The 136571-nt window shown below is 40.4% G+C and overlaps 20 protein-coding genes across 26 annotated transcripts in view; 12 read left to right on the plus strand and 8 right to left on the minus strand.

The window, feature by feature from the left end:
* Positions 1–30377: 30377 nt before the first annotated feature.
* On the plus strand, positions 30378–33149 carry LOC120422155 (zinc finger protein 331-like). The gene is made up of 4 exons (XM_039585527.2): positions 30378–30601; positions 30666–31523; positions 32433–32649; positions 32713–33149. Exons 1-4 carry the CDS (start codon positions 30556–30558, stop codon positions 32939–32941), a joined length of 1350 nt encoding a protein of 449 aa, XP_039441461.2. The 5' UTR covers positions 30378–30555; the 3' UTR covers positions 32942–33149.
* Positions 33150–34988: 1839 nt separating this feature from the next.
* Positions 34989–36210, minus strand: LOC120422162 (respirasome Complex Assembly Factor 1). 2 transcript variants are annotated; one of them, XM_039585537.2, is made up of 2 exons: positions 36113–36210; positions 34989–35559 (listed from the first exon to the last, which is right to left on the minus strand). In XM_039585537.2, exon 2 carries the CDS (start codon positions 35533–35535, stop codon positions 35116–35118), a length of 420 nt encoding a protein of 139 aa, XP_039441471.1. In that variant the 5' UTR covers positions 35536–35559; positions 36113–36210; the 3' UTR covers positions 34989–35115. The 2 variants fall into 2 exon arrangements, with proteins under 2 accessions (XP_039441471.1, XP_039441470.1); XM_039585536.2 differs by having other exon boundaries at positions 36076–36133.
* Positions 36211–38364: 2154 nt separating this feature from the next.
* Positions 38365–39553, plus strand: LOC120422161 (uncharacterized). The gene is made up of 3 exons (XM_039585534.2): positions 38365–38930; positions 38992–39206; positions 39266–39553. Exons 1-3 carry the CDS (start codon positions 38554–38556, stop codon positions 39451–39453), a joined length of 780 nt encoding a protein of 259 aa, XP_039441468.1. The 5' UTR covers positions 38365–38553; the 3' UTR covers positions 39454–39553.
* Positions 39554–45651: 6098 nt separating this feature from the next.
* Positions 45652–57129, minus strand: LOC128092778 (zinc finger and BTB domain-containing protein 49-like). The gene is made up of 3 exons (XM_052707376.1): positions 56725–57129; positions 56379–56539; positions 45652–47113 (listed from the first exon to the last, which is right to left on the minus strand). The coding sequence occupies exons 2-3, from the start codon at positions 56482–56484 to the stop codon at positions 45723–45725; spliced, it is 1497 nt and encodes a 498-aa protein (XP_052563336.1). The 5' UTR covers positions 56485–56539; positions 56725–57129; the 3' UTR covers positions 45652–45722.
* Positions 49880–51727, plus strand: LOC128092779 (zinc finger and BTB domain-containing protein 49-like). Its single transcript, XM_052707377.1, has 4 exons — positions 49880–50056; positions 50122–50866; positions 50919–51362; positions 51426–51727. The coding sequence occupies exons 1-4, from the start codon at positions 49972–49974 to the stop codon at positions 51643–51645; spliced, it is 1494 nt and encodes a 497-aa protein (XP_052563337.1). The 5' UTR covers positions 49880–49971; the 3' UTR covers positions 51646–51727.
* A 366-nt stretch (positions 57130–57495) lies between the features above and the next one.
* On the plus strand, positions 57496–58811 carry LOC120422171 (zinc finger protein 420-like). Its single transcript, XM_039585548.2, has 3 exons — positions 57496–57655; positions 57716–58391; positions 58455–58811. The coding sequence occupies exons 1-3, from the start codon at positions 57550–57552 to the stop codon at positions 58672–58674; spliced, it is 1002 nt and encodes a 333-aa protein (XP_039441482.1). The 5' UTR covers positions 57496–57549; the 3' UTR covers positions 58675–58811.
* A 2506-nt stretch (positions 58812–61317) lies between these two features.
* LOC120422177 (zinc finger protein 120-like) lies at positions 61318–63201 on the minus strand. The gene is made up of 4 exons (XM_039585552.2): positions 63035–63201; positions 62314–62974; positions 62213–62257; positions 61318–62150 (listed from the first exon to the last, which is right to left on the minus strand). The coding sequence occupies exons 1-4, from the start codon at positions 63123–63125 to the stop codon at positions 61421–61423; spliced, it is 1527 nt and encodes a 508-aa protein (XP_039441486.1). The 5' UTR covers positions 63126–63201; the 3' UTR covers positions 61318–61420.
* A 617-nt stretch (positions 63202–63818) lies between these two features.
* Positions 63819–64190, minus strand: LOC128092958 (protein krueppel-like). Its single transcript, XM_052708198.1, has 2 exons — positions 64168–64190; positions 63819–64112 (listed from the first exon to the last, which is right to left on the minus strand). The coding sequence occupies exons 1-2, from the start codon at positions 64179–64181 to the stop codon at positions 63905–63907; spliced, it is 222 nt and encodes a 73-aa protein (XP_052564158.1). The 5' UTR covers positions 64182–64190; the 3' UTR covers positions 63819–63904.
* Positions 64191–66185: 1995 nt separating this feature from the next.
* On the minus strand, positions 66186–80694 carry LOC120422156 (uncharacterized). Its single transcript, XM_052707022.1, has 13 exons — positions 80625–80694; positions 79811–80486; positions 79642–79757; positions 79252–79578; positions 78758–79189; positions 70804–71514; positions 70400–70616; positions 70144–70341; positions 67998–68119; positions 67198–67792; positions 66930–67150; positions 66731–66871; positions 66186–66673 (listed from the first exon to the last, which is right to left on the minus strand). The coding sequence occupies exons 1-13, from the start codon at positions 80692–80694 to the stop codon at positions 66312–66314; spliced, it is 4188 nt and encodes a 1395-aa protein (XP_052562982.1). The 3' UTR covers positions 66186–66311.
* Positions 70037–71740, minus strand: LOC120422174 (zinc finger protein 394-like). The gene is made up of 4 exons (XM_039585550.2): positions 71564–71740; positions 70672–71514; positions 70400–70616; positions 70037–70341 (listed from the first exon to the last, which is right to left on the minus strand). Exons 1-4 carry the CDS (start codon positions 71694–71696, stop codon positions 70134–70136), a joined length of 1401 nt encoding a protein of 466 aa, XP_039441484.1. The 5' UTR covers positions 71697–71740; the 3' UTR covers positions 70037–70133.
* On the plus strand, positions 75952–78267 carry LOC120422176 (zinc finger protein 235-like). Its single transcript, XM_039585551.2, has 5 exons — positions 75952–76852; positions 76918–77147; positions 77201–77351; positions 77521–77717; positions 77781–78267. Exons 1-5 carry the CDS (start codon positions 76185–76187, stop codon positions 78242–78244), a joined length of 1710 nt encoding a protein of 569 aa, XP_039441485.2. The 5' UTR covers positions 75952–76184; the 3' UTR covers positions 78245–78267.
* A 342-nt stretch (positions 80695–81036) lies between the features above and the next one.
* LOC128092682 (zinc finger protein 771-like) lies at positions 81037–85600 on the plus strand. The gene is made up of 4 exons (XM_052707023.1): positions 81037–81172; positions 84175–85002; positions 85056–85272; positions 85329–85600. Exons 1-4 carry the CDS (start codon positions 81037–81039, stop codon positions 85540–85542), a joined length of 1395 nt encoding a protein of 464 aa, XP_052562983.1. The 3' UTR covers positions 85543–85600.
* Positions 85601–88567: 2967 nt separating this feature from the next.
* On the plus strand, positions 88568–91412 carry LOC120422157 (zinc finger protein 660-like). 3 transcript variants are annotated; one of them, XM_052707454.1, is made up of 5 exons: positions 88568–88790; positions 89524–90408; positions 90466–90607; positions 90668–90870; positions 90932–91412. In XM_052707454.1, exons 1-5 carry the CDS (start codon positions 88688–88690, stop codon positions 91366–91368), a joined length of 1770 nt encoding a protein of 589 aa, XP_052563414.1. In that variant the 5' UTR covers positions 88568–88687; the 3' UTR covers positions 91369–91412. The 3 variants fall into 3 exon arrangements, with proteins under 3 accessions (XP_052563414.1, XP_052563412.1, XP_052563413.1); XM_052707452.1 differs by lacking the exon at positions 88568–88790 and adding an exon at positions 88841–89066; XM_052707453.1 differs by lacking the exon at positions 88568–88790 and adding an exon at positions 89114–89318.
* Positions 91413–93267: 1855 nt separating this feature from the next.
* LOC120422158 (zinc finger protein 3-like) lies at positions 93268–94861 on the plus strand. The gene is made up of 3 exons (XM_039585531.1): positions 93268–93385; positions 93449–94535; positions 94598–94861. Exons 1-3 carry the CDS (start codon positions 93268–93270, stop codon positions 94842–94844), a joined length of 1452 nt encoding a protein of 483 aa, XP_039441465.1. The 3' UTR covers positions 94845–94861.
* Positions 94862–98264: 3403 nt separating this feature from the next.
* LOC120422159 (uncharacterized) lies at positions 98265–103360 on the plus strand. The gene is made up of 9 exons (XM_052707024.1): positions 98265–98507; positions 98679–99330; positions 99385–99614; positions 99679–100029; positions 100092–100526; positions 101060–101075; positions 101280–101650; positions 101718–102867; positions 102927–103360. Exons 1-9 carry the CDS (start codon positions 98477–98479, stop codon positions 103141–103143), a joined length of 3453 nt encoding a protein of 1150 aa, XP_052562984.1. The 5' UTR covers positions 98265–98476; the 3' UTR covers positions 103144–103360.
* Positions 103361–103362: 2 nt separating this feature from the next.
* On the minus strand, positions 103363–106985 carry LOC120422160 (tryptophan--tRNA ligase, mitochondrial). The gene is made up of 3 exons (XM_039585533.2): positions 106722–106985; positions 103951–104497; positions 103363–103894 (listed from the first exon to the last, which is right to left on the minus strand). Exons 1-3 carry the CDS (start codon positions 106788–106790, stop codon positions 103392–103394), a joined length of 1119 nt encoding a protein of 372 aa, XP_039441467.1. The 5' UTR covers positions 106791–106985; the 3' UTR covers positions 103363–103391.
* A 196-nt stretch (positions 106986–107181) lies between these two features.
* Positions 107182–107512, plus strand: LOC120422168 (BLOC-1-related complex subunit 7). The gene has a single exon (XM_039585545.2). The coding sequence runs from the start codon at positions 107192–107194 to the stop codon at positions 107507–107509; it is 318 nt and encodes a 105-aa protein (XP_039441479.1). The 5' UTR covers positions 107182–107191; the 3' UTR covers positions 107510–107512.
* Positions 107513–107595: 83 nt separating this feature from the next.
* On the plus strand, positions 107596–121249 carry LOC120422166 (N-acetyltransferase eco). Its single transcript, XM_039585543.2, has 4 exons — positions 107596–108074; positions 108131–109315; positions 120006–120969; positions 121032–121249. Exons 1-4 carry the CDS (start codon positions 107819–107821, stop codon positions 121231–121233), a joined length of 2607 nt encoding a protein of 868 aa, XP_039441477.1. The 5' UTR covers positions 107596–107818; the 3' UTR covers positions 121234–121249.
* Positions 121250–121512: 263 nt separating this feature from the next.
* On the minus strand, positions 121513–125407 carry LOC120422165 (dynein regulatory complex protein 11). The gene is made up of 4 exons (XM_039585542.2): positions 123866–125407; positions 122718–123810; positions 122577–122661; positions 121513–121661 (listed from the first exon to the last, which is right to left on the minus strand). Exons 1-4 carry the CDS (start codon positions 125397–125399, stop codon positions 121536–121538), a joined length of 2838 nt encoding a protein of 945 aa, XP_039441476.1. The 5' UTR covers positions 125400–125407; the 3' UTR covers positions 121513–121535.
* Positions 125408–130001: 4594 nt separating this feature from the next.
* LOC120430004 (rab11 family-interacting protein 4B) overlaps positions 130002–136571 on the plus strand; it is a 224957-nt gene continuing 218387 nt past the window's right edge. For 3 of the 4 annotated variants that reach the window (XM_052708415.1, XM_052708416.1, XM_052708417.1), the window contains exons 1-2: positions 130003–130269; positions 135870–136368. The gene's annotated coding sequence lies outside the window, so the exon portion shown is untranslated. Of the gene's footprint in view, positions 130270–135869; positions 136369–136571 lie in introns of all 4 variants that reach the window. The other variant, XM_052708414.1, reaches the window with a different exon arrangement.

Consider the following 136571-nt stretch of genomic DNA (forward strand, 5'->3'; position numbering starts at 1 on the left):
AAACCAGGATTTAAATATTTGATTAATCAACACCTCGCCACCCGAAAAGTGGCCATCTTTGTCATCTGTGTCGAAAAAGTCCACCACCAAATTCATCACCAATTTCCGGCCATCATCGCCACAGTAATAATAGTCACGCGAAAATTATGTCTGATTCATTAGAGCTTTTAGCGGGAACCAGCACTTTGGTGTTCAAATTTGCACATTATAAACAGTCGCCAAATTGTCTCCATCAATGCGCTTCGCCAAACTACGGTCTTTCATGGGGATGGACATTTTGTTCTTGGACAATGTATCTTCTGATGCGTAATAGCCGAAGCTGATGACACATTTTGTGTTGTTCGATCCGTGATCGATTACAACCTTTGACGACTTATGGTGTCGAGATAGCAGGTTGTGGATCTTCCTGCCGACATTTAATCCGTTCGACCTTGAAGATCAACACCAATTACTGACTGTAAAAGGAAGTGCTTGCGAGCCCGCTGAATATGATCCCCAAGTTGGAACCGCCGCACGAGCCTTACGTAATCTGTCATAAATTCTACACGTAGACCCATCATAAGAGGACCTTCCGCGCGCGAGTACTTGACAAGGATCAAGGAGAGTTGTCCACCGACGTCACCGACGCGTTCACGACTTTCATTGACAAACGCTTTTGATCTTGCCTTTCCGAGCCGTAATCGATCTGTCATTACCTGAGCCCTTCGCCGCATCCTCTTCTGTAGCGAACAATCGACACCTCTGCTTTCGATGTACCGTAGCTTGGTGGTTCTCTGGAATACCTCAGTGACCACGTGCACTAAAGCGCAGAACAATTAGCATTATATCTGCAGCTTCAAAATGTAATATAGAGCGAAATTTCAATTTCACGGTATGCAAAGGGTTCAGAACCAGCCCAGTAAAACAACATCTTTATCATCGATTTAACTCATCTCCGCGCCCACAAAACAATCGCAGATCGTGAGCATTGCCGTAATGAAAGAATCTCTCGGGCTGTCATCCGCCAGTCGCATAATAACTTCGACAGACACCCCCAGGCTCGCTCTGTGTGGTGAGGAAATACCGGGTTGGGATGACTTTTCATGAACGCGTTCGGCGCATTATACGTGCCAGACAGTCGAGATTATATATGTTCTGTTGATTCGCGTAATTTATGCATGCATATTGCACAGCATTTCGTGATCGATGTGAACTTTGCTTGTGCAGGCGCGCGCGAAGATAATCTTAACGATTCTTTAAACGACACCGGTAATGTGATATTATCACTTAATAGAGGTTAAACTTTTCCATGAACCCGCTAATGGGTTCGTGAATCGGGGAGAAGTTTGTAATCCAGGATTTTACACCCAGAAATGTTGTCTTACATACTTATACCCAACGATGTACAGATTTTGCACATATCTTACTTATTGGAATGTTGTAGGTCATCCCAGGACTCAATGTGGGAATGTCCTAGGTCATCCAAGGACTACTATTGGCAAACGGCCGAAACAATGAAGAGTGGGTGTGACACGAAATCATATTCAGTTAGTATGGCAGACAACTTTGTTATTACAGTTGGATTGCCTATGTCATCCAAGGACTTCCTGGAGTTCAGTACCTGTGGGCCTAGCGCCACATCAGCTTTAATTAATGGCTTTCTAAATAAATTATTTTATTTTGCCATTCTTTCTGCGAAATACCTAAACCTCTCTCGTCACCTGATCGTCAAGATCTTCAACCAATCAGCTAGGTATCTCATCATCTTCATCATTACCTGCCATATAGTGCCGCAGTTTGGACACAGTAATGTGACACCCCGTTAGGAAACATATTTTACCATAACTCGCATATCATATCGCGCCAACTTTATTTGTTTAACATGTTTATAATGATGAGGTTCTGGCGTGATAGACCGACCGGCTATCAAATTTCCTGCGGTAGGTATGAGACACTCGGCCAAGCCTGGCAGCAGCTCATCACTTTATGATCGACGGCTAATTTTGGCCGCGGTCTCACGGGCGAGAATCTTCTCGTTTTGAATATGCATGTGGATTCCAGTTCAGAATGTTTGATTTTTTAGCAAATTTTCCACCGTTGGCCTTGTTCTAACGCTCGGGCCGGGTGAAAACTTCAACAATCATAAAGTTGTACGGTTTATGGTCACATTCCGTCGTTAGTTCTTCAGCCGAGCGGTTGATTTCGCTGATTGGCTTATGCAAAACACGTGCGCGTTCGCCAAAGATGAATCAGCAACCAGCATCATGTACCCAAAATCGGTAACAGAACTTGCCGCCAAAAATGTCCGTTCTTTTCAGCATTTGTCCAAAGTCACGCCTCCAGCTGAGACAAATCAAACGTTTTAATTAGCCGCGCCAATTCATAAATAACTAATTAGACGGGCCGAACTCACGCGCAGCTGGTCGGTCCAAAAGAAGCCTTTAAGATTCATATTTTATGCTCTCATCGCGTTGGGGATCATTAAGGTTGGGTGGTCTTGTCAACGAGTCAGCCAAAATCTCTTCCCTGGGCTTAGCGTCGACGATGGCCAGAAGTTCAGTTCTCGACATTTAATCTGCAACTTCTGACGAGGTCGAAGACCTGAGGGCGGGTTTTCTATTTGGATGGCTCAATAAATGTTTATAAAAATTAAATTTTCTTACCAAACTTATAATTTTTCAATCTTGATTAGTTGTGTGTTAATTAGGTCATTTTAGGCAGAATTTGGTCAAATCAAAACTTTTCTTTGTGTTGTGTTTTCATTTTCTTCATTTTAATATGTAGATTTTAGCAATATTTTTTTAGAATTCAGTTTAGTATCGATTAAAGAACAAAAGTCAAATGGCGAAAGAACACAAATTCTATTTAACAAAACAGATAAAGGTCAAAATAAAGCCTGCCCAACCACTATGGTACATTGGGTGGCCAAGTTTCCAAAAAGTGACCTTCTCCAAATATTTTTTGGTATTTTTTTCTCGAAAGTAAACATTTTAACTAAGAAAAATCCAAATTTTCAAAGCTCTAAATTTGTTCATTACGGAGATACGCAAGCTGAAAGTCAAAAAATTTAGTAAAAAAATGAATTTATTACGCTTAACAAAATTTTGTTGGACCCCTCCCCAGGGGGGATGTAAGAAAGAGGGGGGAGGGGTTGTTTTCTTAAAGTGAGGATGTATTAGATTATCCATAATTTAATAATATAAACTTGCAAAACAATATATATGCAATTCTGTTGTACTTGCAAATGTATTAAAAGACTATTTATTATAAACAATTAACTATTGAAAAACATGAAAAGTCATAAAATTCGACGTATACCATTGCAATACCATACAATTACCCAAATTTGTATGAAAAAACATTTAAAAAGCAAAAAAATAATTTGGCCGCCTGTTTGTATGGGGGGGGATGGCCCATAGTGGCAACGTCCGGCCCGGGAAGCCATTTCATCCGACCCGCGATGGCTTTCCAGAATAGTTCTATGACTGGCCCTCAAGGCTGTTCAAGAAGTATTAAATAAATAAATTAAAATTTTATCTAGGAACATTAAGTTGTCTCGCTTCAGCAATCAAATGTTGCTAATTCAACTATTATTTGAATTAAGCTTTTTTTTCAAAATGTTTTTGTTTCAAATTCAATCATTCTTTATGTTTGAAGTTAATTATTTCTGCTTATACTTAAAATAAAGATGGCCTTAAATATTTTTAAAACATTGAACAAAAATCCCAAACGAATTAATAACTATTCGATTTATATTTTTGTGTCAAAATATTTTGAAAAATATTTGAGTAAAGGTGCACAACAGCGAAAATATTTTTTTTTTGTAAAAAAGATTTGAATCCAAATTTCGCTTCAGTAAACTTCATCATTCTTCATTGATTTTACTATATTTTTGTGGAGGAAATTAAACTTAAAGAAACTTGCAATTAAAATTTTAATGTATCTGGAAAGTTAATGTTATCAGGGTATTTAATTGCAATCGACAAAGACAATTACAATACTTTTTTGAACAATCTTCTTTTATATATATAAAAAATTTCGACGGTTTTGTTCGAACGCGAATCAGTTCAATACGGAGCATCGGATCGAGGAGCTCTTTGTTGCGTTGGGTTCGTATTAGTCCAAGGAAGGTTCAAACGCTAATTGAACCATTGGCCACTCTGGAACCGATTCCAGAGCATGGGCAAATTGTATGGTAAAAGTTAAGTAAAATCAAATTTTGATCACAGGAGGCTGAAAAATCAAAAAGGCTAAAACGTCAACAAACGAAAAAAAGGCAGAACGAAGTTTGTCGGGTAAGGCTTGTTAAATATAAAAATAATGGAATAAACACTTTTTTGAAAGTTAAACTTGTATTTCTTTCTCAAAATAATTAATAAATTTACTGAAAGGACCGAACAAAAATAATTTTATGAGATATTTAAAATTGTTTACTTTTTAAACTATTATCAAACATTACTTCCGGCCCGTCACTGCTTCAGAAAAAATCAAATCTGAGCGTTTTGGTGTCTTCGAAAAATTATGATGAGTAGTAATCAGAAAAAAAATAATTTAGCTATCCATAAACCAAAAAAAATCAAAGTATTCGCTCTACAGCATTGCCTTGGCGTTTTCGATTGCGAGACTCCTACTCGACACTAGATGTCCGAAGGTTTGATTGTTGAGGCCAATTGCAAACCTCTTTTAACACCATAGCTTGCATCCACCCCGGGGTTCAAACTGACGACCTATGGATTGTGCGCCTAACTGCCTACCAGCGACTCTACCGAGACAGGACCCAGGGAGACGACTCATCTATAAACCACGTGGGCGTTTTAGAGGTGAATGATAAAAATCAAAATGAAAAAAATAGATTATTTGTTACAACAGAATGTTACAAAAATGAGTAATAAGTATTTTTTCCTGGATAATTTGAACTTTCAATTTTGCCCATCACGTCAAATCAATTAGAATATTTCTACTCGAGATTTTCGAATATTTTATAGTACTTTACATTGGTAGCCGCCAAATTTTTATGGGACCTAAATTTAACTTTTAACCCTATGAAAACATCTAAAATCAAAATTATGTTGAAGCAAACGCCGATAACCATGATCAAATTCAAAAGTGATGAAAAGTAACTTACAGGATTTTAAGATGCATTGTATTTTTGTAACAATTGGTAATATTAAACCGGCAAAATAGAAAAAAGTGTTTTTATCAGTAAATATGAAAGTAGAATATTTGAAATCTTGTAATACACAATGGTGATATATTAATTTAAAAACATAAATGTACTTGGGTTGGCTGAGCTTAAAATGAAAAAACATTCAATACACTTCTATAATTATTCATACAGTCATGCCTCGGTTTAGCACCGCATATGGGAGATGCAAAACCGAGGCGTGCATAACCGAGGCACAGAGCTTATGGGATTTTGGCTATATGGGAGACATTGGCTTTAATCGTACGAAAAATCATGCAAACATCAAAAATTATAGTGTTTTGGAATCGGGATGATGTCAGCTATCCATTAAAATTATTATTTCATGAAAATTTTCACAAAACTACGTGTTTTCCTGTATTTCAAAAATGCATTTTTTTTTCTCTAAAGAAACCAAAAATAGATTGTTATTGCAATATGGGTATCAAATGATCAGGATTTTTTCATACATTTTGGATAATAACAACATTTTTAGGAAATACTCAAAATATTCACAAAACTACGTCTTTTCGAAAAAAATACTCAAAATTTCAATTTTTACAATATGGGTATCAAACGATCAGGATTTGTTCATACATTTCGAATGTAATTACAATATTTTTAGAAAATACTTAAAATTTTCACAAAACTACGTATTTTTGAATAAAATACTCAAAATTTCCGTTTTTAACAATGTGGGTATCAAACGATCGAGATTTTTTCATACATTTCGAAAGTTATTAAAAAAAATGAAAATACTCAAAATTTTCACAAAACTACGTATTTTTGAAAAAAATGATTTGATTATTTCATACCCATATTGTAAAAACAGAAATTTTGAGTATTTTTTACGAAAATACGTAGTTTTGTGAATTTTTTTAGTATTTTCAAAAAATATTGTTATTACATTCGAAATGTATGAAAAAACCCGATCGTTTGATACCCACATTGTTAAAAACGGAAATTTTGAGTAACGGAAATTTTGAGTATTTTCAAAAAAAATTGTTATTACATTCGAAATGTATGAAAAAATCTCGATCGTTTAATACCCACATTGCAAAAACAGAAATTTTGAGTATTTTTTACGAAAATACGTAGTTTTATGAAATTTTTTAGTATTTTCAAAAAATATTGTTATTACATTCGAAATATATGAAAAAATCCAGATCGTTTGATACCCACATTGTAAAAACGGAAATTTTGAGTATTTTTTAAAAAATACGTAGTTTTGTTAAAATTTTGAGTATTTTCTAAAAATGTTGTTATTACATTCGAAAAGTATAAAAAAATCCCGATCGTTTGATACCCATATTGTAAAAATTTAAATTTTGAGTATTTTTTTCGAAAAAACGTAGTTTTGTGTAAATTTAGAGTATTTTCTAAAAATGTTGTTATTATATCCGAAATGTATAAAAAAAACTTGATCATTTGATACCCATATTGCAATAACAATCTATTTTTGGATTCTTTAGAGAAAAAATGCATTTTCAAAATACAGGAAAAATACGTATTTTTGTGAAAATTTTCATGAAATAATAATTTTAATGGATAACTGACATCATCCCGATTCCAAAAAACTATAATTTTTTGATGTTTACATGATTTTTCATACGATTAAAGCCAATGTCTCCCATATAGCCGAAAACCCATAAGCTCTGTGCTTCAGTTAAGCACTGGGCCGTGCTTAACCGAGGCAGCTGAACGGTGCAAAACCGGGGCAGTGCAAAACCGAGGCGTGCAAAACCGAGGCGTGCAAAACCGAGGCATGACTGTATATCATTTAGATCCAAATTATTACTGTTCATAAATGGAAAGGATTAAGAATTTTAAGTCAGTTCAAGTGGGAGCGAAACGGTACAGGCGGTCGTCATCCAAAGCATCATCCGCGATTACAATTCGTGAGAACTTCATCAACAAAGGGTGTTTCAGGAAAGGCAAAATATCCCATTCTCAATCCGTACTGACCGCGGCAATGTCCACTCTCGTGACAAAGGGTCGTTAAAAGCATCTCTCCTCGCTCTGGGCCAATCCGGTCATCTTTGTGTGCTGGGGAGGAACCCACCTGACAGGAATAATCCCCGTCTTATGTTCTTATCTCACGCGCAGTTGTTCTGGCCATATTTCTGACCCGGTCCATAATTCATACTCAACGGCTCGAGCTGCTCTTACCTCCCGCCGGCAACGGCTGGGAGGACATTGAGTGTGATGTTTTTTGCGTGGGTTGGCGCGAAATTTGTGGACCTGTTTGAATCCGTCCGCCGGCGTCGCTTCACATGAGCATTGTAGTTAGCTTTAATGTGAACAGTGCGATTAACAACTTAATTTCAAGAAGAGAAGCCTCCACAGAGAGTTCCGTGTGCGACTCCGCTGGGGATGTTTCAACGTCTTGCCAAACCGCATGATTATTCAGAGTGTCCAAACCTGCGGAGCTCTATATCGGTCACTGCCACCAAAAGCCATTCAAATCGAGGTTCGAAACTTAGTTAAACACACTTTGTTATCTTGTCTGATGTCTCGACCCCCGAAACGGTCAACGGAGTCGCGCATCGACTAGGTCATTTTCAAAAACCAATAGTATCACCGCACGCGTGGTCACGATTAGCTTAGTTTAAGATCGCCGTGGAGATCTGACGCCACTTTCGGTGGTCCACTACCGCCCCACCTAGACCTACATCGGCAAATATGTTCAATTGATTTTGATACCAGCAGCGCGAGTCTTTTGACAGCCTCCCGACAGGTCGCACTTTCAATTATAAGTCCCACCAGCAGCCTGGTAGAGAAGCCTAATTTGCATCGAATTAGAAACGTCATTGGGTGCTTGCTGCTGTGGCCGTTACGTAACTTTCGTTTTTGGAACAAGACCCTGTACAGCTGTAGGATCCGAGCCGGGCAAAAGCGCATTCAATTTAGCGAGAAATGGGCCTACCGAGCAATATTTGACGCTTTCCCATCAATCATTTCGGTTTGAAGAATTGTTAGCATTCAGTTATAGCTGAGAAAGATACGGTTTCGGTATGTAGGTTTGGTGTCATTCGAGTAGCGTTTGAAGTTAACCTAATGACACGGACTTGAACATGCGAGAAATGGTTCGAGAGGCAGGGCTCCAAATTAGCTGATTGCCGCTGTGTGTTATTGCTCATTTCTAGATTAAATTTTCAAAACAACCTATCCCTCATGGGTTTCCTATGCAGATAGGGCCTTTTGAAAATTTAATCGAGATTTGAGGGCGGTAAGGCGGGATTTGCATGAAGAGCAGTTGAAATCGGATGTATTATTAGGTTAAAACATAAATTTAGTTTACCAAATATCTGTTCAGTCATTTACAAATCACTTTAGATCAATTTTTTTGAGCTCAATGATTTGATTCGGACTTCAGACTATCGAGTCTATACTATAAATATTTTTAAGCATATAGGGTATTTGGTCCTATTTTGGGCCTACTAAGCAGAGCGTACTTTTAATTTGATGTATGCTCAAAGGCTGCTATATGCAACCTAGCTTATACTATATGAATAAGTTGGTTTGTTAATGCTAATGCTCGTACTTAATCACATATTTGATAAAAATAACATATAACGCTGTTTAAGCTCGAAAAACAAAAACATTTTTGTCCCTATTTTGTGGCGAGAATTTCTGACGTACACTCAAAATATTGTTCACCACAATGTTGCATGAAAATACAGGTGATTATTTTCCATATGGATGTTCATGCCAAATCTACGTGAACCTCTGGAGGCTAGGCTGTATCAATTTTCAAGTGTACCAATACAATCATACGCCACATCACAAGAATTTCACGTTCAGGTTGCAGACAATTCACGCAACCCATGCCTGATTTGAATGTGAATATCATATGATTTTCTACTAACTTTTACAGTGTGGGAGCATTTTCTTCTTCTTTTTATTGTTTTTTAGGATCTCAAATGAATGAAAAAATTTAGTTGTTCTTTTAAAATTTTATTTTCACAATCGCTGTTCATATTCACTAATACACCATCTCAATTAAACCACTCTATACTAGAGAGCCTGGAGCTTATTAGAGAACGGACATCTCAAACCAAAAGTACCAATCGAAGCACGAGACAAAGGACCAATCGAAGCATAAGACAAAGGATTTTGCTCGATTGGTACCTCCGTTTGACAGTTCTCGTGCTTTGATTGGTACTTTTCGTTTGAAATGTCCGTTCTCAATAGGCTCTAGGCTCTCTACTCTATACAATACACTATTTTTTTGTCTGGAAATTCTGAAGGGCATTTTACAAACGCACCCATGGTCCTTAGTTCCGGCGTTCTTGCTGCTCGCGGGGTTCCCTAACCTCCTGCCGTACGTGGCCGACGTGTTCGCCATCAACTTCCTAGCACCGACGTCACGAAAATCAGCACCCAAGAATGATCCGTCGCGGCCTGGGGTTGGGCATTCTTTCCACTTAAAATCGTCGATCATATCAGCAAGCGACGGTCGGGCTCCAACTTGGCACACGAATTTTCTGTGGCGATGACCGAGGCAGCACACAATCATTCCCGTAGAAAATTTTCGGTTCGGTTCCATTGGGGAGGGCTTTGAATTCGGGCCTCCTGTCGTGGAAACAAAACCTGAAAATAGAACATTAACAGAAAAATAAATATTGATTTTCCAATATTTGGCTGTAATGATTTATTTCACTTACCAGAATACGGCAACAATTGCCAAACATTTGATCCGCCAATCGAACTGTTTTAATTTCAAACAACGGAGAACGCCAACACTTCATCCGTTCGACACGAAAATAATGGCTCAACTGAATGGAAATTTGCTAAGTGCCGATCGCCAAGGGCTGAAATTTTCAGACAGGAATTTCACGCAACCTTGCCTGGATTTTCACCACAAAGTTGCATGAAAAGGTGTACAGATTTTTTCCATACCAGTTTCCATGCGGAGGTTGCATGATTCTCATGCAAACACAAAACCAGCTGACTGCAAGCCACGCCTCCAAATTTGCAGGCATGGATTTCACGTGGCATTCGGTTGTGTGAGTGTAAGTTGCGTGAAAACCAAGCAGAGTTGACATGAATGCATGGTGAAAGTTACATGACTCATGTGAAACGTTGTTTTGGACCAAAAATTGGCTGCCACCGGAATTTTCATGCGACTATGTAGTGAAAGGTTTTTTGAGTGACGTCTCAGTCCCAGCTCGTACAGTACAGCCGCACAAGTTCGGTCAACAAAAATGCTAAATAATTGTGATGTTTTAAGCCACAAATCAACATAAGAATGATTGATTTCACCTGCATTACGTGCATAAAAAGCATGAACATCATTTATATCATTCATTTAAGAGTTTAATAATAATTAAACATTTATTACGTAGCCAAACAAAAAGCCCGTAATATGCAAGAAAGACTGTAACATTCGAGAAGCGCACACACACTGGCACAGTTTGTAGAATTGTCAAATGTACCGAAAATATATTCATTTCTCTCCGATATGGACGAAGCAACTTTAATCAGTTATTTTATTGATTTGGTGGCAGTTTTGTGATTGTTGTTGCAATGGGATTGTGCAACCCACCAATAAAAACACATTGCCGGTGGTTGGAGATTAGGGGGATGGCTCTCATTCATGTGCTGAGCGATGAAAACCGGGACGCTGATTGTCAACAAGCGGTAAGAAAAAGTGGTGAAAATTTTGGACCTAATGGGCAAGTAGCAATTTGCAAAAAAAAAGTGAAGAATGATATATTTATTGCATTATTTATAATTTAGGGGGAAAACGTGAATTATTCTTGCCCACCAAAATGAATATAATGACAGCACGAATCATGGCCTATCTACAATCACTTAGCTTAGAAAATTTCACTTAGCTTAGGAATTTGAATCAATGGAAATGAAGCCGAGCTTCTACAATGGAAAAGTAATCAAATTAGAAACTGACGTATGGTTTGAAAAATTTCAAAATCTACGGTAAGTTGACGTTTCAATATCAAAGGTAAACAAACAACTGCATAGCAACGTATATCAGCCCAGCAAAATTTCTAAGTTGATTGTGGATGACGGCCGTAAGTTGCGTACTTTCCTAAGTAACTACTTTACTTAGATGTTCTAAGCTAAGTGATTGTAGATAGCCCATCATTCTCAAGTGGCAGATTCCTGCCAGATTTTGTGAAAGGCACAATTTCGTTGAATTAAGTTTGGTAGACCTAAAATAGGTACTAGGCCCAAAATAGGGACAAATACCCTACTGAGCGCCAAACCAGCAGTATCCAGATCAAAAATGCTCCGCTTTGCCTCACATTTGGAATGGGAGTTCCTTGGCCAAAATATTAGACCCGTATTTTTTTTGTTAAGCGGTTAGAGTGGTACTATGCGAAATAGGGTGGCAAAAAAAATGTGGTTCTGCTTTTTGTTGGCTGTGACAGTCGGGGCAAATGAAACCGCTTTGTGTAAGCAATCCGGACTTGGGACACTGTCTGACACGAAGTAAGTGGCTGGACACTTTTGGGAGGGATTAAACTAAGTTATGTCTTCAATAAACCCTAGATCCTCCTGAAGAAGACTCAAACCAGAGAGTCGAAACGTCGAGTAATTTTGAAAAAACGGTGTTTCATTTGCCCCGACTGTCACAGCCAACAAAAAGCAGAACCAGAATCTACAGTCGTTAAACTTGTCGTAAAAAAAATGTGTTTTTTACCGATTTTCGCTTTTAAAAATCATATCTCCGGAATGGCTGAACCAATTTTAGTTTGCCATGTTTAGTGATTAATTGGACTTTTTATGAAAAATACTAAGACATTTTTAAACATAAAATACACTTACAGATCAAATGAATACTTTGTTTGCTGATTTGATGGACCCGAGGTCAAATAATTTTGGCCAAGGAACTCCCATGTCAAATTTGAACCAAATCGGAGCACTTTTGATTTGGATCTTGCTGGTTTGGCGTTGAATCGCTGCATACATTCAATAAAATTATAGATTTTCGGCAAACATGATATTTTTACCGCAATGGTTCCAATATATTTTCTAAATCTTCAATTTTAAATTATTTTAAAGATTTAAGAAAATCTCATTTAGAAACCTTCCACAATTCGTTGAAGAATACTTATTGAGGTAATTCCCTAGCTCCAGCTCAGTATTTTTTTAAGAAATTCCGTTTGTATTTAATTTGTAGTTTGAGTTTTGCAAAAAACTTTGACAGACCATCATACTTTATTTCATTTTTGAAGGGTCCTTCAAATACCTATCAAACTGTGTAAAAAAATTGGTTCTGGAAATTATTTCAAATGAAATTCTATGCCATGAAAATTTAACAATCACACGATACCCGAAGGACAGTGTTTCATCAAATAGCTAAACTTATCGAATAGTTTTTCAAAAATCATTCCAATGGTGACAAAAAATGGATTGCGAAGAAATATTCAATCAAATTTCTACATCTACATCTACATAGTTATACTGAAAATGCCTATAAATTGAAGATTTTTTTAATTATATTTTAAAAATACATAGTATTTATTTTTTACAAACTTATTTAACCTCCTCCTAGTGGAATATTGTCAAAAGAATCCAAAAATGCTTCACATTTTTTGTTTCAAAATCATGTTCGTTGAGAAAATCATGACACTTTGAGAAGATTAAAATAATGCTATTCATCAACATTTTCTTCATTATAGTTAACAACCTCTTTAAACGTTTCAAAATTTTATGAAAAGTTCTTCTTGAGGTACTTTGAAGACTTCTCTACCACGGTCATTATGATTCCATGCCATTCCGTACGTATTTAATTTGTACTCTTCATTTTTCGTAAGAATCCCAAACCTATCAAAGTCACCCCGTTTTATACTACTATTTTTCTCTTCAAATTTTTCTTTTGAATTTTTCATGCAACCTTTCCATTGCAACCAAATCATGTGAAGCTGTCTTACCATTCCATAAATTGATCAAAATATTAGATTTTCCTTGTTCGATAACTTGTCGCCATAATGTTTGACCGCGAAAGTCACTTCGTGATCGCTGTAACGCGTGCCCAACCGACATTCAAAACCAGCTTTTAAAAAATGGTTATTCAATTAGGGCAAGGAAAAGAAACACAACACTTTAAACAAAAAATGCAAGTCAGTAGTGCTTCGAAAGGGAAAAAGTATAGAAATTATCATCAAGAAAAGGCGCATGTAAGGCTAATTATGATGCCGGTGTTAAATAAAACCACAGATTATTATTATTCATCTTTTTTGTTGCCTTTGCAGTTGTTGTTTCACTTTTGTGGAAAGGGTTTCGCTTTTGGAGACACACACACAGTCGTCGGTTTTGGTCGGTTAATGGTACCACGGTACGACACCGCAACATAATCGGGTCTTGCACGGGGATGGTCCCCTATATCTGATGGCACTAAAGCGTGCTAATGGTTATGTCATCTCTTGGCACGATCTCCCGCCGCCGTGTGGTTTCATGTTCATGCGCCAGGGGACAGTGAACACACACGGTTCAAAATTTGTGTATTTGCCTCAACTTTGTTGTGATGGGTGCCAAACATTCGTGAACCCATTTTTTTCGGCGATGTTCACAGGTTTTGCCGAAAACAACTCCAGTGTACACAGAAAAAAAAATGATGGTAATATTCATCAGGAAATGGTGACAGATTTTGTGGCAAAATAAATGATAAATTTTACCCCAGAAAATGATGAATTTTCATCAGTTTTTGATGAATATTCATCAGGTTAACATTTTTACACATTTTTTATGTAATATTACACAAATAAAGAGGTAATATTCAACCTACCAAATTTTCAACATTCCAAAATTCAACTTTTTTTTTCTGTGTATATACACCTTCGTCATATAAACATGACACTCAAGGGAAACCTTCGGATTAACCTTAAATTACACACTCCCTTTACACGACGATGGTGGTAACGATGAGCCCCACAAACGTTGATTACAACTCACGCAGCGACCCCAATTACAAGGGGTCAAGTGAAGTTGAGGCGGCGTTGGTTTTGCTCGGCACGAAGTTCTGAGTTCATCTTCCATCGGATGCCGGGTTCGATTCTAGTCTAGGTCACGCGAACGAGGAAGTGTTTGTTGGCTGCACTGGGTAAGTACGCGTACTAAGCGTTTGAGATGATGAGCCGACCTTCGCACTATAGCCAGCGAAGTGTGTACTGACTGACCGATCAACGATGACGTTCAACAAGACTGTTGAAATATGGGAGAGTACACCTCGGTCCAGGCACACTAAAAAAATATGAATATTACATTGAACGTAATTATGAATCAAACGTAAAATACAGTCATGTAACCCAAAATCTGATGTAGAATTGAGTTTAAAATGACGTAGATCATCAAAAATCGTACAGCAATTCCTTATAGTAAGTCTAATTTAAAATTCAATTAAATTTGACTGAAAATTACGTTTCTTTTGATGCACATACCTAGAGCGTGTTTTATGATGTAATTTTGAGTGTAATCTAACGCAACTGTACGTTGATCAGTTTGACAGTGTAAAGACAGAAAACAAAACGTCAGCCATCTTAACAAGTGCAAAAAAGTTGCACGACAATTTTGCTGCCGCGCAGTTTTGGGCCGAAAAGTCAACGAAAAACAGCGAAAACGGTCCAGATTGACCAGGACTACGGAACAAACCCGGGTAGAGGTAAGTGTGGAAGAATATTTAATTAAAAATCGTCAAAATTGACGGATTTTCTTTCTGTTTGGTTACAGGTCGTTGAAATGCGTTTGCCCCGTCAAAATCGGTTACCGGCTGCAACCTGGATGCTTCGTCGGTGCTATCTCCAAGGGGACCGGCAAGCACACCTGACCTCCATGGCTCCCGCGTTGAACCCGGAACAACGATCGCAGCATAGAAACCACCCACCTCTTCCGCCGCTGGTGGAGGTCTGACAGCAAGAACAAAACATGAAGAGGGCAAACCCCGGAGACACGAAGCTGGAACCGGATTGTCGGGGCAGGATAACAGCTTCGCGCAGGTTCTAGTGGAGAATACTTTGTGCCATGGCATTACGATCGGAAGAAAAGTGCGCAAAGTAAATTTTAGATTTGTGTGAAATATTCTCGGCAAGTGGACAGTGCTAATTGAGGTTATGTTATGACCGCGAAAAGCAAATGCGTCGTGATAATCTTGTGAAAAATAATAATTGTAAGCCTGATTGTGATTGTGAATGTTTATGCCAAATAAAGTTGTTTTGTCAACCTTTGTTGTATTTTTAAGAGTTTAAAGAAATATGAAAACCACAAACGTTAGATGAGGTTAAAGGGTTTTTATTTACATTCGTGTAATTTTCATTTGATGTAAAATTCAATGCTAATGGGTACCTCGTTGCCGTCGTGTAATTTTCAAATGTAATGTAATTCTACGTCTTATTTGACGCTCCAGTTATGTGCATTGAATCGACAGAAAATTACACGATTTTTTCGAAGTGTGGGGTTATACTATAATTCGATAAGTCGGTGTGATGGAGCAGATTTGTCACTTAGCTGTAGTTTTGATATCATATGAGTTATCAGTTATTTGAAATGCAATAAAAAGAACACCCTACGAAATTGAGGTGATTAGTTGACAAATCTTCAAAATTTGAATTCTCAGAAAAAAAAGTTTAATTTCAAAAAGTTTAAAATGTCATGGTTGAATATTGCTTCTTTTTTGTTTGATTTTACCGATGAATATGTACAAAACAACAGAAATTAAACAAAAACTGATGATGTAAAATTAAGACAAAAAAATACAGAAATCTTCCATGCAAGATTAAAAAAACATAAATTCGCTTCGCTTCGCTTGGAGACGGTGATTTCAGCGGATTGCAGACTGGATTTTGCCATGCAGCAGTATGAGCTACATACATGAAGTTTTATAAAAATGACCTATGATAATTTTTAAATTTTTATTTTGTTAAAGGCAACTCGAATTAATATCTAGAGTTTTCTTTGAAAAGGTCCTATAAGCTATTGTCTTTCATATGTTTATAGGACCTATTCAAAAAAAACTCTAGATATGATCTATTTGCAAAATTGTTGAACCATAATTGATTTTGTCTTGGAAATACACAGCTAAAAAAGTAGTAATCCAGCTGCGTGTAAAAGACCTGGGTGTAAAATAAATATTGCATTATTTTATGCAATTTTATATAATTTTACACCCTGAAATATGTAGCCCATCAGTATGGGAAACCTACTTGACCGAAATGTCACGCTCATATATGCGTTTATCCTAACAACGTTTCATCGGTCTGATGGCCGAGTGGGCTAAGGCGCCAGTCCTCACTGTTAGTGCTGGGTTCGATTCCCGTCGGTTGCTACTTTTTTTTTGTTTTTGCAAAAAATGTACATGCAGTGTGTAATATTAAGTGTTTATTTTGACGAAGGTGATGTGCATGCTTTTGCATGCGATTTTACCATTGGTTTTTTTGCTGTGTATGTGGTTAAGGATTTTTTCGTATTTTGCAAACATTATTCAAAGAGTATTTTTTAGCCCCCTATTTTTGGAGTCAAAAGGATGGCTTCGTATTTTTTTTTCAAGCCCATAGCTAAGACTTTTTTTAAGTCCTTTAAACAAAGGAATCTCCATACTAAGACGGTTTAAAAAAAACTCTTAAAATGCTATAAAAAAATAATATAAGATTTAATCAAATTTAAAATTAAAATAAGACCAACAAAAATCGAGATCCATTTTTCGGCAAATTTTTTTATTAGATAAAATTTAACCTAAAATAACTTATATTCTTCAAACAAAAATTTTAAGGAAAATTTAAATTGATCCAAAAAATTTGGCTGAATGTTTGGAGTTGACAATATTTTTTCAAATACAATTTAACCTTTATTAATGATAAAAATGCCATAAATATTATTATTTTCTTAAATTGTTTTTTTAATCATATTTCGAAAAAGTTTCAAAATTTATTTAAATTAGCTAAAAAGAAGGTAAAACCAATTAGTTACATTCGAAAATCAAATGAATAAGATGTGCAAAACTTAAGTTAAGATAAAATTCTATTTTTTGCATATCCGTCGTGAAACTACTTACTTTTCCTGTAACTCTCGGGCGACGAAACAGCCTACTTTTCTCTACCAAAAGTAACAGAATCGAATCTTAACCCTTTTCAAAACAAATGCTGAAAAGTTCTACTTTTTAGCACTGAAACGGATGCTGAAAAGTTGAACTTTTCAGCACTTGTTTTTAAAAGTAAAACTTTCCAACATTTTTTTTGATTTAAAAGATTTATTGACTAAATATATGGACATTTCTAGATTAAATTTTCAAAACAACCTATCCCTCATGGGTTTCCTATGCAGATAGGACCTTTTGAAAATTTAATCGAGATTTGACTTATAATTCTGTTCAAAGGGTGTTTTTCAACTTGTTGCATAAACAACAATACAGGCTTTGAATAACAAGTTATAAAACTTTTTATTTATGTTTCACATGCGACCCGCGATCATTTTCAATTTCCTTTTTTGTATGGACTGTGCTGAAATATTATCAATCTTTTGATCTAGAAATTTTGACAAACTTTTTAAACCCGTTTTAGAAAATCATATTTAGTGCATTGTATGATAGGCTTCATGTCCAACTTACACATTTTTAAACTAAACCTCCTAGCTTCCGCAAAGCCAATAATCCGTGTACTGTTCATTCAACAACTCGACAGGGACGGAAAAAGGGCATCAAATTTCCTTTTCCACACAACTTCCCTGCTGCGATTTGTCAGCGTCAATTTACCTCATTGGCCAAGTACACTTTCAACGTCGATCGAGCAATTTGACGCAAAGTCTGGGAGAGTCCTGCGCCGTTCGTCGCCTCTGTCGGCGTTGAGCTCACCCAGCTTCGCTACATTAAATATGCTCCACTGGCCAAGAAAACATAACGCTCTTGCTTTCCTTTCGGGCACCCTCCATGGGAAAACCTTTCTTGAAATTATTTTTTTCTACCTCTTTGAGATCATTAAGAAATTTATGCATGGAGCCTGGCGCTTTTTTCCTCAGTTTTTTTTTGCAGTTTAGTGTTGCATAACACCCAAGTTAAGGCTCCAGTTGATGGCAAATCACGCTGGAGCCATGGTTGGTTAATTTTAAACCTTACTCCCTGACGGTTTGTGAGACCCATAAGGAACTATGGGAAATTTATTTTTCCAACCTAATGACAGAGAAATTCCGTTCCTAAAATAGGCTGACGTGGGTGTCTGTCCAGGTTGAGCATTGCTTGGCACGGCGTGAGAGTGAAATTGGTTCAGTTGAGCAATGAAGGTGTACCATAAATCAATTTAATATTAATCCATTTACCTTTCATTTTATTTTCTAAGAGATAATTTTTATATTTTATTTCGTAAATTTTATAGAATTTGATTGTCACTTGTCTAAAAAAAGCACACTTACAAACCGAAGGAAGTTCAGTTCCTCCCAATTCAAAGTCAAGTTAAACACGAAATCTATTGGTGTAGGACAAATTCCATCACGTTGATCATTGTCTCTCTAAATTACTACATCTTAGGAGCGCGAGAGACACCACCAATTTCGAGCTTAATTGGGTGGAATGCTGCTACCACGAGGGGAAAATTATTTGACTACCAGGGCGAAAAATTGGCACTTGACATTGGAGACTGGTTTCCTTTCCCATTCCCAGCGTTGATGCCATGTGGCCATATAAACGAAACGGATGTAATATAAGTTTTGAACGAGCAAAACGCGATGAACTTGAAAACGAGAGGTTTCTAGATCATGGCAGTGACAATTTGAGACCTTTTTGGAGATCAAGTTCATCACTAAATTTTACGACCAAAATCGTTTTCTTAAAAACAATCAGGTTATGTACCTGGTGCTAAAAACATTTGGATTAGAAAAAAAAATGTTTTGCATCAAAAAACTTAAAAATTGTGTTTAAACCACTTTTAACAACTGTCAAAAATCAAGTGACATGTCATTTTAAGGAAAACTTAATGTACTTTTTGTAACTTTGAAGGGCCCATTTTAGAGTGTTAAAATTGTAGAGCAGAAAGAAACAAAAAAAGCATAGGTAGGTAAATAAAGATAACACTACTCGACAAAACAAAACTTGTGTCAAGGGATTCATGATATCTCATCGGTTCCTCAGAGAAAAGGCATCCCCGAATCCGATGCAATTGACAGAATTTGATTTTATGTCCACGCGGACCGATGCGAATGTGGTAAATTTTTTAACATAAAAAAATCGAACAATTTAAAAAAAACCATGCGTCTCCTCCCAACTATATGAGCCATCTACAAAAATATGGAAGCGCCTGGTGCATAGCCATTTCCTTTAAGCACAACGGAAACAACCAATACAAATGTATAAAAAAGTTGTCAAGTTCGGGGGGTCCACAGCTAGCATTTTTTGTACGATTATAAAAATAAATATTAAAAGTTTAAAATTAAAATATTTGAAAAACATTTTTTTTAATTTATTTGTTTACTAAAATTTTATGTTTCTCAAAGGTCTATGGGTATTTCGGGATGTCCATGGTCATCCAAGGACTCCCTAGAGTTAAGATCTATGAGTCTACCGCCGTAACAAGCAAGAGGTCGTCGGATTTTGACCCCGGATCATGTGCGTATAGCATCAGTGGATATGGTAGACTTCTATATGAATGTAATGGGATGTCCATGGTCATCCAAGGACTCCCTGGAGTTAAGATCTACGAGTCTACCGCCGTAACAAGCAAGAGGTCGTCGGATTTTGACCCCGGATCATGTGCGTATAGCATCAGTGGATATGGTAGACTTCTATATGAATGTAATGGGATGTCCATGGTCATCCAAGGACTCCCTGGAGTTAAGATCTACGAGTCTACCGCCGTAACAAGCAAGAGGTCGTCGGATTTTGACCCCGGATCATCTGCGTATAGCATCAGTGGATATGGTAGACTACTATATGAATGTAATGGGATGTACATGGTCATCCAAGGACTCCCTGGAGTTAAGATCTACGAGTATACCACCGTAACAAGCAAGAGGTCGTCGGATTTTGACCCCGGATCATGTGCGTATAGCATCAGTGGATATGGTAGACTTCTATATGAATGTAATGGGATGTACATGGTCATCCAAGGACTCCCTGGAGTTAAGATCTATGAGTCTACCGCCGTAACAAGCCAGAGGTCGTTGGATTTTGACCCCGGATCATGTGCGTCCCGCTCGTGTGGATCAATCGAACCGCGCACTGGACTCACAATCCAGAGGTCGCCGGTTCGAATCCCGCGGCGGGCGCTCTAAAATTCTTTGTGTAAATATGGGTATTCGGCGCCGTTGCTCCGTGCCATACTTTCATACACTTAGGAGCCCAGGGCGGCGAAGTCCTTGTAGTTAAAAGGAAGACACTAGTGGTTGGTACTAGCAATGGTGGCCGACAGCTATAAAGTCAAATTCATGTGCGTATAGCATCAGTGGATATGGTAGACTACTATATGAATGTGTTGGGATGTTCATGGTCATCCAAGGACTCCCTGGAGTTAAGATCTACAATCGATGTAAAGTTATCGAAATATTTAAGTTTGAACGATGAACAAAAGTCCTTGCTTACCACTTTATCCAAACGGCGACCTCTTTTTTGTTACGGCGGTAGACTCGTAGATCTTAACTCCAGGGAGCCCAACACATTTATATAGCAGTCTACCATATCCACTGATGCTATACGCACATGATCCGGGGTCAAAATCCGACGACCTCTTGCTTGTTACGGCGGTACTCGTAGATCTTAACTCCAGGGAGTCCTTGGATGACCATGGACATCCCGAAATACCCATAGACCTTTGAGAAACATAAAATTTTAGTAAACAAATAAATAAAAAAAAAATGTTTTTCAAATATTTTAATTTTAAACTTTTAATATTCATTTTTATAATCGTACAAAAAATGCTAGCTGTGGACCCCCCGAACTTGACAACTTTTTTATACATTTGTATTGGTTGTTTCCGTTGTACTTAAAGGAAATGGCTATGCACCAGGCGCTTCCATATTTTTGTATATGGCTCATATAGTTGGGAGAAGACGCATGGTTTTTTTTAAATTGTTCAATTTTTTTATGTTAAAAAATTTACCACATTCGCATCGGTCCGCGTGGACATAAAATCAAATTCTGTCGATTGCATCGGATTCGGGGATGCCTTTTCTCTGAGGAACCGATGAGATATCATGAATCCCTTGACACAAGTTTTGTTTTGTCGAGTAGTGTAATGGTTTTGCGCTCTGTAATTACATTTGACTTAATAAATACAGAGGATCATGAAGCTTTACTTGCTAAACAATTTTCTTCCGCTTTTAATTGAATTTATCAAAGTTTAAGAGAAAGCAATTAACGTAACCCTGCTGGAATGGTGAAGCTAATCTTGGAAGTTGTATCCAATGCAATGCTTTGAGGTTAACTCTTTTCACTATGTAAGGAGCTTTCCCTGTTTTACCTTTTTCAGTCGGAGCCTTAAATTTGTCGGTTCGTTCATTTGTGGATAGCTCACTTTATCGGCTTTTCAATTTTGTGGCACTGTTAGCAAAAGTTTAGATCAGTTTGAACCCAATGAAGTGGGTCTTACTTAAAGTCATTTATGGAATTTTTGCCTGTGCAACTAATAAATAAAGGCTGGGGGCGCGTGCTCCGATTATGACGCCTACAACCCTACAATTTCACAGTGATCCAGCCGCGTGAAAGAGATTGTAATTTATTGAATTTCCCCCTAGAGTTGAAATTTCCGGAAGTGATCTCTACCGCGCAGGGTCTGATCTCGGTATTGCTTTAATAGACCCAACAATGGCACCCATAATGAGGTGCAATTTATCGAAAGGGACCTTAAGAGAAGTGGTGTAGCTCAACTAAGCAGGAGAGGGGCTACTGCGGAATAATATTTTATGTTGTGCGATCAAAACAGGAATTGAACACAATTTATCACGGGTGAGATTGAAGTCTGGATTGAAGGGGTTGCGTAACTGTGATCGGTAGTACACCATCAGGAACTATCTGAATGATATAGATTGTTTGAAATTGTCATAAATATATGAATGTTTGACAATCACAACATTACATGTTTGGGAGACTTCAACGCATGTCAGCAACAAACCTGTTCATAATGTCAAACTTTTGTTGCAAATTTGTTTCAACATGTCTCAAGTTCAAACAATATGTTTACTAATGTTCTAAATCGTAACATTTCTTTAGACAATTTGTTAATAACATCGAAAAATTTGTGCAAGCTTACCCTTGCCAAATGTATGTTGCATCAATCGCTGCTATATCGTTACTGGCGAGCTGCTTCCAAGAACTGCCATGAACTAACCAGGTTGAATCGAGCAGCTCTAGCTTTACAACATGATTTCTATTTGTATAAACAGCGTTTGTTTCAGCTTAAATCTACGAAAGCTGTCTGTTTTGAATTTAACCCGGTAGACCTTGTAGCAAAAGTTAATTTATGAAGTGTTTAAGCTACCATTTCACGACTTTTGATTTCTTCTATCGAAAACCGCTTAGAATTTGAACAGCTACTTGAAGGAACCTGACGGACTGTCATGTAAATTTCCTCATCTGATAACCAAGTCTCGATCAGATAATCCACATCAAGTTTACAATTTATTTCGTAACCTCAATTAGCTGCAATTTCTGTATCACCGTATCGTGCCAGCAAACTTCGCGACTCCGCGAAAGCGTGGGGGTTTTGGGCAAGTCTCAGCCAAAGTAGAGTTGGGGCTGCCGTGGTGTGGGTACCGGACCGGCGGAATGTTCGTTGGCATGCAAATGATACACATGCAAGCTGAACTGCCCAAACATTAGAGCAGGTAATAAAGAAATGGCGTTTATGCGCTCCTTACAAATTACTCACGATCTCGCAGCGTGGCGCACGCCAATAAAATGTCAGGTGGGTTAGGATTTTTGGAGCTTACGCAAGCGAAGTTCTTTCTCTCTGCTGGATTGAAACGTGCTGATGTTGGTTAGTTTGAATTATAACGGTTTTTGAAAATCACGTTCACGAAAAATATATATTTATAAATGAAAATGCTTTGGAATTAATAAGTGTTTAGATTTTTGCAAATACATTACATATTTTTTATTTCAGTTTAGGAAACTAAAGGAAATTGAAGAGAAGTGTTGAGCCCTTCTATGCGTGAGAGAGGCTACCGCGGAAAAAAATATTTTATGTTGTGCAGGACAGGACACAGGAATTGAACACAATTTATCACGGGTGTACTGAGATTGGAGCTTGAATTGAAAGTGTTGCGTAACTTTGATCGGGAACTATCTGAATGATATAGATTGTTCAATATATAAGTTTTTATTAGTAAATAATCAATTCACAATTTTGTAATTCTTATAACCTAATAGAGTTTTGGAGTTCCTTTCAACTATGATTTGAACTATAATTCATTTTGATGTAATTGGATATTCTAACAATGGATTTGGCAAGAGAAGGAAAAATTTAAAAAAAAAACCTTCTAGATTTACTAAGGAAAAGGATAGAAATAGAAAAGCTTAAAACTAAATCACAGTATGTTTTGTCCATTGACGTCGAAAAACTTCGCTGCACAAGGCAGCTTATCCGTTGTAGATGTACTTCATCATCAGCTCACTGAGAGCTTGGAATTGTTCTGCCTTGTTCCGGCAGGCACGGAAGCGCGTGAGCATCTCTCCAGCAAGAGCGAAAAACTCGGGAAGCGTGAAGAGGTCATCTCCGGTGACGTCTGCTTGTCCCGGTGAAGTACCACTCCCAGAAGCGGCTACTCTAGCGTACGAACCTCCCCAACCGGAAGGGTACGCTGGGTTGGTCGATGGAACCGCTCCGCCGCCAGCTGCTGCAGCGTTCGAGCTCGATGTCTTTGGAGGTTGGCGGGACGCTGGCGCTTTCTTCTTCTTGTCCTGCTCCTCGAGGTACTTTTTCCGCGCGGCACAGCCACGGAAATTCGCCGTGTGGTTTCCACCACAGTTCGCACACTTGACGCGCGCTTTGTGCTGCTGGGCGTTTTCCCCCAGCTGGTCTTTCCGTGGAAGATTGCACCTTTCGGTGAAGTGGGTCTCACCGCACTTTACGCACCGGGGTGGAAGATTGCAATTTCTGGAACCGTGTCCGAATTTCTGACAGCGGTGGCATTGAGCTGCGTCGGCCGGATTCTTCGTATAGAATCGCCACGTCACAAAGAAGCCGTCCAGTGCTTTGATCCGCCGTAGGTCCTGGATTTTGACGGACCCGCGATCGAAGTACAGGAGGTACAAGGTGTACGTACCTGTCACCGTAGTCGATTTTGAGAGCACCTTTATCTCTCGAGGCTTTACCTTGACGCCCGTCAGGTGTTCTTCCAGGTCGGAGATCGGGCGGTCCGGATATCCCTGAAGGACGATCTTCACTGGGACCTTCTCTGCTGGATCAAATGTGAAGAATTTGAAGTTTCGCAACTTCAACTTCTTCACCACCAAGTCGAAATGCAGCTTCTTGTGGGTAATCACTTGCACAGAAGTTTTGCTGATTTTGAGACAATATTGGAGTCCCTCAAGCAACTCGTCAACATCGTCAGCCAACGTATCCAAAACAAAAATTGGAGGTGGACGTCGTTCCTTCGGAGAGTTACACTTTTTCTGCTTTCCTTGCTTGCGCGCAAGTTCATCATCATCATCGTCGTCGCCAGTACTGCTGTTGTCACTGGCGGTGTTGTTTTCTTCTCCACTCAGCATCTCAAATTCGTTGCTGGTGGGAACGTTGGAAGTGGTTGTTGTCGTAGTGCTGGTGGACTGCTGCTGCTGCTGCTGCTGGCCGGAAGTGCTTCCGGATGCCCGGGTCGATTGTCTCGTCCGTACTGGGGACTCACGTGGACGGTATGACACGTGTAAAAACGATGGATCGGTGACGTCACTGGGCACGCTCCCATGCGCGATGGCGGTCGATGCGGCGTTGGTGTGTTTACCTTTCTGCACTCTGCCGGTAGATGAACTTCGCGGGTTTTTCGAGGCCGCACTCGAACTGCCACGGCCACGGCCGGCCCTTGGCATGCTGGAGCAGCAAACTCGCGGGTAAACACGGTTAATTACGGCGAAAAAATCGAAAAGTTTGAGGAGCTCCGAACAGTTGACTGTTGCTGGCTGGTGTTGCCAGTCCCGAATGATATAGATTGTTCAAATTGGTAATATATGAATATCTGAAAATCATCGTTTCACATGTTCTGGGAGACTTCAACGCCTTACCGTCATCTGGGGTGAATCGGGACTTCTACACTATTTTTGTTAATCTGTGTCTATTCTATCCGAAACCATTAAAAAATATCCAAAAACTGTGCAGTGACATGGCTTAAACAGCTGTCCCAATTCGCCCATTGTGCCCCGATTCACCCCAGATGACGGTACTCAGGAAATCTTGCTTTAAACGAAATAAAATTAAACAATATAACTCTGAAATAAAGCTATTCAAAACATTATCACCATTAAAAACTAGAATTGAAAAATTCTTCTATTTAATGCTTTCTTGCAAAACCAAACTGATGGAAAATTTGTTTGCCTTGTTTTTAGATAATCAAATTTCAAATAAGAACAGCTTTTTCAGAAAAAGAAGATAGAGAATTCCTCAAAATTTGTGTATTTGATTAGATCTAATTTTTAATAAAATAACATTTTATTGGAATTGTTACTTTCAACTGCAATGAAATACCATATAAAAATAATAATATGTACTTCTAAGATCGTTGAAAAATTAAGTTTAATCTTTTAAAAACAAAAAAAAATCTTGGTTTTTTTACATTTTATCTTTGAAACAGGTTTGCATAGTTTATTTTTTTATTTTTGCCTGATAAATTGGCTTATTAATTCTAATACTATTTTTCCAAGCAATATTTTGGTATTCTTTAAAAGATTGACATACTTGCTTCATGATCCCTAAAAAATATCAGATTTTATTGAAATTCCGTAAAAACATATAACCCATGTTTGAGGAAACGCAGTACGTAAAACCATTTACAAATTAGTAAGTTTTTAGTTAGTTTTTAAATGTTTGCAGTTAACCATTCAAGCCATTAAAATGTTTCACATTGCTGCGAAATGCACAGTCTTGTTTTCTAATGTCATTTTTCAAGCTAATTATGATACTAAAAAACCTTAGTTTTGAATAGAAAAGAAAGAAATTCCTACACAAAATCTATATACATAAAAAATTTCGACGGTTTTGTTCGAACGCGAATCGATTCACAACGGAACGTCGGATCGAGGTGATCTTTGTTGCGTTGGGTTCGTATAAGCCCAAGGAAGGTTTATACGCTAATTAATTGACACTTTGGCCACTCTGGAACCGATTCCGGAACATCGGAAAATGGTATGGAGAAAGTAACGTAAAATCAAATTTTGATCACAGGAGGCTGAATAAGCAAAACAGCAACAAACGTCAACAAGCGAAAAAAAAAGGCAGAACGAAGTTTGTTGGGTAAGGCTTGTAATTAATAAATAAATTCAAACAAAAATGCATGATGTTAAAAAAAATAAATCGAAATTCAACTAGTACTTGTTTTTGCTAAGAAATAAAAAAATATATGTACAGCCATTCCACGTCAAACAGAAAGTCTCCAAATCAAAATATATCTCCGGAATGGTCCAAAAAAACTAGCTGAATATTTGAAAAGGTCCTATGAAAATTTCATTTGCCGATTTCAAGGTCTCGGGACCAAAGAGCCCATGTCTGAAAATATTTTCCACTGATTCCTTGTAATATTGACGTAGACTTACGTCTTTGTCGAAGGTACTGGGGTGCCATTCCAAAAAACCCGGGCCGAAGGCCCTGGAATATTGCGTCATCCGTCAATCGCTTATATCTTCCTTCCCTCAAATCGAATCGGCACGATTTTGGTTCCATTCGATTCGAAAATTATTCAGCAATTTGCTATTAAATTTTCAATGTTGGCAAAATAGTTTAACTATTGTAACAACTCAATGTTTTAAAATGTTTTCAAAATGCAGAGATTTTGCAAGCAAAATGAGCGCTTCCAACTCACGGACGGGAAGGTCAAGTACCTATTTTGAGGGGAAAATCACACAAGCAGCGCGACCGGTACCGGTCGCGAAAAAGGAGGGGAAGTAGCGGGCCGAAAACATATATAAGAAACTGCGCCAGATTTCAGACCATCATTCACGTCTCAGACGTCGGACCGGCAGCAGCAGCAGGAAAGCTCAGCCCAGAGCAGCAGCAGCAGGAGAGAGACCAGAGCAGCAGCAGCAGCAGGAGAGAGAGGGACCAGAACTGCAAAAGAAGCGCGCATCGCCTTCTCGTCGTCACCGTCAGCCAGTTGCCTCTCGATGGCCGGACCGTTTGGATCTTTCGTGGTAGGGGGTGAGGATTTCCCAACTCTTCGGAGTTGCCTCACTCCCCGTCCCTCGTCCCACCCGTGATGAGTCGGTGAAATGCCTTTCAGGAACTAGTGTTGTTCTTCGGGGGTGACGGATTGCACAGCTTTCTGAGGCTGCTCCCCCCCAACCCCTCTCTCTCCCCCGCATTATGCTACCAAACTTTCATTCGGTTCGTGAAAAAATCGTTTTTCGTTCTTCTCTCCTCCATTCGATGATTCCATTGTTTAAATAAGGCTTTCTAGTCAAAGATTTACCAACACATTCAATGTATGGTTACATGGCAGTTGCGGTCCGATTGAGTTGACTGGAGTGTGTAAGTTCTGTCTTGTTGGGGGGTCCATCTCCCATTTACGATCTTATTCCGTTAATGTATTTCAAGTATCTAGCTAATTCTTCAAAATTAATATATGGAAAACTCTATGTCCACATCTCAAAACTTTACGTAGTCTACGCCATTCCGGTTATGTCTGTGACATAACTACTTTGACTTTTTTACATAACATATCAAAAAATTGCGAATATCCATTAACACGGTTCGGAGATATGATTTTTTTAACATAAAAAAAATGGTTTTTCGACGCGCCGCGCGCATAAACGGGAAAATGACGAAAACGGGTAAAAATCAACTTTTTTCACTAAAACTGCGAAAACTTGAAAATTTCAGCGATGACCTATACATATTAGAGTGGGTACGTTTTTCAAAAAGTTCTCGGATCAAGTTTTAATATGGTTCCCCTTGTAGGACATGCCCATAGGGACTTTCCTGCCAAATATCAGCTCATTTGGCTGTAAACTGGCTGCGCGCATCAGGGTTAAAGTTTACATGGGAATTACTATGGGAAATTGGAACTTTTTGTTCAAACCCTCGTACAGGTCTGGGACAATCACGCGCCAACTTCTGGTATGGTCAGGCCTAAGTGGAATGGTCTGGAGAACACTTTTCCCGAAGAGAGCATATGGATTCGTTGTCCCTAGACCTGGCGCATCGGCAAACAATCCGTTGTCTCCGGAATCAACGGTTTTCCCTGAAAAAGCATCAAATTTTCCTTAGCATGCTATGAAAGCTTGATGAACACCGCGACGCCATACGTCAGGCAGCTTCAGTTTTAGTGAAAAAAAAGTTGATTTTTACCCGTTTTTGTCATTTCGTCGAATCAGTGGAAAATATTTTCAGACATGGGCTCTTTGGTCCCGAGACCTTGAAATCGGCAAATGAAATTTTCATAGGACCTTTTCAAATATATGGAGATATGATTTTTTGAAAAATGTGGTTTTTGCGAAAATCGACGAAAAACGCAATTTTATGGACCGCCCTATTTCGGATAGGACCACCCTAATCGCCAAACAAAAAAATCCAGATTTTTAAGCGAAGATGGCGTTACGAATGATGAACGCCCGAAATGTCAAAATCGTGCAGTGGTACCAACATTAGAAAAAAAGTTTGGCTGTCATGCCATGGCACACTTTTTTTGTAATGTTGGTACCACTGCGTGATTTTGACATTTCGGGCGTTCACCATTCCTAACGCCATCTACGCTTTAAAAATCTGGATACGGGTCTACTTATTTGGGCCAAAGAACTTCCACTCCAAATTTGAGCCAAATCGGAGCACTTTTGATTTGGAGACTTCCTGTTTGACGTGGAATGGCTGTATCCAGGTTTTTAAGCGAAGATGGCGTTCGAATGGTGAACGTCCGAAATGTTAAAATCACACAGTGGTACCAATATTCCGAAAAAAGTGTGCCATGGCATGACAGCCACATTTGTTTTCTAATATTGGTGCTACTGCGCGATTTTGACATTTCGGATGTTCACCATTCAAACGCCATCTTCGCTTAAAAACCTGGATAACTAGATTTTTGAATGTGAAAATTCGATTTAGAGACTCATCCTGGGACTGTCCATTTTTTCAATATTTCATGAACATGATCCACTAAGGGCGGTCGGAAAAACCTCTCACCGGGCTGGATTCGGCCTGCGATCCGTAAATAATTTATTGGGCCCGCCTGCTTTTAAAGGAAGGGAAAAAATATTTCCGAATGTTACATCATTTATGATGTAACACATGAAATATGATTTTACGTGTGATTCAGCCGATTCAACCGTTTACATCGAATCTCAAGTTTACTTCAACTGAGTTTACACGTCGGTTTACATGTGATTCATATTTTCAGTGTCGAGTAAATTCACACTTTTTTTCTGTGTAGGTCAAAGATAGCGTTGGCATCGGCAGGTTCACAGTAATTAGGGGAAATATACCCATTTTAATCACTCTAAATCGTTCGACCAATTCTCTTTAATGTTTAATGATTCATTTGTAATTAATGATCAAAGTGTTGATAGGCCGATAATAGAAATAGGCTGAAAATGGGTATAGTTCCCCTATCTTCAACCTTTTCATTAACTGCAATAGTTATTTACATCACGCTGAATTGGGTCCTAAAATGAAGCTTAGATTGCTGATATTATTGTTTACAGCGATAAAGCTTATTTTTCTGAGTAAAATGACCCTTTGTACGACCACAAAGAGTTTAAAATGGATTTTTAAATCAATTTTGAAAAATTAACCTCGCGGTCCTTCTGACAGAAAAGCTCCTACTTGACAGCTCGTTCCAAGGGACCATAGTTGATCCATCGAAAAAATGTTGTCCTGTCAAAAAAAAATTTTACATAAAAATGAAAAAAGTGATCAGAAATGGTTTTTAAACGTGTTTTTTACCGTTGTACATAAAAATTGACATAGGACTTTAGTACCCAATTAGCTTGAATAAAACGTGTATTCTTCAATTACGATCATGCTCCCATCGTCCCATCGACGAGTCCCTCGCCACCCAACAAGCGCGACGCCGACGCCACTGCGCGCACGCACACTCTCTAACGCGCACACAACTGTCATTCTCATTCATACATTCCCCACTTGTGTAAAAGTAAACAAACCTGTTCCGGGGCCTTCCTTCTCACACGCACGCATCATGCAGTCAGATTTTGTCAGATTTTGTTTCTAAAGTTTCGTCTTGCCAGGAAAAATCAATTTTTACGTGCTTGTCCGAGTGTTTCCACGTCGAAAAGTAGTTGAGTGGATTTGGTGCTTGGCAAGATGATGTCGAATAGCGTAGAATTTGAGGAGGAATTCCTCTTTCCTAGTAAGTGGCTTGAAAGTGTGTCTGAAAGGCCTTGAATTAATTAGGTGCGTTTGACACGTTCCAGCTCCGGAGCAGTTTTACAAGTCCAACTATGAGCAGATCCACATTTTGTACTCCACGGGGGATGAACTGCTGGAACCTCCGTCGCTGGAGATTCTGGACGGGCAGGAGATGGAGGAAATCATCGATTATGAACCGCAGGGCGAAGAGGAATTTCTCCTGGAGTCAGAACAGGACCAAGCCATTGCATCGATCGTTCCAGAACAAGCTTCGGCCGTGTGTTGTTCACTCTGCCTACGGCGTTGTCCACAAGCTGTGGCCATTCAGTTCGAAACGGCTGCCGAATGTCAGGAAAAGCTTAAGAATGTTCTCCACCTGAAGTTGGAACTGGCCACTGAAAACTGTGCCGTTTGTCGAACCTGCTGGAAGCTTGTGGAAACTATCGCCGATTTTAAAGAGTGCTGTATTAAGGCGGCCAAGGGCACCAAAAAGATTTCCAAGGGTTTGGTCTACCGGGAGGAAACTGACTCCTGGCTGACCGAGGGAACGGCCGACCTCATTGGCCGCATGCAACAGACCGTCAAGGGTCACATGGAAAGAGTCGACCGGGCGGTGAAGACTGTCCCCCGGAAGAAACCAACCAGGAACGTGATTATCATCCCGTTCCCGGATCCAGCTTTAACAGAGGAGGTCGCTATGGAATCAGTGGAAAACGAAGAATCAAATAATACCATCAAGGAGATTGTGGTGCGAGAGTGTGGAAAGTGTCAACGCCGTTTCGACACCGAAAGCGGTTTGCGGATTCATACGTCGCGCTGCAAGGGCCCGACGGATGCGGACGAAAGCTGGCACACCTGCTCGGTGTGTTCCGTTTCGTTCAAGGGGGTCGTTCAGCTCAACTATCACATGAATAAGCATAAAGGTAAGAGAGGATGGCGCTAGGACTGCTTAGTTCGGTTTGGTGATCCGTATGACATGCCACTTCACCGACATCCACTGCTTGAAACATTCTTCTGCGGCTTAGTCCGCTCCTCCCAGGAAAAAGTACACTATAGCGCGACTGCCTAATGATAAAACTTTGATCATTTGACCGATTCTTAGCGAAGCTACACCAAAATGTCACTTTTTTCAATTTTCAATGTGATTTTTTATATGAAAAATTTCATTTTAATTATGATCTAATAATTGCAATGTGCTTTAAATGCGTTTTCTTACCTGAAATGCCAAAAATATTGACCAAATAAGGTCTGCAAGTCATTAAATGGGAGAGGAGTTTTTTCATAAATCTGCTCCTTTCGTTGTCCCGTCACGAAAAGAAATGGCTGGCAAAAACTCAAATCTCAACCAAATCTTTCAGTTCAAGGAGCAAAAGATTCGTTTTTCAATTTGTGATAATGTGTAGAAGAGCAAAAGTTTTAAAAAATCAATCTGGCAAAACTGTGTCGATTTTTTTGGTGTGCCTTTTAAAATTCCAGTTTTACGATGTTGTCCCGTCACGCTACATTTTCATTTCAGGAGAAGCACAGGTTTAATATTGTTCATTATGCATGTCATTTCTATGTTGGAAAATCAATTATCTTTTCAAATATGTAATAACATTGGGGGGTTTCTTCTTTAATTGTGCCACTACAGCCAAAACGCTGAAAAAAACTTGGGAATTTTTTGAAAAGGAGCCGAAGAATCGGTCATTTACACATTTTTTTTTTTTATTTGATTTTTTGTTATTTAAAAGAAAAGAGAAAGGTCACATTCATTAAAGCGGCCAGGCCACGGGATAGAGTGTAATAAATAACCTTGGGTTTTTTTAAATTATTTTTACGAACCAAATTAGGGATCCAACCGTTCAAATGCCGCAAATCGTGCGAGAAGACCTTCTACAGTGCCATGACCCGAATCAACCACGAAAAGTCCTGCGGCTCGATTGGCCGCATCTGTCAGATCTGCGGCGCCGTGCTCAAATCCGAGGGAACCCTGAAAAATCACATGGCTTACATCCACGGACACGCCAGCCTCCCGTGTACCATTTGCAGCCAGCTGTTCAAGTCACAGTGAGTTGAAATTTTAGTTTTCTTTTTTAAGAATTTAAATTTTAGTCAAATTTTACCCATTAGGAAAGCCCTCCGCCGCCACGTGCTGGTCCACTCGGGCGAACGGAAGCACCCCTGCAATGTGTGCGGCAAGGCGTTCAAAACGAACTACGCGGCCCGGGTCCACATGCGGATCCACACCCAGGAAAAGCCCTTCCAGTGCGAGCAGTGTCCGGAGGCGTTCGCGGTCAAGTGTCTGCTCAAGGCGCACGTGACTCGCATCCACGAGGCCGTCAACTGCGATGACCTCTAGGGCCTAAACTTCAAAGGTAAAACCAAATGTTTATTTACAATCCGATCACTTTTTCCTGCGTGTGAGTGTGCAAAGTATTAAGTCAGCGAAATCATTTACGTCCAATACGGTTCAAGCGATTTTTGCTTGAAGGTGAGTTTATCACGTTTATCAGCTTAACAATTTTTAAGTGATATAAAAAAACAACACACATTCTGAAAGCACAGTATTAACTTGCTCATACAAATTCAAGCTATTCTACAAATTGATGGAAATCAAATTTTCCACTTGAATGTGAACATATTTATAATTTTATGTGTCATGGGTTAGTTCTAAGTTCAAAACCGTATCTTGTCAATGAAATAGCATTTGTGTCATATTTTTAAGTTTAGCTTATTGGCGAAATATTCGATAGATTACCTGAATACATATTCTTCTATCGCCCCAAAAGCATACACTATATTCATGCTCGTGGGGTGGATTGCTAAACCGAGCTTCTCGAAAAATTCTCAAATTGATACTAGATTTGTAGATTGATAGATTGAACACCTTGATAGTCCAGTTATTTAGATCGAACACCGTATAATCCAAAATAAGCCTATAACTATCAGATTAATTCAAAAAAAAATAACTCAACTCATCTGCGATACTTTAATTTTCTTATCAAACACATATTTTTATTATATTCTTGTGTCATATAACCTTATTTGGTTTTGGGTTGTTGTACTGATAAAATCACTTTTTGTACTAATTCAACATCAAACGCATATTTTTCTAGAAACTTTTAAACGATTAGATCATTCCTCTTATTTTAATACTCATTCCTTTTCTAATCCAATCTAATGTGGTGATTAAGAACAAAAAAAACAACTCTTCAAAAAGAAATCTAAAACATAATTCAATTTAGCGTGTAATGCAAACCGTAAATTGCGTAACCTTTAATGAGAGTGTTATTGAACTTCAAATTTGACACATCGATCTGACCGTACACGCGCATCCAAAATCAGTCAGATTCCGTTAACACCGAATCTACACGCTAGTCCAGGAAACACAATTCTGGGGTTATTTTAACTAATTTTGTTGTCGAAAGTGAATCAAGACACTTTGACGAGGAGTTCGTCATTTTTGAGTTAAATTATTATTTTTTCACTGGACCTAGAAATACATTGGTAAAATGTATCCAAAATTGGTAAAAAGAAGCTGAAAAAAAAATAATCCGTCAAAATTACACGCGCATTAAAGTTACGCATTTTAAATCAAATTGAATATTTTATTCTTGTACTAAAATTAAAACGGAATCACCACAAAATGCCATTTTTGAAACAAATTCAGCTTTTATACCTAGATTTAAGAAATGATTTGATTTTTTTAAACGAACAAACTCATTTTACATCGCATCGAATCCAAGCAGGGAAAAGAGAGAAAGAGAGGAAGAACCAGTCAACAAAGGGGAAACAACGCGGGGGCAAACGAATAGCTAGAATAGTTCAAACTGAAGTGTGCATTACTAGAGTTGTAAGGAAAGACTGGAAAGAATTAAAGAAATTGAAACGAGTTGTGAAGAAGAAAATTGAGGAATAGCATCGAGGAGGAGGCACAAGTCTGGATAGATCATTTCACTTCCATTTGAAAATATAAATACAATTTATATAATACTCTCGCACAGGTCTCTTGAAAGTGGCAACCTTAGAAGCATATTACAGGCAAACTCTTTAAACATTTAGAGCAACTGCAATCTTGTAACTCCAATAACAATCCGATGAATAACGTATGAATCTCAACTAATCAAGAAAACTTAACGAAACTACAAAACATATTACCCGCTCTGAATGCTGTTAGAAAAGAGACCTCGTGTCCCAAGAATATATACTCCCTCTCGTAGGCAAGATTTCACGTACTAATCTTCATATATTTTCGACTCTAAGCTTAACGCTGAAGTTTTCTAATAAAGGCAATGAACATCACCACGCTGGCTTCTGGTTCGCTCTGAAAGAAAATGCCCTGAAATTTAACGCATAATTAGCACTTAATTTCTTCACCCGGCTTCGGTTTCCCTAAAAGACAACGATTTCGTTCACACGTTCCTCTCAATTTGGTTGACTTTATTTGCTTAACTTGCTTTAATCATTATTCAAATATAAATTAGTTATTATCCGCTGCTGAAGACAGAGTATTTGCATTTACTTAAAAAACAATCATTGCATCTTGGCCGTCGTTACCGAGTCAAAGTGTATTCCGGTGTAAAATATGATCCACGTCACCAGGAAGCATGCAAACGACGTCATAAATCCCTCCTTAATGATCTCCCAGATTCCGCCGTAGGCTTCCTCGTCAACCGACTGATAGCTGGTCGAGTACAGGTACACGATGCCGCAGTTGATCAGCGCAAACAGGGCCAACGCGATAAAGCCCTTCAGCGGGACGATGCCCATCACGACGCCAATCAGGATGCCGATGATCTGCCGGGACCAGTAGATCACATCCAGGAAGTCGTCCTTCTCCGCCCATTCCGAGTTTGGCTTCAGTGCCCGGTCCCAGATTTCCTTGAAGCTGCTGCCGCTGGCGCTGCCAGATTTGGCCGATTTGGTCTTGTTTTGTACGGGTTTGGTGGCCATTTTTTCAGATTCTCTCCGGTTAGGCTAGAACAAAATTTAAAACAAGCATTAACACCGGATGATGGTGACAATATTTAATTTGTATGAAGAAAAATTAAACCGGCAACATGGAGTTAAACTTTCTGTCAAGTTTCTGTGAAATTGCCCTCGATATTCCCATAACTCTTCTACGACTCCGACACCGGCTTCTGAAGATTTAGCGACCCCATCGACGCCAACTCCGCAGTCCTGATTTTAAATTTCGATCAAACCCTAAATCTTAATTTGATTTTCATATTATTTCCCTCGCAAACATAAAAAAAATCAAAGTTAATCACAATAATTATTTATTTACTTTACACTGATGTGTCCTTATGAAAAATTAAGCTAGAATTCACCTCGCACTTCAAATTTCAGTGATTTTTTTTTAAAGACACGTATCCTGAAAGAATCCAACGTAAAATGTATGACAGACACGTGTCCCCTATGCAATCCCACTAAACATCAAAATCAAAACATTTAATTTATAATTAACTCTCAGCAAACGGGCGAAAATCTTACATTAAAATTAAATTAGAAGGCTAATCTTGTGACTTACACACTCGTAAAGGGAAGGGAGCTATAAAAATAGTCTGTCACGTACCGACACCAATACGGTATAACGTGAAGGTGTGCGCGAACGTGTAAGCGCACACTCTGACAGAAACAGTCAAGGGTATGGTGCCAAGGTTGTGGTGGGAAGGTGAGCGAATGTCAGAAGAAGGTTCGGATATTACGTTAAAAGTTATTTTAATGGTTATTTAAAACATTTTTTCCCTCCCTGCTTTTTAATTCTTTTTTGGGCACTTGAATCGTAGAGGAAAATTGTGTTTTTTAGATAATAATTTTAAAAGTATTAGAATTTTTTTCAAACATTGGTTTCGCTAGCAAACTCATATAAGAAGCTATCGTCGAACGTCAAAGTGTTGTGGTGGGAGAACTATGACCCGAGCCTCGAGCCAAAATTCCCACTGGGTGGCTACAAGCACGTTCAAAATTGCTCAATTTTCTACAAGACCGAACCTACTCAAAAAAGAGTCAGATTTATGTCAATTTGACTCAGAAAACAACTACAGCCATCCCTCATATTCGGAACAGTTTACAGATCGGCCAATGTTCAAAAAATCATAGAAAATCGACAATTGAACTTAATGATTCGCTTTTACCTTCATTTGAAAGCTTTTCTTGCGATCTTTCGAATGCTGTATCGAACAGCTGCAAATTTTAACTTTTATATCATGTTTTTGAAGAAAAACTTTTACCCTTGAAATCCACAAATTCGGAACACTTTTTTCTTACGGATGTAAACAAACTTTGATTCTCTCCAGGAGCATATAATTTTTACAAAATAATGACTTCACACACTGAAATCAATGAAACTCAAGCTTATGTTATGTTTTATGACTGGTCTGATATTTTTTTTGTGAAAATATCAGTTAAATTCAGGTGTTCCACAATTGTGGGAGGCACAATAACATCCCACAATTATGGAACAGGCAATTAGGAGGCAGTGTTTTGCTGCTCAGAATATAATAGTCTTGAAATGAAGTTTTTTGTTCAAAAAGTACTACTTTTACTAGTGAAATAGCAAGAGAATGTCCAAATGAAGGTGTTAAAAATAGTAAAGTCGCCAGAAAAAATGCATTTGGCATGCTATTGACAAATCATCACAAAAGTGTTCCGAATTTGTGGGTGTTCCGAATATGTGGGATGACTGTAAATTTTTATTAAACTCATGGCATTTGTTTACTCATTTACTCATTTACAATCACTCAGTTTTCGTTAAAACAGAAATTAATCAGAATTTAGTAAACCGACCAACATTTTCATTAAATTCTGAGTGTTCACTCAAATCTGACAGACATATTTCTGAGTAGATTCTATTTTGACACAAACAGTGTTTTTGAATGTGCGTGTAGATTTGACAGAACGCTAAAGAATTTCGAGTCATTTTTGGCGATAAAAAATAAACTTTTTCACACGATTTTTTAAGTTCAACTACCCAGTCGCGAAATATTCTAGCAGAGCTGGTTCTGCCAGAATCCTGCTAGAACGGCGGAACATTTCTGCTAGAATGCTGGAAGAATATCCAGCTATGTTAGAACTCTGCTAGAATACTGCTAGAACGTCGTTACTGGGTATGATTTCCACTTTTTTGGTTATATTGCCTTTTACTGTTTTGATGACGTTTGACGAAAAGTACTAATTTTTCCTCAGCGTGCAAAAACAGATTTTTAAAATCTGTTCAAATCTATAGACTTTTTCCTGATAAAATCTAATGTTTAAAGAAATTATGAAAAACAAGCCTTACCCGACAAACTTCGTCTTGTCATTTTTTCGCTTCTTGACGTTTTAGCTCTTTGCTTACTCAGCCTCCTGTGATCAAAATTTGATTTTACGCAACTTTTCGCATACAAACTGCAGATCTTCCGGAATCGGTTCCAGAGTGGCCAAAGTGGTAACTCTTTAGCGTAAGAACCTTCCTTGGACTTATACGAACCCAACGCAACAAAGAGCACCTCGATCCGACGCTCCGTATTGAACTGATTCGCGTTCGAACAAAACCATCGAAATTTTTTATATATATAGATTACAATAGATGGCAGCACTGTTTCAATAAAACAAAATTGACTCATAGATGTCGCTAGTGAGCGCGCCGCTCCATGACCAGTATCCTTTTAAAGGGTACTGGGCCAGTACCCTTTTGAAGGGTTTCGCCCTCGTACCCATTCAAAAGGGTGACGACGGGTAAACTTGAAAAAAGGATAGAAAGTACCCTTTTAAGGGTTATTCTGATTTTGAGTGTATGCAAAATGAAACAAGGGTGTAGTGAGATAACGAGTAATCCGATTACAAGTCTTCGAGCGTAAATCGTCAATCCAGTGACCCCTCGTTGCTGTCAAAGCTGAACAACAGAACAATCGAAGCCTGATTTCAAAATTTGGCGCCATATTCTGTTTTGGACATCCCGTAAAGCCGTTGTTCAGTGTTGCGCCAAAAATGGACTTTTGCAAGCTCTGCCTCCGAAAGTGTTCTCCGATTTTAATCGAGTGGGTGAACAACTCGAAAAGTTCCGAATTTGTGGACGCGGTTGAAAGCATTCTGCGATTCCGCCCGGAAGTAGACAATCTGACCATTTGTGGTACCTGTTGGATACTGGTCCAACTGTTCGGCACGTTTATGGAGGGCTGCCGTGCGATCAAAAACTTGATTGGTCCGAAACAACAGCTGGCCGGTGTAGGGTCGGCAAACGACGACCACTGGCAATCTGATGAAACAGAAAAGGCGTTGGATTATTCCCTGCGGACGGTGCGAAACCACGTGCAACGGATTAACTCCCTTGGAGTTGATCGGGAGGAATCGGCGGATGACGAGAGGTGATTATTCGAAAAAGATTAATACCGGACATGCTTGATTAATGTATTCAATGCTTTACAGATCTCAACTGGAAGAAACCCAGAGTGATTCGACCATAACCGTGCTGCGGATTTGCCGGAAATGTTCCAGGATTGTTGGCGACAGGAAGGAGCATGCGCTGGTCTGCGATGCCTTCAGCACAGCCGATCCCAAGCGAACCTTCTACACGTGTTCGATTTGTTCCGCCGAGTTTCTAGTTCGCTCCCACCTTCAGGTTCATCTGAACAAGCATAATCGTAATAATTTCAAAAATTGTTTCAATTGTTTTTCTTACTAATCTACGATCAATTTTCAGGTGTCAAACCGTACAAGTGTCGCAAACGGTGCGACACGCACTTTTACGGGCGCGTTGGCCGACTCAACCATGAAAAGACCTGCAAGCATGCGGTTCGAGTCTGTTTCTACTGCGAGGTGAAACTGGAGAGTGCACGTGACTTTGCCGAGCACCTGGCCAGCGATCACAACGTTGTGAGTTTTCTGTGATTGTGTCGGTAGTTGAGAAAGAAGTCTTTTTGTACTTCAGTGCACTTCAAAGTTTAAATAATAATGTTGAACATAAAATAAATGCAATTTTTAAATAAAGCTAAGTACGGAGTTAATCTACGTGCGTTTGTATTGCGTTTAGCTCTTTCGATTATCCGAAGTTTCATTTTTCCGAAGGTTTGTATGGGACTTCATCGAATAATCGGAATCTAAACACGCAGAATCTTAAAATGCTGAAAATTAAAAGGGGCATTTAAAAAAATATTCAGAAATTCAGAAATTCAAAAATGCTTTGTTTAAAAATTAAAATATTTAAGTATAATTGAAAAAAAAATGATTTTCAAAATATTTAATTATTGAATTTTGAAGTTTTTGAATAAAAAAAAATAATATTCGGAAATGTCTTGGAAAATGTTATAATTCACCATTTTGCAAGAATTTATAAATTTAACATTTAAGAAACCTAGAAAATCAAAATAATAGAAATCTAGATTACTTTTTTGCAATTCCGTCGTGAAACTACTTACTTTTCCTGTCATTCTTGAACGACGAAATAGCCTACTTTTCTGTACCAAAAATAACAGAATCGAATAGCAACACTTTTCAAAATAAATGCTGAAAAGTTCTACTTTTCAGCACTGAAATGAGTGCTGAAAAGTTGAACTTTTCAGCACTTGTTTCGAAAAGTAACACTTTTCAACATTTTTTTGATTTAAACGATTTATTGACAAAATACATGAAAATTTGACTTAAAATTTCACTCAATGGGTGTTTTTCGGAATTGCAAAAAAATGTTGTATGGAACTTGTTGCAAAACTTGATTTTTTCAGCACTCTTCGTATTTATCCAACTCGGTGAACCTCGTTGGATAAAAAAATCCTCTTTTTGCAACTTGTTGCATAAACCACTATTTTAAAACAACCAATGCGATATGGGTTTTCCATGTACATAGAACCTTTTGAAATAGTAAGCGTGAAATGACAAATATTGAAAATATATTATATGAATCAAAAAACTTTTTTTTTTTTTTTTGGGAGGGTGGTCCAGCCGCACATCGTTGATGTTGAAACCTCTAAACTGGGCCCTCGTCCTGTCACGTCCGTCAGTAGTCTTGTCGTACATTACAACTAGAATCAGATCTGCCAATGAATTAGTACACTTCGACCAAATAAACACTGACGCTGTATGGATCTGACTCTAGGATAAATGCACAGTTGTGTGTTATTCATAAGTCCAACTTATTCAATTATTCATTTAAGTCCAAATATTCATTTGCTAACTACTTTGGATTGCAAATCTTAATTTTAATCTAAAATCCTCTAAACTTAATGTTCAAAACTAAACGTTCCTTTAACTGTTGCAGTACTACTTCTATCAAAAAACAATAAAAATTTGTGAACTGATATACAAATAGGATAGAAATCGCGATTTTAAAAAGAAATGACCATTTACGTCAAAAGATCCGTAGTTCCTCGATTCGCAACAATGGGCAATACAACCATAATCCGAAAACCGTTAGTTCAACAGATCAACGAATTTTGTCCGATATCATTACATTATTGATTGATCGAGACTCTATGGACAATTTGACATAAAAGAATGCCTAGTATTCTGCATCAATCAAAGTTTATTGACAGTATTACTCTAACTTAACAATTGCAACTAAATTTGTCATCAAATAGATTTGGAAAGCATACAGATTTATTTTAAATGCTAATGCTAAGCAACAAATCAATTGTACTATCTTGCAGTCCCACCTAAATCCCACATTGTGATAGTGAAAAAGTCACAGAAGCAGCGGTGTCTTGTGCAATTGTGATATTTTCACTATCGGAGAACTACCTAGTTCACGAAGACAGCTTATCGGTCAACGCTTAAGCCCTGGGGCTGCGACAAAGCGAGTTCTCGTAGCATGAAGTGGTGTCCATAGTGCTTATAAAAAAGAATGTATACCCAAATTTTAACTAATGCACTAGGATCAAATCATGCCCCTTGACTTTACAATGCCCAGGGATTATATGAATCAAAAAACATTGCCTATTTTTTTTAAAATGTATTTTTTCTGGGGTCACTTTGGCTGTATTTTTCAATAATATTTTTATTTTTATTTTTTGTAAAAATAAGTATGCAGTAATTTTTGTATTGTCCCAGACTATGCCTCTAAGCATTTTTAAACAATTTAAACGACAATGGTTTCATTCTAGAGTAAAAAATGTGAAAAACATGCAAAAAAAAATAAAAAGTGGCTGTAAAAACATGAAAAAAACTAGAAAGGAAAAAGATAGTGATAGGAGGTGGTAGAGTAAGCCTAATACTATCATTTTTTTTTTTTTTTTTCCTTGGGCATGAGTAAGGACCTCGACGCCGTTAGCAATGTTGGCTTTAAAATAAAATGAACTCTGAAACCAGCGCTTACTCACAACAGAAACAGAGGCCTCTTCTAGGCATTGTAGGATAGAATAGATTTTGAAATTTATTTAAAAAACGTTACTTAATCCACCCTTAGGTGGTTGGTGCCTTCCTCACATTTAGAGGGTAATGCTATCCAAAATAGATACAAAAGGGCGGACCTTTCAGTGTTCTATCAACTTGATTCATTATTCATACCGTCAGATTGGGTATAGTCAGATCTTCATAATTCAGGGCTCTTATGTGCTTATAACTTTTGATAGGGTTGTCAGATCTGCAATCTATAAAACTCGTTGGAAAGGTCTTTTGATTACCTATCCAACGACCTGTCGCATGATAGATCCGGACAACGTTTTCAACAATATATATGAGATCCGGCCTGAAAAAAGTTCATAAATAACACTTAAGTGCGTGTAACTTTTGATAGGGTTGTCGGATCTGCAATCTTTTGAACTCGTTGCAAAGGGCTTTTAATTACCTTTCCAACGACAGGTCGCATGATAAATCCGGACAACGTTTTCATCGAAATATATCAGATCCGGCCTCTAAAAGGTTCATAAATAACATTTAAATGCTTATAACTTTTGATAGGGTTGTCAGATCTTCAATGTCTTGGACGCGTTGGAAAGTTCTTTTGATTACCTATCCAACGATAGGTCGCATGAGAGATCCGGACAACGTTTTCATCGAAATATTCGAGATCCGGCCTCCAAAAAGTGCATAAATAACACTTAAGTGCTTATAACTTTTGATAGGGTTGTCAGATCTTAAATGTTTTTGACGCATTGGAAAGGTCTTTTTATTACCTTTCTAAAAATGTATAGCATGACGGGTTTTCTTACAAAAACCACCCTTTTTACAATCTTCCGGACTTTTGTTAAAATCGTTTTTTTAGCATAACTTTTGAAGTACTTTACTAAACTTCATAATTTTCAATAGGGACTTATGGGACCCTAAGACGAATCGAATGAGACCAAAACGGTCCAAATCGGTTAAGCCAGTGCTGAGATAATCGAGTGCATATTTTTTGGTGCACAGACCCACATCCCTACACACACACACACACACACACAGACATTTGCTCAGAATTTGATTCTGAGTCGATATGTATACATGAAGGTGGGTCTAGGAGGTAAAACTAAGAAGTTCGTTTTCTGAGTGATTTTATAGCCTTTCCTCAGTAAGGTGAGGAAGGCAAAAACGTACGTGCATAAATTTTAAACATCCATTTAAGTAATAATACAAAGCATTTTGATATGTCAAAATTTCCATAGAGTCTCGATCAATCAATAATGAAATGATATCGGACAAAATTCGTTAATCTGTTGAACTAACGGTTTTCGGATTATGGTTGTATCGACCATTGTTGCGAATCGAGGATCTACTGGAGGTTTGACGATCAAATAGAGCCTAACAAAAGGGCACATGGGTTTTGTAAACAGGAGTGTATCTCTCCCACTCAAATAACAGTTTACAAAAGGTATGATAGGGATACGCTCCTGTTTGCAAAGCTTGTGTGTCCTAATAAATTGGAAGGCACGAAATAGTCGTCTTAACGACGAGTGTTCAACTTGTAAAATATGAACAGTTGATTTATGGTTTTTTGTTTGGGCCGGCAAGACAGGTTTAAAAACTAGGTATAGGAATGTTTGGCTTTGTAATTACAATTTTTGGGATTTGAGATTCAAGTTACTTTTAGACAGTTCAGTTAAGGTTATTGATTCAAGTTAGTTAGTTTTCCATAACAAAGAATTGGATCTAAATGATTAGTTGAATTGGTCCAAGTGTTCTATTTAAGTGGCAGATCTGCTTCTAGTTGTAATGTAGGACAAGAATACTGACGGACGCGACAGGACGTGGCTCAGAAAAAGGCCTCAAGATTTGTATTCCCTAGACAAGTTAGTTTTCATCTATCGTTTTTTTTTTTCCTTTAAATTTGATATACATGTTAGGTTTCCTTTGTATCAATCTCCGTTTAGTAACATTTTCTTATTTAATTAAATAATAATTTAATTTCCTCCGGGCCTTTTTATTTTGAAACAAAATTTAAGATTTTCATTATTCAGTGTTAAACTCAGATTACCGTAACTGCTCAAGTCATCCAAGTTCTTACTACTCACACCTACACTAATTTTCTTTCACCTTCCCCCTCCCGATCCCCTATATCTTCCGGTGGTGTTCATTTTGTATGCAATACTAGTTCGGCCACTACCCTTTTTTCCACAAGAAACCGGACTTGGACTGACTTGAGGCCGCGTCCCCCACCTTGCTCCGTAAAACGAAAACGAAAACGAACAAGAGTAGTAAAGTTTTTCGTAGAACAAAAGTTGCTCAAAATGACCTCCTGAACATAGCAAAAATAAATATTTTCAAAAAAAAAATTAAGCAGTAGAGGGTTAGATTTAAAAATTATAAATTTCAAAATAAAAAAAATAAGTTGCAGGAATGAAAAAAAAATCAAATTAATTCAAAATCCTGCAACTGAAACAATTAAACATTCAACAATTTATAAACTTCAAAATTTAACTTAATGTTTAAGTTTTGAACATTTTTCAATAATTTAAGAATAAAGTATTGATTTTTTTTTAATAATTTCAGAATTCGAGAGTTGGATTCTAATATTGTAGAATTTTGAAATTTGTGAACGGTCCTGAACAGATCTAGGGGTTCTCATTAGGTGTGAAAAAGTTCAATCTAAAGAAAAAATATGGATGAAAATGTTGATCTCTGATCATTTCTCCATAATCAATCAAATTCAGCTGGAAATATTTTTTTTCAAAAGTTTGATTTTAAAATTTTTAATTTGTAAATCTTTGAATTTAAAATTTTAGAAATTTGGAAAGTTGGAATTAATAAAATGTTAATTATAAAACTTTTGTATTATTGAATCGAAGTTTTTAAATTTTTGATTTATTTTAATCTCTTTAATTTTTTTCCCCAGTAACCTCAACCTTTTCTTGAGCGAGCCACTAAAAGAATGCGCACCTTCCGATCACCGTAGGTACTTAGCTTGAATTTTGAGAAAAATAATAATTTCGTGATTGGATTTATTGGTGTGAAATTGAGACGAAGTTTTCGAGTATTAAATTTTAAAATCCTTAGATTTTTTTTCATTTTTAACTTTCAGAATTTTTGAATGCATGATTTTTATTTTTTTAATTATTTAAAGTTTAAAATTCTTTTAAATTTCTGAGTTTAAAAAATAGTTTTTGATGTTACATTTTTGAATTCGGAATTTTATTTTTTTGAATTTTTTAAGTCTTTAAATTTTTGAACTCCGCAATAACCTTCAATAGGTCGAAATACCTTGGGCAAAAATATGCATGTTTACGCCCTATTGAAAAGTTATTGCTGAATTTCAGAATCTAAGATAATTTTTTTTTCTTTTTTTGAGTCTTTCATTTTTCTAATCTTAGATTTCTGAATTGCTTAATTTTAGAATTTTTGATCTCGTTAACTTTAAAATTTCTGAATGTTTCAAAAAATTTAATGATTTTTCTTAGGATTTTTCTCTTTTTTACATTACTAGCATTAATTAACATTAATTAACATAAACATTAATTTTCGGCAGTTCTAAGATTCTGCGTTTGAGATTCGGCAATTCTGGATGTTCTATATCATTGTATATCGAATACAAAGAAACGTAAATCGCTACTTTTCGTGACCCGTTTTGTTATATGTATGGAGTTTTACGTTACTTGCGAGCTGCGTACTGGACTTTGCCATGGCAAAATCAGGGACTTTCTTTCAACATGAAATAAATTGAAATCTGATTGATCAACAAAAAAAAAGCCTTTCCTCACCAGTTTATAGAGTTTAATTTAATTGAGTCAGTTGAAAACTCCGCCATCTCCATCCTCTTAGTCCAACCCCCCAGCGTGACACTTCATCACGTGCGGCTTCACCAAACACTTGTACGCGAAGCCCTGCCCGCAAATCTGGCACGGGTACGGCTTCTCCTGGGTGTGAATCCGCTGGTGCACGTTCAGCGCAGTCGACGACTTGAAGCCCTTCCCACACACCTTGCAGCGAAACTTCCGCTCATCCGAATGCGCCGACTGATGCTTCCGCTGTGCACGCATCGTCCGGAACAGTTTGCCACACGTTTCACACGGAACGGTCGGTTCGGCGTGCACCCGCATGTGAGTTTCCAGCTCTTCCTTGGTTTTCTTGAGAGCTCCACACGTAATGCAAACGAGCGGATCGGCGCCACATCTGAGCTCGTGATTCCGTCTGACGTGATAGGAGTAAAAGCTGGCATCGCATTTCACCCGGCAGCTGTACGGTTTGATGCCCCGGTGACGGTTCATGTGGAACTTGAGGTTGAAGTTTTCCTTGAAGCTTACGCCGCAAATATGGCAACTGAACAGGTTTGGGTTCAGCGTCTTATCTTTGCAGCGATTCACGTGGATGCTGTAGCTGTGCCGCCTGTCGAACTTCATCGAGCATTGCGCACACGTGAAGACCTGGATCTGGATTGGTTCCGTAATTACGGAGTCGGTAGGTTCTTCAGCAGGTTCTACATTATCGTATGTAGTCTCGTCCATTGCGGCTTCTTTGTTGAAAAGCTCAACCTCTTCCTGCGGTTCATCTAGTTCAAGCTTCACCTCTCCAACCTCGAACGCCAACTCCAGATCTTCAACCACGTCCTCAACCAACTGATTACTTGTTGCCCCTTCCTTCGCCCCGTTGATCCGGTCAATATGATTCCTCACCATCAAGTGTGTAATGTCCAGCGATTCCACCGTCTCCTCCGAGATCCAATTGTCCTTTCCTTCAACCTCCCCCAACAACCCACAATCATACCGGTCCATCCACCCCCGGGCCTTCAGGCAACTCTCCCGAAAATCCACCCACATCTCCACCATCTTCCAGCAGCTAGCGCAAATCGACCGCCCATCCAACTCCACCTCGATACCTAAACATCGAACCACCTTCCGCTTACCATCGACGGGGTCCAAGCTGCCCCAGCTAGGTCTGGACGAGAAGCGCACCGCCTGTCCCGGAGGCCATTTGCGCAGGCAAAGTTCGCAAAAGGCGGAACGGTCAACCTTGGGGACACGCTTGCGTTGGACGCTGACGGCGGGTTTCTTCCTAGGTGGGATCTCCGGTTTGGGGTCATTGGTGATCTGGGGGAAAACTGGGATGACGAGACACTCAGGAACCTCGTCGGTCTCTGGAAACGGTTCGGGTTTTGGAAACTCCTCAAGTAGGTTGTTCGCGACGAAGTCGTCCGAAACATGTTGGAGTTCTGGAAACAATAAAGAGATTGAAAAAAATCTTGAATTCTTAAATTAATAAATTCTTAAACTCTTAAATTCTTCAATTCTTAAATTCCTCAATTCTTAAATTCTTAAATTCTTAAATTCTTAAATTCTTAAATTCTTAAATTCTTCAATTCATAAATTCTTAAATCCTTAAATTCTTAAATTTTTAAATTCTTCAATTCATAAATTTTTAAATTCTTAAATTTCTTAATTCTTAAATTCCTCAATTCTTAAAATTATACATTCTTCAATAATTGAATTCTTAATTTTTTAACTTGATGTTTTTCAATTTCTAAATTTTTAAATCAATTTCAATTTTGTAACTTTTTTAATTCTTAAATCCTAAAATTTATAAAATTCCTAAATTCCTAATTTTTTATTCTGGTTTTTTTTTTTTGAATTTGGGAAAAATAGAGTTTTGAATGGTTTTCGTCAATTTGTATTTTCGAATTTCAATAATTCACTTTTGAAATTTCGACTTATAATTTCTGAAATTTTTCAGGTTTTAAATATAAAATTTATTTTTCAATTCTCGAATTTTCGAATTTTATTTTTAAATTGTTTGTAATGTTGAATTTCAAAATTTCGGATTATTATAGAATTTTCAGTTATATATTTGTATGATTATTGTCAAGTTTATTTAACTCTGTCTCTGTAATCCATAGGTTGCTGGTTGGTAGCAATAAGTAGTTGGCGACACGATGACCAACAGCTATAAAGACAACTTCTTTTTTTAACTCCATGTGTGCTGTGTGCTTGATAATCCCAACTTTAGTAGTTTATTTTGCAAATAAATTGATAAAAATGACCTCAAAAACATACACTAACTTTTAAACGTACATTGCGGTAAAGTTTTACATAAAAACAATAATTACTTTATTTCCATTTTATGTCTGCAGTTTTTGTACTTTTTTACAGTGCGCAGTTAAATCGGCACTGGCAACGTATGTTTTGCGCTTGCAACACTGCCAGTTTTGCTGGGCGTAAAGGGCGGTTGGTGTCCAGCACGTTCGGTGTCCAGAAACATTGGCCAATCTGTTTGCCTTGACAATCTGTAACCAAGACGCATGCTCCTCGGTATGCTCAGCCACGTGATTTGCCAAAAGGGCTTTTTTCCGTGCATGCCATTTACGCGCCGATTTAGACTTTTTGTTCCGCTTCTTGGTGCGGCCGACTGACCGAGCCATCACTAGTTTCCTTTAAAAAAAAACGACAATTTTTGGTAAACAAAAAAAACGAAACGAAACGAAACTATTGGCACTACGCCCCCTGGGGCATGGCCTTCCTCTAACGTGGGATTTCTGCTCCAGCGCCTCTGACGAGACAGGAGAAACCGGGACCGACGTTTTACTTCACCATCCGATAGAAGCTCAGTGGATAAGGCGGGAATCGAACCCGCGTCTCATAGCATCATCGGGATCGGCAGCCGAAGCCGCTACCCCTGCGCCACGAGACCAACAACAGAGTTTGAATGCCACTCTAGAAAGAAAGACGATATGATTGAATAATAACAAACTTTGCGTAACTATGACAACAATATAGTCCACGCTACATGTAGAGTGGAAATAGGCGGTCTCTGAGTCAAGGTTTGATCGCCAATCTTGTAGCCAATTGGGTCCTAAAATGAAGCTTAGATTGCTGATATTATTATTTACAGCGATAAAGCTTATTTTTCTGCATACGACCACAAAGAGTTTAAAGCGGTATACACACTTCGGAAGAAACCGGTCAAGAAAAAAATCAAATGGGCAGCAGCGGCACTGCCGTTCTAAGCATAATTGTCCCATGTCATTTTTTGACGATTTTGACCTTTTGACATTTTTAAGTTTAGTTTGTCGTATACTTTTCGAAAAACCCATAAAATCTAGTACTTTGTTCGGAAACTCATCAAAAACAACACCAAGTCTGTTTGTCCCATCGTTACACTTCTACGCATAATTGTCCCACCAAGTATTTTCTTTCACGGAATCATTAGTTATACGAAGCATTGAGTCTTGTTTACATACTGTATAGCAAGAGGATCATAAATAAGAGTGATAAACTACTAACTGGGGCGATTGGGGACACATAGGACGAATAAGAACCCACGGGACAATTATGCGTAGAAACACAGAAATCGATCGAAAAATTTCAATCGCGTTTTTCTCAGTTGCACTTTTTTGAACATGGGACAATTATGCGTAGAACGGCAGAGCAGCGGCAGCGAAAGCAAGCCAGAGAGGGTGAAGAAAAGCCCCAAGAGAACGCTCCCTCTCCTTTGTTCTGCTGTTCGTAAAGCTGTTTCTTGACCCCTTTCCTTCCGATCAGCGTACTAGCCTTAAAATGGATTTTTAAACAAATTTTGAAAAATTAACCTCGCGGTCCTTCCTGACAGAAAAGCTCCTACTTGACAGCTCGTTCCAAAGAGACCATAGTTGATCCATCGAAAAAATGTTGTCATGTCAAATTTTTTTTGCAATAAAATGAAAAAAAGTGATCAGAAATGGTTTTTAATTGTGTTTTTTACCGTTGTACATAAAAATTGACATAGGGCTTTAGTACCCAATTATGTCTATTTTGCTTTTTGGGTATTTGGAATAAGCCTTTGGTAAAGGGTAGTGAAATACACACACATATTTTTAAAATTTCAGATACTTCAAGAAAGTTTCGTAATTTTTTAATACTCTCGCCTTGACAACATTTTATGGCAAATTTATAGGAGGGTGTACAAATTTAAGCCAAAAATGACACATTTCTCTTCAGCGTGTGATTGTTTTGATTTGATTAAAAAGAACTGTCAGTTTAAAAATTTTCGACTTCCAAGAAAATCGTAAACAAAATTTTCAAATTTTGAGCAACAAAAATGTCTTTTGACTCTTCCGGAAGCGACCTCCCCCAAAGAAGCTGGAACGATCCACTGCCACACGACAAAATCCCAACTAATTCTGGTTAGTTCAAAAAATTACTTATAACTCAACCCTTTTGTTTATGTGGCACCTTTTTCGCTTCTCAGAAGAAGAATGGCTCGAGCAATCCTCCCACCAACATCACGCCGACCAGACCGTCCTCCCGGAGCGAATGACCATCAAGGTGGAACCCAACACGGAGAACCTCTCGTCGAGCACGTACAACCCGCTGCCCAGCTTCCACGTCGACTCACTGCTCGAGTCGGGAGTGAAACCGGAGGAGATTGAGTATGTGGCCGTGCCGGAGGGTGCGAAACGCCGGGGACGACCCAAGGGGAGCAAGAACGGCAGGAAGGCGTTGCAGAAGATGCTGCTGGGTGGGGACGCGCGGGACTGTGACTTGTGTCGGCGGAGCTGTCCGGGGAGTTTGGCGGAGGACGCAGTGGAGGGGAAGTTTGCCGAGATTTTGGGGATGGAGTTGGAGCTGCGGAGTGGGATCGTTTGTAGACCTTGCTTGAAGCTGGTGGAGCTGCTGGGGGAGTTTAAGGTTTGCTGTCTGAAGGCGAAGGAGTGGTTCAAGGATAAGGGTGTGGATGATGAGGGGTCGGAAGATTGGTTTAGTAACAAAACGACGAAGGGTCTTGAACGAACGGCGGATATTATTCGAGAGTATGTTGGCCGCATGGAAGCGAGCGAGGATGACAACGTAGAGGAGGATCAGGAGGATGTGGATTACAAAGGGGACGATTTTGAGGCAGCCGAGCCTGAAATTCAGGATAGTTCTGCGAAGGACTCTGCAAACATCGGAGAAGATTATGTGAAGCAGTTTTTGGAGGACTCTTTTCAGAGATTGTGAGTAACTTAAGTTATAAAAATAATCGTTACAAATGCCCAATCCTTGCAGGGACGCAACCGAAACCGACGGAGTTCCGGCGCCAAAGCTCAAAATCACGGTGTACACGTGCGAAAAGTGTCAGCGCAGGTTTGACTCCAAGATCGGCTACTGCTACCACGTCAAGCTGTGCAAACCGGACGCCGCCGTCCGGGAAGCCACCTTGCACACCTGCCCCATCTGCTCGGCCGACTTCACCAGCCACTGGCTGATGCGGGACCACCTCAACAAGCACCGGGGCGTGAAGCGGTTCAGCTGCCGCAAGGTTTGCAAAAAGACGTTCTACACCGAGCTGGCTCGGCGATCGCACGAGAAGCACTGCTCGAACGAAACCACAATCTGCACGTTGTGCGGCGTCCAGCTCAAGTCGGAAAACTCGCTCGGGTCGCACATGGCGTACATCCACGGCGAGGCCAAAATTCCGTGCGAGGTGTGCGGGAAGATGTTCAAAGCAAGGTGAGGTCAACCACGAATCTCAACATTAATTAAAATTAATCCAAACTTCCTTCAACATTTCAGGAAAGCCCTCCTAAAACACATGACGGTCCATTCGGATGCGCGGAACTACCCTTGCGAGGTGTGCGGAAAGGCGTTCAAGTCCTCGTGGACCGTGAAGGTGCATATGCGGATTCACACCCAGGAAAAACCGTTCCAGTGTTCCATCTGTGGGCAGGGTTTCACGTACAAGTGCATTCTCAAGTCGCACTTGGAGCAGACCCACGGAAGTAATCATATCTAGGGTGTACTTGGGAGTATTGATTCTATGTAACGTACGGAGAAACCATAATAATAAAAATAATTAACCCAAATCCATACTTAAGAAGCTGCCTTTTTCTGGTGACATCTAGTGTTCTTGGAAACGAACTTGATTTTCAATAAATGTGATTAAAAGATTTTTTTTTACTTAAATTTTAACGATAAAACACGACTAAAAACCATTTCTGATCACTTTTTTTCTTAATTTTTATGAAAAAAATAAATTTGCAAGACAACATTTTTTCGATGGATCAACTAGGGCGTCCAATTTTCCCGGGTTTTGAATTTCCCGGGAAACGGGAAAAATATTTTTGGAATCCCGGGAATTCCCGGGATCCCGGGAAATTTTTGAATCAGTAATAAAATCTATGTTTCATTATATTTTTGTTATGTTTTCAAGCTTAAAATCATAGAATTAGCTTAATAATATCAAATGGTGATAATCCTCACTTCAATCTAAACAAAGACGACAGTTTTAAAATAGCCTAAAAGAATTTTTTTTTGTCTTTGTGGTGTTTAGGATTTTATATCAACTACTATTTTTAATTCCAGTATGATTAATTTTTTTTTGATTTGCGAATCAAATTACATAATTCTTGAGTTTTTATAAAAAAAGGTCCAATAAGCTTTTATCTTCCATTTGTTTATAGGACCTATTCAAAAAAAGTATAACTCTTTTATATTTTTTTATATATATATTTTTATATGACATGACTTAAACAGCTTAAAAAATTTATTTCAAATCTAAAAAACAAAATTACTACCACCAACCGAGGGAAAATCAGAATTACAGTCTAAATAGGTACAGGAGATTTTAGAGCAATACATTTAGAAGTACAAATTGTTTTGTTCTGTTCCTGTTTTAACCGAAGTCATCCAAAACGTCATGAAATTATTTTTTGCTTTAATAGCTGTCTTTATTCGTTACATTTGTACTTATTTGCCCTAGATGCCAGTTTTTGATTATAAATAATTTGATATGAGATTGTTTTTTTTTTAATTTTAAATCGAAAATATACGTAAACAAGCTTTACCCGACAAACTTCGTTCTGCCTTTTTTTCGATTGTTGACGTTTTTAGCTCTTTTGCTTATTCAGCCTCCTGTGATCAAAATTTGATTATACGTAACTTTTCCCATACAATCGGCAGATTTTCCGGAATCGGTTCCAGAGTGGCCAAAGTTGTAACTTTTTGGCGTAAGAACCTTCCTTGGACTTAAACGAACCCAACGCAACAAAGAGCACCTCGATCCGACGCTCCGTATTGAACTGATTCGCATTCGAACAAAACCATCGAAATTTTTTATATATATATAGAAGAAGTCTTTAAAAAAATAAAATAAAAGAGAAAAAATTTAAAGCACTAGGCATTTTGCGGACCTGTTAATTAAAATTATAATATTATTTCCTAAAAAGCCAATTTAATGCTGATATTTGCTGAATTCAAATTTTTCATTGATTTTATTGTTCTACTATTTTCACAACCAAATCTGAATTTCCAGACCAAAATATGTTTTTTTTTTTTCAATTTCGGGAATTCCCGGGACAAATGATAGAAAATCCCGGGATTCGGGAATTCCCGGTTTTGGAAAAATCCCGGGATTTTTGTCCCGGGAATTCCCGGGATGGACGCACTAGGATCAACTATGGTCCCCTTGGAACGAATTGTCAAGTAGGACCATTTCAAAATTGATTTAAAAAATTCAATGTCACTTTGTGGTCGTTAGGTCATTTTGGTCAGAAAAATACTCTTTATCGTTGCGAACAATAATATCAGAAATCTAAGCTTAATTCAATTCAATTCAATTGTGTTTTTATTAGAATTTAACAGTTCTGTTCCAGGATGTTACATTTGCAATTCAGAGATTTGGAGAACCTTTCAACTGAGATCAATTCATTAGCCTTTGCAGGGAGGATACATATTTCTGCGTTTAGATTTTGCTAACTGGGTGTTCTTTTAGGGAAAATAAATTTTGAGAAAAAAACCCTAGATCTAATCTAAGCTTAATTGAGTCCTAAAATGAAGCTATTATTATTGTTCACAGCGATAAAGCTTATTTTTCTGAGTACAATGACCCTTTGTACGACCACAAAGAGTTTAAAATGGATTTTTAAATCAATTTGGAAAAATTAACCTCGCGGTCCTTCTTGACAGAAAAGCTCCTACTTGACAGCTCGTTCCAAGGGGACCATAGTTGATCCATTGAAAAAATGTTGTCTTTTCAATTTATTTTTTTTGCATTAAAATGAAAAAAGTGATAAGAAATGGTTTTTAATCGTGTTTTTTACCGTTGTACATAAAAATTGACATAGGGCTTTAGTACCCGATTCTAGGACCCAACTCAACATTTTTTTAAATTTTTTTTTCAAACATTTGAGAAAACGAAAATTTGAAATAACTAAGTTTAACATTTAAAAACATTTACCATAAAAAAACGTGAAAATCATATTGAAATCGATTTTTACAGATATTTTAGCAGTGTCATATATTAAGCGTTAAAGTTAAGCTCTATTTAATATTGGTTTCTCATCAGCTTTTTTGTTCTTTAAATTTGGATGATAGGTAATTTTTATTTGACAATCTTAGTCGAAAATAAATAAAAATCATTTGACTCACATTTTTTTTGAATTTATGTGACAAATGCATGTTTTGCCTCCTCTCTCTTTCGCGGGTGAAGAAAACTAGCAAGCGAAAATGATTTGTTTGCGATTATTACATCCCTGCTTGCTAACTTTCTTCACCAACGATAGAGAGAAGAGGCGAAACACTCAAAAGAAAATCGCTCCCGAATTTCTCGAACAAAATCAGTCAGTTGAAGATTTTTTGTGAATCTCCTTGTTAGCACCACTTAGTTAATTTATTTTGTTATGTTTACACACATTGCCCATCTACAAAATGTGACAGGTCATTTTTCGACGTATGACCTTGCGTGTGACGTTACACTTGCAGGTGTATCAGGGTGACCACTCAAATCCCATTTTCAAATTCCCGACTTTTTCCCGACCTTTTCCAGACTTTTCCAGGAACCTCAAATAAGCATTTCATGATTTCAACCAAAAAACTCTATAAGAAAAGTCAATATCTAGAGTTTTTTTTATTAGGTCCTATAAACATATAAAAGACAATAGTTTATTGGTCCTTTTTTTAAAAAAAAAAACTCTGGATATCAACCACCGAAAAAGAAATTCTAAATTAATTTTCAAAAATCCAACTATTGTCAATTTTTGTAAACACAGAATCTGAACAACAAATTAAAAAAAAACTTTAAAAATGGAAATTTATTATTATGATTCAGAGTAGAAACACAAACAATTAGTCCTTGAAAAAAGTCGAAAGTTCAACAATACTTATAACTTTCATGTTATTTTTTTAAATTGGCAAACGTATAGTTTTGGATACTTCGTTTCAACTGGAAATGGCAAAAAGTTAAAGATAACTGAATTTAAAATTTCATTCCTGTTTTTCCCACTTAGTTTAAGCAAAATTTTCGAAGAGAATTTTTTTTAAACAATTTTACAATGACTCAAAATATCATGGATTATTTTATTTGCAATTTCAATATTTTCTTTATGTTTTCAAACGAATTTTTTTTTTAATTTTGGATTTTATTCGATATTTAAGTTTTCTGAAAGCTGAAAATCAACCTTTATCTCTAGAAGGTAATTTACCCATACTCACAAAAAAAAAGTTCAAGGGCAAAATATGGAAAAAAATATATTTGGTATAACTTAATGATGTCAGTTATACAATTTTTTATTTAGTTTTTCTTTAACTTTACCTCTTGTTTATAAACAGAAATTAATAGAGATCATTTGATTCATAAAAAAATATGAAAATCTGTGTCAACTGCATCCAATATTTATTAAGATTTTCAATGCCTTAAACAGCTTTTTCATACTCAAATATATTGAAATAGTGAAAAGAACCTTAAATTTAAAGTTAGTTACTAAAGCAGAATTGAAAATTGTACAAAATATTACAAAATTATTCAAGAGTTAAAATTAATATTCAAACAAGTATGCTTGGAATTCCTGACTTTTCCCGACTTTTTGACAAAAAATCATTAATTCTTGACTTTTTCCCGATTTTTGGCGGATTTTAGGGAATTCCCGACTTTTTCCCGACTTTCTCGATTTACCGACTTGAGTGGCCACCCTGATAGATAGAAATAGATATTCTGCCCAAAAATCAAGATGATGATTTTTTGAGAAAATGGCAAAAAAGTGAAAAAAGTCTTACATACATTTAAATTGAAGTGAGAGAAATTATTTTTTAATCATACAAAATTATTCAAGAGTTACAAAATAATTCTAAATTATGCTTGGGATTCTCGACTTTTTAACAATAAATCACATATTCCAACTTTTTCCCGATTTTTCGTGGTTTTTGGCTAATTCTAGACTTTTTCCCGAATTTCCCGATTTCCCGACTTGAGTGGCCACCCTGCAAACATGTGCTTGATCGGACTTAACAGCAGCTGGCGCTTTGCATTTGAATTTAAAATGGAATTTAACACATTTAAAAAAAACTATTTTTTAATCACAATTTTTGAGGCACTTTGGCCATTTAAGCGTTTAGTTTGAACCCCACTGACCAAAACCTTGCGCAAGTTTGCGGAATGCACAATTTCGCAAACAGATTTGTGAGCCCACGTAGGTCCAATATAGGTACTAGGCCCAAAAAAGGAACAAATACCTAATATAATCTCATACTTACTTGCCGCTGCTTCTTTCTTCTTTTTCCACACTTTTCGTTGGCTTTGCGATCGCTTATTTCGTTTACGCGGCCGGTTAGCCCGCGCAGTCGGATCTTTTCTCGGCATTTCGCAATCCTGTCAAACTAGAGCCGTTGCCCATCCAGCGGGGTATTACTGTAATCTAATATGAAGCCTGTTTAAATCTGGAGCAACATTTGAAAGGGGCGGTACGACATTGCTCTTACGGCCTTTCATTACACGCGTTTAAATGGGACGAAAGGCCGTAAGAGCAATGTCGTACCGCCCCTTTCAAATGTTGCTCCAGAAATATTCTTCTTGCTGATATATACAAACTTTTACACTCACTATTTAATCTAATTCCGGTTTGTCGGGAAAGAAGTGTCCTTTTTATTGATTCAAACACGGATTAATTTATGACGGAGTTGTTCTACGCACAAAGTTCAAATTCACTACCGGCAATAGGAATAATAATAAATATTGCACGTTTATTATTAGGTTTAATTTCAGCGCAATCGTTGTCAAACGAACGGGGTTTGACTGTGATCTAATTTTTGAACCTTTTTGCTAACGAAGCACTAACTTTTAAACAATGTTCCTTTTTATTGGTGAAAGTGAAATTTTTCTGCTCCCAAGTTGGGATTCCCAACACAGGTTAATTAACGACGGGGTTGTTCCGGCCACAAAGTTCGATCTTTGCTTCCGGCGCGGGAGTATTTAATATCAAGTAATATAAACAAATACTGCACGATTAAGCTGAACTGAGGCAAGTTTAGGTATAATTTTTGACAAAAATAGACATAACGTTTTAACGTGCACTCAATGTTGATTGGGCGAGGGGTCCAAAAATGGTTCTCAGAATCAGTAATCGATAGTTTGTTTGACAAATTTGTAACATTTTTTAACGGTGTATTCCTTGAAAAGGTTTTTCTTCGAGTAGAAATCTAGATTAAATTTTCAAAACAACCTATCCCTCATGGGTTTCCTATGCAGATAGGACCTTTTGAAAATTTAATCGAGAAATCTAGATTAAATTTTCAAAACAACCTATCCCTCATGGGTTTTCTATGCAGATAGGACCTTTTGAAAATTTAATCGAGAAATATTTAAATAATTATTTTTGCCAAAATAGACAAGTTTTCTTTTAAATAACAAATCTCAGCAAACAGAAAAATGGGTTTTAAAACAAAGAGACAACTTTCTGCACTGCGACGTCAAAAGGCCATGGCTCTCACAAGGGGCAAAACTCTACCAACAAGTCTTCCGGTTCCGGTCAACGGTTCGTTTTCCCTTTACTTTAATCCGGAACATCAAAACTCACATCCCAATTGCTTTTTAGAACCCACCGATCAGATTCCCGACCCGACCGAAAAGCCAATCAAAGGGAAGAAATCGTTGACCCGGAAGGTGGCTCCGAATTTGGAGAAGAAGTGCCCCCTGTGCGGTCTGCATAACCCACTGGAACAGTACGATCAGTACTTTGTTTGCCGTCCGTGCCAGAACATGTTCGTCGTGTTCACCGGTTCCACGAAGGTGACGGAGGCCTTACTGAAGCCAGCTGATTCTCAAGGAGATGAACACGTGGCTCTCCCGGAAGTTCCCCAGGAGATAGACATGGAGGAGGAAGCGGTGCACGAGTATGGACCAGTGGAGTCACCAAAGGACGAATCAAACGGAAACATTGTTGAGAAGCTGGAAATTGTTACACATTCGTGCAAAAATTGCGCGAGGGTCTTTGACACAAAGCCAGCAATGCTGCACCATTTCAATCTCTGCAAGAATCAACCGGTAGCGGAACGAAAATGGCACACGTGTTCGATCTGCCAGGCGAATTTCAGCCGGCCCTTACAGCTGCGAGATCATCTCAACAAGCACAAAGGCATCAAGCCGTACAAGTGTCGAAAGGCAAACTGCGACGCCCATTTCTACGGGGCTCGTGCCAGAATCACCCACGAGCACAACTGCGGCTCCGTCCCGCTTGAGTGCCAAGTCTGCGGCAAGGTGTTCAAGACAAAGTATGCATTTCTTCTCCAAATTATCCTGATTGCAAAAAATCTAAACATTACAACTTCTTCCAGGTCACGGTTGACCCGCCATCAAACGGTTCACTCGGAGGAGCGTAACTTCCCGTGCAGTGTTTGTACGAAGCGCTTCAAGAGCAGCTACGCTGCGAGCGTTCACATGCGCATTCATACGCAGGAGAAGCCGTTTTGCTGTCCGGTTTGTGCGCAAGGATTTGCGTACAAGTGTCTGGTCAAGCCGCACCTCGAGAAGTGTCACGCGTCGAAGGCGGATTAAGTTTGGCGGATTTTTGAATGGAAATCGGTCATAACTAGTTGGTTTTGAAGAACATAATACCTATTATTGGTTTATTGTTGCTGTTAATAATTAATAAAATTTGTTTCGTCTCGTTAATTAAATTAAATGGATTTTACATTTTGTTATCGGCGTTACAATTCGTCATGCTCGTGCTATCTTGTTGCACGTGCATTTTGCGCCAAACTAAGTTAAGAACGCCATTTTGGGCAGCTCTCAATGCGTCACCTCTTGACGTTAACCATTTCCATTTCCCCTAGCAACTGTTTGCCCGTAGAGGGCGCAGTAATTATCCGTTTCTTACCCATTCTTGGATGTAGGATTTTCATAAAATTTGGAATGACTTTACCGAAAACATTACCATACCTATAGGTATGGTAACAGAGAGTGAAATCGACGACTCCAACACTAGGAAACAAAACTCAGTAAATAACAGTTATTGATTCAAATTGATCTGATGAACTTAAGTCGCTTCTTCATTTCTGTAAAGAAACTTTTTTTCAATTTAATGTACAGATCAAACAAAATTAAAATCTATAAAAAGAATTTGCTTCGCGACCTGAGCACTGGCCCACCACACACCCCCACACCAAAAAGCTCAACGCTTAACTAAAAGGGGAGCTTTCTGATGTGGACTCCTTACTAAAAAGAGTCCTAACAAATTTTGAAGGCCCATTTTTCACTTAAATTTGCACAGATCAATACGAAATTTTTAAAATTTTGATTGCAAGCAAAATTGGAAGATTTTCTTTTTTGAAAAATCTAAATGAAATCGTTTACAGTCTGATAACGGGTTTTACACCGTACAGAAAATTTAACTTTTAATTTTGATAATCAACTAAATTTTGACTTAAATTTTCGTTTATAGTCTGATATGGGTTTCACACCATACAGAAAGAGCTCAAAATTGGTTGTTTTTGAAAGCATAAAAGAAAATGTACCAAGTTGGCTTTAGCTTTTTCAAATATTTTTCAAAGATCGTATAAAAATGCACAAATTTAAGTGAAAAATCAACCAAATATCCAAACAAACTGTACTCAGGTCGCTTCTACAAACTAAATGGTCACTACAAAATTTTGAAGTTGGTCCAAAATAAAATTAAAGAGAAGAAAATTAAACTAAAAGAAACTAAAAACAAACAAAAACACAACTAAAATACAAACGAAAATAAAAGAAAAATATCTAGAAATCATTGAAAATTTTGAATATCGCAGTCTCAAGGTCCAGGGTAAACTGTTCCTGGGACTGAGACAATCGTAACACCAAAAATATTTACAATCTACATTAACTTTGAAATTTGGTTCTGCTTGCAATTCCGTATTGGGAACTGCCGCAGTTGGTTCCAAATCAATAATTACACTGTTAATTTGGTCATCCGATAGTGAACCCGACGGAGTCGGATCCACCACAGATTCGTCCGAAAGGTTTGAATTGAAATAATTGCACATTGAATTTGGAACTGCAAGTGGATCCGTTTCCAGACCCACCGCAGATTGGTCGAAAAAGTTGCTCAAATCACCCGACGATGATTCCGGAACCGGGATCGCATCGTAGGCTAATTCCGCCAGCGATCGCGGTCCCGGAAACACCACACATGGTTCAAAAATACGAATTCTGATACCTGCTAGTGGTTCCGGGACCGAAATCGCCGCGAAAGCTAGTTCCGTAAGCGATCTCGGCCCCGGAAGCACCGAATTCCGGCGAATTTCGTTTATCATTCCGAACCATTCTTGAACGGTGGCCTCAGTGGCCACTTGGAGGTAATTATTATTTATATTTGCCATTTCTACATCCGGCACTTGGTCCGGAGTGAAATTCGAGTCCATTTGGGCCTGAAAAAAAGAACGAAAAATGAATCGAAAAAATTTGAGCAGCATACCTCCGTTCATGATGATTAGTTGGACTCAATTGCCGGTTGCTGGGTAGCCACCCCTATTTATAACTTTTCGCGTTGTTTATTGCTACGGTTGCTACGTTGTCGGGTTGCTACGGTTGCTACGCGCATGCGCACGACTGGTTTGTTTGGCGTTCGGCTCGGCTCGCGCAAGCGAAGTTTGGCCGGAGGGCGGAGCTTCGGTCGCGGTAGGCGTTGCGAAGCGCGACTTGTTTGGTTGACAGGCAGTGCAAAATTTATCGTGTTTGAAAAGTGAAAATTTGGTTCGTTTTTTTGGGGTTTTTTCTTTCTTAAATTTTCAAAGGATAATTTAGATGTTCAGTGATTATTGTTCTTTCATCCCAACTCTAGATCTGAATTTGAAGAAGCTTCATCCCAGAAAAAAAGCGTAAAAGAATCTATTCAACAAGTAAATAATATCGTTGGAACTTCCGGTGGTTGCAGAGAAAATCGAGGAACAATGTTAATTTTTGAAATGTTTGACGAATGGTTCGGAATTACCTCATAAATACAAGAAAAAATAAAAAGAAATGCTTTGTTAGTGCATTTGCTTTGATTTGCAGAAAGAAGAACCGATTTTTTTTTATCTATATATATCTCAAAACTGGTGATTTTGGTTCCAGCGACCGGCATCGACACGCCGGCTTCCCCTTGCGCTTCGGTCCGCTGACGCACTCACTGGTTATGATGATGGCCATTTTGACAGTATTGGCAATAACCTGAAAGAACTGTTTGAAACAAAGTTCAAATTTGCATCTTTTTTTATTGAATAAATTAAATCAAACTCATATTTTCTAAGTCACTGGACTAACTTTACTGCTTTAAACCTTGAAACTATTCCCACCCATCGCCCTTCTCCGCCGCCTCTTCACCTTCCTCACAAGCTGCTTCCGCTTCCACTTCCTGTTCCGTTCGCCCCACTCCGTGCTCCCTCAACTGGTGCGGCCGCACGGCGTGCCCGTAGCGGAACCGTTTCCCACAGATGTTGCACCCGTAGGGCATTTCGTTCGTATGCAGTCGCATGTGAACCCGCAACGAGTCGGGATTTTTGTACCACTTGTCGCACAGCTTGCAGGCCAGCGTGTTCTCCGTCGAGTGGGAGTAGCTCAAGTGGCGCGTGATGGCTTCCCGAGTTTTGAACTGCTTGCCGCACACCTGGCAGGGAAACTTAGCTTCGCCGCCGTGAACTTGAGTCATGTGCCGGGTCATGTGGCTGGTTGTGGCAAAGTTGAGCCCACACTGGGGACAGAGATGCTGGCCCGGTTCGGTTCCGCAGCCGTACTCGTGTACGCGCTGCACTGCCGCGGTGAAGAACATCTTGCCGCAGCCCTTCCGGCAGGTTATCGACTTGGTGCCGAGATGTTTGTCCATGTGGCTCTTAAGCAGACCTTTCGCCTTGAAGTAGAGCCGGCAGACGGTGCAGCAGTGGGGTGACTCGAGGGGGACGGAATTTTTGCAGCTTCCGTCCGGAGCATTTTCGGAACGGCGCACGTGCACGCCGTGACCAATTTTGGAGTCGAACCGGCGGCCACACTTGGTGCACTCGAACACCGGGAGGGGAGTGCTGGAATGGAAGTCCAAATGGTTATGTTACAGAATAGATTGAGCTTTATACGGAATACTTACAGACCAGTTGGTAGCTCTTTTTCAGATTTAGCCACTGTGATTGCACTGGAAACGAAGTAATATCATACAAAAGGTTCAAAAGATTTAAAATACGAACAAACCTTTCTTCCGGATGGCTCTCAATCGAGATTTCTAGCTTTTCAGTAACTTTGTTGTACTCTTCTTGATCCGTTTGAGATTCCGCTGCCTCGTCAAGATCATCATCGTCGTCAGCAGTAGCATCTTCTTCGTCCTTAACATCCAATTCGTCATCATTGAACGAACTCTCGTCCGAATCCTCCCTCACCTCCTCCTCCTTACAAAAGTAATCCAAATTATTCTGCACAACTCCCAAAGCATGCTCCATCGCCTCCAAAGTCCTCTCAGAAAACCACTCATCCTGGCCACCTTCACCCCGACAAGCTCCGCAATCCCTCGCCTTCAGACAGCCATCCCGAAAAGTGGCCACAATCTCCACCAACTGCCAGCAGGTCCTGCAAACGCTAAACGGCCTCGGATCCAGCTGAATCCCCAACGTCTGTCTCACCTTTTCCAGACCATCACCCAGGTTCGTCCCTCTGCCAACCGAAAACTGGATAACCACCGACGGAGGACACTTCCGTAGGCAGAGCTCGCAAACCGATAGGCGATTCGCCGTTCCGACGGACTTTTTCGAATGCCTTTTGGGACTGGGATCGACGGCAGGCTGTGGCAACTCAATCGGTTCCTCCTTAATGGCCACAAACTCCAGGAGCGAAGCGGAACCGGTTTCGGTTCGGGCAACTGCGGGGAAATCGACGTTACATAGAAAAGATATTCAATAAAAATGAACCTAGAACTTACCCCGCCCATGGGCGGATTCCTCCAGGGAGATTTTTACTTTCTTTGCAGAGCTGGACGACGCCGAAGCATGATTTCTCTTTTTCGAAGCCATTGCATTTGTGGGGTAATTTTGAAAAAGTTTGTATCTGATTTCCGCTCTCCGTTGTGATTGTTTTGGTTCTGAATTTGTGCACGCTTAAAGTAAACTGCTAATCTGTCATACTTGTTAATGGTACGTTCGTTTGATGGCTAGTTCCACACTGAGTGCCGCACTCAGAGCTGTCAAAGTGTTTGTTTGAAGAAACTCGCGCTAGTTCCGCACGAGTTTCGCCGCCATCTTGGAACTGAAACTCTAGTGCCGCACTCGATATTTTTTCAGTTTCATGCGAGTTCCACGCGCACTGACAAATGACGTTCGATTGAACCAAAACTGGCACTGACGAGTGCGGCACTCAGTGCCGCTCCGGCTCTTCAAACGAACGTACCATAAGTTTACGATGGAGCGATTACGGACTTGATCGGACAGTTGTTCGACCCCTCGTGAGGTAAACATTGAGAGCACGGTTAAAATCAATTGTCAGATTTGGGTGAATTTCACTCAGAATTCCACGAAAACTGAGTGATATTCACCCAGATCTGAGTGAAATTCACTCAAATCTGACAGATGACCCCTTTATTTATTTCTGAGTAGGTTCGGTTTTGACGAAAACTGAGTTATTTAGAACGTGCTTTTTTGGGTGAGTCAGTTAACTCAACTGACAGGAGTTAGCAATTTCTTAGCAATGTTTAAAAATATCGTGCAAAATTATGTTTGTTGCCGAAATTCGCCAGGCAATTCAGTTTATTTTAACACATAATTAACAAGTAGGTATCAATCAACCAAATGATCCTCTAGTGACACCTCTTGATGTGCGGCTTAACCAAGCACTTGTACGCAAATCCCTGGCCGCAGATGTGGCAAGCGTGGGGCTTTTCCTGCGTGTGAATGCGCATATGCACGCGCAGCGCTGCCATCGATTTCAGCGACTTTTCGCACACACTGCAGGGGAAATAAACACGATCTTCGGCGTGGATCAAGCGGTGTTTTTTGAGTGTTATTCTGGAATGAAAAACAACATTAATTTAGTGATTTCAAACGGGCGATTAAAGCTAACTTTGATTTGAACATGTTGTATTTCGTGAGAGCTAAATTTATTTGATTCTTGCTTGTTCGAGTGTCAGAAGTAGAATGATCGCTTAATTGATTGATGGTTGCTTCGATTGCTTGAATGGGTTGCTTCGTTAGTCCAGGGTGTGCAACATCTCCCCCTTAAGACCAGCACAGGGTGCGACTTGGTATGATCCAGATCGCTCGCCATCTTCAAGCGGTGAGATATTGGGAACAGTACCAGCGGAGATGTTCTTCGTGCCATGCCGTGGATTCGGACGGGCTGGAAGCTGCATCGGTCGGACCTAGACCTGTTTTCATGTTTGCCTCCCCTTGCGATTTGACTGCAAGAGAACGCTGCTGCTTGACGCGGTTGACCTTTCCAGTGACGCTGCTGCATACTGCTGACATCGGGGTGTCCCACAGCTCAAAAAGCTCGATCCAGTCGAGACCGAACAGGTTGATCTGCTTGTCAGTCACATAGAAAGTTCCGGTTCTGGTGACGCCTCCGAGTGTGACTTGGCATCGGAGCTCACCGAGTAGGGACAGTGACTTACCAGAGGCTGTTCTGGCAATCTGCTTGGTGGGAGACAGCGGCGGTGAATCCAAGTTGTCGCACCACTGCTTCCGCGAGATCACTGTGATGTCCGAGCCGGTGTCGAACTGCAGTGATGCTTGGGAACCGTTGATGCTCACCGTCAGGAACTTACGCTTCGAGGTAGAGTTGACCCGGTTGGCGGCATACAGGCTGTTGACGTTCGTCTGCTGCTTGTTCTTGGACTTCTTGGGCACGCAGCTGCAGTAACCTTCCTTGTGGCCGGTCTGCATGCAGTCCTGGCAGACGTGCTGTTAGTAGGCGCCAAGGTTACAGTAACCTTGGGTGATAGTTGCATGACTCATGTGAAACGTTGTTTTGGACCAAAAATTGGCTGCCACCGGAATTTTCATGCAGTATCGTGGTGAACATTATTTTGAGTGTACACGGATAACATACTTAATAGTAGTTTATGCAACAAGTTGCAAAAAGAGGATTTTTTCAGCACGAGTCGTACATTTATCCAACGAGGTTCACCGAGTTGGATAAATACGTCGAGTGCTGAAAAAATCAAGTTTTGCAACGAGTTCCATACAACATTTTTTGCAATTCCAAAAAACACCCATTGAGTGAAATTTTAAGTCAATTTTTCTTGTCTTTGTCAATAAATCGTTTAAATCAAAAAATGTTGAAAAGTGTTACTTTTCGAAACAAGTGCTGAAAAGTTCAACTTTTCAGCACCCATTTTTGGTACAGAAAAGTAGGCTATTTCGTCGTTCAAGAATGACAGGAAAAGTAAGTAGTTTCACGACGGAATTGCAAAAATAAATTTTATTCAATTTTCAAAGTCCAAAATAAGGTCATCAATATTTTTCATAAAATAATTGTACGTAAAATTGAATAAAGCTGATTTAAAACGGTCGTGGTCGGGGACTTTCTTTTATAACAAAAACACAGATCCCGAGTTTTTTTTAAAGGTTCAATAAACTATTGTCTTTCATATGTTTATAGGACCTAATCAAAAAAAAAAAACTCTTGAGATATTTTGCAGTTAATAAACAACACGTCTTATTCCACACAAATCAACCACAAAACTGATTTGACAACTCGTTTGACAACCTTACCTTCGCTGTTTTCTCGCTCATTGTTCTCTCTCGCAGCTCGCTAGCGCGCACTCGCACTCAATGCGCAATCTGTCAGCTAACAAGGCAATATTTATTAAGGTGCGCACTTTTTTGCGCTCTTAACTCTTATTTATGAATTATATCGGTCTTATAGTAAATACTCATTTAATAATTTATTAAAAATTAAATCCTGCAACCCACATTGTGAAAGCAGACAAAAATCAAAATTAATACGAGCACAACCTGCCAAAGCTGTTGCGCCAGTGATGTACACGCTAACGACAAACTACTACATTTCTGTTCGCGCAACAGAATGAACTTCTGTTTGCATCAAAACCTATGAAAATCCAACTTTTACAGATTCTATGAAATCTTGATTTTTCTCCGTAAAAGTATTTAAAAAAGCTTCAAATTCTATGCAGACGCGGAGAAATATGGACAAACCATGAGTAAAGTAAATGTATTCCCACATTCATCGAAACAACCATCCCATCAATCCTGCCCGGCGTGAAACTTTTCCATGTGCTGAACGAGCAAACTGTACTCGAATTCTTGCCCGCAAAAGGCACAAATAAACGAAATAAACCCCTTTTCCTGCGTGTGAATCTGCTGCCGGTGCACGTTCAACAAGTGCGCCGAACTGAACGCCTTGTCGCAATCGTTGCACGTGTAGTTTCGCTTTTCGTGGATTTTCATGTGAGCCTTGAGTGTTTTCGTTGAGGCCAGCTGAATCCCGCAGAGGGGGCAAACGGGTTTGTCCCGCTTACTGCAATTCGCGGCGTGTCGCTGCAGTTCGGAATTGCCGTAAAAGTGCCTGGCGCAGCCTTCATTTTTGCATTTGAACGGTTTTATACCTGAGGGGGGAATTTAGAACAAAGTTAGAAGTTTGCGAACAAATTGTGCAGCCTTACCAGGTTCATCGCACTTGATGGTATGGTTACCTAAACCTAACGACTTTATTCCTTCGCACTTTCTTTCGTGATTGCATCGTTCATGGGTTGCATGGAAGCGTTTGTTGCAGTTTTTACTACGGCACTCGTATGGTTTGATGCCTAAAAACAACGTTAATCGATCATATAAGAACTAACCAACTTTGAAACGTGTTCCAACCCATGTGTTTATTCCGGTGTTCTCGTAACCTGTACGATTTCGAGAAATTCACCGAACAGATGGAGCACGTGTAGAGTTTCTGCTTCGTTTTGGACGATTTTGTACAACGGCGCAAGTGGAGCGCTACGCCCAATTTGGTTTCAAACATTCGCTGGCACTTTTCACAGCTGAATGATGTATTTCCTGTTTGATCCAGAATTTGTGCGGTCCTTGTAGAGGAGCTGAAAGTTTGTTTATTATTTTTCAACAGCCAGTAAAATTAACGTACTTATCGTTGGGTGATTCCTCCGATAAAAGCAGATAGTTAACATCCTCTTCCGAATGCTGATTATCTGCCAGCATTGGCTTTTCCTCCGGTATCTCCTCGGAAATCAACTCATGCCTGTTTCGAGCATTTTCAATGCGTGCCACGTGCTCCTGAACCACGCTCCTCGTCCTCGTCATCACCTCCAAGTTCTCCTTGGACAACCAATCGTCCCCAGCTCCGTCCAACCCAAACGGAAATCGCTCCCTCCACGCGGACGCCTTCAGACAACCCTCCCGGAAGTCCGCAAACGTTTCCACCATATTCCAGCAGGAGCGACAAATGGCACACTGCTCAAGCTCAATATCCACGCCCGAGAGTAGCGCCAACTTTTCCCGTCCACTGGGTTCAGTGGAGAATTCGACCAACTGGTCGGAAGTGCACGGGCGTAAACAGAGGGCACAAAAGAGGGGCACCTTCGGGATGGAATCGGATCCGGTAGGATTGGTGCACATTTCCGGCAAGGATTCTACTACTTCCAACTGGGGTTCCTCTTTGAATATTTCCAGCAGCGGTTCCGTAAGGATGTGGACGGTGGCGGTTTCCGGAAGGGTTGGTCCTGTTATGGATATAAATATATTATTTCACCAGAACTATTTAGTTTGTTTTCAGTTCAATAAATAACTTTTCACAAAAAAAATCAACGCAATATAAAATTGTATAAACTGGTTTTAGCATGTAGGTCGCGTTACAGTGGCGCAAAAATGACAACTGTCAAACGTCAAAATAGAAACAATATATAACGACACCACAATTTAACTCACCGGCATGACGTTGAAATGGAAAACGATCGCCGGCCTGTTTCTTCTGTAGTATTCTTCTTGCGTAAGCTGCTCTCGCGGCTTTTGTCGCCTTGTTCCGCTTCCGGGATTTGGCAATTGACCGCCCCATTATACAAAATCAAATGTTTCTTAGATCCGACAAACGAAACGCACGAATGTCAACAAACTTTTTTGTTTTCGTTCATTGTCTACACGCTCACCCGTAACCAGCTCGTTTCAGCGTAATTTTGACCCGGAATGTTTCTGTGGTGACTTGCACGCACGTTTTCGTCAAAACCGAACCTACTCAGAAATGAATAAATGGGGCATCTGTTAGATTTGGGTGATTTTCACTCAGAATTCTACGAAAACTCCACACAGATCTGAGTGAAATTCACTCAAATCTGACAGATGTCCCCTTTATTAATTTCTGAGTTCGTTCGGTTTTGACGAAAACTGAGTTATTTTGAACGTGCTTTTTTGGGTGACTTTAAGAGCGAGTTTTTCACCGATGTGAAACAGGTCGTATCGAGGTGCTCCGATTTCAGTGAAACTTTCAGGGTTTGTTTGTCTATACATGAGATGAACACATGCCAAATATGAGCCCTCTACGACAAAGGGAAGTGGGGTAAAACGGGCATTGAAGTTTGAGGTCCAAAACACTTGAAAAATCTTAAAATTGCTCGCATGTCCGTAAAACTTCATCAATTCCAACTCTCTTAGATGCATTCGAAAGGTCTTTTGAAGCCCTTCAAAATGTGCTATAGACATCCAGGATTGGTTTAACTTTTTCTCATAGCTTTTGCAAATTACTGTTAAAAATGGATTTTTTTAAAACCTTAATAACTTTTGGCAACAGCCTCCAACACCCATACTCCCTTAGGTCAAAAGTTAGGGAATTTCATGGACTATAAGCCTACGGTATTAACTTTTTGGCCAATCGCAGTTTTTCTCATAGTTTTACGATTTTTCTAGAACAAACATTTTACAACGTTAGTTTTTACCCTGTAGGCCGCCATAGCGGCACTTTTTGGTCTCAATTTTGTCATATTCAGAATCCTCAGAAAATTTTACATTAGATTGAGGTATTGGAATTTTGAATTTGGTTGGAAAAAATGCCATTTAGAATTAATTAAAATATTATTTAGAATTTTGTCGGATTAGGGGTAATACAAGTTTTCGCCTACTTGATACAGCATTTGACGTTTTGATCATAGGGTAAAGAAGATCTATTTCTTTTTTCAAAAATGTTTTATTTAATTATTTTTTAAATCTAAATTACAACTCCAATACTTCTAACTTACGTGAAATTGACCGAGGATTGCGAATATGACAAAATTGAGACCAAAAAGTGCCGTCTTCTTGGCCTACAGGGCAAAAACTAACGTTGTAAAATGTTTGTTCTAGAAAAATCGTAAAACTATGAGAAAAATTGCGATTGGCCAAAAAGTTAATACCGTAAGCTTATAGTCCATGAAATTACCTATCTTTTGACCTATGGGAGTATGGGTGTTGGAGGCTGTTGCAAAAAGATATAAGGTTTTAAAAAAAATCAATTTTTAACAGTAATTTGCAAAAGCTATGAGAAAAAGTTTAACCAATCCTGGATGTCTATAGCACATTTTGAAGGGCTTCGAAAGACCATTCGAATGCATCTAAGAGAGTTGGAATTGATGAAGTTTTACGGAAATGCGAGCAATTTTAAGATTTTTCATGTGTTTTGGACCTCAAACTTCAATGCCCGTTTTACCCCACTTCCCTTTGTCGTAGAGGGCTCATATTTGGCATGAGTTCATCTCATGTATAGACAAACAAACGCTGAAAGTTTCATCCAAATCGGAGCACCTCGATACGACCTCTAGAACAAACCGAGCAGAATCTACAAATACTGCCTCTTAACTGACTTGGAATAAATCAAAAATGAGTAACTGATGTGGAAGCTAGTGCGGAAGTCCATTTTGACGATGAGAATAAAGTCAAAAGTGAGCACTTCAATCAATTACACGTTGATCAGAAGTTAGCAATATCTTAGCAATGTTTAAAAATATCGTACAAAATTATGTTTGTTGCCGAAATTCGCCAGGCAATTCAGTTTATTTTAACACATAAATAACAAGCATCAATCAACCAAATCATTTTCTAGTGGCACCTCTTGATGTGCGGCTTAACCAAGCACTTGTACGCGAATCCCTGGCCGCAGATGTGGCAAGCGTGGGGCTTTTCCTGCGTGTGAATGCGCATGTGAACCCGCAGTGCTGCCGTCGATTTCAGCGACTTTTTACACACACTGCAGGGGAAATAAACACGATCTTCGGCGTGGATCAAGCGGTGCTTTTTGAGTGTTATTCTGGAATAAAAAGCAACATTAATTTATACTGATTTAAAATGGGCGACGAAAAGCTAACTTTGACTTGAACAGCTTGCCGCAGATATCACAGGGATTGTTCGCCGCTCGGTGGGTTCCCATGTGGGCTTTCAAGGTGTCCGGTGAGGCCAACTGAAGGCCACACTCCGGACAGATTGGCTTATCTTTGCCACATATTTTTTCGTGATGGATCCGCTCCTTAACGGTGTAGGAATGGTGATTGCAATTTTCCCTGCGGCACTTGTACGGTTTGATACCTGAAAATCGAATTTAAATGCAATTGAGGATAAATTAACACAAGTTATTTCCTACCTTTATGCTTGTTGAGGTGATCTTGTAAGTTTTTTTGATAGTTGAAATCAGCAAAGCAGGTCGAACACGTGAACCGTTTTTTGGACTTATTTGGAGCGGATTTTTGACAGTAATGCAAGTGAATAATCATACCATTTTTGCCTTCAAACTTTTGCTCGCAGTTTGGACATGAATGGACTTCGATTTCCCGAATTTCTTCGACCATTTCAACGCTTTGTTCAACCATATTGGATTTGTTATCTTCCGTTGCATCCAATTGATCAACCACGCTTTCCAGACCATCTTGAAACGAATCCTCATCCGGTCCAACAATCTGCTCGGCCTCATTCCGCGCCTCAATTTCTGCCTGCTCAATCCTCTCCACGTGGTCCACAATAATCATCCTCGTTTTCGCCACAACGTCCACCGCAGTCCTCTTGAGCCAACCTTCCCTGGACGTTTCCTTCGGCACAATCCCCGTGCTGAACCGCTCGCGCCATTCTGCGGCCTTCCTGCAGCACGTCCGAAAGTTGGCCAACAGTTCCGTGAGGGCCCAGCAGGATCGGCAAAGGGCGTCTTGTTCGCTAAGGTCGATTTGAAGGCCCAGCACACTAGTCAGCTGCTCCTGGACTTGGAAAACGTCCAGGCAGTTCCACGACTGCTGGGGCGAGAACTGGACAAACTTGGCCGGATGATAGATTCGGAGGCAGAGGCAGCAGAATGGGGTTTCGGGTGTTTCAGCGGGTAGTTCTTCCGGGGGAAGTAGTTCGTGGAATATTTCGATTGATTCCGTTTTGATCACCTGTTGCAGCTCCGGTGCTGGGTCTTTGGTGGCGTCTGGTTCGAAGTTGCATTGCTGGAAAGCTTTGAAAACGTGTTAAGAAATCATATTAATTGAAAACTAGAAACTAACCTTCGTACAAGCATTGCTCTGGAACCTGTTCCGGTTCTTCCTTTTTAATCTTTTCAATATCCTGTAGCTGAGCCTGTTTAATTTTCTTCCATCGATCAATCTGCGCTAGTCGGGCTTTTTTCTTAAATCCCATATTTTCAGTTTATTTTGATGAAATTTATGTTCGAATAATTTAAATATATTAATCTTCTCATTGAAAAGTGCCGGCGACAAAATTGGGCGAAATGTTCACCGCCCGGAGATCGCGAGTTGGCGCGAGCGAATGAACACCGCGAAAAAAGATTCGGGAGTGCAGTGGGGTTAAATGATCATTTCGTCATTCGGTTTAATTAAACAATAATTATTTTTTCGTAAATATCGCTACTTTGATGCGATGTAATTCATTTTTACAGTAAATTAGGCATTGTTACATCAAATTTGACCTTTCAAACGCACTAGAATGGCCAAATTTTAAAACATCAATGTTTGCCAATTTGACCGTTTTACCCCCAATTCCCCTTGTAGAACAAAAGAAAAGTTCATCCGCGGTCTGTCAGCAGCGCGCTGTTTTGTTTGCTGGATCAACATTTGGAAATGTCGAACGTTGAAGGAAATCGCTCAAAAAATGGAAATTAATCGATTTCAAATGTTATGGCCGCAAATGAAAGGTAAGGGTGGCTAATTTTTGATTCCGATCTGTAAAACTAGTTCTGGCGAGGGTTCTGGGCCCTGCGGCAATCGATTTTACCGGCGGGTTGCTTCCGGTTGCATTTGATTTGAGGAGAAGGTTTTTCAATCCACCAGGGGCTTGTTCGGGGGCAACAGTTTCGGTTATCCGGAACTTTCGGTAAGTTTCATATTGGCAGTGTTTAGCATGAAAAACAAACTTAGACCAATCTTTCAAGTGTGCGCTCTTTTTGAGGAGGGGGCGCATCCGAAGAAGAGCGCAACTCGGGGGAGCGTTATTTCGGGGTTTGAGCGCAAATCGAAGGAGCGTTATTGCGGGGTTTTGGCGTAAAATGGGATTTTCTTTTTTAATTTTATTTACAATTAAACGAAACATTTATATAAGGGGTCATCCACAAAACACTGATAATGGGCCATCCTCAAATCTGGGTGTCCAAGAACTCCCGGATGTCATGGCCTAGAAAGCTTCCTGATCAACGGAGGTCTATATGGGTGAATTAACCATCGGTATAGCTTCAGATAGCTTTAGTGAACCACGATGGATACTCTTCGCCATGTTGGATTATTATGGGTCCTCCAGGAACTCCCGGGAGTTATGACCTGATGATTTACCTGACTTCCGAGAGTTCCTGGGAAACCCATAACAATCAAGCATGGTGCAAAGTGTCTATCATGGTCCACTGAAGCTTCTTGAAGCGATACCGATGGTTGATATACCCATATAGTTTCGCGTTGATCAGGTAGATCATCAGGTCATCACTTCCTAGAATTCTTGGATGATCGATAACAACGTACCCCAGAGTATCTATCGTTGTTCACTGAAGCTACCTGAAGCCACACCGATGATCAATTCACCCATATAGACAATAGGGTCCTAAAGCCCTGAGTCAATTGTTATGTTCAACGGTAAAAAAAAGATTAAAACCCATTTTTGATCATTTTTTTTCATTTAAATGCAAAAAATAGGACAGGACAACATTTTTTTGATGAATCAACTAAGGTCCACTTAGAACGAGCTGTGATTTTAAAATCGATTTTAAATCCTTCTCGGTCGTACAAAGTGTCATTGTACTCAGAAAAATAAGCTTTATCGTTGTGAACAATAATATCACAAATGTAAGCTTCACCTTTGGGCCCAATTGAAACAAACATATCAAACGAAATATTTGAAACCAAACCTGCACAACAACAAACAAACAGAGAAATGAGGCGCTAATTTGGATTCAACAAAGTATTTAATTCCTTTCGTTATTGCAAATCGACTTTTGATTGCATTTTCAGATTTGTATGAAACCTTGTCCATTGATGTTTTTTTATGACCAAAATAGTTATTGTGCACTATTGCCTCATATTCTTCATACAAAATGGTGTCTGTCTATACACAAGTGCTGTGAATGTTTTCGCAAATCTGTATCTTGAGATAAGATTTTCTGAATACCAACCATTGGCAAAGTTTTAAGTTATGACCAGGATTGAATTAAAAACTTTTTTTAGTCTAAAAAAGATTATAGTTACAATGGTTAATACACCCACACCCAGAACTGGGCATCGGCATACGAGAGGATAAAGAGCACGATTCGGTAGTAAAATGCTACTGTATGCGGACGGAGAGGATAAATCCCGAAATTGCCGTGAGTACTTTACTCATGGGTTCATTTTCCAAAAAAGTTCATCTATCAAAAAAAAGTACCGGTACCGAGATTCGAACCCAAGACCTTCGGCTTATTGAACCGTGCCTTTGCCGTATAGGCCACCATGGTTCGGTGACTAAGTGGTGGTCATTTGTCCATATAAGCCACTCAATTGGATGAACTCGTCAATGAACGAATGAACTCGCGAGAGGTCTTTACTCACGCAAAATAGTACTTTCCTCACGTTTATTTTCGGGAGGACTTTCCCCTCGTTCTTTAACTTTGGGTGCATATAGACCCCCGTTGATTAGGTAGATCATCAGCATGGCTTTCTACCTTAGGTACTCGCGAGTGTGTAGTAGTGCGGTTGTCAAAATCGTTATATCTGACTCTCTCACTCCACTGCCACTGACATTGTTTATGTTTTGCTTTTCCTGGCACGGTTCATTGTTCGTTTGTTATTGTTTTAATTTTAGTGGCACGGAGTCATGCACTCACACTAATACAAAGCAAGATCGTGAGTACCTATGATATACAGCCTTGGATCATCAGGTCATAACTCCCGGGAGTTCCTGGAGGACCCATAATAATCCAACATGGTTCTTAGAAGACTTATAACAATCCAACGTACCCCAGTGTCTCCATCGTTGCTCACTGAAGCTACACTCAAACCCCGATGGTTTGACACAAACTGTTGTCAGACGAACGGGGTCACTTTTTAGTTTGACACCCCTTTTACACGGAGTTCACGCACACTACCAAACGTGTGTTTTGATAGTGTGCGTGAGCGCCGTGTAAAAAGTGACAGTTCGTCACTTTTTAGTTTGACTTTGACCAACCAACGGGGTACAAACTAAAAAAGTGTCCAACGAAAAAGTGACCAACCATCGGGGTTTGAGTGTATACCGATGGTTAATTCACCCATAAAGACCTCCGTCGAGACCTCCGTTGATCAGGTAGCTTTCTAGGCCATGACATCCGGGAGTTCTTGGACACCCAGATTTGAGGATGGCCCATTATCAGTGTTTTGTGGATGACCCCTTATATAAATGTTTCGTTTAATTGTAAATAAAATTAAAAAAGAAAATCCCATTTTACGCCAAAACCCCGCAATAACGCTCCTTCGATTTGCGCTCAAACCCCGAAATAACGCTCCCCCGAGTTGCGCTCTTCTTCGGATGCGCCCCCTCCTCAAAAAGAGCGCACACTTGAAAGATTGGTCTAAGTTTGTTTTTCATGCTAAACACTGCAAATATGAAACTTACCGAAAGTTCCGGATTACCGAAACTGTTGCCCCCGAACAAGCCCCTGGTGGATTGAAAAACCTTCTCCTCAAATCAAATGCAACCGGAAGCAACCCGCCGGTAAAATCGATTGCCGCAGTGCCCAGAACCCTCGCCAGAACTAGTTTTACAGATCGGAATCAAAAATTAGCCACCCTTACCTTTCATTTGCGGCCATAACATTTGAAATCGATTAATTTCCATTTTTTGAGCGATTTCCTTCAACGTTCGACATTTCCAAATGTTGATCCAGCAAACAAAACAGCGCGCTGCTGACAGACCGCGGATGAACTTTTCTTTTGTTCTACAAGGGGAATTGGGGGTAAAACGGTCAAATTGGCAAACATTGATGTTTTAAAATTTGGCCATTCTAGTGCGTTTGAAAGGTCAAATTTGATGTAACAATGCCTAATTTACTGTAAAAATGAATTACATCGCATCAAAGTAGCGATATTTACGAAAAAATAATTATTGTTTAATTAAACCGAATGACGAAATGATCATTTAACCCCATTGCACTCCCGAATCTTTTTTCGCGGTGTTCATTCGCTCGCGCCAACTCGCGATCTCCGGGCGGTGAACATTTCGCCCAATTTTGTCGCCGGCACTTTTCAATGAGAAGATTAATATTTTGCGTGTAAAGTATTTTAAAACTTCGATGAATGCTGGGATGAATGTTTTGTGTTGAGTCGTTAAACGGATTTTACTAAACATAAACAAATCCAAGGGGTCCACCGACGTTGGTAAGTTTCTGTCAAAGTTGTAATTATTTACGAAAAAGCAGAGTGTTACCACAGCGTTACTGGACCCCTCGATTATAAAAAAAAACATCAAAACAAATTTTGTCTCGGATTAACGAAAATCCAAAAAATTCCCGGTGAAAATCGTGAAAATAAAAGAGTGTGCATCGGCCAAACCTTTTTAACCATATTGTCGTTTCCCGTAATTACTTGACTTGTGTTGGCTATTCAGGACTTGATTTAAGGACAAATTGATAAAAAGTTGTAAACTAACCGGCTCTCGTCACAAATAAACAATCAAATGGCAGCCAAGCTAAAATGGCAACAATCACAGCAGCGGAAAGACCCCATCATTCCGGAACCCACCGAACCGCTGCTGGAAGTATTCAAAGAGGAGCCCGAACTGGAGGTTCTAAGGGAAGAACCCCCTCATGACAACCCAACCGCCCTGTACGAAGTCTTACTCGTACCGAAAACGGAACCAGCCGATCCCACCCCGGAAGTGGCCCACTTCTGTGCCCTCTGCCTGCGGCCGGGCACTTCCGGTCAGGTGGTCGAATTCTCCGCCAACCCCAGCTGGAACTGTCTGGATGTGCCGAGCGGCCGGGACAAGTTGGCGCTACTTTTGGGCGTGGACATTGAGCTTGAGCGGTGTCCCGTTTGTCGGTCCTGCTGTATCATGGTGGAAATGATGGCCGACTTCCGGGAGGGGTGTTTGAGGGCGTTCGCGTGGAGGGAGCGGTTCAATGTTGGGTTGGACTGGGTTGGGGACGACGATTGGCTGTCCAAGGAGAACTTTGAGGGGATGGCGAGGACAAGGAAGGTGGTTCAGGAACATGTGGAGCGTATTAAATTGGCTGAGATTGAGGCGCGGAACAGACAGGGCTTGGACATGGATGAAATGATGGAGCAGAAGCCAATGCTGGAAGATGAACAGGATTCGGTGAAGGAATCGCCGCCCATGGTTGAGTACGCTAAATGGTTTGGGTTTAGCTTATCTTGTTGGAAATTTTATTTGAAAAAATACTTCACAGAATCCCCAAGGAGAGCCAATTAACCTTGGAAAAGCCGGTGATTACAACGTACAGCTGCGAAAAATGCCAGCGGAAGTTTGAAACGCAATCAGGTATGAGGATTCACTTTGATCGTTGTAAGAAATCGTCCAACAAGAAGCCAAACGATCCCCAACTGCACAAGTGTTCCATCTGTTCGGCCAATTTTACGGTATTGTCCAGGCTGCTAGAACACCTCAATAAGCACGAGGGTAAGAAAACATTTCTGGTTGAATTCTTGAAATATTGATAAACGTTCTTTTAGGAATTAAACCGTTTGAGTGCCGTAAGGAAAATTGCACCCAAAGCTTTCATGGACTCCAAGGACGATTAAAACATGAACAAAAGTGTAAGGGGAACTCCTTGCTGGATCCAAGTGTTGACCAAGAATCCCAGGAAAGCTCAACTGTGGACATGTGAGTAGACGCCACCACTAGCATTTTTACCCGCCTCCCTTGCATAGTTTCTGAGATTTTTGATAGAATCTGATTTTTCCCATATAAATTTAAATTTCTTACCATTACTCGTACAGCGCCGTAGTTTGCCATTTAAATTATTTAAACAATTTTTATTTATTGAACGTAGCGCTCCTGAGGAAAACCAACCAAAAATCTTCTCGTGCAGTAAATGCCCAAGGAAATTCGACACCAAAGGGGGATTGGTGACTCACCGCCTAAACTGCATGAAACCTGCAAAGAGCCCTCGGATTCACACCTGCTCAATCTGTTCGGTTGAATTCGGTAGTGCTAACCATCTTGATGCACACATGAACAAGCACAATGGTAAGAGCTTTCCAAAAACCCCTTAACTTCAATCTAACCGAACTGTGAATTTTCCCCCCGCAGATATCAAACCGTACAAGTGCAAAAATGAAAGCTGCGGAATGGACTTTTACGGCAAACTGCACCTATACAAACACACCGAGAGGTGTGGCAAGATCAAACCAGTGTGTCCTCTCTGCGGACTTCAGCTTTCCTCGAAGGCAACACTGCATGCGCACATGAAAACCCACGCAAGTGCCACCGAAGCTCCAGTGGCTCCAGTGGCCGAGTGCGAAACGTGCGGCAAAAAGTTCAAGACTAAGAAATCGCTCAAAAACCACCAGACGGTCCACCTGAACGAGTGGAACTATCCGTGCGACGAGTGCGGCAAGATGCTCAAGACGGCAGCTTCGCTGAGCGTGCACCGGCGGATTCACATGGAGGTGAAGCCGTTCAGTTGCGCCGTGTGCGGCCAGGGATTCACGCTCAAGAGTCTCGTTGAGCGGCACATGCAGAAGTGCCACGCGGAAGTGGTTTTGGTGAAATAAAAAATCATTCGCATATTTAGTTTTTCAGCTGTATTTTCTTTTGTAAACGAAATCGTCCTAAAAGTTCCTTAAAGAGTTTTACAATTTTGAGATGAATTCCGCAGAACTGAACTAGTTTTTGCTTCATGACTTGGTTTTTGCCACTATAAAATTGAGTTCGTGTGCTCCATCTCAAATTTGCGTGGCTCCACTTCAGAAAATATTACTTGATTGACGTCAAATTTGAGGGAGTCCGGGTAAGTGTGTTTGTTGTGACATTTCTGCAAATTTTGGTTCTTTTTGTGATTCCTTCCGAAGCGATTACCGATTTTATTTGACAGCTGTTGGACCCCTCAAAAAATCAACATTGAATGCACGGCTAAAAATATTTGATCAAACGAAAAGTCCACTGTTTTGCATAAAATAGATTTTAAGCAACATTGACTAAAAGACAAACCAATCAAAACAACCGCATTTGAGATAACAATTAGTGCAAATTTATTTCAACAAATCGAAGCCAGCACTCCTATCAATCCTCTCCCGCGTGGCACTTCTTCATGTGCGGCTTCACCAAACATTTGTACGCGAAAGCCTGCCCGCAAATGACACAACCAAACGGCTTCTCCTTCGTGTGAATCCGCAGATGCACGGTCAGTGCATTCGCCGACTTGAGCGCCTTCCCGCATTCGCCGCACGGATAGTTCCGCTCGTCCGAATGGACCAGCTGGTGCCGCGTGAGGCTCTTTTTAGACTTGAACTTTTTCCCGCACGTGTCGCACTCGGCGACGGGCTCTTCGGCGTGGATTTTCAAGTGCGCGTACAGCCCTCCCCTCGAGGACAGCTGGAGTCCGCACAGCGGACAAATCGGTTTGTCCTTGCCACAAAACTCCGCATGTCGCTTTAGTTCAACTTTTCCGTAGAAATGCTTGTCGCAGCTTTCATTGCGGCATTTGAACGGTTTGATTCCTGGGGAGAAAGTAACAATTACATATAAATTGAATAATGTTTGAAGATTGGAAATATCTTACCATTGTGCTTGTTCATGTGCGCTTCAAGTTTGTTGGGAAAGCGAAACTCCATCGAGCAGATTGAGCAGCGGCTAAGCGGAGGGCTCTCAACAGGTCCTTTGCACTTTTGGTTATGCGTCACGAACCCGGCTTTGGTGTCGAATTTCCTCGGGCATTTACTGCACGGGTAAACTTTCAGTATTATTTCCACGGCAGCTGATGATTCCCGATCAACACTTGCATTCAACGACTTTTTTCCCTTGCATTTTCTTTCGTGTTTAGCTCGTTGATTGTAAACATGGAAGCGTTTGTTGCAATTTCCCTTACGGCACTCGTAGGGTTTGATGCCTAAAATAAATTTATTTAACTAATCTAGCATTGTTTACTGTTTTTTTTATTGAATAATCCTACCCAGATGTTTGTTACGATGTTCTCGCAAATGGTACGAGTTCGTGAAATTGGCCGAACAGACGGAACACGTGTGCAGTTTCACAGCAAGTTGCCACTCATTGGTCTCGCTGGTTGAACTGAAGAAGAATTATGTTAAAATTGACTAAAATTGCTGGACAATTCAACGTACTCTTTCTTAGGCGGTCCCTCCGGTGAATCTGGATAGCTCGCGTCCTCAAACCAATACTTTTCATTTTCCAGCGTTGGCTTCTCCTCCGGCAACTCATTCGCACCCGAATTCTGCCTGTTTCGCGCCTCAACCTCTGCCATTTCAATGCGTTCCACATGACCCTGAACCACCTTCCGTGTCCTCGCCATCACCTCCAAGTTCTCCTTGGACAGCCAATCATCCCCAATCCCTTCCAATCCAAACGCAAATCGCGACCTCCAAACAGCCGCCTTCAGACATCCCTCCCGGAAGTCCACAAACGTTTCCACCATGGTCCAACAGGACCGGCAAATGACACTCTGCCGCTCAATTTCCACGCCCAAAAGTAGCGCCAACTTGTCCCGTCCACTGGGTTTGGCGGAGAAATCGACCACTTGGTTAGAAGTGCACGGTCGTAGACAGAGGGAGCAAAAGAGGCCCACTTCCAGAAAGGGATCGGTGTCGTGAGGAATGGAAGCTTCCAGCTTTGGTTCGAGTATGACTTCGTTTAGGGGTTCGAGCACGTCAATCGAGAAGTCCAGGATGGGTTCTTCCTCAAAAATTTCCAGCTGGGGCTCCTCTTTGAATATTTCCAGCAGTGGTTCCGTGAGGTTGTAGGTGGCGATGGATTCTGGACATGATTCCGGAACTGTGATGCCTGGCAGTGAAATTTAATATGAAAATAACAAGTTAATAATTTCTCAATCCCATTTTATAAATAAAAATCAGTAATTATATTTGAACGTGTGAATTCCATTAATCGGGAAATTAACAACTGTCACTTGAAATCACAAACCTTGCGTTACCTCCGGGGGTAACGGGCCCAAAAAAATTGGATTATTTATTAGAGTTTTCTGTTTTGCCATTCTTGCTTTTTGCCATCTTAGCAATGCAGCCTTTTGCTTGGACCTTTTGAAAGGCATTTTGTAATGTCTGCACGGTCTGCACCAACAAATTTGATAAAAATTGATAATAAATTCTAACACCAATTTTAAAGTTCATCAAGAAGTAAACATAACCGAGGAGTCCAGAAAGGCTTTCAACAAAAGTTTGATCGATTACAATTTTGGCAGCATGTTTCCAGTGTTGGTGGACCCCTCGATATTGATGTTTATGTGTATCCCGAGTTCAAAACAATCGTCCGATTTTTGTTGAAGAAGTTTTATAAACGTGAAAAATTTGAAGTGAAATTAAGTTAACTCCAAGAGATGCCACGGTTCAAGACTAAACGCCAACTGGGGCAGATGAAACGATGGATAAAAATAAGACAAGCCCAGCAACAGGTCGTTCAAGTGGAAAAAGTGGAAGAACCAGTTCAAAGTGCAGAGCAGGGTTTCCCGGAAGGTTTGTGTTAAGTTAACTAACCCTTAAGTGCCCAATATTTATATTGTATCGTGTCCAAAATGTTTGACAGTATGATATCACCGTTGATAGACCCCTCGATGTTTAATTCATGTTATTATTGGATTTTGGCTAGAATTTTTAAACATTAAAAATAGTTACACTTGAGACATCAAAATCGACCTCCAAAGGAGGTAGTAGACTATTGGTACGTTCGTTTGATGGCTAGTTCCACACTGAGTGTCGCACTCAGAGCTGTCAAAGTGTTTCTTTGAAGAAACTCGCGCTTGTTCCACACGAGTTTCGCCGCCATCTTGGAACTGAAACTCTAGTGCCGCACTCGATATTTTTTCAGTTTCATGCGAGTTCCACGCACACTGAAAAATGACGTTCGATTGAACCAAAACTGGCACCGACGAGTGCGGCACTCAGTGCCACACCGGCTCTTCAAACGAACGTACCATATGGCAAACAAACAAACTCGCACATTTTGACAGTTTGTCTGTGTTGTTTGTTTGCCAACATTTGTGTGTAGAAACGTCAGCTTGCATATACATTTTGAATTGAATTGAATTTATTTTTACTTTTTTTAAGGCAGGAAAAACCACCAAAGCAGTGGCACCAAAAACCTACTTCTTTTTGTAAACATATAATACAAAACATAAATACATGAGCAAAAAAAAAAATAACACGGCGGGACCCAAAGCTCCATCTTCGCGAGGAGCTCTGACTTGTTTGTTTGACATAGTCTAATACCTTCTTGACTTAACACAGTCCATTGACAACTCTGAGTGCCACAGAAGTTGGTTTGTTTGCAATTTGAATCAGATTTGCATTTTATTTCTAACAACTGAGCAGTTCTATAGGATTTCGGTAATTCGATTTTTTTTGTATTTTTTAATCCGACTGAAACTTTTTTGGTGCTTTTGGTATGCCCAAAGAAGCCATTTTGCATCATTAGTTTGTCCATATAATTTTCCATACAAATTTGGCAGCTGTCCATACAAAAATGATGTATGAAAATTCAAAAATCTGTATCTTTTGAAGGAATTTTTTGATCGATTTGGTGTCTTCGGCAAAGTTGTAGGTATGGATACGGACTACACTGGAAACAAATTATACACGGTAAAAAAAAATTTGGTGATTTTTTATTGAACTTTTATCACTAAAACTTGATTTGCAAAAAAACACTATTTTTATTTTTTATTTTTTGATATGTTTTAGAGGACATAAAATGCCAACTTTTCAGAAATTTCCAGGTTGTGCAAAAAATCTTTGAGCGAGTTATGAATTTTTGAATCAATACTGATTTTTTCAAAAAATCGAAATATTGGTCGCAAAAATTTTTCAACTTCATTTTTCGATGTAAAATCAAATTTTCAATCAAAAAGTACTTTAGTGAAATTTTCATAAAGTGCACCGTTTTCAAGTTAAATCCATATTTAGGTGACTTTTTTGAAAATAGTCGCAGTTTTTCATTTTTTTTAAATTAGTGCACATGTTTGCACACTTTTGGAAAAAATATTTTTGAAAAGCTGAGAAAATTTTCTATATTTTGCTTCTTCGGACTTTGTTGATACGACCTTTAGTTGCTGAGATATTGCAATGCAAAGGGTTAAAAACAGGAAAATTAAAGTTTTTTAAAGTCTCACCTAAACAACCCACCATTTTTCAATGTCGATATCTCAGCAACTAATAGTCCGATTTTCAATGTTAATATATGAAACATTTGTGAAATTTTCCGATCTTTTCGAAAACAATATTTTCAAAATTATAAAACCAAGACTAACATTTCAAAAAGGCGTAATATTGAATGTTTGGCCCTTTTGAAATGTTAGTCTTGATTTGAAAATTTTGAAAATATTGTTTTCGAAAAGATCGGAAAATTTCACAAATGTTTCATATATTAACATTGAAAATCGGACCATTAGTTGCTGAGATATCGACATTGAAAAATGGTGGGTTGTTTAGGTGAGACTTAAAAAACATTAATTTTCCTGTTTTTAACCCTTTGCATTGCAATATCTCAGCAACTAAAGGTCGTATCAACAAAGTCCGAAGAAGCAAAATACAGAGATTTTTCTCAGCTTTTCAATTTTTTTTCAAAAGTGTGCAAACATGTGCACTAATTTAAAAAAATTAAAAACTGCGACTATTTACAAAAAAGTCACCTAAATATGGATTTAACTTGAAAGCGGTGCACTTTATGAAAATTTCACTAAAGTACTTTTTGATTTCAAATTTGATTTAACATCAAAAAATGAAGTTGAAAAATTTTTGCGACCAATATTTCGATTTTTTTTTAAAATCAGTATTTATTAAAAAAATCATAACTCGGTCAATGATTTATTGCACAACCTGAAAATTTCCTGAAAAGTTGGCATTTTATGACCTTTAAAACATATCAAAAAATAAAAAAAAATTAAAAATAGTGTTTTTTTGCAAGTCAAGTTTAAGTCATAAAAAGTTAAATAAAAAAATCACCAATTTTTTTACCGTGTATTATTTTTTTCCAGTGTAGTCCGTATCCATACCTACAACTTTGCCGAAGACACCAAATCGATCAAAAAATTGCTTTCAAAAGATACAGATTTTTGAATTTACATACATCATTTTTGTATGGACAGCTGCCAAATTTGTATGGAAAATTATATGGACAAACTAATGATGCAAAATGGCTTCTTTGGGCATACCGAAGGCACCAAAAAAGTTTCAGTCGGATTAAAAAATACAAAAATTAAAATTCTAAAAAAAGACCGATTTCGTAGAGAATTGCTCAACTGGTTAACTGGTTTTTAAAGTGCTACCGCGCGATGACAGCTAACATATTTCACAGGGACACTGCAGGACACGGGACAGTGACAGTTCGATCTTTGTTTGCATGAGTACACTGTGACGAGGAGTTTGTAATTTTTGATTTAAATTATATTTTTCGCTGGCCTTATTTTTTCAAGCCTTATTTTAATAATCAATAAGATTTTTTTTATTATTTTTATCTTTTCAAGCTTTTCAAGAATGTAGAACCGAAGCAAACACCCTTCAGGACACTCCACCGGAAGATCAGCAAGTCATCAAAACGGAATCAATCGAGATTTTCCACGAGTTACTTCTCCCGGGAGTACCCGCCAAGCCGCACCCAACTCAGGAAAACGCATTCTGCTGCCTCTGCCTGCGAATTTATCCTCCGGCCAAATTTGTCCAATTCTCGTCCCAGCAGACGTGGAACTGCCTGGACGTGGTTCATGTCCAGGAGCAGCTTACCAGTGTTCTGGGCCTACAAATCGACCTCACCGAACAAAGCGCCCTTTGCCGATCCTGTTGGGCCCTCACGGAACTGTTGGCCGACTTTCGGACGTGCTGCTGGAAGGCCGCAGAATGGCGTGAGCGGTTCACCGTTGGGATCGAGACCAAGGGAACGTCCAGGGAAGGTTGGCTCAAGAGGGCTGGGGTGGACGTTGTGGCGAAAACGAGGATGACAATTGTGGACCACGTGGAGAGGATTGAGCAGGCGGAAATTAAGGCGCGGTTTGAGTTGGAGCAGATTGTTGGACCGGATGAGGATTCGTTTCAAGATGGTCTGGATTCAACGGACGATGGAAAATCCAAAATTGTTGATCAAAGCGTTGAAATGGTTGAAGAAATTGGGGAAATTCAAGTCCATTCGTGTCCAAACTGTCAGCAAAAGTTTGAAGGCAAAAATAATATGATTATTCATTTGCATTACTGCAAGCAGTCAGATCGAATAAAGCTAAAGAAACGACACACGTGTCCGATCTGTTCTGCCGATTTTAACGCGCCAAAAGAGCTGCAAGATCACCTCAACAAGCATAAAGGTTAGAATCAACTTGTTTGGTTTTCCTAAATTTAATTTAAATTCAATTTCCAGGTATCAAACCGTACAAGTGTCGAAGGGGAAATTGCAATCGCCATTTCTACAGCGTCAAGGAACAGATTCGTCACGAAGGAAGATGTGGCAAGGAGAAGCCAATCTGTCCGGAATGTGGCATTCAGTCAGCCACACCAGACACGTTGAAGGCCCACATGGAAACCCACGGAGAGGCGACCCACCCGTGTGATATCTGCGGCAAGCTGTTCAAAGCTAAGTTAGTTTTTCTCGACTGAATTGCCAACAGATCATAAAAGCGAGTTTCGATTTCAGATCCACCTGCAAAAAGCACCGCTTGATCCACACCGATCGGGACTTTCCCTGCAGTGTGTGTAAAAAGTCGCTGAAATCGACGGCAGCGCTGCGGGTTCACATGCGCATTCACACCCAGGAAAAGCCCCACTCTTGCCACATCTGCGGGCAGGGATTCACGTACAAGTGCTTGTTTAAGCCGCACATAAAGAGGTGCCACTCGGGAGAGGGTTGACTCGTACTCGACGGAAATTGTTGAATGTTGAAATAAAGTAAATTGTTATTAAAATCTACATTCAAACAGTTTTTTTTGATCGAGGGTGTTGCAGACAGCGATAATGCGTGAAGCTACCCTAATGCACTTTTATGCTTCACGTGCCGCAGGGCTCACAATCAACTGCCAGGCTGTTGACTTGTGATGCTGTAAGCGTGTAGATGGAGAAACGTCATCTGTCCAACGTCATGTATTGTAATTGTTTATGTTTTCATTCTCTGTATGGTCGTCAGTAGTTAAATACACATTTTAATTTGTTAGATCTTAAATGATTCTTTTCTTTGTGCGTGCGCGTTATTCCGTCGATCCCAGACGCTGGGACTCGTGCCTCCCTCGCCCTGCGCACGAACACAAAAGTGGCGACGAGGATTTCCTCGATTTGGCTGGTTTGTGAGCGTTCAATCAGTTCTAACCTCACACTTCCGGTACCCACGCGCGGGAGGAAGATCACCATGGAGAAGAACAGTTTCGCCAAGCCTGATGCCGACATTCAGTGGTTCCCGTGCTCACGCAACGCACTTGGAACTCCGACTGACCAGCTCCATCAGAACCCGGCTGTTCCGAGACGGCCGCCGTCGCCGTTCGTTCCTCCTCCTCCCTGCCAACATTCGCTCCCAGTAATGCTGCAATGTTTGTCATCAGCTCTGCAAGTGCTGCAGCAGACAAACGAAAACTGCCGTTTGATGTCGTCGATCGCTGGATTTTCGGCAGAATGGGAAGCCCACTACAACGACCACTTTGCAGAAAATCACGCCAGACTGCAAGCAGAATGTCAACATCTTCTCGCTCAGCAGCACGCCATCATCGAATCAAGCACTTCCCCTGTGAACGCGGTTCACCCAGTCGATCAGCTCGACGCGAAGCACCACAGCACGGAGGCGCTTCCAATGCAGAAGGGGAGGAAGGTGTACACAAAAGATGATGAGGACACGGTGCACGATCGTCGGGAGCTTCCTTCCATCAACACCAACGTGGCTAATCAAGTGGAAGCGGACGCAACATCCGACGTCACCGAAGCATGCGAAGATCCCTGGCCGGATGCCGACATCCCAGGGCTAGCATCACCATCAACAACTTCCGGAACTTCATCGTCATCCACGAACGGTTGCAATGACGTCATCAACACCGGAAGCTTAACCATCGAACTGCCTCACGTCTCAAGTCAGCTGCACAAGCCTGTGAGCAGCCACCATCTGCGGAACTTCAACTGTTCCCCAGCCAGCGTCCCGAAGCACGCCAACCTGTTCTGCAACGATCAACTCATCTATGCTGTTTTCCAAGTTCTCGTCGCCATTGGAACAAGCAGCGCACCAAGAACAACTCCTTCGCATCACGGGATTGAAACTCGTCTGAAAAACCTGTATCATTTTCTCAATCAAAACGGTGGCGCCGCGTGGTGGTAGCTGCCCTGTTTATTACACTGTGAAATTATCCATGGCTATCCAAGGAACCAAAAGGTGACAACAAAAATGTCCGCCCAAAAGGAATGCTGCAAAAAAAAATTTTATTAAAAAAAAAAATCCTGACAAATCAGCAACGAATTATAAGTTTGATAGTCGAACTACACATAAAAGTTGGATTTGTTATTTGTTTTTGCAAAATCGCATATTTTTCAACAAAAGTGCCAAAAATATTCGTAACTACCTTTTGCCTCTTGGTGGCGCTTTGTGTTAGTATGTGTGTGGTCGATATTTGCAGACGTGCACGCAGAACACAGAACAGTGAGAACTAGCAAAAATGCCTCACTTTCTTCTGATACAAGTCGCCATATTGAAATAGCTTGAAGATTCATACCCGTGTTCGCATCGACCCAGACTGCGGCCAAGAACTCGCTGGAAGTTGGACAACGCCAGCTTCGTAGCGCCGATCATCATCACCGGTAGAAATGGTCCCCATCACCGCAGCTGGTCGATCACCTCATCACTCTTCTTAGATGCAAGAGTTGTTTGCTAGGCCCGATCCCTGCCTCCGGTCTTAGCGGGGAGATGTTGCAGACAGCGATAATGCGTGAAGCTACCCTAATGCACTTTTATGCTTCACGTGCCGCAGGGCTCACAATCAACTGCCAGGCTGTTGACTTGTGATGCTGTACGCGTGTAGATGGAGAAACGTCATCTGTCCAACGTCATGTATTGTAATTGTTTATGTTTTCATTCTCTGTATGGTCGTCAGTAGTTAAATACACATTTTAATTTGTTAGATCTTAAATGATTCTTTTCTTTGTGCGTGCGCGTTATTCCGTCGATCCCAGACTCTGGGACTCTTGCCTCCCTCGCCCTGCGCACGAATACAAAAGAGGGTAAAAGTTTATTAAGGATAATTTGTAACTTCTGGTTAACGTGTAGCACTCATCTGAACTGCGACTAATTTTTGCTGTCATTGAACATTTCAGAGCATTAAATATGCTAACTAGACAGGAAAACCAGCAAGCTTAGTACAAGAGAGCACAGAGGCATCGATTTTTTTTTTTGAAAATACTTGCGAATGGCAATACAATTCAACTAACCTGCACTTTGCGATGGTGGAAGATCGCATCCACCGAGTTGCTTTTGAAGCTTCCGTCTTGCGTGATACGCACGTGCAGCTTTCGCTTGCTTATTTCGCTTTGGCCTGTAGCCGATTGACCGTGGCATTGCTGTGCAAAAAGCTAACGTACTTTAAACTCCGAAAAACGGAACGCTCGAAGTACATTGAAAGTGTAAACAAACGTTTATTTTGAATTTTGTCTACACGCTTATCCAAATTGACTCATTTGAACGCTCGTTTTTGGCGTCAATTTGACACTGATAAATTTCGCCAAAGCCAGAAATGAGTTTTGAAGAGAATTTTGCTTAGTTTTTACACTTTTCTCTGTTGTACATTAGATGCTGATCGATAATGATTGAAAAGAAGCCCATTTGTAGAGTTTTCATTATAAGTGTTCAGAAAATAATAACGAGGGGTCTCTCAAGTAACATTTAATGCTAAACAAATGTAATGAACCTTATTCAAACGCAAACAAGTCAAGTTGTGACAAAGCAACATAAATTTCGGTGCAATTTGTATTTAAGTTACAACAATTTAAACTTCTAGGGGGAAAACGGGAAATACAAACTAATTCCCCAAAATGCCGTTCCAAACAAAGCGAAAAATTGCCGGTCAACGTAGGTCGCTTAAAATAAAACTGGCTAAGCAGAAATTGTCCCTGTCAGTGCTGTCGCAAATTCAAGGTTTGTATTATTATTTATTACCAATTGAAAACAAATGTTCATCGACCCCTCGTACATGCTTACAAAAATTTAATAGAAAATGGCAAACTCTTGAATGGGTTGTTTACAAAAAGATTGAAATTCTGAAATATACTTTCAATAAGTGCAATATGCCTCCCAAAAACAAGCGACAATTAGCTGCAATAAAATGTTGGCAGAAAAGAGCCGTTAAAAACGAAGTTAAAACAAACAAAAGTCGGTTTGTTTCCGGTTGGCCAAGGACCGCGCCAACTCAAGGTTAGTTTAAAACATGTAAACAAAACGTTGGCAGACCCCTTGGTTATGTGTAGAAATTTTAAAATCTGGAAAAAGAAGTCTCTTTGGTTTGAGTTCGATTTTGATCGAAAATTTTACAAAAATACATTTTCGGTGACTGCAAAATGGGTTTCAAAACAAAGCGCCAAATTCAAGGTAGAAAAGTGTGGCAAGCAAGAATTAGTAAGCAAAAAGAGCTCCAAATTAAGGCTGATTTGCTTTTGGTTGGTCAAGGTTTGTAAATGTTGTCATTGGTTTTTAAGTGTAAAATGTTATTCATTAACTGTCGAATTCCAAGTTAACGGCAGCTACACGCTAAAACTAGTTTAATAATGTTTGATTTCCTGAAATATTAAAACATATTTAAAATTCTTTTTCTTTTAAAAATAGCCGGTTTAATTTATTTTACTGCTAAAAATTTATCAATTTTTTCTCGCAGACCCACTTCCGGAATCCACCACCGTTCACAACCTAACGGGACCACTACTGGAAGTACTCAAAGAGGAGGATCCCCTGCCGCTCGTCCCACCCGTCACGCGCCAACCCTTGAGCGAAGTCTTGCTCGTAATTGAGGAACCAAACCCGGAACCAACCAACCCAACCGGAGCCGATCCCATCCCGGAAGTTGCCCGCTTCTGTTCCCTCTGTCTGCGCCCGTGCACCTCCGACCAGGTGGTCGAATTCACCGCCGAACCCAGCTGGAACTGTCTGGATGTGGCGAGCGGCCGGGACAAGTTGGCGCTACTTTTGGGCGTGGATATTGAGCTTGAGCGGTGTCCCGTTTGCCGGTCCTGCTGGACCATGTTGGAAACGTTCGTGGACTTCCGGGAAGGGTGCCTGAAGGCGGCTGCTTGGAGGGCGCGATTTTCGTTTGGGTTGGACGGGGTTGGAGACGATTGGCTGTCCAAGGATCAGCTGGAGACAATGCAATGGACGCGGAAGGTGGTTCAGGAACACGTCGAACGCATTGAAATGGCCGAGGTTGAGGCGCGGAACAGACAGGATTTGGGCGCGAATGAGTTGCCGGAGGAGAAGCCAGGGCTGGAAGATGAGCAGGATTGGGTGGAGGACGCAAGCTGTCCAGATTCACCGGAACGGCTTAACGAGACCGCAGAAATCGTGGAGAAAATGGAAATAACCGGATTTAGCTGCGCAAAATGCAAGCGAAAATTTGAAACTAAAGCTGGCGCCTCAATTCACTTTGAGTATTGTAAAAAGCCGCCCAGAAAGAAGCCACTCGCCGCGAAGCTGCACACGTGCTCGGTCTGTTCGGCCAATTTTACGCAGGCCTACAGGTTGGAAGAGCACCTCAATAGGCACTCGGGTAAAGGCTTAAAATGGGTTTACAAAAATCTTGAAACATTCACCGCCTTTGTTTTAGGAATCAAGCCATACTTGTGCCGCAAGGGAATCTGTAACAAACCTATGTACGGAAAGTGTCAACGAAGAAAACACGAAAAAAATTGTAAGGGAGTTGATTCGTCAAATCCAAACGATACTCCGGAAGCGTTAGACGTGGACATGTGAGTTGACTCATTGAATGTATTTCTTTAAATTCATCAAAAATCATTATTAAAAAGCAGCGCATCCCTGAAAAAGCAACAAGAGAAAACAATCTACTCGTGCGAAAATTGCCCAAGAAGGTTCGACACCGAAGGAGGATTGAAGAACCATGCTTCAAGGTGCAATGAACGTGTTGAGAGACGTAAATTTCACACCTGCGAGATCTGTTCGATGGAATTTCTCTATCCTCAAACTCTTGAAGCGCACATGAATAAGCACAACGGTAAGAACTTTCCAAAACTCTAAACTATAATCTATTCAATTGCTACTTTCCCCCCAACCAGGAATCAAACCGTACAAATGTAAAAACGAAAGCTGCGGCAAGCACTTTTACGGAAAAGGTGAACTGTACCGGCACAACACGCTTTGCGGCAAGGACAAACCCATCTGTCCGCTCTGTGGCGTCCAGCTGTCCTCGAAGGGAACGCTGAAGGCACACATGGAAACCCACGCGGAAGAGCCCGTGGCCGGGTGTGACACGTGCGGTAAAAAGTTCAAATCGTCAAAGAGTCTCAAGCGGCACCAGGCGGTCCACTCGGACGAGCGGAACTATCCGTGCGGGGTGTGCGGCAAGGCGCTCAAGTCGGCGAATGCACTGTACGTGCACCGGCGCATTCACACGCAGGAAAAGCCGTACAGCTGCACCATTTGCGGGCAAGGGTTTGCCTACAAATGTTTGGTGAAGCCGCACATGAAGAAGTGCCACGCGGAGGAGGGTTGAAGGGGTATTTTTGTCTGTAAATTTGAGCAATAAATGGTTTTGTTGTTTTCGTTGAGTTTATTTGATTTATTATCTTAATATCCAGTACTTTGTTCAAGAAATCTAAAGGAAATCCAAAGGAAAGAAATCCGTAGCTTTTTATAAGGACAATCTTAATTTTCATTTTTTCAGCTTGCTGTTTTATTTAATTCCATTTTATTATATTCCGATTGAGTTGACTGGGTAGCAAGGTGGCCACTCAAGTCGGGAAATCGGGAAAGTCGAGAATAATCCGCCAAAAATCGGGAAAATGTCGGGAATTTCAGATTTTTTGTCAAAAAGTCGGGAATCCCGAGCATATTTGTTTAAAAATTATTTTCTAACTCTTGCATAACTTTGAAATATTGTGTACAATTTTTAAACTAAATAACTCAATTCTTCTGTAGTAATTTACTTTAAATTTGACGTTCCATTGAATAATACAATTTATTTGAGAATGAGAAGACTATTTAATACATATAAATAATACATTTAATACATAAATACTAGACGGATTTGACACATATTTTCAGAATATTTTTTTATGAATAAAAAGTTAATGAAAAACTAATCCAAAAATAGAGCAAAATTTTAACTATTGTAAAAAAGTTATGACTCTGTTTTACTTTTGTCACAATTGTTAACCATGTAAAAATAATGACAGTTCTCACAAGTCTTAATCAAGTTCAGCCATCTTAGATTATGTCCGCTGTGATCCCCTCGCATTCTCGAAAAAGACTAAAATTTAGGCTTTTTGACGATAACATAAACCCTCTACAACCTAACCCCGCCTTTAGACGGGCTTCGATATAAAAAATCGCCAAAAAACAATTTTCCAACCGGTTTTTGATCTCTAAAAAGCATTGGAAAGAAAAACTCTTAAAATTTTAGAAAATTTCAGGGTTGGAAGTTTAACTTGTTTTATGTGACTTTGCCAATGTTTTAAAAAATGTCATTTTTTTAGGGGTCAACTTTGGCTGTGTTTTTTACTAACATATTTTCAGTAAGAAGAAGTATGCAGTAATTTTTGTATTGTCCCAGACTATGCCTCTACGCATTTTTTTGCAATTTAAATGATGATGGTGCCATTCTATAGCAAAAAATGTGAAAAACATGCAAAAAATTGAAAAAGTGACTGTAAAAACGTGAAAAAATTAGATAGGCAAAATGTAATTATATTCGGTGGTAGAATAGGCCATATACTACCAAAAGCAAACATAAACTAAACAAGATAAATGCAAATTAAAATACAAAAAATAAAACAAGAAAACATAAAACAAGAGAAGTAAAGTTTTTTTTAGAACATAGTTGCTCAAAATGACCTCCTGTACACGAGAAAAATAAATATTTTCGAAAAAAAAATTTTGGGCAGTAGATGGTTAGGCCTCAAATTTAGCCTTTTTCGTACTAAAACGAAACTAGTCTTTTTAAGACTAACACATCATTATAGGCTTAAAAAGACTTAACACGGTTAGGTTCGATAAAGCCAAATTTTAAGTCTTAAAAGACTAATGTCGGCTTTGCGTGTGAGAAAACTGTAAACAACTGTTGGTACGTTCGTTTGATGGCTAGTTCGGCACTGAGTGCCGCACTCAGAGCTGTCAAAGTGTTTCTTTGAAGAAACTCGCGCTAGTTCCGCACGAGTTTCGCCGCCATCTTGGAACTGAAACTCTAGTGCCGCACTCGATATTTTTTCAGTTTCATGCGAGTTCCATGCACACTGAAAAAGAATGTTCGTTTGAACCAAAACTGGCACCGACGAGTGCGGCACTCAGTGCCACACTGGCTGTTCAAACGAACGTACCATGTGTGTAAACTTGAACTTGAAGATTGATTAAAAGTTTTAAAATAAGATTATTTTTCTCATAACATACATACCTCATGGGATTTTTGTCCAAAAAGAAATTGGCCTGCCGGGCAAATGCCAGGAAAAAGCATGAGAAAAATTTGGCCGAGAAAGCTGCCAAGCTAGCTGCCCAGCGTTCCTTGCTTTTGTCAAGTATTTTTTTTAAAAAAGCTGTAAACATTTATAATAAACACTAATCTGAGCTCCCTTCCTCAGATCTCGAGCAGGAATCCACTCCCGATGACCTGGAACCAGCCCAAAGCAACAACCTTCCCGAGGAGCCGGAATTCCTGCTGGAAATCAAGGAGGAACGACTGGAGGAAGTTTTCGATCCCGTCCGGAGCAGCCACAACTCGGAACCACCAACATTATTCTGCTCGCTCTGTCTGCGGCAATGCTCGGAGGAGCAGATCCAGGAATTTTCACACCAAACCTGGGTTGGGGCCAGCTGCGAAGGTCGTCGGGGGAAGTTGGAGCAGATGCTGGGAGAGGTGCAGATCGACGGGGACATTTGTCGGACCTGCTGGCGCATGGTAGAGTTGGCCGTGGACTTCCGGCAGAGTTGCTTGAAGATGGTCGAGTTAAAAGAGAGATTTCCGGTTGGAGTTGCGAGGAAGAATGACGAAGAGGAGGAATGGTTTGTTGGGGGAACCATGGAAGGTTTGGGTCGAACGCGGAAGATGGTGCAGGATCATGTGGAGCGCGTTGAGTTCGCGGAGGCCAGTTTGAGGAATGAAATTGACATGAAGTTAGAGGAGGGTTCTGGTGATGATACGACTGTGATTGAAAAAGAAACGCATCTGGCTGAAGATCACTTCGAAGAAGATCTTAAAAGTAATTCTAACGAATCAATGGAAAACGTGGAAGAACCCGACGATGAACCAGACTTAACGCCAGCCGAACCCATCCCAATTCCGCTGTTCACATGCTCAACCTGCAACAGATCGTTCGAGAGCAAAGGCTCGTTGCACATCCATCAGAACTATTGCAACAGTTCGAAAACGATCCGCACGTACAGCTGCACAATCTGTTCCGCAAATTTCATGTGCTACGCATCGTTGATCGGTCACCTCAACAAGCACAAAGGAGTCAAACCGTTCCAGTGTTCCAAACCAAGCTGCACCAAGACCTTCTACAGTCGGGTGGTTTGGCGCAACCACGAGCTAAGTTGTGGCTCGTCCCCATTCGTTTGTGCGCTGTGCGGGGTGACCATCAAAAGCTATTCCGCTTTCAAATCGCACAAGGCCAAACATACAGAGCGTACCTTCTCTTGCCCGAATTGTGAGAAGAAATTCTCTTCAAGGTAATGAAGATAAAAGTAAAAGGTTTAACAATTCCCATCACTTTTCACACATTTTCTTTCAGAACGCATCTCAGAAAGCACCAGACAGTGCACACGAACGCACGGAACTACCCGTGTACGGAGTGCGATAAGGCGTTCAAGAGCAGCTATGCGGCGCGGGTTCACATGAGGATTCACACGCAGGAGAAGCCGTTTAGTTGTGCAATTTGTGGGATGGGATTTGCGTACAAATGCTTGGTGAAGCCGCACATGGAGAAGAGCCATGAGGGGGCGGTTTATAGTAAGAATGAGAGTGGAAAGGGGCAATAAATGGATCGTCCTCACCGTTGTGTTTCACATTATGTTTCTTCTGGTTTTCCTCCTGAGGAGATGTTGCTGCTGAAAAATTTCCAAGGTGAGGTGCGAGTGCCATCTGCATGCTGTCGATCTCCAAGTCTACGTTTCTTGCCCTGCATCCGAGGTGAACACGCTGGCCGACGCTTTCAACGAATATCTCGCAACTAAAGCTCGTTGGACCGATTCAGAGAAAATTGTCCCCAATCTGCTAAGAAATCAAGATTTGGCTTGAGACATTTTTCTCTGTTATGGCAATGACTGGCTCGCACCAAACCCCATATTAGGATGTAGCAAAAAGGGTCATTTTTGCGTGCATTTCAGGGCATCAAGCTTCCCATGCGCCAGTGCCAACGCACACCGCGGGTTTGGTTTTCTAGCTTCGGTACGTGCCTGAACCCATTTGTGTATTGGTATCTTGGAACATCGTACCAGCGCACCACGACACTCTCGGTTCGCCGCGTCGGTTTTGTGTCTGGCACTCACCCATGGCATGAACCCAGCGTGCTGTGGTACGCGCCGTGGTATTGAACCCGTTTTGTACCGCCAGCAAATACCACGGCACGTACCTCGGCTCGTGCCGAGTGAAGCACCTTGGTTCATACACCGGGTTCATGCCATGGGTGAGTGCCAGACACAAAACCGACGCGGCGAACCGAGAGTGTCGTGGTGCGCTGGTACGATGAGTCAAAATACCCTCGGTTCGTGTGAGTCGGGTACGGGTGTAAACCGAACAAAGCAGGCGCAAAGCAAACCCGAGGGACAAGTGAACCGCGTGTACCGCACGGTGCAGGGAAGCTTGCAGGGCATGATCCGCTAGGTGCACTGAGCCCGAATCCCAAATATGAGCTTGATTGGTTGCGACAGGACCTGGCGCTTTGACTTTGAAGTTTAAATGGGATTTAACCCGTAAAATCGGTGCGTTTTGGTTTTTGCCAGTTTTGAGCCCCTTAACGATTTTTGCATTTTTCAAAAACCTTATGAGCTCATAGTCCGTGTTCCAGGGAACAACTTTGCCGAAGAGTGCGAAAAGATTCGTCCACTATTTAAAATATTACAGAACTTATAACACCGCTGCTGAAAACTTCAACATTTTCTTCACTCTCTTCTGGCAGCATTTGCTGCTACGGCAGAAAGCATTGAGACAGGCGTCGCGACGCTCATGAAACCAAGCAAGCTGGAAACGATTTTCATCATGCCAAAAAAAAATCAAGGATCGCTGAAGGAGCTATTACACTATAGCAAACAAACAAACAAACTCGCACTTTTTCGGGTTTGACAGTTTGCCAAACTCGCAAACTTGTTTGCGGCAAACTCTCAAGCAAGACAAAACAAGAGAAAAAAATGTATGCAAGTTGACGTTTCTGCAAACAAACGTTGGCGAACAAACAACGCAGACAATCTGTCAAAATGTGTGAGTTTGTTTGCCGTAGTCTAATACCTCCTGAGTAGCAAAAGTCTGCCAAAGTAGAGCGTTCATGGCGTTTGAGGGATCAGTGAGATCAGTACATCACAGCAAATTCTGATGTTCGTTTTCAGTTATTGCCATAATTATAACAGAGAAAAATGTCTCAAGTCAACCCTTGATTTCTTAGAAGATTGCGGCCAATTTTATCTAAATCGGCTATAATATTTACTGAAAACTGCACTACTGAAATCTTCAGCTAGTTTTTCGCTGATCATCCGTTATAATTTGTATGGAGCTGCCAAAGTTTGCTCAATTTTCAGCAAGTTTTCCTTTTATATTGAAAATTTCAGTAGTGCAGATTTCAGTAAATTTAACTGAATTGAGTAATGAGAAATTGGTGTGACACACCAATTTCCCGTTTCCCAACATTTCAGTAGTGCAGTTTTCAGTAAATATTTACTGAAAACGAACATCAGAATTTGCTGTGTAGGTTAGACCGGGGCCAACATTTACTGCCCCGTCCGACGGAAGGCGTGATCAGACGAATCACGAGGCAACCACGCTAACCCCTACACCACGGGTCCCTGTGTTACTCTGTGTTAATACTTCGTATAGAGGTTAGGTCGTTAGCTCAGCCCAGGTGTAGGAGTCGCCTCCCTGGGTCCTGCCTCGGTGGAGTCGCTGGTAGGCAGTTGGACTCACAATCCAAAGGTCGACAGTTCGAATTCCGGGGTGGATGGAAGCTAAGGTGTAAAAAGAGGTTTGCAATTGCCTCAACAATCAAGCCTTCGGACACCTACACTCAAAGTCAAAAGTATCCCTCAAAAGGGTACTTTCAATCCTTAAAAAGGATACTTTCTATCCTTTTTTAAAGTTCACCCGGCGTCACCCTGTTAAAAGGGTATGTCAAATTCAGTACATTTTCGATACCCTTTTAAAGGGTGACGACGGGTGAACTTGAAAAAAGGATACTTTTTACTTTGAGAGTAGTTTCGAGTAGGAATCTCGCAAACGAGAACGCCAGGTAGTGCGAATAATTTGATTTAGATTTTTTGACGTTCGAATTAGCGGACATTCGAAGTACGGCACAATCTGGTGTCCACTGCCATGAATTAAAACCTGAATTTTGAAGCATTTTGACGATTTTGACAGTAAACCCTTCAGCAAGCGTGCGTGCTCAACTAAATTTTTATTTCAAATTGAAATTTCTCTTTTGCCTTGGTCGACTGACGAACCTATGTGACCAGCCCCCTGGCACCACTGTAAATGCCTAGAACGTTTGACAGTTACCAAAACCTCGAAGAGCCCACGCATTAGTATGTGTGAAGAGCCCACCATAAACAATGCATTGGATAGAGTTTGAGCATTAGTATGTGTGAAGAGCCCATCATAAACAAAGCTTTGGATGAAGTAGTATTGGTGTCTTCTGATTGTTTACATAAAAATAGGGAAATGGCGCGCTTAATCAAAAATAATAATTTTGTGATAAAATTATTACAAAATTTGATTCAAGTGGTCACGCGAGTGGTCCTGTGTATCTTGGGCATATTTCCGGACGTTTATCGTGTGTGTATGAGGCCGGAAACCAAGGAGCTCTTGAATCGGCCGGCTGGCTGGCTGCAGCCGGAGAAGCAGAGTAAAATTTTACCTCTTCCGAAAACCGGTACCGGCCGGGTTCCTGTTTTTTCGGAGCAAGAATCCGACCGAAAGCTGCTCTGAATCGTGGAGTAAGTAAAGAACCTTCAACAATAGCAATGGAGGATAAACCAAATTAAAGGAAAAATCCGAATCGACCGGGAAAATCGGGGACCGAGGATCGACAATTGTTCACCCCACTTTGTTTATTTTTCAAAATCTGACAGTAGACACCTTCGTTTTCTTCTTTGTTTTCTTGGTGTTCGTCATCGAATATTTTGGTTTCATAAACATGGCGGCAGTGACAGAGGGCTGTATGTGACCCAACAGCTCGATTGTCGCCCAAGATTAAAGTCGTACAACGTGCTAAATTCCTCACCGGGCTGTTTTGGGTGGGAGACATTACACAAATGTAAACCCATCGGCCGTTGGTGGACCCCTCGGCAATGTTTACAATACAAATAAACCAGTTTGCACAGTTTGCAAGTTACGTGTGCGCTCGAAGATTTTTGATAATTTTTGAATATTAAGATATTTAATACATAATACTTGCAATACGTTCACAATGTCACATAAAAGCATTTGCCAAATTCCAGGTAAATCAGTTAAACGCTTGATTGGCAAAGTCCCCAGGCCCGACGTGCTCGTTGATATCTACGCGATGTCTTGTTGACTTAGCCCAAGTCAACAAAAGTGATTCATTTCCGATAGATGTCGAAAAAAATTGATGGGATCTTATTTAAATAAGGCAAATATTTTCTCAACAGACTCCTCACTTCCGGAATCCATCACCGAAACCAACCTCACAGAACCACTTCTGGAAGTTATCAAAGAGGAACCCCAGCTGGACATCCCAGCCACCGAACAGCTGTACGAAGTCTTGCTCCTAGTTGAGGAACCAAAGTCCGAACCAGCCGAACCCATCCCGGAGGTGTCCCTCTTCTGTTCCCTCTGTCTACGCCCGTGCACCTGCGACCAGGTGGTCGAATTCTCCACCGAACCCAGCTGGAACGGCCTGGATGTGGCGAGCGGACGGGACAAGTTGGTGCCACTTTTGGGCGTGGAGATTGAGCTGGAGCAGTGTGCCGTTTGCCGGTCGTGTTGGACATTGGTGGAAATGTTGGCCGATTTTCGGGAGAGTTGTCTGAAGGCGGCTGCTTGGAGGATGCAGTTCAATTTTGGGTTGGACGAGGTTGGGGACGATTGGTTGTCCAAGGAGAACTTGGAGTTGATGGCGAGGACGCAGAAGGTGGTTCAAAGGCATGTGGAACGTATTCAAACGGCTGAAATTGTGACGCGGAACAGTCAAAATTCGGATGCGAATGATTTGCCGGAGGAGAAGCCAATGCTGAAAGATGAAAAGGATTGGGTGCAAGGCGCGAACTATTCAGAATCACCAAAAGAACTGCCAAAAAATGAGTAAGTTAATTAGTTAAGGTTTATTTATTCAAGTAAAGAACAAATCTGATGCAGTTCCCCCAGCGAATCCGCCGAAATCGTCGAGAAAATGGAAATATCATCATTTAGCTGCGCAAAATGCCAGCGAAAGTTTGAAACCAAATCGGGCATGGCGATTCACTTCAAGTATTGCATAAATCCAACGCGCAAGAAGCCACTTGTCCCGAAGCTGCACACTTGCTCGATCTGTTCGGCCAATTTCAGATACTGGTCTCAGTTGGAAGAGCATTTTACAAGGCACGCGGGTAAGAGTTCACTCGCTCTTCTGCTATCCATTCAAATTCGACAGACTCACAAACTTTGTTTTAGGAAGCAAAGAATTCGAGTGCCGCAAGGGAAACTGCAAGAGACGGTTCTTTTCTATGCCTAGTCGAAAGAAACACGAAAACAATTGCAAGGGAATGAACTTGTTGGAGGTAAGTTTTGGTCAAGAATCTTCGGCAACATGCAGCGAGACCATGGAGATGCAGCTTCCAACAGAGATACGGGTTTACCCGTGCAAAAATTGTCCACGGAAATTCGACACCGAAGGAGGATTGAGTAAACATGCTTGGAGGTGCAAAGAACCAGATCAGAACCGCCAGCTCCACACATGCGAGATCTGTTCGATGGAATTTCTCAATGCTAAAAATCTTGATGCGCACATGAATAAGCACAACGGTAAGAGCTTTTCAAAACTCTAAGCTATAATCTATTAAATTGCAAACTTCCCCTCTCATCAGGAATCAAACCGTACAAGTGCAAAAACGAAACCTGCGGCATGCACTTTTACGGCAAGCTTGAAATGTACGCGCACGGTAGAGTTTGTGGCAAGGACAAACCCATCTGCCAGCTGTGTGGCCGTCAGCTGTCCTCGGAGGTGACGCTGCGGGCGCACATGGAAACCCACGCGGCAGAGCCCACCGCCGAGTGTGAAACGTGCGGCAAAAAGTTTAAAACGAAAAAGCTTCTCAAGACGCACCAGGCGGTCCACTCGGACGAGCGGAAGTTTTCGTGCGACGAGTGCGGAAAGGCTTACAAAACGCTGTACGCGCTCAAAGTGCACCGGCGGAATCACATGGAGGTGAAGCCGTTCAGTTGTACCGTTTGCGGGAAGGGGTTCGTGTACAAGTGTCTCGTGAAGCCGCATATGGATAAGTATCATGGCGGAGGGGATTAAGAAGAACTGTGGAAATTTGCTAAATATATGATTTTTATTTAAATTTTGGTTAAATTTATTATTTGGTGTAGGTATAAGAGTCAAATGAGTCTTCATTATAATTCATAAAATTTATATCTGATAAAAGTCAAGAGCACAAAAAAATGTGCGCACCTTAATAAATATTACCTTGTAGTCATACTTGACAGATGACGAGCGAAAGCTGAAAACAAAGGGAGAGAAAACGCCGAGACGCGCGCGTGTCACGAAAGAGCGAATGAAAGTTGTCAAATGGTTGATTTGTGTGGAATAAGACGTGTTGTTTGTTAATTGCAAAATATCTGTGTTTTTTAAAGAAAGTCCCCGACTTTCGGAACCTGACAATTTGGAAAACAGTCACTGGGAAGTAGAAAACACCTATTTTTTCAGTGTTTCTGTTAAGAATTGTGAGGTTACAAAGAAAAACTTTTCAATCGAGTAGCCCCTTGAGCCAATTTTCATTCAGATAGGTTTGTTTACATTGAGACTTATTTACGTTTCAAACATTTCAAGTCAAGGGAACACCAATGTAATTTCATCGTGCACCTAATGTTGGCGTAACACTTAGACGTTCAATTTTAGCTTTCAAAAGGCGCTACGCCTGAAATCGACTAAAAAATGGCTCACTAAAAAGGGAGAAAGCAAGATTCTATCAAAAGTTACGCATAATAAGTTGTTTAAACAGTGAAAATCAGCAAATTGGATGTTTTGGAATTAAATGAATCGTAACTAGAACCAAAAACTTAATTTTACAATACAGAATGGAGGGCACCGGCAAAAAGAGTCGCAAAAAGGTCGATCCCAAAGTGCTGGAAGCTTGCATGAGCGCGGTTCGTTCCGGGGAAAAATCCTTCTACGCCGCCAGCAAGTCCTTCGGCATTCCCACCTCCACGATCCGCTACCGGATGAGCGATGAGTGGAAGAACCGAGCTCAGAAAGGGTCGGGCACGGTGTTGACGCCGGCCGAGGAGAAACGGATCATTGCGTGGCTGCAGGACAGCGAGACAAAGGGTCTTCCGGTGGGGAAGCAAACTCTTCTTTTCAAGATTAGAGATTTGCTCGTGGAAAACCCGCGACCGACACCGTTCAAGGACAATATTCCGGGTAGGCTTTATAAGCTAGTTGAAATTGTTGTTTACCATCATAATTTCTGGACACGAAATTGTTGCAGGTCGAAAGTGGCTCACTGGATTCCTTAGGCGTCATCAAGGAAAAGTAACGCTGCGAACCGCTGAAGCGGTAATTGCGGCCGGACCTTCCAACAGTCACAACCCCGCCGATGAGCTAGAAACTAAGGAAATCAAGCAGGAAAGCTTGGAGGAAGTTTTCGCCGAACCGATAAACATCCGGAAGTGCCAAAAATCGGAGCCACCTTCAACGTTCTGCTCGCTCTGTCTGCGGCAATGCTTGGAGGAGCAGGTCCAGGAATTTTCCACCTACCAGAGTTGGAATGGGGCCAGCTTCGAAGATCGTCGGGGGAAGTTGGAGCAGATGCTGGGAGGCGTGCAGATTGACGGGGACATTTGTCAGACCTGCTGGCGCATGGTCGAGCTGGCCGTGGACTTCCGGCAGAGCTGCTTGAAGATGGTCGAGTTAAAGGAGAGATATCCGGTTGGAGTTGCGAGGAAGGATGAGGACGAGGAGGAATGGTTTGTTGGGGGAACCTTGGAAGGTTTGGGTCGAACGCGGAAGATGGTGCAGGATCATATGCAGCGCGTTGAGTTCGCGGAGGTCAGTTTGAGGAATGAAATCAACATGAAAGTAGAGAAGGGTTCTGACGATGACACGACTTTGCTGGAAGAAGATACGGATTTTTGTGAAGATCACTTCGAAGATGACACTGGAAGCAATCCTGACGAATCAACGGAAAACGTGGAAGAACCTTGCGATGAACCAGACTTAACACTAGCCGAAAGCATCCCAATTCCACTGTTCACATGCACCAGCTGCAACAGATCGTTCGAGAGCAAAGTGTCGCTGCACGTCCATCTGAACTATTGCGACAGTTCGAAAACGGAACCGATCCGCACGTTCAGCTGCACAGTCTGTTCGGCGGATTTCATGTGCCGCGAATCGTTGACCGGTCACCTCAACAAGCACAAAGGAATCAAACCGTTCCAGTGTTCCAAACCCAGCTGCACCAAGACCTTCTACAGTCCGATGACGCTGCGCGTCCACGAGCGAGGTTGCGGCTCGTCCCCGTTCGTTTGTGCGCTGTGCGGAGTGACCACCAAGACCCTTTCGAGCTACAGAGCGCATCAGGAGACACATAACGAGCGTACGCTGGCCTGTCCGGATTGTGATAAGAAGTTCTCGTCGAGGTAAGTATGATAAAAGTGAATGTTTGAAAAAACTTAACTCACGACACCTTTTCTTTCAGGACGTACCTCAAAAAGCACCAGAAGGTGCACACGAACGCACGGAACTACCCGTGTACGGAGTGCGGGAAGACGTTCAAGACCAACTATGCGGCGCGGGTTCATATGAGGATTCACACGCAGGAGAAGCCGTTTAGTTGTGCAATTTGTGGGATGGGATTTGCGTACAAATGCTTGGTGAAGCCGCACATGGAGAAGAACCACGAGGGAGCGATTTAATAAATCTTGACGAAGGAATGTTTCACTTCAGTATTTATATCACTTCCAGATTCAGCTGTATAATGAAAGCTCCCTTGAATCGCCTAGTAGTAATGCCGATCCTGAGTGATGAGTATTCAGTAACTTTGGTCTACGACTATTTGGGAAACGGTTTCAGCCCTGAAAAGGACTCGAGCCAGCTAATGGATTTCGAAATGTTTTCAGTAACAGATGCATAACCATCTCAAACACTCTTCATATGTATTACCTTACTCAACCCGTTCCTTCCTCGCCACTTCCGGTAACCGCGCCAAGCTAAACCCATTCATTCCAACCTTCTCCTTCACCTCGTGCAGCGTCCTTTCCGCCGTCTCGCGTGCCCTCTCGCAACCCTCCTCAATAACCGTCGCCAAATACCCTGGGTCCGCCAAATACCGGTCAATATCGCTTCTAATCGGTTCCAGATGCGCAACCAACGCGTCCGCCACCAGCCCCTTGTACTGGCCGGTATTCAATCCCTTGGCCTCGACGCAAATCTGCTGCGGACTTTTCCCACTCGCAAGCGAGTGAATCGTCAGCAGGTTGGCCACACCCAGGCGCGTTTCCGGTTCGAACGTTACCTCGGAGGTAAAGTCCGTGACGGATTTCCGGATCTTTTCGCGAATCGCGTCCGCCTTGTCCGTCAACATGATGCAGCTCTTGGGATCGGGATCCGATTTGGACATCTTTTTCGTTGGATCGCGGAGCGATTTGAGCCGGCAGCTGGTGTCGTCTGCAATATCAAATAATTTTGAGTCAAACAGGCCTTTAAGAGTGTAGCAACCTCACCGGAAATGATCGGATTACAGAACGGGAACGTCGCCCCAAACCGGTTATTGAACGCCCTCGCCAGCGACTGCGCCAACTGCAGATGCTGAACCTGATCCTCCCCAACAGGCACATGCGTCGCCTTGTAAAGCATAATGTCCGCGGCCTGCAGCACCGGATAGATGTACAACCCCAGCGGAATCTCCTTCAGCTTCGAAGACTTTTCCTTGTACTGCGGCAAGTGCGTCAGCCGTGCCATCGTGGTCATGCAGCCCAGAATCCAAGATAGCTCCGCATGCTGCGGAACTCCGGATTGCAAAAAGAGCGTCGATTTAGTGGGGTCGATTCCGCAAGCAAGTAGCGTGGCCGCCATCTGGAGACTGTTGTGCCGGAGCAGGTCCGGGTCCTGGGGAAGTGTGATTGAGTGGAGATCTACGATGCAGTACGTGACGTCCTCGCCCGAGTTTTGCAGGTCGACCCAGCGCTTGATGGCGCCGAGGTAGTTGCCGATGTGGAGCGCACCGGTGGGTTGGACGCCGGAGAAGATTTTGCGGGGCCGGGAGGGAGCCTGGGGGGATTATAAGATTTTTTTAGGTTAATTTATTTGAAAAGTGGAAGTTTTTAAATTCAACTTCATTTGAATAAAATTGCAATATTGCAATTGGAAACAAATGATCCAAATTGTCCGAATCCGAATCATTTCCTGGAATAACTCAAAACTGTAACATAATTCTGTTTTTTTTCAAATACTTATATTTTTCATTATTGCTAATATGGGTATCAACCAATATTTTGTGATATTTTTTTGTCCTATTATAATTAAATACTCAAATTTTAACAAAATACTGTTTTTTTTTTTCAATATACTATGTTTTATGATCAGAAATATTGTTATCGAACCAAATATGGTGAAATTAATAACATTATTAGAATTTTTAAATATATTTTTTTTACAAAATCTTTAGATATAAAAAATCTTTAGATATAAAGTGTCAGTAGTGAATAACCTAATAAAAATCCCATACATCAAATCTATAATTTAACTTAAAAAGGCCCTATAAACAAAGGAAATAAAGAAACTCTTGAAATTATGAAAATGATTTAAGTAGTTTTGAAAAACACAGAATTTTGTAAAACTTGTTTGAGAACTAAAACTTTTTAATAAGGGAAAATTCTCATATATTAGGCAGGTTTTGGATCCAGTCTTAATCCGATCCGGAAATTAAGCTTAGCGATAAAGCAACTTTTTCTGAGTACAATGACCTGTATAAAGGTCCACAAAAGATTTAAAATGGATTTTTAAATCAATTAAAAAAAAAAAATAACTTTGCTGTCCTTCTTGACAGGAAAGGTCCTACATGACAGCTCGTTCCAAAGGGACCATGGTTGATCCATTGAATAAAAAAATGTTGTCTTGTCATTTTTTTTTGCATTAAAATGAAAAAAAAAGTTATAAGAAATGGTTTTTAATCGTGTTTTTTATCGTTGTACATAAAAATTTGCATAGGGCTTAGGGTCCTATTTGCCGATTTCGCCTATTTACAACTCTAGAACTTTTTTTAAAAGGTACTATAAGTTATTGTTATTCATATGTTTATAAAAAGACCTTTTGAAAAAAAAACTCTAGAATTTTTGAGAAAACGTGCTTGTTTGCTTTTTATTGAGTAAATCTCAACACTTTCGCATTTTTTTCGCGATTCTCAAATTTTTATTTTTTTGATTTGGATGAAACTTTGTCCTTGTATTAATTATTTTTTCCATACAAGTCTCCATACAATTTTGGCAGCTGGTCATACAAAACGGGTATATAAATGTATGAAATTCTGGTTCTTAAGATGGAATTTTCTGATCGATTTGGTATCTTGAGCAAAGTTGTAGGTTATGATTAAGACTTTTCGGAAAATAGAGGAAATTTATCCATTTTCGTCACCTTAGCCTATTCGACCTATTCTCGTCACTTTTGCAGTTTGCCGCTATTAAAACTACATTTTTAGATAGGTACATCAACAATAAAGAGTTAATTATAACTTGCTTGCTCACTTGTATTTGTGCTATTCATTACTTTGAAATAGTTAAAATCACTAGTAATGTGAAAGCTGTAATTCATGATCAAAGTTCTGATAAGCCAATAATAGAAATGGGCTGAGAAAGGGTATATTTTGAGGTATACTAAATGTTGAATTTCTAAAATAAGTATTTTCAATTTCAAATTTTTATTTATTTTTTTCGAAAAATACATCTTTTGAGCCACAGTGCTATGAATATGACTTTAAGAAAAAAAATGTGTTTTTTCAACGTCGAAAAAACCGAAAACATCTAAAAAAAATATCGAGCTTGCAATCAAAAGTAGGTACTGTACATTTTTGAATAAAATGACCTTTCTCAAATTATAGCCACTTTTTGGTACTTAATATCAACTCATTTTCATTATTCGTTGCATTTTACTTCTTGAAAAAATGCACCCATCAAACAAATATTTTTTTTTGTAAATCTGAGAAAATTATGTACCTACTGCAAAAAATACAGACTGACCAACAGGTCTTGAACAATAGGTGCCCGATGGAATTACATGCTGTTTCAAAAAATATTAAAAAAGGGTAAAAGTTTTGAAAGTCAGAAAAGATTTTAGTTTGAATAAGCTTTTTTTTAAAGAAATTAAAAGTTAGAAGAAATAAATATAAATATAAATTTTATCAAATTTAATTTAGTCTTCAAGACTTGGATGTGCTTTGTAATCACTCCAGAATTAATAAACAAAATTATTTAATGAGATACCTAATTTGAATACTTACCACAGCTTCTGTGGATGCATATCGCACAGCCGGCCTCACAAGCCTCAAACAGGACAAGCTTTTGAACATTTTCAACTTAACTTTTGTAACAAATTTGTTGCACAACACTCAAAAAAGTGTTTTCCGCTGGATCGATCAGCTCAACACGCACCGCCAAAAACAGCTGATTTCCTCCCGACCTCAAAATTTGTTTCCAAAACAAACGGGCGAGGGGTCCGCAAACGTGGCATTTATGCTGCAGGTTACAGTAATTTCCCTCGACTGAGTTTGACAAGTGGGTGGTAATCGAAGGGTGGTGGGCGTTCTTTTGTTGATGTTTGGATCGAACATTTTCAGTGCTGAAGAAAATTTAAAAAATTTCGCATTTTGAATCGTTTTGACAAATTTTAAATTGAAGGTAAGTTTGTGATAAGGTGTACACGAAGAATGAAGCATCCAAATTTAAAGTTATGATTTTTTACAGCTCAAAAATGGCCTCCGCCTCCAGCAGCAGCGCAAAGAACCTGTTCAGCGACTCCAAGCGCCGTCTGGCGGAACGAGTTGCCGTGAATGTGAACAACGCCTCCTCGGTGGCTCGCCAAATCGTGCGGGGCTCCAAGTCGAACGAAATCCTGATGCAGGCAGCGAAAAACTTCGCCTATCACGAGAGCACGGTGGACAATAGCATTCAAAATTTGCGCAAAATGGACATCATTTTCCAGCATCTGAACTATCAGTACGAGGCCATCCAGCAGGCGGCGGAAAAGCTGGAATATGTGGAGGAGCAGGTTGGGGCGATGGAAAGATGATAATTTTGTTCTTGGCGAAAAGCGTGAAAAGATGATAAAGAGTTATTACAAAAGTTTGCGGTTGAGCAGCCCCTTGGCTTGTAAACAAGAGTGGCGATCAAAGCGCGTCATGCGGCGAGCACTTGCACTGCTTCAAATATTCAAACATCTGTCAAAAGTTCCCGCCGGGTTTTTGTTTACGTTCCGTTCGGCCAAAGTTGCGCGAAAAGATCTCGTTTTGATTTGTCTAAAATTAATCAAATAAATTCGTGTTTAAACTTGTCCAATCGGTGTGTTTTGCTTGCGAAAGAAATCTGGAGTGGCCTAGCGATGCGAAGGCAGGTGAGCTTCGAACCGGGCGCGAGTTCGGCGGCTAGTGTGGCAAGCGATCCAGAAACCCCGGAAGGTCGTCGGATCACGCGGTCCAAGCATGTCCCCACGCCGAAAATGTCCGGCAGGAAGAAGTCACTGTTTGGGGGTGGTGCGGTGGGGGAGAACACGAACGACGAGGACGCCGATTTGGGCCCGATGAGTCCACTCAAGTTCAGCAAGAGTCCGAAGGGTTGTCGCCGGGGACCGATGAAGGGTGAGAACCGGTTTGACTCGTTTGAGAAATTTTGATTACTTTTTATCTTTTTTTAGCCATCAACATCACCACATTCCGGAATATCCTCGGGAATGCCTCCCCGGAGAGTGACCGCTCGCTTTCTCCGGATTACGAGCGTCGATTCTGCCACTCCGAGCGGTATGAAATCCTTCCCGCGTCCTACGACAAGGAGAACAGCCACCTAACGGACGAGGACACGCGTCATTCGTTCCCCAGCGGAACGCCCCGCATGCGAACTCCGGCCGAAAGTGCCTTGCTGGACGAAACCAACTCAAACAGCTTGTCCATTCTGATGAGTTCTGACCTAAATCTGGTCGACAAGAAAAACTTGGTTCTAAAGACCCCTGGACTGACCAGCACCGGTCAGAAGCGCGAACCGAAACTTTCCTTCCGTAAGCTGAGCTTCCCCGGCGGCAACTCCGCATCAACTCCAACCGACGAAAACGCCCCGCCGGAACTGAGCGCCAGCAGCGAACGCAAGGCACGAACTTCGCTCTCCTTCGGCGATATCCGACCAATCTCGACCAAGTCCTTTTACTCGTCCGCTGTTGAAATCAGCTCCAAACCGGTCCCGAAACCCGCTCCGCCACCTCCGCCCTCAAGAAGTCGCCCCCCTCGCAAGCGTCCTTCCGCCAAAAACCGTGGCAATTCCATCCGTCTGGGCAGCCTCAACCGGGGCGTCTTCCACAAGATCAAGAAACCAACCGCGGCCAAACCGAAAAACACAACCGTCAAAAAACTCTCCACCAGCCAAATCCTCGAAACAACAACCTCTTCCCTCCTCAACAAATCCCTCGACCTCAAACCGGGCAGCAAATCGACTCCGTCGAGTCCGCACGACCGACAAACGCAGCAGCAGCTGGCCCGCATCCAGCAGATTCTCCGCAACGTCAAGAATCCGATCGAGCAGGCGCGACCGCTGTCGCTGTCGCGATCGATGTCCAACTTGACCGAGCTGATCGGAGACGACGAGTCGGAACAGAGCGAACAGGAAGTGGAACCGGAGCAAGAGGATGATGACGATGCCAAGTCGGAAGGGGGTGGTGGTGGTGGAGGGGGGAGGAAGTTTTTCAAGTCGAGTTCGAATCGGCGGATCAAGCGCGAGTACAAGGTCACGGATAAGGTGTCGGCGACGGTGGGGAAGGGCGGGAAGATTTCGCTGAACAGGAGCGGCGGGAAGGAGCAGAAGAAGCGGAAGTTCAAGTCGATGTTTGAGGAGGGTGAGTAGGACAATAATTGACTGAATCTCTGTATATTCTTAAAACGTCCCTGTTTGGCATACCGGCAATCCATTCCAATATGGTCGCCATAGCATCGCTGCTCGGAAGGCACCCGTGGTGATTATTGCATTCGATCGTAATTTCTCGACTTACGATCGAGATTTTTCGATCGTAATTTCTCGATCTACCATTGACAAATTACGACTGACGATCGAGAAAATCTCGATATGTGTTTTAAAAAATTCAAGCATTCAAAAAATTAAAAAATTTCCAGATCTCCAAAAACTTAAAAAAGTAAAAAATTTCAACAATTAAAAAATTTCAACAATTAAAAAATTTCAAAAATTTCTTTTTTAAAAAAATAAAAAAAAATAAAAAAAATCTTCAAAAAAGAATTAAGGACGAAAGAAGATCTGTTTTATTTAGGGCATGATTATCAGGCTTGATAAAGACGTTTAAGATGGCGTTTATGAAACAATAGCAGAAGAAACATAAAACAAAAAATAAAGGTAGGTTGAGATTTCCAAAAAGTGTCCACGTGGTTTATGGATGGTCCCTAAATTCAATTACTCAAAAAAAAATTGTAATCTCTTGATGTTCTTTTTTAAATTTAACAATTATCAATATTTAAAAAAAATAAAAATCCTAATTTAAAAAAAATACAGTTTAAAACTTTTTAAAAATAAAAAAAATATAATATTTTTTTTAAATTTTTTGATTTTTTTTAAATTTTAAAATTTATGAAATCTATGAGATTTATGAAATTTATGAGATTTATAAAATTTATGAAATTTATAAAATTTATGAAATTTATGATTTTGAAATTTATGAAATTTATGAAACTGATAAAATTTATGAAATTTATGAAATTTATGAAATTTATGAAATTTATGAAATTTATGAAATTTATGAAACTGATGAAACTGATGAAATTCATGAGATTTATAAAATTTATGAAATATATAAAATTTATGAAATTTATGGTTTAGAAATTTATGAAATTTATAAAATTTATGAAATTTATGAAATTTATGAAATTTATGAAATTTATGAAATTTATGAAATTTATGAAATTTATGAAATTTTTGAAATTTATGAAATATATGAAATTTATGAAACTGATGAAATTCATGAAATTTATGAAATTCATGAAATTTATGAAACTAATGAAACTAATGAAATTTATGAAATTTATGAAATTTATGAAATTTATGAAATTTATAAAATTTATAAAATTTATGAAATTTATGAAACTGATGAAATTTATGAAATTCATGAAATTTATAAAATTTAGGAAACTGATAAAATTTATGAAATTTATGAAATTCATGATATTTAGGAAATTTATAAAATTTATGAAACTGATAAAATTTATGAAATTAATGAAATTTATGAAATATATGAAATTTATGAAATTTATGAAACTAATGAAACTAATGAAATTTATGAAATTTATGAAATCTATGAAATTTATGAAATTTATGAAATTTATGAAATTTATGAAATTTATGAAATTTATGAAATTTATGAAATTTATGAAATTTATAAAATTTATAAAATTCATGAAATTTATGAAACTGATGAAATTCATGAAATTCATGAAATTTATAAAATTTATGAAATTTGTGAAATTTTTTGAAATTTATGAAATTTATAAAATTTTATGAAACTGATAAAATTTATGAAATATGTAAAATTTTTGTTTTTTTTAAGTTGTTTAAAAATGAAAAAAAAATAATTTAGATTTTTTTTAATTGAACATTTTTCACATTCAAAAATGAACTTAGTAATTTTTTAAATATATTTTGTTTAAATAAAATAATATTCAAAAAATGGTTATTACAAATAACGATCGTAATTTCTCGATGGTAAGTCGTAATTTGTCGATGGTAGATCGAGATTTGTCGATGGTAAGTCGTACACGCAGAAAAATATTTTGTAGAATCAGTCTGTACGAGGTTTGATTCAACAAAATTTTTGTTGAATATAATCAACGCCGATTTTGCGTTGAAACAAACCTGGATTTTCTCAATTCCACAAAAATCTTTTGTTGTTTTGAAAAAGTTGCTTTGACGTTTAGCGTTGACTCAACAAAAATCTTGATTTTCAAAACAACAAAACGTTTTGTTGATTCAAATATGCCAATTTATGAAATTTATAAAATTTATGAAATTTATGATTTTGAAATTTATGAAATTTATGAAACTGGTAAAATTTATGAAATTTATAAAATTTATGAAATTTATGAAATTTATGAAACTGTTGAAACTGATGAAATTTATGAAATTTATGAGATTTATAAAATTTATGAAATTTATAAAATTTATAAAATTTATGAAATTTATGAAATTCATGTAATTTATGAAATTTATAAAATTAATGAAATTAATGAAATTAATGAAATTTATGAAATTTATGAAATTTATGAAATTCATGAAATTTATGAAATTTATGAAATTTATGAAATTTATGAAATTTATGAAATTTATGAAATTTATGAAATTTATGAAATTTATGAAATTTATGAAATTTATGAAATTTATGAAATTTATGAAATTTATGAAATTTATGAAATGTATGAAATTTATGAAATATATGAAATTTATGAAACTGGTAAAATTTATGAAATTTATAAAATTTATGAAATTTATGAAATATATGAAATTTATGAAAGGAGAATGGGCGGATTTGGTCCAAGGATGTACACGAACGGGACTAATTTTTTTCGAAAGATCTCGCTGAGACATGAAAAAAGTCTTCTGGACCAACTCTCTAAGCACCGGGGTTCAAAAGTTACAAGCTGTTGAAGTTTGAGCATTTTTGGTAAAAATGGACAAAAAATCGTATTTTTGCTATTTCTAAAATCATTTATAAAATCTCGATTTTATTATGGATTTCGATCATCTTGACTTCATTCGACGCGTATCAGCAAAAACTACGAGTTCTGATATGTCTTAGCATGATTGAAACCTGATTTCTCTTGTTTTTATCTATTTGAATCGTTTGTGCAAGAGGCATTTCATAGAAACAAGTCGAAACTACAAGAATTTGAAACCGGATCCTACCCAGACTATTTCAGTGAGTATGAAAGGCTTCAGTACAATGTTGTAACAACTTATTGGGATGTTCTGAGTTATCCGAGAACTCCTTGGAGTTAAGACCTGTGAGTCTACCGCCGTAACAAGCAAGAGGTCGGCGGTTTTTGACCGCTGATCATACCCGCATGGCTTCAGTGAGTATGGTAGACTACTATGCTAATGTGTTGGAGTGTCCTGGGTTCTCCTAGGACTCCCTGAAGTTAAGATCTGTGGGTCTACTATCGTAACAAGCAAAACGTCGACCGGTTTTGACAACGGAACATACCCGCATAGCTTCAGTGAGTGTGGTAGACTACTTTGCTGATGTGTAAGGATGTCCTGGGTCATCCAAGGACTCAGAACATCCCAATAAGTTGTTACAACATTGCATTGAAGCATTCCATACTCACTGAAGTTGTCTGTGTAGGATCCGGTTTCAAAATCTTGAAGTTTCGACTTGTTTCTATGGAATGCCTCTTGCACAAACGGTTCAAACGGATAAAAACAAGAGAAATCATGTTTCAATCATGCTAAAACATATCAGAACTTATAGTTTTTGCTGATACTCGTCGAATGAAGTCAAGATGATCGAAATCCATGATAAAATAAGGATGTTATGAGTGATTTAATTTATAAAATTTATGAAATTCATGAAATTTATAAAATTTATGAAACTGATAAAATTTATGAAATTTATAAAATTAATGAAACTGATAAAATTTATGAAATTTGTGAAATTTATTAAATTTTATGAAACTGATGAAATTGTAATTGTAAATACAAAGAGACGAGTTGTTCCTTTTAATTCCGCTATATATTTTAATATCTTGACAGATACGTATTTCGTCTACTACTTGCAGACTTCATCAGTGTTCTGTTCTCGACTGAAGGTTCATCGCTGGTGTATCCATATTTGTAGTTACTGTAGGTACTACCTCCTCGTTCTTCTTTTGTGCCTGTATAGGTAACAGCTTAAACAGCCACGTTGAGCCGTTACCTGAATCCTTGTTGAGTAAACGTTTGTTGCCTGCCTTGAAGATTTCCAAACTTTCAGCGACAGCCAGCTTCGATGGGTTAGTGATGTGTCTTAAGATGACCGCGTCGCTAGCTGTGATGTTATGTTTTTCCTCGATGATGTGTTCGGTTACTGCTGACTTGAAATGGGGGACAAATCCTTTCCGTTTTTCCTCCATGGCAATTTTGACATATGTGTGTATATGCTCATCCAACCTGGTTTGCAGCAATCTCTTAGTTTGTCCAATGTAGCTCATATCACAGTGGCCGCAGGATACCTCGTAGATGCCGGGTTTGCCTAAAGTCGGTATGGGGTCTTTCGTTGAACCTAAGATGGATTCCAACTGGCTGTTTCTACTGCTGAACACTAAATCGATGCCAAATTTAGCCAGTTTTTGTCGTAATGGGCGTGTTATCCTGTAGTCGAATTCTACTGCTGCTCTTCGCAGTGGCTCTGCTGATGGCGTAAGGATTCAGGTAACGGCTCAACGTGGCTGTTTAAGCTGTTACCTATACAGGCACAAAAGAAGAACGAGGAGGTAGTACCTACAGTAACTACAAATATGGATACACCAGCGATGAACCTTCAGTCGAGAACAGAACACTGATGAAGTCTGCAAGTAGTAGACGAAATACGTATCTGTCAAGATATTAAAATATATAGCGGAATTAAAAGGAACAACTCGTCTCTTTGTATTCACAGTAATGCATTCTGCTAAAACGCTCAACCAAACCACAATTGTAATTGTAATTTATTTGGTAACGATATCCTGTTAGTTTACACTTTGTATCAGGGCAAGGAAGGGATTAAGGAGATTGTACATTTGGAGCCAAAGAAATTGTCAATTCTCTGAACGGGTGAGAAAAAAAAACTAAAATCTAATCTGGATCTAGTTCTGCATGTGTGTGATGACTGCTCGCTTAAATGGGTTGAAACGAGCTTCTCGTTTGATTGCCATTGGTAGGCTGTTCCAGCAAGATGCCCCGTGCACCAGGACGCTCTTGCCGCTGGATGTCGTGTGGCGTGGGATGATGAAACCGGCGGTGCGCTCTTGCCGTCCACGCTGGAGATGCTGCATAATGTAGTCAGGCAGGGTGCCCTCGAACGCCTTTTTCATGAAGCAGCATACTCGAAGTTGGTAATTGTCTGGTAGATCGTGTCCCATGATTGAATTACGCAGTGCAACTGTTGTGTCCCGCCGTCGGAGGTTGTGCACAAACCGCAGTGCCGACTTGAAGCCACGGTGCAGCTGTTCGCGTAGGGCGGCGGACAATCCGGGAAAGTAAACGGTGTCGCAATAGGTGAAGAATGGGACAATAACAGCTTGTACAAGTTTACGTCGTGTCTGCAGGGAGAGCACAGATCCGAACCTTCGGAAGGTTCTCAACGTGTGATAAACTTTCCTGACGACGTCGTTAACTTGTGCCTTCCAGGTCAGATTGCAGTCCATGTGCAGCCCAAGGTTTATCACTTGGCTGCTAAGTGGGATGATCGAGTCGCAGAAGACGATGTTCTCCTGGGGTGTTACAGTTCCGGTTTTGTTGAACACGATGGCCTGGGTCTTTTTGGGGTTCGGAAAAAGCTGGTTGACTCTGGCCCAATCGGCGATCGCCGCCAGATCCTCGTTGACGTCGCGCACGATTCGGTCTACCTCAGCGATGGGGCCAGAGAGATAAACCTGCAGATCGTCGGCGTACAGCTGCCACTCGCACTTCAGGTTCCTTGGCAAACTGTTTATGTACAGGCTGAACAGTAACGCACTGAGGCAAGATCCTTGTGGCGTTCCGTCCGGTACGTCCAACGCTGCTGACATTGAATTCCCAAAGCGAACGATCTGGGACCGTCCACTGAGGAAAGATGTGATGAGGTCACAAGCAGACCTGGTGAACTTGAACTCGGTGTTGAGCTTCTTCCGTAGAATCTGATGGTTCACGCAATTAAACGCCAGCGAAAAGTCAACAAGGACCATCACTGTGCAGCGGTTTTCGTCTAGGTTGCTGTACACATCGTGCACAACTTTTGTGAGGGCCGTGGTGGTGCTGTAACCCTTCCGGTAACCCGATTGGTTTTGTGCTAGGAGCGGTGGTTCTGCAGCGTTCAGGTGCTCGGAAATCTGGCCAAGAAGAACTTTTTCAAGAACTTTCGACACTGCTGGCAGGACACTGATGGGTCGGAAGTCCTTCGGCTGAATTGGGCTGGAGCTTTTCGGTATCGGTGTGACGATCGCCTTCTTCCAGGCCGCCGGAAATGAACTTGTGTCGATGATATGGTTGAACAGGTGGGCAAGCATTGGTAGTACAAATGGGCACAGCAACTTAACGAAGGAGATCGGAATGTCGTCTGTGCCCGTAGCGTTGGTCTGGACCTCGAGGATCTTCCGTGAGATCTCGTTTACATCGGTGTGCCTAAAAGCAAAACCATTGTCTCCGTGGTCAGCGGTAGTTCGATGACACGGTTCAGAGGAGTTGTCGCTACGATCAACAGCTTGCAGCTGGCGGTGGCCACTAGAGAAGAAGGCGTTCAATTCATCAGCGTCGACATCACCAGCAGGGTCGTTCTTCTTGGCGTTGTTGTGGATTCCCTCTCTTCTCAAGTTACTCCACAATTTCTTTGCTGGCAGGTTGTGGTCGAAGTGCTGCTCTGCATAGCGTTTCTTTGCCACGTAAACGAGAGACTTGGCTCTGTCCCGCTTGCGTTCATAGTTCAGCCACTGATCATCTCCCCTCGCTCTGTTCGGGTTCCTCGAGTAAAGCGCGTAGGCCAAATCCCTTTCGGCAACGGCTTCTTTGATGGCATGTGTGATCCAAGGGGTTCGCTTGTCTCGTACTACAATGGTTCGTTCAGGGGCGTGTTGATTCATCAAATCTCTCAAGTTGATCGTGAGCAGCTCAGCCTTCGTCGTCGCTTCGTCGGCCTCGATGAATGGGCGGTGGTCCAATGCCTGGAAGTCCACGTGCAGGCGCGCTTGATCAATGGCTTTGAAGTTTCTGACTCGCAGGGTGACTGGAGGAGATTTGAGGACTCTCACGTTGGCCAGCAGGTAGACAATTTCGTGGTCCGAAACGGTGTTTCCTGTACAAGCTTGGGACTTGATGATGATTTCTGGCGAATCCGTGATCAACAGGTCGATAGTAGTCGCACTTTGCTCTGTAATCCGAGTGGGTCCGGTGGGCAGCACCGTCAAATTAAACGCCGAGTTGATCCGGCGTAGTGCGGCTAAGTTTGTTGACGGCTGGCTCGCGGCGATGTTCACGTTAAAATCTCCAACCACGAAAAGTCTGTCGAAACCCACATCCAGAACGTCCAACAGAAGCTTTTCGTAGTTTTGGGCGAAATTTGGGTTCGTTCCAAGTGGGTTGTACAGTGCTGCAACACAACAATCCCAGTCGTTGATCTTCATTAGAATTGCCATGAACTCAACCCGCAAGTTGAGAGGTGTCGCAGGATCGAACGAAGACTTGACAAGGGGTGTGGCTTTGATTCCTTTTTGGACGTAGAATCCAATCCCACCGCACGCGTTCGTTCCACGCCCTCTGCTTGACGGTAGCGAGTGTCGGATGAAGTCATATCCGGGGATGCGAATTGGTCCAATCGGTGAGGTTGACTTAAGTTTGGTCTCTGTCACGGCGAAGATGTGATACTGCTTCTTGTCGAGAATTATTTTCACACCATCGATGTGCCGTTCCAGTCCGCGGACATTTAGATGTCCGATCCGTAAGTTTTGGAAGTTTGTAGGCATGGTAGTTTTGGAAAACGTCAGCAGTGTGGTGCGTCTAGCAACGCGACGACGCAGAAAGATCCGCTGTGGCGTCGAAGAAGATCGACGAGTCCTCATCAGGGTCGTTCCCCACGAGCTCAAGAAGCCTCTCTGTTGTTTCGACCGGTACGTATCGTTTTTGTCCAGGGAGCAACACGGATAGGGTAGGGTAGTCATCAATGAGACACTTTTGGTTTTCAACTTTCAAAGATTTTTCTCATTTTTTCATCAGCATGTTTTAATGAGCTTTTTGTTGCATTTTTTTTCTTTTAATGTGTTCTAACATTGACCAAAATATGAGATCGATCCGACATCTTCAGCCAGAGTTTTTCAACTGTCTCATTGTAGACGCACTTGGCAGGAACAATGAGACAGCTGGGGAACAATGAGACACACTACGAAAATCAAGATTTTTCTAGTAAAACATCATGTTTTTGTATTGTTCAATTGCAGGTAACTTGCCTTGAACATTTTAGAGCAATTGTGCCAACATGAAACTTTAATTAACAAAAGTTATACTAAAAAGTATTTAAATTTTGTAAAATTCGTATATTTATATCAAATAACTTTATATTTTTGGTTAAATGAAGTTAAAACTCTATAAATATGCCAAAAATCACTTTTAATTCATGTTTTGAAAAATTTCCATAGATTTTTAAAAGTTTAATGAAGAAAAATCAAAGTGTCTCATTGTTACCCATGAGCTGCAAAGAGTGGGGAACAATGAGACAGTCCTGTATACTGGGTATATTCTAAATTTTGGCCAAACCTAATCAAAGGACATTGTAGCCCAACTCAATCCATATGGAACGTCGAAAGAAATTTGAAGAAATATTAGTTTTTGTGTTAATGGCAGCCTACGAGCGAAAAAGTAATTTTTGTCCATAATTTACTTTTACATCCCAGAATCAAACATTTATGAATAACTTTTCAAGGGAGCATCCATAACCAAAGCCACTTTTATGGCAGACGTGTATCCAATAGACACACCTTTCCCTCAAATATGAACCTGATTGGTTGAAACTTCGACTTGTGAGAGCAATTTTATCATTGTTCCCCGTGTCTCATTGATGACTACTCTACCCTACTGCATCGTTACGCACGAAGACGGACTTGACCTGTTTGCGCTGCTTGAGGCGGAGGGCCAGGTTGCGGACTCGGAACGAGTTGATCGACATCACTTCGTTCAGCGTGAATCGATAGTCCAGAGACGGCCCGCCTTTGAGGTTGCACAGCTTCGCGGATTCGTGACGCTCGAAGTACTTGTGAAGCACTTCACGCCTCGACTCGACACTGCGGAAGATCACCATGATCGTAGGGGTTAGGGAGCGGTCGGTCCACTTTGATGATTTGACTGGGAGACGGAAACAGTTTTCAACGTTCGACAGCTCGCTTTGGCAGTCGAGGAGGCACAAGACGCTTCTGACTAGCTCCCTGACGTTCTCGCCCTCATGATACGGGATCTTGTTCAGGGCAAGCCTGCAGGAGTTCACCGTCCGGGCGCAGGTTTTGGCAAGAGTAGCTCCTTTCTCGATCACCTCAAGCTTTCCACTGATGTCGGTCGCCAGACGGTTGTGAGCAGCAACGCAACGATCATCACTGTTCAGCTTGTTCTGGATGAGGTCGAGTTGCCTTTTGCTGGATGCACGGTTGGTGTTCAGCTCATCCTGGAGCTTGGACAGCTGCGACGACAGATCTTCGATGGTTTTCGTCAACTTGTCGATCTCAGCGTTGTTGTTGCTGGGTGGTGGCGGAGGTTGTTGTGTTAGCTGCTGTTTTGGGATGAGACAGCCGCGCACCGCGCAGGAGTCGCAGTAGTACTCGAAGTTCGCAATTGTGTCCATTTGCGCATCGGTGATACGCATGCATGCTGAGTGGAACCACCGCGAGCAAGCATCGCAGTCAAGCCACAGGATCGGGGAGCTGGATTTCTTCTTCCTCGATTTCGGCTTAGGTGGTTCACTGTTGTTGCAGGCACAGCAGATTCCTCGCTTCCCCATGGTGGTGATAGTTGCGCTACAGACTACCACAAAGCTGACGTTTCACTTCACATACACAAAAACAAACGGTAAACAAACGACGCTTAACTTTGGGCTGCTTAGAGCGTGCAGCGAAATACGGTTTTGTTACAAAAAACAACTACAGAGAACACACAGCAAGCACTTTAAAAACGTTCAAGGACCACTAAAATGATTCCTGCACTACTTTTCGTTCGCAGATATTTAATTAATAACTGTTTAAAACGCGATTTTCGGGAGCGCGTCTTTTTGCGTGTTGTGACCTTGCAGTGCTGCCAGTAGTAAGTAAAAGTATCGCTGTGTCGTAGGTCCCGCGGAGTCCATCGTTGTTGTGGCCGGAACGGTTCCTGTGATGTTACTTCGACCAATCTCAAGCGTTCAATGAAATTTATAAAATTTTATGAAACTGATGAAATTTATAAAATTTTATGAAACTGATGAAATTTATGAAATTTGTAAAATTTTTGTTTTTTTTTTTATTTTTTGAATAAAAAAATAATTTAGATTTTTTTATTTGAATAATTTTCACATAAAAAAATGAACTTCGTAATTTTTTAAATATATTTTGTTTAAATAAAATAATATTCAAAAAATGGTATTACAAATTACGATCGTAATTTCTCGATCCATGGTCGAGATTTCTCAACAGTTAAATTACGATCGTAATTTCTCGATGGTTATTCGTAATTTGTCGATGGTAAGTCGTAATCTTACTATCGAGAAATCTCGATCGTGAGTAGAGAAATTACGATCATAATATTACGATCGAATGCAATAATCACCACGACCGATTTGACAGCAATTCTGTTTTACCATTCCCCAGAAATCGACTTCGAGTCCGAGCAGCACGAAGTGGACGACCTCATCAGCCACTTCGAGTGCGAACAGCTCGAGGTGGACGACCTCATTAGCAAGCTGACCGATCACCAGCAACGGTCCAGCCCCATCGAATGCGATCCTCCACAGTCTGAGTTGCTGCCACGGGTCGAACCGGAACCGGTGACGCTCACCTTCGACGGGTTGCTGCACTCGGAAATCAGCAACGACGAACCGATTCCGGTGCAGTCGAACGTCATCTTCGTTGACCGGCTGTCGCCGTTGATAACTTCGTCCGCGTCGGAGTCCAATGACGGTTACCATCCGTCTCCGATGGCGCAGATTACGAACGGTGAGGTTTCTGTTTCTGTTCCAGACAAATTGTTCCCGATCTTTCACAAGGATCATCAGCGGACGGTAGCGCAAGCTGAAGCTTCACAACAGCAGATCTACGGCGGGTTGTTCGATCGGAAGCGACAGCGCCGGTTGCGAACGTGGCGTCCGATTGGTTCCGACCAGTACCAGATCGATGCCGGCCAGAAGGAGTACGGTGCGCAGCAGTGCGCCGGGTGTGGCCTTATGTACACGGTGCACGAACCGGAGGAGGAGTTGATTCACGAGAATTATCACAACTCGTTGCATGTGCTTAAGTTTGGGGGTTGGAGCAATGAAATCTCGGTGGCGCAGGTTCCCGAGTGGGATGTAAGTGGTCGGGTGTTGGCCGTAACGTTGACCGACGGGCGGCACCAGCTGCAGAAGGTGCAGGAGGTGCTGGCCGTGGTGGATCGCGAGCTGGGCTATGTGGAACCGTGTCAGCTGACGGCGGGTTCGATCGTGTATTTGGCGGTGGCGCGATCGGTCATTTTGGGCGTTTGCGTGGCGCAGCCGTTGCAACAAGCCAACCGGTTGCTCACGATCGAGGGTCTTCAGGGATCGATCGATTGCTGCACGATGGAGGCTTACCCGGCGAGGTAGGAAGCTCAACTCCACATTTAACCCTGGCAAGAAACTAACCAAAAACTCCAACTTCTAGATGCGGAATCTCCCGGATATGGGTTTCTCCCAGATATCGGGGCAACGGAATCGCTCGAACCCTCCTCTCCGTCACGCGGTCCCACTTTGTCTTTGGCTATCACATGAGCTACGAAGAGGTGGCCTTCAGCGCACCGACGGAAGCGGGTAAGCGGCTGGCGGAGGGCGTCACCGGCCGGAAAGACTTCCTCATTTACATGTAAACTTCTCCCCGTTCTCGAATCTGTGTACATTTTTCTATTATCTCTGTGTTAATAATCTCTTGTTTGTTAAGGGTTTAGCAGGTTTTTACGTCCGACGATGACCACTCACGAATCATGACAATAAGTTTGATTTTATTTTTAATCTCTTTTTTTACTATTGACAATTTTTTACAACAAGCCATCCAGCGACGAGGGGCCATACATTGATGAAACAAATGTACAATAAAATTATTAGTTAATCGTTGTTCTTTCAAAACTCGCGGCGTACGTCGTTTTGCTGTTCAAGATATCACACCCCGAGATCACTTCTTCTTGGCCTGTTTCGCTTTCAGTTTGGCCAGCGCTTCCTCGCGGGCTTTGATCATCTTGGCGCGCTGCTTGGCCAGCTTGTCCGCTTTGCGGTAGAACTTGAGAAATTTGTCGTAGTCCTGGAAGAAAGAAATCATGACGTTGGTATTGAAGATTTAAACGCCTAATTTGGTCACGGGAAGAAGTTCAGACCGCGGTTATTCACATAGTAGTCCGATCATAATATTTGCCTTTTTTGACAGCAACCCACGGCAAAACCACACCGCTATGTACTACTGTCAAAAAAGGTAAATATTGTGATCGGATTACTATGAATCGGGAAGGTTCAGCACGTAGCAGTAGACGTAAAAGTAATGTTTCTATGACTCAACGAATTTGCCATACGTAGTATCTTCTCCCAGCACAGCCTCCACGGTAAGTACAGCTGGAGATCACCAAACAACAGAATAGGCACTCCTTGGACATAATCGACGTCAGAACCTACCGTGGCGCGGACATTGACTCGGATCGCTACCTGGTGGTGACAAAAATGTGCCAAAACCTGTCCAAAATCAACAAGATTCATTACCGCCGCTCGCAGTTCTACAAGAAACCCAGTTAATCCCGGAATATGTAGCTCCATGCCGTAAGCCGAAATGTGACGGAAAACGGAAGATAAAATCATGACTGACGAGCTTGGGATGGTAGAAAGGTGGATCAAGGTGCCATCAAGAAGCTGAAGTACAAGAAAGCAGTTGGGAGGGAAGGTATCGGAGTAGAACTCATCAAGAAGGGCACGGTCATGTTGGCAACCTGTCAACACTGATTGATAGTCAAGATCTGGGACACAGAACTACTTCCGTAGAAGCAAAAGTAGAGCATGTCCGACATACAGGAAGCTGAGCAAGTGGAGCAAGGTTTGCTTTGAGATTGGAAAAATAACAAAGCTCAGCAGCACAAGTTGAGAGTGAAGTGCGCCAATTGCTAGGGGAACCACACCGCTAATTTCCGCGATTACATCGCACGTTCTCCTTTGACGAATCTACTGTTCTTACCTTGTCCGTAATGGGATACTCAGCAGGTACTTTTTGTAGAAAATGCTCCACCAGCTCTTCTGCAGTCAGTGGTTCTCGTACTAGTCTGAAATCAAAATCATTTTTGAAAATCTGACCACAAAACAAACCCCCTATCCTCACCTCATCCTCCTCCTAATCGTCAACGTGTGCTTCACGCAGTCCAAGATCTGCTGCGGAGAGTACCCCTTGGTGACCATCGCCAACGGCGACAATGGGAAATCCTTACCAATCCCAACCTTCTGGTTCAGCGCGTGCCGCCACAGCAGCTGCGTCGAGCCGTAGTCCGTCTTCGGAAGAATCAGAAACTTTTCGAAGCTCTTCTTAAACTTGCCCATCTTTGCGAGCCACGGTGCGCTGGACGTTCCCACGAGCAGGATCTTCTCTTCCTTCTTGATCTTCTTGATTAGGTGTTTCAGGAGGTGCTTGCTCAGCTTGGTTGGATCCAGGTGCTTCTCGTCCGGAGGAACTTTCTTGTAGAACACTTTGTGGGCTTCGTCGATGGAGATGACTGTCGGTTGTAGAATGCGGGCCATCTTGAGAATCATGTGCAGGAACATGGTCATTTCAGCCGGAGAGATCGGGGCTACGATCGCGGGACTGAGATCGAACAGAACGGAGTCAGTTTCACTGCAGACAGCTTCCACTAGCATGGTCTTGCCGTATCCGCGAGGACCCATGAGGCAAAACGACTTCGGCTTTGGGATTGCCAGCGGTCCCATCCCAAAGAGCCAAGAGCGGATGATGTCCCGAACTTCACCCAGCGCCGCCGGTGGATCTTGATCTAAGAAGTTCCTCCGCTCGTACGCTGCGTAGTTGTAGTCTCCGATGTAGTCGTCAATGCTGCGCTTCTTGTACGTGCGGATTACGTTCTTCTCGACAAGCTCTTCGTAAAGAGAATCAGTCGTTCGATCTGCTGTTAGATCCGGAGCTTCCTTCTTTTTCTTTTTGCCCTTCTTCCCTTTTCCGCGCTTTTTCTTTTCTTTCTTGGGCTTCGCCGGCTTGTACTTTTTCTTGTTGTCCTTGCAGAGTGCCTTCTGAAGCAGTTCACGTTCAGCGCGAAGCACCTCATCCACTATGGGTCGCAGCTCCTGGTGAACTTCAGCGAACTTATCCAACGTAATCCACTCCATGATGGGCAGCTCTTCCTTATTTTCCAACTCGTCAACAAAGTACCAATCTTTCTCGTAGCTTGCCAGAGCTTCTTGCATCGTTACTGAAACGAGACCCGAATCAATCTCTTGCTACAGATTGACACCAAATATACTCACGATACGCATTCGTCGCGAACTCCGGCTTCTTGTAGTCGTACGTCTTGCCCTCCGCCTTTTCCCGAGCCTTTTCCTCGCGCTTCATTTCCTTAATCTTTTCCTTCTCCGCCAGCCGCTTTTCCTTTTCCTTCTCCTTCAACTTCTTCCGCGCCTCCGCTTCCTTCTTCTTCTGCTCGGCGCTCTTCTTCTTCTCCAGCGCCTTTCGCTCCTGCTCCTTCATGTACTCGTCCGGAGTCATGGTTTCACCACGGATCACCAGCAACGTGCCACCCTCCCAAATCTCCGGATACCGATCGAAGGCGTGTGCGTGATCGTAGAAATCTCTAAACCAAGCGCGAATGTGATCCGAGATGTCCTCCATGATCCACGGACCACGTTGCTGCAAAATTCTCGCCTTTTCATCTTTGATCGCTTGCACGAACGCCTCGTCAAACTCCAGCTTGCGTTTTCTCCGTTCAGCTTCGGCTTGGTCGATTCGTGCACCCAAATCAGGACCTCGCTCCATCTCATCGATCATTCCAAGAAACGCAGACTTTTTGTACCGCTCGCGGATCAATCGTTTGCGCTCCTGGTACTTTCGCCAGTACCGCTGTATCCGTCGTGCCGCTCGATTGTTGATCATCAGCTCGATCAGCTCCTCCGTGTTGTCTTCCTCTTCCTCAACTTCTTCAACGGCTTGTTCCGCCTTTACTTCCGCTACAAATCTCGGCTTACTTTCCACGGTGGCTTCTTCAACCCAACCAGGCGGTCGGTAGTACGGAAAGTCCACGACGTCCTTCTTCTTCAGCCGGTAGTCCCAGGTAAACACCGTTCGCTTCACCGGAATCAACATGTACTGATCCGGTCGATGGTAGAACTCGTAGTGAAAGTCCAGTATAGCATCCTCCCGAGGCTTTGCGAAGAACTTTTTGGGATGAGCTTTGAAATTGTACAGCATGATCCGAGCGTGGCGGGCCTTCTCGTGGGCAAGAATCAGATTCAGTGCTGCCACGCGTTTCTCTTTAGCCCGATCCCTCCGAACAACGGGACGTCTCGGATCCGGTGGAGGTTCCTCCTCGCTTTCCTCACTGGCACTCAGCTCATCGCTTGAACTGCTCGTCAAAGGTTCCAACTTCCGGCTCGATCTCAACGCAACAAACTCTTCCGAACGTTCCAGCGGAAAGTAACACGGTCGAACGACCTGCACGTCTTCTGGGATCAAGTGAAGCTCCCGCAAAGCCCCATCGATATACGTGAACTCACTCAGTTCCATCTGCTTGATCTTTAGTTGTAGTTCCATCATCCTCCGGTTGGCGGATTCCGCCAGCACGGTGACGACCTGGCGCTTTTGAACCTGCAGTGTTTGGTCATAGCAGCGATCCAACATCCGGCAGAGGTGGACATAGCGACAGTATAGTTCCGAAATGACCTCGTGTGCGACGCGAGGGTCCTTGGTGGGTTCGAAGCGCTGGATGAGCTGTTCGTGCAGCAGGACATCTTCCAGCTCGGCTTTGGAAGCCAGCCAGAAGCGGGCGATCGTTTCCTGTGCGGCCATTTGACAGATTGGGATAGTTTTGGGCAATGGTGACTTTGGTAGAAGAGCAGTTCTCACAGATTTCGGTCATTCGATTTTTTTTTTGTATTTTTAATCCGACTGAAACTTTTTTGGTGCCTTCGGTATGCCCAAAGAAGCAATTTTGGATCATTAGTTTGTCCATATAATTTTCCATATAAATTTGGCAGCTGTCCATACAAAAATGATGCAAGAAAATTCAAAAAATCGTATTTTTTGAAGGAACTTTTTGATCGATTTGGTGTCTTCGGCAAAGTTGTAGATATGGACTACACTGAAAAAAATGATACACGGTAAAAAAAATTGGTGGACTTTTTGTCACTAAAACTTGATTTGCAAAAAACACTATTTTTATTTTTTTACTCATTTTTTGATATATTTGAAAACGAAATATTGGTCGCAAAAAATTTTCAACTTCATTTTTCGATGTCAAATCAAATTTGCAATCAAAAAGCACTAAAGTGAAATTTTGATAAAGTGCACCGTTTTCAAGTTAACGTAACTTTTTTGAAAATAGTCGCATTTTTTATTTTTTTTTTAATTAGTGCACATGTTTGCCCACCTTTAAAAAAATATTTTTAAAAAGCTGGAAATTTTTGTTTTTGCTTTTTGAACTTTGTTGATACGATCCTTAGTTGCTGAGATATTGCCATGCAAGTGTTTATTCAATTCAATTCGGTTTTATTGGTGAATAATCAAGATACAATGAGTTATTTTGAAGTGCATAACAGAGTTTTGGAGTTCCTTTCAGCTGTGTGTTGCGTCATAATCCATTTTGGAACATTTTTTTCCTTAACTAAGGCACTAGCAAGAGTAAGAAAAAAATAAAAAAAAAACTTACAGAAATTGCAAAGGAAAGGGGATAGAGGAAGAGAGAGCTTATATCTAGATCACAGGTTATTTATCCTTTGTAGATGTGTTTGATCATCAGTTCCCCAAGGGCCAGGAATTGTTCCGCCTTGTTCCGGCAGCTTCGAAACCGTGTCATCATCTCCCCCGCGAGAGCAAAGAACTCCGGCAGGGTGAAGAGATCTTCCCGGTGACTTCTTGATGGGCCGTACTGCCGCTACCGGCAGCGACCACGCTGGCAAACGAACGCCCCCAACCAGGAGGGAACGCTGAATTTTCCGCTGGAACCGTAAGCTGGCCAGCTGCAGGAACGGCTGTGCTCGTACTTCGTTGAGGAGGGTGGGACGCTGCTGCTTTCTTCTTCCTCTTTTCCTGCTCCTCGAGGTAGGCCTTGCGCGCGACACATCCGCGGTAATTGCCGGTATGGATGCCGTCACAGTTCGCGCACTTTACGCGCGGCTTGGTTTGTTCTGCCTTGTCCCCCAAGTCCGCCTTTCGTGGCAGTGCGCACGCCTCCGAGAGGTGTGACTCACCGCACTTCACGCAGCGGGGCCGGAGGTTGCAGTTCCGCGAGCCGTGGCCAAATTTCTGGCAACGGTGGCATTGCGCTACGTCCGTTGGGTTCTTGGTGTAAAACCGCCAGTTTACCCAAAAACCGTCCAGCGTCTTAGTCCACCGCAGGTCTTGGATCTTGACAAAAAAATTTAACCAAGCCTAACATTTTAATAGGGCGTAATATTGAATATTTGGCCCTTTTGAATTGTTTGCCTTGATTAAATATTTTGAAAATGTTTTTTTTCGAAAAGATCGGAAAATTTCACGAATGTTTTATATTTTAACATTTTAAATCGGATATGATATCGTAATATTCAATGTTTGGCCCTTTTAAAATGTTAGTCTTTATTTAAAAAATTTCAAAGTATTTTTTTCGAAAAGATCGAAAAATTTCACGAATGTTTCATGTATTAACATTGAAAATCGGACCATTAATTGCTGAGATATCGTCATTAGAAAATGGTGGGCTGTTTGGGTGAGACTTAGAAAACTTCAATTTTCGTGTTTCTTTTTCTTTAAGCCGCTGTATTTCAGCAACCAGAGGTCCAATCTTCGATGTCTCTCAGACAATTTTATAGCTAATTTTCTGAACTTTAAAAAAATAATATTTTTAGAAATGGTCACTCTTGGTCACTATTTTTAAAAATTGAAAAACTGCAAATATTTCGCTAAAATCAAACTTTCGGTGGCTATATCTTGAAAACGGAGCCCTTTATCAAAAAATCTGTAAAGTACTTTTCGATTGCAAATTCAATTTTGCATTAAAAAATAATGTCAAACTTGTTTTTGCATGAAACTTCGATTTTTTCCAAAAATCCCTATTTTTTCAAAAAATCATAACTCGGCGGCAGATTTTTTGACCATGTTTCTCTGTGGCCCAAAAGTTGCGGATTTTTGTCCCCTAAAACATATCAAAAAATCTCGAAAATCAAAAAATACGTATTTTGGGAAATTGAATTTTAGTGCTAAAAAAGTAGAGAAAAAAATATGCAATTTTTTTCCGTGTACTTAGGCTGGTACAAATATTTTTAAAAGTTTTTGTCACCCCCCCCCCCTTCAAAATTGGCCCGAAAAATCAGGGGGCAAAACAAATATTTTTACAATAAACTTCAAAATTTCAATGAAAATTCAAGTGCAACCAGCTGAAATCGAATTAAAATACATTCTTCTGCGTTTTAAATCATTTTTAGCATGTTTGGGTTTATTAAAAAATCTTAATATTTTTTGAAAATTTTCGATGCAAAATCTTTTTTTTTGATACAATTTTCGTTTTTGTCAGATCTTAGATTTTTTGAAAACTAATGATTGCAAAACAACTGAACAAGTGTAAAATGCATTTTAAAACACATTTTTCATTTAAATGTGTAGACTATGGCTTGTTATTTAAATTTTTATATTTTTTTATTTTTTTGCCCCCCCTTGACCTCGGCCAGGGCCGAGGGACAAAAACTTTTTTAAATATTTGCATCGGCCTTATTTTTTCTCTCAAAAGTCCTCAACAATACCTACAACTTTGCCGAAGACACCAAATTGATCAGAAAATTCAGTCAAAAGATACAGCTGTTTGAATATTTACACACCATTTTTGTATGGACAGCTGCCAAAATTGTATGGAGACTTGTATGGGTGAACTGTCATTGGTTATAGCTTATTTGGTCATAGGGAAGGCCCCCACAAAGTTTGAGTCAAATAAAAAAATACAAATAAAATCCATTTCCGGTTTTGGTAGAGAATTGTTCAGGTGTTTCATTAGAACGGGTATATTATATAAATAATTAACCCTTATAAATAATTAATTTTGCGACTTTTCTTGACAGAAAAGGTCCTACTTGACAGGTCGGTCCAACCCAGTCAAGACGTTTTAGCATGACAGAGCTGGCATTCTAGCAGAAATGTTCCTCTGTTCTAGCAGGATTCTGGCAGAACCAGTTCTGCTAGAATATTTCGTGACTGAGAAGGGGATCATACACAGAAAAAAAATGATGGTAATATTCATCAGGAAATGGTGACAGATTTTGTGGCAAAATAAATGATAAATTTTACCTCAGAAAATGATGAATTTTCATCAGTTTTTGATGAATATTCATCAGGTTCACATTTTTACACATTTTTTTATGTAATATTACACAAATAAAAAGGTAATATTCAACCTGCCAAATTTTCAACATTCCAAAATTCAACTTTTTTTTCTGTGTAGTTAATCCATAAAAAAATCGTTTGTCAATTTTTTTTTTGCATTAAAATGAAAAAAAAAAGTGATTAGAAATGGTTTTTAATTGTATTTTTTATCGTTGTACATAACATTTTACATAGGGCTTAAGGACCTAATTAAGTAATTGAAAAATGGCAGAATTTTGGAACTTTTTTTGTTTTTTTTCGAATAAAAATCAAATTCTAAATAAAAGTTCCTTTGACACCAAATTTCCAAACACTCTACCATTTCAGGCTGCTAATTATTAAAATACTCGTCTTTTTTCGAATGTTCAAAAATGAAAAGGGTCGTACCGCCTCAGTGTAACGAGATATCGAGAAATAGAACTCGGATTCGTGAGGACAAAAATCATGACATTTTTTAGAGGTATGGCACAATATTCCACCTCTATTTTTCTCTCTCAGGTGCAACAGGTTTCAATTCACCGCTTCTCCATTCATAGCTGTGTGTGTGTGTGCGCAGAAGCTTTCACGAAAGCTTTGCTCATTCACCGTCGAGCATGTACTCATTGGAGAGAGCACTGATGAAGCTCTGATTGCGTTGTTGGTGTGTTGGACCAACACACTGTTGGTATTTCCATGCTCTCTCGCTCTCTTTTCTTCTAGCACAAATTAGAGAGTTCTCTAATCGGCAAGTGGGCATCAAGTGCATTCTCCGCTCTTATTTGTGAAGAGCAGCATAAAAGCATACAAGTGCAGCAGCATACAATGATGATGGTGCGCAGTGGCACAAGGGGTCGTCTGTGAATAATTTAGGTTAGGCTGAAAACACATTGTTTTGAAAGAAGGAAAGTGTTACCGTTTATTAATTTGATTAAATAAAAAAAGTCTTAGCAACAGAAAATTTTACGCAACTTACGAATGATCCCCGCGAGACAAAACTTTGAGAGAATCGAAAAAAAGAGAGAAACACGTACACGATCGACGATCGTGTTGGACTCTCTCTTGTTCAGTATTAGTTCGTCTCTCGTGGAGGTCAGTTCGTTCGTCGACTCGCGCGCGTTTGTGCATTTTTATTTCGTTTTTATCGCAACGTGTGCGTGTGTATCGGTCGCTCTATTGTGGCGTTCTTTTTTTTGTTGTTTTACTTCAAAACCTCCAAATATACCTTACGCCCGTGCTGGTGTAATAATAGTCCGCAGATCGACGCGCGCGCGTATCAATTTAGTGTGTACGCGACAGGAGCTCGTCGGGCGGCAGTGATACTTAAAAAAATAGGAAGGAAAAGGTCGTGGAAGTGAGTGTAACATCTTGTTGATGTTCATAATTTAAGCCAATCGTGACCTGTCACACGACTGACGTGACCATCAATGAGTAGTGGAATGTTCTGCTTGTGGGGGGAATTGCGTGTGTATTAGTGTTTGTGCAATCCAGGAAAATAACAATACATTGTTCAACATCACTTTGGATATCACGAGACAACCAAAACGAATCAAAACAACGCTAGATCCACCCACTAGTGGGCACCCTAACACCTCGACTATCCTAAGTCAAGTTGTATAAATGTTCCATAAACAAGTTGCATAGCTGTTTCTGAAAACGTTTTGCGTAACTGTAGTACAACATTAATTAAAAATTCAGACCTATTTTTCTCTTTCCTTGGTAGTCCAGGTGTTAGAGGTGGACTAATACTGGTACTAGTGGTAAAACAAATGAAGGAAAAGTGACTTTTCCTACAGGTAGCCTACTTAGGCGCATTTTCCGTGCCGAAAAAAAGAAAAAGAAACGATATCGAAAGATGATTCAAGAAAAGAAAGGTTAAAAGAGGAAGAAGGAAAGCAAAACACAAAGAGGAATTGAGTGAATAACGGGCATGATCGCGGGTCGTCGTCGCGTTGTTTCTTCCCCCATTCAGTAGCAGCGGTGTGTTTGTGTGTGTGTGAAGGTGGCGTTTGGATCGTGGGGGTGACGGACGCATGGTGAGGCTGGTGGAGAGTGGTCGGCAAGGGTGCTTTACAACTTCTTCTCCCATGTCGTAGGCGGCGGCGTCTTGAAAATTGCATTGCGGCTGTGCTAATTTGTGAGGATGGTATTTTATTTCTATTTTTTATCGACTATTGATTGTCACTCGGGGCTTTCTTATAAGATTTTTGCGGTTTCTATTGAGTTTTTGGTCGAGATTTATAATTGAAAACTTGTTATTTAAGCATGTTTTGAAATTTTAATGTATTTATTTTAAAATAATAGTAGAATTTGAAAATAATACATTTTATGATTTAAGAAGTTTTTCATTTTGTTACTTTTTTTGACACTCTGTTAGCAAATAAAAAATAACTGCAAAGTTTGTTTAAATCTCATGCTCACGGACAGCATTATTTTCTAGAGAAAGTTTTGGACACATTGGAATGAATGTTACCGAGGCTCTTGGTTTTTGCATTTTAACACGTTCTGCATTTCAGTGATGTTCGTTCACATTATGTTACTGATAAATTACAGGTCACAGCAAAAAATCCGATGGTAAAATCGCATGCAAAAGCATGCACATCAACTTTGTGAAAAACACAAAAAAAGATGCAACCAACGGGATTCAAACCCAGCACCACCAGTAGGGACTGGCGCCTTCGCCCGCTCGGCCATCAATCACCAATAAAAAATTTGAAGGATAAACGCATATATCAGCTTGACATTTCGGTCAAGTAAAGTTTCCATACTGATGGGCTACAATTTCAAGGAGACCGATATTTCAAAAAAGTGTCCACCTGGTTTATGGATGGTCCCTATCCGGAGTGAATTTATTCCAAGGCCTTCAGATAATCGAGTCTATACTGTAAACAGTTTTGATTATTTTTCATCCAACTCCGCCTAAAATAAATAAGCCTACAAATACTACCAAATATTTTTTTTTGCAATTTATTTTTATATTTTTACATCAAAATCATGTTTTAAGACATTTTTGTAAATTCAAATTGTAGTTGGAGTCCATATAGTCCAGCAAAACTATGTAAATGGGCCAAAAAAGAAGTGTTACAAATAGTCCATTCTGCTCACGTCATTTCGACGTCGTTCCGAGAAAAACACGTTTTAATGTTTGACCTTGAATAAACAAAAACGATAGCACGCAATGTAAACAATAACAAACACGTTTTGTTTGGCTGACCATTATGTGCATTGTCCCGAAGTTTGGATAAATTTGGTTGCTGGAGTCCTGAGTTATAATTACAAACATTTACGTTAGTCTAACTTGCACGTGCGTCAAACGCGTTCTGACCTGAAATCCCTTTGGCCAGTTGTCGCACTTACATCAATTTTCAGGGAGTGACTAGATAGCACGACAAGATTGAAACTACTTTCATTTGTAAAGTGACAAAAAAGCACGGAGTTTTTTTCGAATTTCGTTGAATATCTCAGGATTGAAATCGATTTTTTGGGGTCTGTGAAGGTCAAAAGGTGAGGCATTGTGAGCTGCACAAAATGGCGTTCTTAATTCAATTTGGCAAAAATGCACGTACGACAAGTTAGCACGACGGTGACGATTTGTTTTACATTAGGAACGAACAGGATAAAAATAAATAAAAAGGATACCCTGAACTGAGTTTAACCTGAAATTTTTTATTCAATCGTTATTTTAGCTCGTATTTTTGAGAACACTTTGATAGGATAATTTGAACATTTTTTTGTTGAATTTAGAAGGTTGACAGTAAAGTTCAACAACATGACACAATATGCCTCAATATTTATAAAGTTTAAAAGATTGAAAAAAAGTTCCCTGACAGCAAAGGAACATTAATTTAAAAAAAATCAGAGGAGTTCGTTTAATTTTTCACTTCAAATTTTCTCTAGTCAATACATGATTAAACTTGTAAAAATTGTTAAAAAAAAATCATATGAAAATTGATCAAAATTTGTGTTTGGAAATATAATAAACATGGTAAGCGGTAGATAATTGTAACAAACAATAAAAAAATACAAGCAAAAGTTAATTTATTTTTCATCCAGAAAAAAAAAACAAAAGTGTAAAACAAACATAGAGTAAAGGGTTCACATTATCAAAAGCTCATAGAAGCTCCACTCAATATTTTGCCCAAATTTTGGTGACCGATTGGCGGAAGTCTACAAGCTTGGCTGTTAAATGTCAGTCAGCATTAATATCTCTAACTCCGAACTCACTGCTCAATCATGTCGTTTTAATTGAATGGCATTTAATTTTACTGCTTTGCTGCATTATTCATTGGATGCAATTTACAGCCCATATTTGCCATTTGCACTTGTTTATCATTGACGTCCCGGTCGCACGAATTGTATTGTCAAAATAGTTTATAACTCAGCTGTTTAACCTACTGGTCCGTGTGTGTGTTTTGAGTTAAGTCAGCTATGCGCGATCAAGTGACTAAACTCAACGATCCACGCCAAATTCACGTGCTAAGGTGTACGAGTGTGTTTGTGATCACAGGTGTATAAATGTGCATTCTGAACCAGCATTGTGTGGAGAAGACGTGACCAAACCATTCGTCACCAGTACAATTTTAAGTCGAGAACGGCAGCGCATATCTTGCTCTCACTAGCGATCTTGTAAGTTTGCGTTCTGTTGGGAGTGTATGTTAGCGTTTGGTCAGAGTCGTTGGTAATGGTAGTGCAACCTGTGTGTAAAAATGTGAATACAAGTTTTATTTATATTTGCCTTGTTTGGTTTGTTTCGTCAACTTAGTGAATGAACCATTGTACTTTTCGCTTTTGTTCCGCCCGGAGATCGTACTCGGGTTTATCCGGTGACTTTTATGTGGTTTTAGAATTTGGAAAAAGACTTTGCTTTTGAGAACTACTTACAGTAGAAAGGGCTCAACTAGGGGTTTGGATTATTGAAAAAAATTATAAAAAGGTTTGAATGGTCTAAAAAAAATATTTTCTTACAGATTTTTTGATTGATACATTCTGAATCAAGATTTTTAGAGTATTTTGAAAAGGTTCAATAAACATATGAAACACAATAGCTTTAAGGATCTTTTAAAAAAATTTTAGATTTGAATATTTTTCTAAAACCAATATGGCCGCCAAATGACCGACCGGGAATGATTCCTTTGAAAGCCTAAAAATCATTTAATCGAACCTCGTAAAAGGTTTATGTTTACGACTTAAAGTAAAATAAGATGAAGAAGAAATTAATTTTCCTCACTTAAATTTTTCTTCAAAATGTGATAATTTCTTAAAATGAAACTTGAAATTTTTATTGAAGAAACTCGTAAAATAGAGCAAACAATTTGGATTTCAGTCCAGACTCGACTATCCGAAGTTTCAATTATCTGAAATTGGATTATCCGAAGGTTCGGATCGAATCGAATCGAATCAAGAATTAAAAAATGTATTTTTTCATTTATTTTATTTTATCTTTTAACTTTAAATTTGATTTCGGCACTTCTATTAAATTATTAAATACATTTTTTTTTCAATTTTTTTGGCCGCCACCTTAAAACTACAAAAATAATAGTAGTTTATGCTACAAGTTGCAAAAAGAAGATTTTTTCAGCACAAGTCTTACATTTATCTTACAAGCTTCACCGAGTTGGATAAATACGACGAGTGCGGAAAAAATCAGGTTTTGCAACGAGTTCCGTACAACTTTTTTGCCAATCTGAAAAACACCCTTTGAGTGGAGTTATAAGTCAAAATTAATGTTCATGTGTTTTGTCAATCCACCATTTAAATAAACAAATGGTGAAAAGTATTACTTTTCGAAACAAGTGCTGAAAAGTTCAACCTTCAGTATCCATTCCAGTGCTTTGAAAAGTGTTACTTTTCGATTTTGTTATTTTCGGTACAGAAAAGTAGGCTTTTTCGTCGTTCAAGAATGACAGGAAAAGTAGGTAGTTTCACGACGGAATTGCAAAATAGTAGTTTATGCAACAAGTTGCAAAAAGAAGATTTTTTCAGCACAAGTCTAACATTTAACGAGCTTCACCGAGTTGGATAAATACGACGAGTGCGGAAAAAATCAGGTTTTGCAACGAGTTCCGTACAACTTTTTTGCCAATCCGAAAAATACCTTTTGAGTGGAGTTATAAGTCAAAATTAATGTTCATGTGTTTTGTCAATCCACCATTTAAATAAACAAATGATGAAAAGTACTACTTTTCGAAACAAGTGCTGAAAAGTTCAACTTTTCAGCATCCATTCCAGTGCTTTGAAAAGTGTTACTATTCGATTTTGTTATTTTTGGTACAAAAAAGTAGTCTTTTTCGTCGTTCAAGAATAACAGGAAAAGTAAGTAGTTTAACGACGGAATTGCAAAAAATCACTTTAGAGTACTAAGAGGTCATACTTCAAAAATAAGACAATGAAAAATATATTTTTCGTGACTCGATTATCCGAATTCAAATTATTCCTAGGCCTTCAGATAATCTTCGGAGTCTGTAATACCGGTTTTTCGTCGATGGACAGATATGGGAACCGTAATCATTTTGTGCCAAATTATTAAATAAACAGGGAACGTCACTCCTCATGATAATCCACACCCCAAGCCAAGCCGTCAGCCCATTGAGAGATCCAAACCAAACTGAAATCACCAAACTAAACTTTAATAGCCCTCCACCCCGAAGAAAAAAACTCCCGTCACGATCCCAGCGACCCTTGGAAAGTGGTGAATCGGTCTGACACCAATCTGTCAGAGTGAATCAAGCCGTTTTCTGCTGCTTTGATGCCGAAGACTCTGCCTGGTGAAGATTAAGCTAAAGTTTTTGGGTGGTTCAAAGTGCGTCGTCAATTCTTTGTTCATTGCGCAGATTGTGTGGCCTAATAATAGAAACCTTCGAACTCGAGAGAAGAATCGCTTGAAGAACGTCTGAATAACCGGTGTTCATTCGATTTTAATTGCTCAATCAATGGTTTCGTTTTTTCTTCTGTAAGGTGCAGCGAAGGTTCTCCGTCCATTTGGAAGAGTCAGTGATCAGTATTGAATAAGTGTTTTTTGCAACAAAAAAGGTGATTAAGTTTTACACAAAAAGTGCGGTGATTTGCGAATCTGAATAGAACCAGCTAGAAGTGATCAAAGGAAGAAAATCCCAACACTTGAAGCTCCAACCCCATCAACAGTGCAGCAACAGGGAGTTGAAAAAGTCAATTCCAAAAGGGAAGGTTCATACCTGCTGGGAAGAGGCTTAGCGCGCTGGTCAAAGAAGTTCAACAGCACTCACACCAGCTAAGCCACGTTGCGAAACCTGATTGTCGAGACGGCGAAGAGAAGCCCAAAGTAAAGCCCAGCGCAACACCAATACATCGGGCTTCAGCAAGAAGAAAAAAAAAAGGTTGAAAAACTACTTCTCCTCGACGAGACTCCGCGGTGTTGGCTCTGCGCAGCCATTTCTTATTTGAAATTCTTCTTCATACACCGTTAGCATAGACCAAGGTGAGTGTGTTTTTTTGTTCTTTGTGTTGATGAGGGAATGCTTGCTGGGGATTCTTAATGTAGATAAATTTATTTACCGAATGCCATTTAATCAAAAATTTAATTTCGTTAACCCCGAAATTTTACCAAGATTCGATGAAACGACCAACCTTTCAATGTATTCGTATCCCACCATACACCATCAAACTTTGAATTTTTTGCAT

The sequence above is a fragment of the Culex pipiens genome, chromosome 2, assembly GCF_016801865.2.
Source record: "Culex pipiens pallens isolate TS chromosome 2, TS_CPP_V2, whole genome shotgun sequence".
In the NCBI taxonomy this organism is placed as follows: domain Eukaryota; kingdom Metazoa; phylum Arthropoda; class Insecta; order Diptera; family Culicidae; genus Culex; species Culex pipiens.

What these genes read in the sequence shown, in the direction of transcription:
- LOC120422155 (XM_039585527.2), top strand. Translation starts at nt 30,556, where the DNA reads ATGATGTCGAATAGCGTAGAATTTGAGGAGGAATTCCTCTTTCCTA. An exon ending in GGAGGAATTCCTCTTTCCTA is followed by an intron (nt 30,602 to 30,665) that starts GTAAGTGGCTTG and finishes GACACGTTCCAG; the next exon opens with CTCCGGAGCAGTTTTACAAG. An exon ending in TCACATGAATAAGCATAAAG is followed by an intron (nt 31,524 to 32,432) that starts GTAAGAGAGGAT and finishes GAACCAAATTAG; the next exon opens with GGATCCAACCGTTCAAATGC.
- LOC120422162 (XM_039585537.2), bottom strand. Translation starts at nt 35,535, where the DNA reads ATGGCCACCAAACCCGTACAAAACAAGACCAAATCGGCCAAATCTGGC.
- LOC120422161 (XM_039585534.2), top strand. Translation starts at nt 38,554, where the DNA reads ATGGACTTTTGCAAGCTCTGCCTCCGAAAGTGTTCTCCGATTTTAATC. An exon ending in GAATCGGCGGATGACGAGAG is followed by an intron (nt 38,931 to 38,991) that starts GTGATTATTCGA and finishes AATGCTTTACAG; the next exon opens with ATCTCAACTGGAAGAAACCC. An exon ending in TCATCTGAACAAGCATAATC is followed by an intron (nt 39,207 to 39,265) that starts GTAATAATTTCA and finishes ATCAATTTTCAG; the next exon opens with GTGTCAAACCGTACAAGTGT.
- LOC128092779 (XM_052707377.1), top strand. Translation starts at nt 49,972, where the DNA reads ATGTCTTTTGACTCTTCCGGAAGCGACCTCCCCCAAAGAAGCTGGAAC. An exon ending in CAAAATCCCAACTAATTCTG is followed by an intron (nt 50,057 to 50,121) that starts GTTAGTTCAAAA and finishes TTCGCTTCTCAG; the next exon opens with AAGAAGAATGGCTCGAGCAA. An exon ending in GGGAAGATGTTCAAAGCAAG is followed by an intron (nt 51,363 to 51,425) that starts GTGAGGTCAACC and finishes TCAACATTTCAG; the next exon opens with GAAAGCCCTCCTAAAACACA.
- LOC128092778 (XM_052707376.1), bottom strand. Translation starts at nt 56,484, where the DNA reads ATGCCGAGAAAAGATCCGACTGCGCGGGCTAACCGGCCGCGTAAACGA. An exon ending in GAAGAAAGAAGCAGCGGCAA is followed by an intron (nt 47,114 to 56,378) that starts GTAAGTATGAGA and finishes TATTGTTTCCAG; the next exon opens with AACTCCAACATGTTTCGGAC.
- LOC120422171 (XM_039585548.2), top strand. Translation starts at nt 57,550, where the DNA reads ATGGGTTTTAAAACAAAGAGACAACTTTCTGCACTGCGACGTCAAAAG. An exon ending in TCTTCCGGTTCCGGTCAACG is followed by an intron (nt 57,656 to 57,715) that starts GTTCGTTTTCCC and finishes ATTGCTTTTTAG; the next exon opens with AACCCACCGATCAGATTCCC. An exon ending in GGCAAGGTGTTCAAGACAAA is followed by an intron (nt 58,392 to 58,454) that starts GTATGCATTTCT and finishes AACTTCTTCCAG; the next exon opens with GTCACGGTTGACCCGCCATC.
- LOC120422177 (XM_039585552.2), bottom strand. Translation starts at nt 63,125, where the DNA reads ATGGCTTCGAAAAAGAGAAATCATGCTTCGGCGTCGTCCAGCTCTGCA. An exon ending in GAGAGCCATCCGGAAGAAAG is followed by an intron (nt 62,258 to 62,313) that starts GTTTGTTCGTAT and finishes CTTCGTTTCCAG; the next exon opens with TGCAATCACAGTGGCTAAAT. An exon ending in AAAGAGCTACCAACTGGTCT is followed by an intron (nt 62,151 to 62,212) that starts GTAAGTATTCCG and finishes CTTCCATTCCAG; the next exon opens with CACTCCCCTCCCGGTGTTCG.
- LOC120422174 (XM_039585550.2), bottom strand. Translation starts at nt 71,696, where the DNA reads ATGGGATTTAAGAAAAAAGCCCGACTAGCGCAGATTGATCGATGGAAG. An exon ending in AGAGCAATGCTTGTACGAAG is followed by an intron (nt 71,515 to 71,563) that starts GTTAGTTTCTAG and finishes ACGTTTTCAAAG; the next exon opens with CTTTCCAGCAATGCAACTTC. An exon ending in TCACCTCAACAAGCATAAAG is followed by an intron (nt 70,617 to 70,671) that starts GTAGGAAATAAC and finishes TTCGATTTTCAG; the next exon opens with GTATCAAACCGTACAAGTGC.
- LOC120422176 (XM_039585551.2), top strand. Translation starts at nt 76,185, where the DNA reads ATGGCAGCCAAGCTAAAATGGCAACAATCACAGCAGCGGAAAGACCCC. An exon ending in GAATCGCCGCCCATGGTTGA is followed by an intron (nt 76,853 to 76,917) that starts GTACGCTAAATG and finishes AATACTTCACAG; the next exon opens with AATCCCCAAGGAGAGCCAAT. An exon ending in GAAAGCTCAACTGTGGACAT is followed by an intron (nt 77,352 to 77,520) that starts GTGAGTAGACGC and finishes TATTGAACGTAG; the next exon opens with CGCTCCTGAGGAAAACCAAC.
- LOC120422156 (XM_052707022.1), bottom strand. Translation starts at nt 80,694, where the DNA reads ATGGCAAAACAGAAAACTCTAATAAATAATCCAATTTTTTTGGGCCCG. An exon ending in GTTAAGCCGCACATCAAGAG is followed by an intron (nt 68,120 to 70,143) that starts GTGCCACTAGAA and finishes TTGTATAATGGG; the next exon opens with GCGGTCAATTGCCAAATCCC. An exon ending in ACACCGGAATAAACACATGG is followed by an intron (nt 66,872 to 66,929) that starts GTTGGAACACGT and finishes CGTTGTTTTTAG; the next exon opens with GCATCAAACCATACGAGTGC.
- LOC128092682 (XM_052707023.1), top strand. Translation starts at nt 81,037, where the DNA reads ATGCCACGGTTCAAGACTAAACGCCAACTGGGGCAGATGAAACGATGG. An exon ending in AGAGCAGGGTTTCCCGGAAG is followed by an intron (nt 81,173 to 84,174) that starts GTTTGTGTTAAG and finishes TATCTTTTCAAG; the next exon opens with CTTTTCAAGAATGTAGAACC. An exon ending in GGCAAGCTGTTCAAAGCTAA is followed by an intron (nt 85,273 to 85,328) that starts GTTAGTTTTTCT and finishes TTTCGATTTCAG; the next exon opens with ATCCACCTGCAAAAAGCACC.
- LOC120422157 (XM_052707452.1), top strand. Translation starts at nt 88,940, where the DNA reads ATGCCTCCCAAAAACAAGCGACAATTAGCTGCAATAAAATGTTGGCAG. An exon ending in AAGGACCGCGCCAACTCAAG is followed by an intron (nt 89,067 to 89,523) that starts GTTAGTTTAAAA and finishes TTTTTCTCGCAG; the next exon opens with ACCCACTTCCGGAATCCACC. An exon ending in GCACATGAATAAGCACAACG is followed by an intron (nt 90,871 to 90,931) that starts GTAAGAACTTTC and finishes CCCCCCAACCAG; the next exon opens with GAATCAAACCGTACAAATGT.
- LOC120422158 (XM_039585531.1), top strand. Translation starts at nt 93,268, where the DNA reads ATGGGATTTTTGTCCAAAAAGAAATTGGCCTGCCGGGCAAATGCCAGG. An exon ending in GCGTTCCTTGCTTTTGTCAA is followed by an intron (nt 93,386 to 93,448) that starts GTATTTTTTTTA and finishes TCCCTTCCTCAG; the next exon opens with ATCTCGAGCAGGAATCCACT. An exon ending in GAGAAGAAATTCTCTTCAAG is followed by an intron (nt 94,536 to 94,597) that starts GTAATGAAGATA and finishes ATTTTCTTTCAG; the next exon opens with AACGCATCTCAGAAAGCACC.
- LOC120422159 (XM_052707024.1), top strand. Translation starts at nt 98,477, where the DNA reads ATGTCACATAAAAGCATTTGCCAAATTCCAG. An exon ending in GCACATGAATAAGCACAACG is followed by an intron (nt 100,030 to 100,091) that starts GTAAGAGCTTTT and finishes CCCTCTCATCAG; the next exon opens with GAATCAAACCGTACAAGTGC. An exon ending in GATAAGAAGTTCTCGTCGAG is followed by an intron (nt 102,868 to 102,926) that starts GTAAGTATGATA and finishes CTTTTCTTTCAG; the next exon opens with GACGTACCTCAAAAAGCACC.
- LOC120422160 (XM_039585533.2), bottom strand. Translation starts at nt 106,790, where the DNA reads ATGTTCAAAAGCTTGTCCTGTTTGAGGCTTGTGAGGCCGGCTGTGCGA. An exon ending in ATGCATCCACAGAAGCTGTG is followed by an intron (nt 104,498 to 106,721) that starts GTAAGTATTCAA and finishes TAATCCCCCCAG; the next exon opens with GCTCCCTCCCGGCCCCGCAA. An exon ending in CTGTAATCCGATCATTTCCG is followed by an intron (nt 103,895 to 103,950) that starts GTGAGGTTGCTA and finishes TTGATATTGCAG; the next exon opens with ACGACACCAGCTGCCGGCTC.
- LOC120422168 (XM_039585545.2), top strand. Translation starts at nt 107,192, where the DNA reads ATGGCCTCCGCCTCCAGCAGCAGCGCAAAGAACCTGTTCAGCGACTCC.
- LOC120422166 (XM_039585543.2), top strand. Translation starts at nt 107,819, where the DNA reads ATGCGAAGGCAGGTGAGCTTCGAACCGGGCGCGAGTTCGGCGGCTAGT. An exon ending in TCGCCGGGGACCGATGAAGG is followed by an intron (nt 108,075 to 108,130) that starts GTGAGAACCGGT and finishes ATCTTTTTTTAG; the next exon opens with CCATCAACATCACCACATTC. An exon ending in CAAGTCGATGTTTGAGGAGG is followed by an intron (nt 109,316 to 120,005) that starts GTGAGTAGGACA and finishes ACCATTCCCCAG; the next exon opens with AAATCGACTTCGAGTCCGAG.
- LOC120422165 (XM_039585542.2), bottom strand. Translation starts at nt 125,399, where the DNA reads ATGGCCGCACAGGAAACGATCGCCCGCTTCTGGCTGGCTTCCAAAGCC. An exon ending in GTTCGCGACGAATGCGTATC is followed by an intron (nt 123,811 to 123,865) that starts GTGAGTATATTT and finishes GTCTCGTTTCAG; the next exon opens with TAACGATGCAAGAAGCTCTG. An exon ending in AGTATCCCATTACGGACAAG is followed by an intron (nt 121,662 to 122,576) that starts GTAAGAACAGTA and finishes TCTTTCTTCCAG; the next exon opens with GACTACGACAAATTTCTCAA.